We start from the raw sequence: 141,959 nt of genomic DNA, 5'->3' as shown, positions 1-141,959 counted from the left end.
TCCTTCACTCATTCCTTCATTCACTCCTTCCTTCCTTCCTTCTTTTGTTCCTTCCTTCTTTCCTTCCTTCCTTCCTTCCTTCCTTCCTTCCTTCCTTCCTTCCTTCCTTCCTTCCTTCACGGGCCTGCACCGTGTCCCTGACTAAGGGATGACTTGGTCGGCTTTTCCTAGTGCAGCCTAAGAGCTGGAGGGGCCCTGACTTTGGCTTCTTGGCCTCTGATTGCCTTTGATCTAGTTTCCTTCCCTTCCTCTGTAGGGCCAGCGATCAGTGGTGCTAGGGGCCCTGTTTGCGCTCATCACCCTCCTCATCCTCTACAGCTCCAACAGCGTCAATGACGTCTTTCCCTACGGCTCCCTGCGAGGCCGCTTCCACCGGCCGCCCAACCTGAAGAAGTGGGCCATTGCTGACAGCTATGTCCCAGTCCTTGGCAACAAGGTAGGAGGAGGGCTGGCCGGCCTGGAGCTTTGGGGAGGCCCACCCCTGTGGGAGTGACTCCTGCTGAGAGTTGTGCTGGGGGTGACTAGTGTGAGCCTCTTTAGGAGGAGCACTTATTCTGAGGTCCTAGAGCTAGAAATGGAAGAGGCTGCAAAGACCATCTAGTCCAACCCCTAATTTTACAGAGAAGGAAACTGAAGCCCAGACAGGGTAAGTGACTTCTACAAGTTGGTCACACAGGTGGTCAGCGTCCGAGGCAGGATTTGAACCCAGGTCCTCTTTCCCCAGTTAGTCTTCTTATTGTACTACATGCTTCTGCTTATGGGGAGGCCTTTCCCAGAGATTCAGAAAGGAGTGGGAATGGAAACACTGGGATTCTCCTTCAAGAAACAGAAATGTTCCCTTGGATTAAAAAAAATATATTGATGTTTATTTTATATTTCTATCACTTCCCAGTGAGTCCTGTCTCCAAGATTATTCTCCTTGTAACAGTGAAAGAAAACCAATCAGCACTCTGACTATTGTCTGAAAATGCACCTCTTTGTTTGCCTAAAGTCTGCCACCTCTTGTGGAGAGTTAGGTGACACCCTTGAATGTCAGCCTCTGAAGTCAGTCTGGTCCTCTTTTGATCATAGATCTGAAGTCTCTGAAAATCGTTTTCCTTTATGTCACTGTGGATGTGTGTGAATTGTTCTCGCTCTCCCTCGCTTTCCAAGATGCCCAGGGATGAGAATGTAACCCCCAGCGGGGTTAGGACACCAGGAAATGTGTCTTACCCAGTCATGGGTTCAGTATTTTGTTTCCACTTTCCCCACTTGATTTTAAGCTCTAGTAAAGACTACAGGGTTCTGACTTCATCCTAGTTTTGTGTAATATTTTTTATAAGTCATTTGAAATGAGAAGTTTAATGCCAAATTTATGGATGACAACTAATTATTTAATCAATAAGCATTTATTTAGCATCTGTAATGTGTTAGGCATCGTGCTAAACACTGAGGAGATGAAGTACAAACAGTCCTTGTCTTCCAAGAGCTGACTCCCCCTTCTCCCCCTTCCTCTCAATTAACAAGTATTTATTTTTTCTCTCTCTCTCTCATAACCTCCCAGCTTATTGTTGTTTAGTTGTTTCAGTCATGTCCAACACTATGCAACCCCTTTGGGATTTTCTTGGCAGAGATACTGGAGTGGTTCGCCATTTCCTGCTCCTTCTCATTTTACAGATGAGAAAACTGAGGCAAACTAAGTTAAGTGACTTGCCCAGGGTCATATAGCTATTAACTTTCTGGGGCCAGATTTGGACTCCAGGCCTGGTGCTCTACCCACATGCCACTAGCTTCCCTCATTTCTCCTACCCTATTAAAATAAAACAAAGCCAAGCTTGTAACAAATACACATAACCAAGCAAAACAAAATCCCACGCTGGCCATGTCCAAAAATGTGTGTCTCAACCTGCATTTTGAGTCTGTCATCTTTCTATTCATCAATATTCTGGAATCTTATTTTGTCATTGAGTTGATTTAGAGTTATTAAGTCTTTCAGAGTTGTTTATCTTTACACTGTTGTTGATGTTACATAAATCATTCTGGTTCTGATCATCTCATTCTGCATTAGTTCATATAAATCTTGACAGGTTTTTCCGAAATCCTCCCTTTCAGCATTTTTAACAGCACAGCAGTATTCTGTCATTATATGCCATTATTTGTTTAGCCATTCCCTAGTTGATGGGCACCTTAGTTTTTTACCACAATAAAAATAGCTGTTATGAATATTTTTGTACATACAGGTCCTTTTCCTCTTTCATCCTTTTGGAGTGTAAACCTTGTGTCACAAAGGCATATAGGCCGTTTAATGATTCAGGGGACATAATTTTAAATTGTTTTTCAAAATTTCCAGAACAATGTAGTGCCCCATTTGAATAACTAGGAAGTAAGTTATGATTCTATTTTTCTAGGATGTCTTCTCTAAAATACCAATTCAAGAGGAGCATGCATTCTAATAGAAGAGGCAATCTGCATAAATGGAGGCATACAGTACATTAGACACAGAATAAGGATTCAGAAAATATCTGTCTGTGATAAAAATCAATTGGAACAAATGCGAAATGGTATACTCAGATTTTAAAAAAAGCAATTTTGCAGATACAGGATGTGAGAGATCTGGATTAACAATTGTTTGGTTATTGCAGTTGTGTCCAACTCTCTGTGACCTCATTTCTGGTTTTCTTTGCAGAGATGCCAGAATGGTTTGCCATTTTCTTCTCTGACTCATTTTATAGATGGGGAAACTGAGGCAACCACCATTAAGTGACTTGCCCAGAGTCACACAACTAGTAAATGTCTGAGGCTGGATTTAAATGTGGGTCTTCTTGACTTCCTACCAGGCACTCTGTGCTCTATAGTACCACCTCTCTGCCCCAAATCAACAATAGCCCTGTTAAAAAAAATTAGTTCTTGTTAAAAAAGCTTAGGGATCTTACTGGACTGCAAGTCAGATGTAAGCCAACAGTTGAGATGACTGGCAAATGTGGGGTTGTCACTTCAGGCTACCTTAGCTGAAGGAGAGCATCTAAAATGTGGGAGCTGAGAGTTCCGTTCTGCTTGCCCCGGTCAGTAAGGGAAGTAAGGGAGTAAGGGAAGGCCTCCATGGCTCTAGGTGAGTCACTTCTCTGAGACTTGGGTCCTTCACCTAAAAAACAAAGATCATAGAAGTGTCTGCCCCTCGAGATTGTTGGAATGTATGAGAAGCACTTTCAACCTTAAAACACCATCTAGGATCTAAATTTTTTTTTTTTTTTCTTGTTTGACCAGCTGTATTACTTTTTTTTTTTTTTTTTTTTAATAGCCTTTTATTTACAGGATATATACATGGGTAACTTTACAGCATTAACAATTGCCAAACCTCTTGTTCCAATTTTTCACCTCTTACCCCCCCACTGCCTCCCCTAGATGGCAGGATGACCAGTAGATGTTAAATATATTAAAATATAAATTAGATACACAATAAGTATACATGACCAAAACGTTATTTTGCTGTACAAAAAGAATCAGACTCTGAAATATTGTACAATTAGCTTGTGAAGGAAATCAAAAATGCAGGTGTGCATAAATATATGGATTGGGAATTCAATGTAATGGTTTTTAGTCATCTCCCAGAGTTCTTTTTCTGGGCATAGCTAGTTCAGTTCATTACTGCTCCATTAGAAATGATTTGGTTGATCTCGTTGCTGAGGATGGCCTGGTCCATCAGAACTGGTCATCATATAGTACTGTTGTTGAAGTATATAATGATCTCCTGGTCCTGCTCATTTCACTCAGCATCAGTTCGTGTAAGTCTCTCCAGGCCTTTCTGAAATCATCCTGTTGGTCATTTCTTACAGAACAGTAATATTCCATAATATTCATATACCACAATTTATTCAGCCATTCTCCAACTGATGGACATCCATTCAGTTTCCAGTTTCTAGCCACTACAAAAAGGGCTGCCACAAACATTCGTGCACATACAGGTCCCTTTCCCTTCTTTATAATCTCTTTGGGATATAATCCCAGTAAGTAACACTGCTGGATCAAAGGGTATGCACAGTTTGATAACTTTTTGAGCATAGTTCCAAACTACTCTCCAAAATGGTTGGATTCGTTCACAACTCCACCAACAATGAATCAATGTCCCAGTTTTCCCACATCCCCTCCAACAATCATCATTATTTTTTCCTGTCATCTTAGCCAATCTGACAGGTGTGTAGTGGTATCTTAGAGTTGTCTTAATTTGCATTTCTCTGATTAATAATGACTTGGAGCATCTTTTCATATGACTAGAAATAGTTTCAATTTCTTCATCTGAGAATTGTCTGTTCATATAGGATCTAAATTTTCATAGAAACAGCCCTGGAAAGTCAGAAGTATCTGATGGGGAAACTGAGGCCCGGGAACATGAGCTGCTACTGGAAGTTATGCGGATGATGAGGGCAGGGCTGGATCTGATATAACTCGGAGAATCTTCCTCTCCCTCGGCAGACACTGACCTCCCACTGTCACCAGTGCGTGATCATCACCAGCTCGAGCCACCTTCTGGGGACAAAGCTGGGGCCGGAGATCGAGCGGGCAGAGTGCACCATACGCATGAACGATGCGCCCACCACAGGCTACGAGGGGGATGTGGGGAGCAAGACCACCTTTCGGGTCGTGGCCCACTCCAGTGTGTACCGGGTGCTGCGGCGGCCCCAGGAGTTCGTCAATAAGACCCCGGAGACCGTATTCATCTTTTGGGGACCTCCCAGCAAAATGCAGAAACCCAACGGCAGCCTGCTGCGCGTCATCCAGCGCGTGGGCCTCGCCTTCCCCAACATGGCCGCCTACGCCGTCTCACCCGCCCGCATGCGTCAGTTCGATGACCTCTTCCGCGGGGAGACGGGCAAGGACAGGTACCTGCTTCCCTGACCCTGACAGCCCTGTCTGAGCCCCAGCTCCCAGCACGCACTGCCCGGGTCCGTCCATAGCTCAGCCAGGGAGAATTTATTACGTGTCTGTGATACTGCGGTCATTGTGCCGGGGACGGGGGCCGCAAAGAAAACAGGGGCCCTTTGCCCTTTAGATGCATTTACCCACATAAGTGTGAAAAATAAAAACAAGAGAGTTTTGGCAGGTGGGGGTGGGGTGAGGGAAAAATTTAGGAAGGTGTCTTTGTAGAAAGTGCTGCAGAGGAAGCCAGCAACAGGAAAGGGGGGTATATCCCAGGAACAGACCAAGCAGCTTGTGCGAAGGCACACAAAGATGGAGTCGGCCGTGTGTGTGAGATGAAATGTGTGGAAAGTGTGAGAGGAGTATGCAGAGTGTATAAAAGGGGGCAGTATATAAGAAAGCCGGAAGGGGAGGCTGGAGCCAGATTTTGCAGGGGGTTAAAACCACACAGGGGAGGTTGTGTTTAATTCTGGTGCAGTCCACAGAGAGCCATTGCTTTTTGGAGCAGGAGGGTGATACGGACACATCTGAGCCTTAGAAAACTCGCTTCGGCAGCTTTGTGGAGGATGGGGTGTCCTTCAGCCAACCTGGGCTGTGACCCCATTTCTGTGTAAATTAGAAACAAGGACATGACCTTCCCCACGAGGCCTCTGTTCTGATTTCTTTGGCCCCCAGGTGTTTCTTCCTAACGAGATACCAGAAATCAAAACAAAATAGAAAGCTCCCAGTTTTTTCCAGTTGACTTTAGAGGGGGTCCTGGTCCCAGAGACAAGCAGGGCTTGGACCCCTTAGAGAGGTGCAAGGTTGGCCGGAGGGAGATCAGTGGGAGACAGTTAGTGTAGAGAAGGGATGATAAGATGGTGGAGAAGGGAATGGATGTGAGATGCTGTGGAGGCACTGGACATCCCACATGCCCAGGCCACCCACTGGGCCACGGTCCAACATGACTGATGGTGTAAGTACTTCTTACTGAGTAATCATGGGGGAAAGTGGACACCTGCAGTGCATGGTCTTCCTCCTCTCCCCGCCAGAACCCGTGTTTGACTCCCTTCCCCAAAGCGCCCCCCTTACTCTGCTCCCTGGCCCCGAACCGCAGGGAGAAGTCTCGATCCTGGCTGAGCACAGGCTGGTTCACCATGGTCATTGCCGTGGAGCTCTGTGACCGGGTCCATGTCTATGGGATGGTTCCACCCAACTACTGCAGGTGAGGACTCTGCTCCCTCCTGGCCTATTCCCGTGTGTGGGGAGGGGCTACACGTCTCCTGCCTCTGTTTGACCCCATAAGTGCACATATTAGGCTGCTTTTGTGGTTTCCAGAATGATCCTCAACCCATTAGTCAGCTTGTCCCCGTCCCCAAACCTTTTGGCCATTGTCCCCCTCCTAGACTGGAAGTTTCCCGAGGACGGGAACCACAGCTCATCTAGACCTTGTGTGTCCCCGAGACATTCAAGATGTTCCAGAAATATAATATAAACATTCAAAAATGTTTGTTGAATGGATGAACCCAACAGATGATAGCCAGAGAATGTTAGGAGTTGGAAAGGACTTTGTCCTTTAGTCCAAACCCCTCTCATCTTAGAGAACTAGCCCCATATTGTAGTCCTGTGTCCACCACGAACTAGCTGTTTGGCCTTGCCTTTAGAATCAATCTAATCCTGTTGTCTGAGCCAACCAAGGGATCCCTGGGTTAACTGCATGTGACATGGGTCAAGACCTCGGCAGATGCTTGGTCCTGTGAGGAGGGGGTCTCCAGGGGAGGGCCTTAAGGCCTGCTCTCCTCCAGCAGCACGCTTTTTTCTTTGTCTCCTCTGCAGCCAGCGGCCCCAGCCTCACCGGATGCCCTACCACTACTATGAGCCCAAGGGGCCAGACGAGTGTGTCACTTATATCCAAAATGAGCGCAGCCGCAAGGGGAATCACCACCGCTTCATCACTGAAAAGAGGGTTTTCTCCTCTTGGTCTAGGGCCTACAACATTACCTTCTCCCATCCCTCCTGGACATAAGGGTATCTCCTGGACAATTAGGGCTCAGAGAGTAGGTTCCCAGACAATCAGGGTATAGAGGGTAGGTCCTGGGCACTTGGGACTCAGGAGAATTCTGCTGGCCAATCTATATCTCACCTAGTTGGTCCTAGAGCTTCTTCAGTTATTCAAGGCCTGGAGGGCAGGATAGGGTCTCCAGGTTATTTGCAACTTTGAGGGTATCTTTTGGCCATTCAGGGTCTCGGAGGCATATCTTAGCTAAACAGGGTCTGGTGTACTTTTCCTAATGAATCAGGGTCTTGGGGTGCCCTTTGGCCAACCTGGGCTGTGATCCCATTTCTGGTTACATTAGAAACAAGGACATGATCTTCCCCGTGAGGCCTTAGTTCTGATTTCTTTGGCCCCAAGGTGTTTGTTTGTTTTTTTCCCTAAAGAGATACCAGAAATCAAAACAAAACAAAAAACTTCCAGTTTTTTTTCCAGTTGACTTTAGAGGAAGTCCTGGCCCTAGAGACAATGGGGGCTTGGACCAAGGGCTGGGAAAGGAGGCACACAACATGCCCTTTGCCACAGACACAAACCACTTTGGTTGGTCTCGGTGCCCCTGGCCCGGTTCTCTCAGCAAGTCCTCTAAGTGAAGCAGAATGTAGCTTCCCTTCTTTCTGGGAGCTGGGTCCATTCTGTGGTAGCCTGGGGAGGAGAGAGCCAAGGGCTGTCCTTAGCATTTCTCTGGCCCTGTGCATTCCGGGGGTCTTTTTCTTTACTCCAGAGAACTTTGAAGTGTTTGCTTCTCACCATCTCCTGGCACTCAAAATGGGAAGAAAAGAGAAGAGAGGAAGTGATTTGATACTGTGGGGGATCCCTGGACTGTGGCTCTGGGTTCTAGTGTCAACTCTGCTGCTAATTAACCCACCGGACTTTGGGCAAGTGACATTCCCTTTATAGACTCTGAAGGGTTTGGACTCAGTGATCACTGAGGTCTCTTCTAGCCCAGATATTTTAGGGTTCTGTTTCTGACTCCGTGTCCTTTATTTTCCCTCTCAGTTCCCTCTTCAGTTCCCATTCTCTTTCTGGTTCTGGGTAGGCATGGGTTGGGAACCAAGGACTAAAGAACTCTGCTCTATCAGGATAGGCAAAGACCTTTCCCAAACCCCTGCTCCCCTGTCTTGCCAATACCTCTTTCTTCCCAAGGCTGTGATTGGCAGGGAAGGGGGGGGAATACCCCACTCTTGAGTGGGTGAACATCCACCTAGATTCCTCCCTGCCCTCCTCCCTCCTCCCTGCCCCCTTCCAGCTGCTAATCTCCTTGGAAATTAAATCGACAGTGCCTCATTTCCTCTTCTCCATTTGTTCCTGTCCCTCCTCCCCAATCCCAAGATGTCTCAGTCTTGCCTCAGTGAGGTCCCCTCTCACCTGCTGAGTGATTTTCCACTAGTTTGGAAAGGAATGTATGGCTGCAGGCTCTACCTTTAGGCCCAGAAAAAGGAAATGGGCATTCTACCTGCAATTGGAATTTAGATGTGCATCCCTTCTGAGTGGAGGGGTTAACCCCTGGTAACCAAAAAGCAAACCAGCTGCTGGGGCCGCAGATGAGGACTTGGGTTCCAGGCTTCCTCCCACCTGGCCTTGTCACTAAATTGCTGACTCTGTTTTCCCCCAGGAGCAGCTGGTGGGGATAGAGTGGGTGTCCCTAGCTACTCAGTATGCCATCTTGTTCTCAGCATCCCAGGTGAGGGATGGAGCTGTGAGAAAGCATTCCTGGGTGGGTCTTTGTGGGTGTACCTGGGGTGCCAAGGAGAACCCGGCAGGTTGAGATCAGAGGCTAGGTAGTACTTGGGTCAGGGAGGATGCATTCTGTTCTCGTGTCAGCGTAAGCTCACCTCACCATCGCCCCCGCCCCCCCAGCCCTGAAAGGTGGTTTTGTAATGGTTTGTATAGGAATAAATATTATTCAGCTCTCACTGTCTTTCTGTGTCTGAAACCTCAGTCAAGGCTTATTCTTAGTGGGGTCTCTGTGCGGTCTCTCTGGAGCTAGGAGCTGTCCAACACCATGACCTCAAGTCAAACTTTTAAGGTCAAAGATCTAGAGTTGGAAAGAAAGGACTTCAGGAGCCATCTAGTCCAATCCCCTCTTTTTTTTTTTTTAACAGATGAGGAAACTGAGGCCCTGAGATGTTAAATAATTAGCCAAAAATCACATAAGTAGTGAGTGGTATGGGGCAACTAGGCGGCGCAGTGGATAAAGTGCTAGCTCTAGAGTCAGCAAAAGAAAGATAAATCTTTCATTGTCCTAAATTCAAATTTGGCCTAGCTGTGTAATCTTGGGTAAGTCACTTAACCCTGTTTACCTCAGTTTTCTCATCTGTAAAATGAGCTACAGAAAAAAAAAAAAGGTGAATTACTCCAGGATCTCTGCCAAGAAGACCCCCAAAAGGGTCACAAAAGAGTCAGAAATGACTGAACAACAGTCTACCAGTAAGAGGTAGATACAAGAATGGGATACAGATCCCCCATCTTCACATCTATTTCTCTCCACCCAAGAACCAAGGACTGCTGTTTAAGAATCTGATAACTGATCAGCTGAGTTCCAGTTTGACAATGGGATTGGATCTTAAACCCTGTGGCACTTGCCCTCTCTTACACTGTTTTTAATCTAGAAAACGAGGGAGTTGAAATAGATAGTCTCGAAGGCCCCTCCCAGCCCTGGCAGAGATTCCAAGTCCGTAGGGTCTCCTCCAGTTCTGACATTTTGTTTTTACCAAATCAAGAATACCTTGCTTTGAAGATCACTCAGAAGCTCAGACAAGGTATAAATACTCTACTCAGCAGGGCCCCATCCCAGAGACAGCAAGTTTGGGTGATAAAGTAGGAAACAAGCATTAATGTAGCACCTACTGTGTAACAGGCACTGGGCTAAGTGCTTTACAAATATTGTCACACTGATCCTTACAACAATCTTTGAGATAAATGTTGCTATTGCCATTTTACAGTTGAGGAAACTAAAACAGACAGGGGTCAAGTGACTTTTCCTGTACTTGACTGTACAGCAAGTGAGTGTCTAAGGCTGGATTTGAACTCAGTTCTTTCTGACTACAGGCCCAGTGCACCATCCACTGCACCACACCCTCCAAGCAGATTTACAGTGAGTGATCAGACAGTGAAAAGAGCACTGGATTTGGAAGTAGAGGACCTGGTTTCAAATCCTCACCTCTGATGATTATTACTCATTATGTGACCTTTTTGAACTGTCTGGGCCCTCAGTTTTCCTAATTTGTCATATTGAAGAAGGTGGCTGGGTATCTTCTTTTTGTCCCTTCCAGACCTAGATCTATGATCCATCAACAAATATTGCATCCCTGCCATCTGCCTAGCCCTTTGCTTGTTGCTATGGAGCAGGCTCTGCAGACAAGGTGTCTCTGTCCTCAGGCAGCTTCCTAGTCTAGACAGGATGAATGAACAAAATACAAGGGTAGGTGCCAAGGGGAAAAAGCTGGTGTGGACCTGGCTAGTCCATCTTTGCAGAGCACTTTGTATACTTTATTTTATTCAATCCTCACTGTAGCCCTCAATAGAGCTCCTCTTTCTTTCTATATACACATACACGTACATACACATACATTCACACATGTACATACACACACATACCTGGAATAATGGACTATCCCCATTTCACAACTGAGGAAACTTGAGAGATTAAGTGGCTTGCCCAGGGTCACATGGTTAGTGTGTTCTGAGGCAGAATTTGAACTCGGGGCTTGATTCTTCCATCCAGCATTCTGTGCTCTCCGTTACATGGCTTTTTAGGTCAGTGTGTTAGTGGGAGAAGAGGGTGGAGGGGAGAGTCAGGATAGCTTTGTAAAAGAGGAAGGATTTCAGCTAGACCTTGGAGGGCGGGTAGAGCAATTCAAGTATTGGGGAGATGGGAGAACAAAGGCACACAGCTGTACTTGGGGGACAGTGAAGTCAAGATGAGTTTTTATTAAAAATCTACTTAATGTGCAGGGGCCTGGATCACAAAGACAAAAAAGGGTGAGATCATTTGGAAATGCAATGTATGTATTTGTCTGGGGGATGAGTTGTGGGAGACCTGAGGATATTCTAGGCCTGGAGAAATAGATTGGGGGTCGAAGTCGGAATCTCTTGAACACCAGTCCTTAATTTCACCCTGTGGCCAATGGGGAACCATGGCTTGGAGCAGGGAGCTGAGCCGAGCTGTGCCTTAAGAAGACATCCCAATGGCCTGCAGAGGATGGATTGTAAAAGCGAATGGACGTGGGGAATCCAGTTAGGTTATTGTGACAGTCACTGTGTGATGTGATAAGAAAACTAACAGGTATCCCTAAGCGCTGTGCACAGAATAGAGCCCTGAATGTGGAGGGGTGGTTATCCCCCAGCTCTGGGGTCTCAGGGCCAGCCAGGCCGCTGTGACGAGGGCAAACAGAAGGGACGTATAGATGGAAAATTAAATTGAACAAGCCCAGGGCATTAGAGAAATCAGGCTCTGTATGACACTCCACATCTGTCATTGCTGAGGCAGTGAGTGCCCACTGCTGGTAGAAATGGGATGCACAAGAAATAGAGCTAGACAGGCTTCTAAGAGCCACTATTTGCAGGGAAGGAAGGGGCAGTAGGGTGTTAACAGAAGGGGGTTTGGTCTAAAAGTCAAAAAGACAAGATTTCAGTTTTTGCCAGACACTTACTTGTGAGACCTTGTGCACATAAGGCTTCTCTGGGCATTAATTTTCTTGCCTTTAAAATGAAGTTAGATTAGCTCCCTGACCTTCGGTGACACTGTGGTATGGATGAAAGTGAACTTTGCTGCCTGCACATATCCAACAACCCTTCCCAAGAAAAGCCTGCAAAAGATATCTGTGTATTTAAGTTCTAAGAAAGGATGATGGGTATTCCAATTTTTCCTAGAAGGCCCCTGTTCAATGCTTCTCATTCTCCTTCCCTCAAGAAGGTTGAGAAAGTAGGACTTATAGAAGTGGTCAGTTGCTGGGGGAAGAGAAAAGGTGGAATTTTTTATCTTTTAAATTTTTATTAATAGTTTTTTTATTTTCAAAATACATTCAAAGATATTTTTCAACATTCACCCTTGCAAAACCTTGTGTTGTAAATTTTTCTCCCTCCTTCCCCTCACCCTCCTCCCTTAGACAAGTAATCCTTGTAGCAAGTAATTCTTCTAGACAAAAAGATGGAATTCTTTAAAAACTCAAGAGGGAAACTTGCCCCTCAGCCTATTTTCAGCCTAGTGAGAGGACAATACTACTAAGACTGACAGTAAAGAAAACCTGGGTGCTAGTTCAGTTTTAGTTCCATACTTCTCTCCTTGGTCCTTCCATTTCAGGTTAGGGCTGATAATCAATTAGTGGCTTGATTAGTATCATATTAAGTCTGCCGTTAACAACATTATCTTTTTTTTTTTTTTTAATTTAATAGCCTTTTATTTACAGGTTATATGTATGGGTAACTTTACAGCATTAACAATTGCCAAACCTCTTGTTCCAATTTTTTACCTCTTACCCCCCACCCCCTCCCCCAGATGGCAGGATGACCAGTAGATCGTTAACAACATCATCATTCTTCTTGAAAGTAAGTTTGTTTTACCCTGGGGACCTGGCTTCTAGTCCCAACTTGTTTTGTGATGAGAAATATTACTTTCTCCTTTCTAATGCCATTTCTCTGTGCATAAAATGAGGAAGCTGAACCAGACAGATATTCTCTAAATACTCTTCCAACTGTAACATTTTATATTCTAAGTTGTTTACCAAGCCTGACTTCTCCAATCAAGCACCCCCAAATGTAATTTGGAGTGAATGTAATATTTCTAGCCCTTGGGAGAATTTGAATTGAAATGTTGACTTGGGAGCCCTGCTTGGCTTCCCATGTGACCTCAGGAGAAGATCTAGGTCTCAGTTTACCTAAAGAGAGTAGCTTCTGTTCTGACAAGGCCACTGCTGGGAAGGAGACGGGAAGGAATGAAGCTTGTGAATGTGTCACGGGAAGACTGGCTAATATTTGTGCCCCAAGAGAGTCTGCACCAGAATGGGGCGAGGAGAATCTATTCAGCCACCGGAGGTCCCAGCATTTACTGACTGGCTCACTGGCCTCCTAAGAGCACTAGAGTGCCTTATTAATTTATTTTTATATCCAAATCATTGGTTTGGACAATGTAGTCTCTCACATCATTCTCTCCTTTGACAGGGTTCAAAAGAATACTGTGAGAATCCTTAGCAGGAAGACTGGGGAACAGATTGTTAACCTCATTTTAGAAAGGACTCAGTAACATGAAAAGAAGTGGTATGGCTTGCCCAATGGCATACACTTATCATTCAATCAATAAGCATTTATTAGGCTCCTACTATGTTTCGGGAACTGCAAAGTGCTGGGTATACAATGACTTTTTCTCAAGGAGCTAACAGCACAGATGTGTGTATGTGGGGAAAATGTAAACACAAGTAAGTAAGGGCAAATACATTCAAAGCAAACAAAGTATTTGGAGGTGAATCATGGGGTTCGGGAGGGAAGGCCTCATGAAGGAAACCTCATTTTGTTGAGATGTAGACCAAATGTTGAGGTCTAGATTTGGGGTACCTAAATGAAATTAGGGCTTAGTTAAGGTCTAGTGGCAGGTTTGGGGTACAGGGAGTCAAGCAAAGTTCCCCTGCAACCCCCTTGGATTTGGCGCAAGGATAGCGGCTCGAATTCCCAATAAAAGCATTTATTGGCCCGGAGAGCTACATTGATAAAAGAGGTTTATTATTGAGTTTAGAAGTAGGAGATAGGTGAAGGTAGAGACAAGGAGGGCACTGGACAGAGGGTCCTCACATGGCTGGCATGTTTGGAATCTCTGCAAAGAGGGGTTCCCAGTGTGGTCCTTTTAAGTCGGAGACTTAGCTCGAGGGGCTTTGGGGTGTAGCCCCACAGTTGGCTCAGATCCGGGTGGGGCTGGGACAGGTCCAGATCTTCTATTGGAATTCAAAGGGACCAGGATTTGTGAGTCAAAGGGTAATTTACATTAACTAGGGGGGGTTGGGAATCAAAGATTAGAATCTTTCCCGCATCATTCCCCCCTCAAGCAGTTGGAACTTAAATTCATTTAAGGAAAAAGACATGGGGCAAAGTCAGTTATTGAGATAGAATTGAAGATTTTCTCCTTCCAGGATTTTCCAAGTTCAGGGGTCCCCTCTTCATCCCCCCCTCAAGCAGTCACCTCTAAAGGCATGTGGGAAAAGGGGCGCCAATCTCCTCTTAACTGCTTTGAGCTGGCAAGGGTCGTAGAGATTTGGGGGTTCATGCCAGGAGGTGAGGCATGAGGTGTGGGATTTGGGGATGGCAGCAGGGCATCTAAGGGGTGTTTGTCCCGGTCAGTTGTTCCCAGTCAGTTGTCCCATGTTCTCCAGGCTGAAGGGCAATTGAGAGTCCAAAGATTGAAGCCCAGATCTTGGGAGCAGGTTAAAACCGGGGTGTTATCCAGGGTGGAGATGCAGCAGGAAATGCATCAGGTCCCTTCTGTGGGCTGCCTGTAAGAACCCATCTAACAAGGAGAAGTAGGAGAAAATGCTGGGAGCAAAAGATTATTTGTCTATAGTAAAAAGTGTTAAGTAGCGATAGAGTTTAGCCCTCTCATTCTTAATTTCCAGGAAAGCTAATTTCTCCTGGGGTTGGTATAAAAGGGTGTGGACTAAGAAGTCAGAGTAGGCAAGAGGCCTTGAAGAATGCAACTTAAGCTCTTAGAAATCTTTTAACTGTGCTGCCTTTCTTTAAAAAGAGTTGGTTCTTTAATAAGCAAAGACCTTGAGCCTTCCCCCCACTTTCCCCATTCTTATGGGGGAGGGGTAGAAGGGGTCAGAGGGAGTGTAATCTCAGCACTGCCAACCCAGTTTACTGGCCCCTGAGGTGTTGGGACTGTCCTGGGATAAAAGGGGAAACAGGGCCAGACCCCAATTCCCTACCGGGGAGCAGGATGCCGGGGACCAATTCAGCCCCTGTGGTGTGATGCAGTTTCTCCAGTGTTCCTCCTGCTCGATCTCAGGACAGAGACTGGGGTCTCCTCAGACAGTTTCTGGGACACCTACAGGCCTAAGTCTGGGAGAGATTTGTATTAAAAGGCACTTCTGCTCCGAGTGTTTTTGAGGAGGCAGAAGTTGCCCTGTTGGAGGTAAAGAGAAACCGACAAACAGCTGTTAGCAGCAGTGGAAGAAACCTTGAGGTTTGGACCCCAGAAAAAGTTGAGGTGGTGGGTGGGTCCTAGGTTTCATTAGGTTCAGTTTTTCAGCTTTAAAAGAGACAAGTGTGCTGGGTGTGTTTTGGCTCGCCACTTTTGGCTGAGTGTTGGCACAAGTGTTAATCAGTCCTAGGATTCGAAACAAGAAAAGCACTTTAAAAGGATGGACTTGTCCGCTGAGATTGGAACTCAGCTAATCTATTCAGGATTCAGGTGTTGAGATTAAGGCATTTTTCTCAAACCCAGTGTTTGTCCTGCATTGAGACAGCTTAAAATCTCCAGGGATGGGGGAGGGAAGCCAATTCATTGCAAAACCCAAAGACTTTCCCATTCTATAACGTAACCTTCATAGACGTCTCTAGAAGGTGTCACAAAGGGCCTCCTAGAAGGCCGTTTACCAAAGAAAAACCAGGATTTTGTTCCCACGGCGTCCCGCAGGTGACTACTTTCTTTGAAAGACTCCCGGAGCCTGCCAGCAAGCTCAAATTAGCTCGAGACTTTGAGCCGCCCCCCGTTATAGAAGGGTGATGTGGTGGGCTTGCCTCAGTGGAAACCTCCTCAGAGGGCCACCATCATTAAGGGCAAGGTAGTGGAGAAGTGTGCTAGGAGTGGGTGTGATCTCCACTTCAATAGCTCCTCACTTAACTCTAGACAGTACGCATATTCTATAGCCCCCGGGCTCGTAGTGTCTCAAGGAATGGGGGAGGGAAAACAGAGAAGTCTAGAGAGCTTGAGAAAAGCACAGGAAAGACAGACTTCTTTCCTAAAGGTGTTCACCGAATTCTTAAATGGCTTCAGTTTCTCCCTTTAACTCATTTTTTGCTGCAGTCAAGAAATGAGGGGAGAAAAGAAAAAAAAAAAAAGCCATCTTCATAAGAATTTGCCTTGACCTGGAATTTTATTCCCCAGCCATCATTCCAAAGGTCTTTCTTGAAGCTGCAACCTGGCCAGGGTTGGAGCCCAGAAAAAAAACCCGTTTAATTGTTGGCCGGGACATAGAACGCCAATCCAGAAAATAGAACAGAGTGTGCTAAGAGCAAAAGGTCTTAGGACTGAGAAAATTAGGAGCAAGAGTTCCCACCTGTAGGGTTAGGTAGGAAAGTGAGAGAGAGACAGACCTAGCCTGGTTTACCTAGGTTATCTTTCCACAAGCAGCTGAGAAAAGGTTTTAAGTAGTGCCCTGAGGCTAAGAAAAAAAGCCAAGAGCAGTTTAAAATCCCCTGTCTTTGTAGATAGCCTCCATGCAAAAGTGAAATTCTGAGGCTTCTACAGTTAAAAGGCTGTGCCGAGAGGGGGCATTGCTCTAACACAGGATGACCAAATCAGGGAAATCGAGTCCAGTTTTAAAATGTATGGGACAAGCACGCTTCCCGAGGGCTGGAAGCTGCGGCTTTCAGAGCCAGGTAGTTCAGATTGCCAGCAAAGTTCTGTTTTAAAAGTTGGTGAAAACCTTTCCGGAGATTTGAGAAGATTAAGAGTGAGTCCCCAATCTCCCCACTGTATAGTTACCCCAAGAAGGGGACAGAATAGGAGTATTTAAATGGCAGGTTGCCAAGCCACATGGGAGAGGTCTGAAACAGGCCTCGAGTTCTACACTCCCTACTCCATGGAAGAGGGGGAGGAAAGGCCAGAGTGAGGGTGGGGGAGAAAGAGATGCCATCTTACCCAGCGCGTGCGTCCCAAATGGTGAGGGCTCCTCTGGCGATTCCACGCTGGAACTTAAGGGTGGGGCAGCTCATCTAAGCCCCCAAATCTTGCTGGGAGACCAAGACCTGAAGGAGAGACCGCTCACCCCTGTCCAGGGAGTAGCAGCCGTGGGCAGAGACATTCTCTAACTTCACCCCAAGTCAGGGACCTTTCTCCTCGTGGCTGGAGCCTGACCATTAGAAACTCCATTGCATTTAACAGTGGAGTGGGAGAAGGGCTCAAACACGGATCCTCTTGATGAGGTATGGAACGTGGCAGGAATATGGGTTGGTCTCCTAGTTCTCCAAAACACCGAGCTAGGGCGAGAAACGCTACACGAAAGGCTGTGATAAGAAGAGATACTTTATTAAAGAGAGAAAGACACTAAGATATTCTCTTATTGGGCAATATCAGAGAATTGCAAGGAGACATTTTCTCAGGGCTTACTTATATACAGAAACAAAACAATTTGGATTTTTGCATTCAAAAGGAACATACTTGGGATGGGTTTGCATCCAAAAGGTGCATAGGTTTTACATCTGAAAGGGACATACTTGGGATGGGTTTGCATTCAAAAAGGTGCGCATCTGAAAGGAACATTTTAATGCAGATGTATTGTCCTCATCATCTCCCCCCTCAAGCACTAAACGCAAATTCTTTTGGAAAAGGGCCGGTGGTCTCTAGTCTTCTTTATCTACTTCCTGCTGGGAATGGTCGTAGAGCTCAACCTAAAGGAGGGAAGAAGGGGAAGTGGTGCTTGGAGGAGAGAAGCGAGATCTGAAGGCGGCAGCCACAGTGTCCAGTGGATGCGAAGTTGGTGTATCAGTTATCTCAGGGTTCCCGGGCTGCAGGAGAAGTTGAAAGTTTGCAGCTTGTAGCCTATAAGAAACAAATAATAATAGGCGTGAGATCCTTCCCAGCCAGGAAGCAGGGGATAGTCGGGTCAGAGTAGTCCCCTTCCCTTGGGGTTTGGCAAGTACGAAGGGGGTGGCATCCAGGGAGGAGATAATGGCACGTGGGAATGGGACCTTTGCAACAAATGCATTAGGTCTCATCTGTGGGCCACCCTGAGGGTGGTGATGACATACCCAGCAGTCCTGGACACCCCCATTCCCCGCAGAGTTCCCTAGTCTGACCAGGAAGTTGTCACCCCACTTGCCAGGGCCCACGGAGTAAGACCAGGAGAGCTGGAGAAAGAACAGTAAAAGTAGGATCTTCATAATGGGGAGGGAAGATTAGAGTGAGAGCCTTCTTTCTCCAGAGTTTTTCCAGGAGTCTTGTGGAAGAGAAACTTCAGGTCCTCAATGGGTTCACAGGAGTACTCTGGGGTATCTGAAGGAGAGGTAGAAGCAGCATTTTTAATTCTAGAGATATGGGTCCAGCTGGGGGACCCTTCCAGTTTAACAGCTGTTGGAGTGGTTAAAATGACCTTGTAAGGGCCTTTCCACTTTACACCTAGAGGGTCTGATCCCTGGGGCTTCCAGGTTTTCAAATATACCAAATCACATGGATTGACCTGAGACGAGATTTGGTTTGAGACTTCTGAGGGAGTAGGGAGGTGCTCTTTTGCGTATTCAGAGAGCGCCTTTTGAAATGCACTGAGCTGAGTAGCAAACTGAGTGACTCCGTGCAAGTCCTCATCTACTAGGATGTCAGTGATTAGGAAAGGCCTCCCATACAGAAGTTCGAAAGGACTTAGTTTAATTTTTTCCCGGGGGGCAATTCTCCCTCTAAGTAGCCCCAATGGGAGATTCTTTATCCAGTCCTCCCTAGTCTCCAAACAGAGTTTGGTGAGGACCCTCTTAAGGGTGTGATTCATTTTTTCTACCTTCCCAGAGGCTTGAGGACGCCAGGCAGAGTGGAGATGATAAGAGATGTTTAGGGATAGCCTTGGCTATCCCTTGGGTTATCTGAGAAATGAAGGCTGGCTCATTATTGCTCTGCAAGGAGCTGGGCAACCCAAAATGGGGTATGATCTCCTTCAGCAGACACTTAGATACCTCGTGGGCCTTTTCAGTCCTGGAAGGAAAAGCTTCCACCCAGTTAGTGAATGTATCAACAAATACCAAAAGCAACTTTAAAACCTCTACAAGGAGGCATATGTGTGAAGTCTAGCTGCCAATCCTCACCCGGGTACGTGCCTCTCCTCTGGACTGGCTTCAGGAGAGGTGGGGGTTTAACGGCTCCCTCAGGATTTACCTGGGCACAGATTGGGCAGGCCTGGCACACCTGTTTGATTGTTTCCCCCAGCTTGTGGCCCGTGAAAACGCGTTTCACCAGGGAATAGAGAGCATTTCTCCCCAGGTGTGTGGCCTGGTGGAGACCAGAGATCAGTTTCCACTGACTTGCCTCCCGGATTAAGAGGTGGTCTGAGGGCGTTTGAAACCAGCCGGAGGGAGAAAGGCTGTATCCCTTTTCCTCTGCAAGAGCTTTTTCCTGTGAGCTATAGGAAGGAACAAAAGACTCAGGCAGTTGGGGAATTAAAGGTGCCACAGTCAGTGGTGAAAGGGCAGCAGACTTAGCGGCTAAGTCTGCCAGCCTGTTTCCCTTGGCCTGAAATGAATCTCCCCTCCGGTGCCCTTTGCAGAATATGACCGAGACCTTTCTCGGTTCATAGACAGCTTGCAATAGGTGCATAATTTCTCCCGCATGTTTAATGGGAGAGTTTTTTGCTGTCAACAAACCCCTTTCTTTCCAAATAGTTCCATGAGCATGTAAGATATGGAAAGCATATTTGGAGTCCGTGTATATGTTGACTCTCATCCCCTTCCCAAGTTCTAACGCTCTGGTTAATGCTATGAGCTCTGATTTCTGTGCAGAGGTGCCAGGAGGCAATGGTTTGGCCTCCACAGTGCCATGAAGAGATACCACAGCATAGCCCGCCTTTCTCTCCCCATTCTCGAGAAAGCTAGACCCATCTGTGAACCACTCCCCGTCTGGGTTCTCAAGGGGGGGTGTCCTTTAAGTCAGGTCTACTAGAGTAGACAGAATCTATAACTTCCTCACAATTATGGACAATCTCTTCCGATTGAGAGATGTCAGGGAGAAGAGTGGCAGGATTTAAAGCACGACAGACTTGGAGGGACAGGTCAGGGGTATCCAGCAGGAGAGCCTGGTACTTAGTAAGCCTCCCACTTGAGAGCCACTGATGCCCTTTGGCTTCTAAAATGCTTTGGACTCTGTGTGGGGTTAAAACCTCTAATGTCTGACCCAGGGTCAGTTTGGAGGCTTCCTCAATTAACAGGGCTGAAAAGATGGTTGGAACTGGATGGAAACCAGAGAGGTTGGTAGAGGTATACCAGAGGAAGAACTGAAATTACTTCTAAGTCAACTTTCTTTCCACCTCATTATATTGCTTCTTTCCCTCCGTTGCAATTGTTTTAACAAAAGAGTAAACTGAGGCAGATCTCTGCGCAAGATAATATTAGCAGGAGCATGCTATCAGTTAGTGAGCCAATGGATTTTTTAAAAAATTTATGCTAAAGACCCTAAAGAAGAAGATGGATCCCATTATGTAGTTTTGGGGAACATAGAACAGAGAATAGAACAGAGTAGCTGACATCTTGTAATTAAAGGCACTGTGGTTGGTTACAGAGCTTCGATGCAGAAAACAACATGACTGATTGGAAGTTTGGTAATGAGAGCTAGTAAACCCACCCCACCCCCCTTTCTTCTCTCTTGAGACTAAGAAGTTCTCATTATTTGAGTCTGGGGGTGAGATAGTGGCCTAGATTATCGGAGAGCAAACCAGACATCCTCAAAGGATAGTTTGGTGCAGTAAAGCCATCAGGCCTGACTCCTTTTTATTCACATGCATTCTCCAAGATCAGTTAAATTCCATGATCAGGGGAGTTGTATTATTAAACTTAACCTTTTATTGGTCAATTGAACTCTGAGCTAAGTTCAGAGACAAAGAACCACGACAAACAATTATAGAACAAAAGCATTTGTGGGAGAAAATCAGTTAATTGTAAATGAAATCATTAAGAAAATGATACAGGATCTATCTTAATCTTTTCACCATCTGGTACCTTAATGGGCTGAAAGGGACTTGGAGTCATAAAAATCTCCAGCAGGCATCTTTTCTTGATGAATTCCCAGCCAAACTTCCAAATGACCCCATCCCTATCTAGAACATATGCTGGTAAAACTGCATGGGGACATTGCATTGGGAATAGGCTGCACCTCTCTGCTCAGACTTTGTGTTCTGGACAATCCCTTCCTGGACAGCTGTTAATTCCCTCTGGCACATTCCTCCTCTCTGATCCCCTGCTTTGCTCCCTGTTCCTGCTCCCATTGTCTCCTGGATGCTTACTGAGGCTTTCTTTCCCCTTACTAAATATGGACAACATCTGTTTCCTTGGAACAGCTGTGAGATTTATGGGGCCGTAATAGCTATGCTCCACTTCTTCCTTTTTCAGGGGTGTTTGGTCCATTTCAGTGTATGGTTCTCCCTCCCAAACCACCTCTTTCCTGTGGAATATCATCAGTATTTCCAACCACCTCACTTCTCTTTAGCCATCTTGCTCTAATGTTTTTGTGCATTGCCAGAGAATAATAAAATCATAGAACATATGGCTACAAGGGACCTAAGAGATCATCTATGTTCTCATTTATAGAGTAGGGTGGGGTTCCTTGGGCTAGCCTTAGGAGCAGTGTTGGTTGGGCTTCTGGCCATGGTTTGGGGGCTCAGAAAAATTGAAATAACTATTCACCCACTCTCCCTAGCTGATTGCCAAACAAGTGGGAAGGATTTTGCTGTCTTTGATTTAATTCCCTATCAGCAATTCATCTGTGAATCCTTAGTTCATAGAGGGGAAACTGAGGCACTAAGTAGTGGAGGATGTAGATTGAACTCAGGCTTTTGGTTCCCAGGCTGGTCTCTTCCTTGGTGAGAAAGTGAAAAAGATCCTGGACTGGGAGTTAGGCTAATACCTTGTTCCAGGTGGCTCTTTACCACTGGCCTTCATAATGTTGGACAAGTCATTTCTCTCTGGGCCTCAGCTTCTTCATCTATAAAATTAGGTTGCTAAAATTTCCTAATGTGAAGCTGAAGAAAGAAGAAGTCTGTTTCCTTTGATATAATTGAATTTTGTTCCAATTTTAAATAAACCCCAAGACTGATAATTAACACCTATTTCAGCTATGCCTAACCTTACAGTCTGGATGCCAAAGAGAAGGTTAGGGCAAGATGAACTGAAGTTGAGAGCTTTTCTGATAGGAGTATGTGTGTTGGTTGGAGGATTTAGGAGTATCACCCACAGTAATAGAGTGATAGAAGTGTTTTCTAGCCTGACTCTGAATAACAAAGAAGCCAGATTTACTGAAGTAAAGAAGAGAAACTCAGGAAGGAGATCCAATTCCATTAGCCTTCCCAGGGTACAAAGATAAGTCCCATTTTGAAGTCTTTAATTCTTTTAAAACTTGAGTTTTTGTTATTCCCACCCATGTAAACCTGAGGAAACCTCTGAAGGACTTGGTACTTGACTGGATATCAGAGGTAAGGAGGGATGGAAATAGGATGTTTGTCCTATTCTCCAGTGGTTGGGAGAAAAAATATCTTTGAGACTCTGTGTGGCAGGGAGCTGGGTCAAGATTAAAGCTTCTTGTAGGGGAATGAAGTGACACACTTCATGTGTATCATGAATGAGAAGACACATCAGACTGAATTTCTGTACTCTTCCACAAGGGCATAATATTGACAATATGCAGTATTTACAGGACCTGTCACCCTCATGGAAGCAGACACAATCTTTTCCCTTGGATACTTACTCCCCCTTTCTTGTTATATCCCTCCCACTAATTCATTTTCCTTTCCCCCTCTTCTTTCTTCTCCTCTTCCCTTTCCCCCTTTTTTTCCTTTCCCCTTCCTTTCTTTTCTTACCTCCATCCTGACTGTTCTTCCTTTCCATTTGTGTTTCCTATTTTTCTCTTTCTTCCTTTTTTTTTGTATGTACATTTTCCTCCTATCTCTCTTCTCTCTTCCTATCTTTCCTTCCTCTCATCTCTTTCCTTCCTCAATTCCTGAGAAAACATGCTATGACACCTCTGCTTTATCCCCCACAATTCCCCCTTGTCTTGTAAGAATGGCAGGTGAATTCAGTTCTCTCTCATTGTAAGTTTGGGAGGCCTCTTAAGTGACCATGGATTCTGAAAACTTTGGCGTCAGATTGGTTTTTCTTCCTGTAACTGGTCTCTCCAATCTCTGGACATAAAAACTTTTGACCATTTTTGATGGCTTCCTTCTTCTCAAGTAGGTGCCTATTTTGTTTGGTCCAGCATGACCTGAGCTGAATTTGGAAGAAGAGTATATGAGAATGTTCAGCAACACCTTTTTGGCTTTCAGTAATACCAGAACTGAGTTTTTGTGAAATTCTTGGAGGGAAGCTAGAATTCCTGAGAGCCAAGGGGAAAACCAGGCTATTCCACATAAACTTTACAGAAAAGCATCATCCTTAAATTTGAGAAGAGATGAGAAGGGTTTTAAGTTCCTATATTTTGTATTTATTTCAGGGTATACATTGTTTCCCTCAAGCTTCTTGAGGCAGGAGGTTCTTTTTTGTCTTTGCATCTCTAGGGCCTAGCACAGTTCTTTGGTCCATAGTTGGCACTTAATGATTGTTGAATAAATGAATGACTATAGCATTTATAGGGCCCAGACTAGATATCCATTTTTGATGGATCCTTTCTTTTTCCATGGGGAGATATCTGGAATCTAAATCAAAAAATCCAAGTTGGAGTTTAGACTTTATATGGCCTTGTGCAAACCACCTGAAAGCTCTGGACCTTGGTTTTCCCAATCTGTTAAGAGACTGTTCTGCCTCCAAGATAAGAAATTTGTGTAGTACATAATAACCACAGGGATAAGAAATATTTCCTGCCTTCAAAAAGGAGGGATGGAGAGGGAGAGAGACTGAGACAGAGAGAAAGAAAGACAGAGGAGGGAGAGGAAGTGGGAGAGAAAGAGACACACAAAGAGAGAGGCACACAGATGAGAGACAGAGAGACAGAGAGAGACAGAGACAGAGAGAGAGAGACAGAGAGAGATAGAGAGACAGACAGAGAGAGAGACAGAGAGAGAGAAAGAGACAGAGGAGGGAGAGGAAGTGGGAGAGAAAGAGACACACAAAGAGAGAGGCACACAGATGAGAGAGAGAGAGACAGAGAGACAGAGAGAGACAGAGACAGAGAGAGAGACAGAGAGAGACGAGAGAGAGAGACAGAGAGAGAGAAAGAGACAGAGGAGGGAGAGGAAGTGGGAGAGAAAGAGACACACAAAGAGAGAGGCACACAGATGAGAGACAGAGAGACAGAGAGAGACAGAGACAGAGAGGCAGAGAGAGAGAACGAGAGAGGGAGGAGGGAAGGAGCCAAAATTAGGAGCTCCCTAGCCTACACCGGCTCTGCGTTCTCACCCAAGTCCTGAGCTCATCTCTTCCCTCAATCTCATCCCCGGGTGGTGCTGGCCACCTTTATTTTTCGATCTACCTCTTGCCTTTTCGGCGGCCCTTTCCCCCTCCCGCGTCTCTTCCCTTGCCTCTCCTGATGCCGCTTCCCTCTCCTCCCTCCCTCCCGAGGTGTCCTCGGCGGCGGCTGTCAGAGATTCCCCCTCCCAGCATGCCGCGCGCTGTCAGCCTTATATATCTGGCTCGGAGCGGCTCGGCGGAGGACAGGCAGGGCAGCGGGCTGCGGGCATCGGGACCGGCCTGCCCCCTCCGCGGCCACAGCCAGCGCCCAGGTCAGTGCGCTCGCAGCCCCCTTTCCGCCGGGGCCGGAGAGCTCTCGCTAGCGGGCCCTGGCACGTTTGCTGGCATGGCCGGCTCCGGGCTGATGTGCACCTTTCTGCACGATCCTGGAGCTCGGCGTCTGCCTTGTGAGCCTTTGTGCGCGCCCGGGTGCGCAAAGCTCGGGGTTGGGGGGGGGAGGAAGGAGGGGGCACGCGCGCCTGCCTCGATGAGGCGCTCTCCGCGTGTCCGTGGGTCCGGTCTCTGTGTCTGCGGATCCTTCTGGTCCGTGTCCGTGTCTGCGTGTGCGCGGGTCCTTTCTCCGGGCTTGGCAGCCCCGTCTCTCCGGGCGGCTGCGGGTCCTCCTTGTGCGTCCTCCGGGAGGGCATATTTGTGTTTGTGTCTCTGCTCGTGTTTATGCTCCTGCTGCCCCCCCCTCTCCCATACAGTAGCTCCTTTGTGTCACCCTCCGCTCCCCCCTCCCAGTAACTGCCTGGCAGAGCGTGTGGGACTCCCCCTGCACCCAGCAGGTCCTCCGTGTGTCAGGGGCCTCTCCTAGTGCGCGCCTCCTGGGCCAGGCGTGCCCACACAGGCCCCTGACCCCCGGGCGTGGGAGCTCATGTCATGCGGGCTGTAGGGCCCGGTCCCTGCTGCTGGAAGGGCATGCACTAGGCCCAGAGCGGTGGATGGGGTGGGCGGGTTTGGAGCCCCGCGGCCCTCTTGATGCTGTGTTGATGCAGGTCCTTATATGTCTGGCAGAGGAGTTAGATTGAGGGATGTGTGAGTCCTAAGCAGGAAAATAGAAACCTGGAGACCAACAGTTGCAGGACTGGAAGAGTTGTTAGTCATTCCTCCCTGGAGCCAGGCTGCGCAAGGATCAGTACATTTTCCTAGGCCCTTACAAACATGTAAATGTGGGCCACCCACATCTTACAGAGGGCTGTGAGTGAATATTCTCAAGGCCAAACAGCTCTGGGCGTTCAAAAAACTTACCTGTGCCCTCGTGGAGGGAGTTGGAGGGGAGAGAGGGGACAGAGTGGGTCCTTAGCCTCCTACAGGAGCTGTCAGTCCTAACAACCACCTGGGAATGGGAGATGGGAAGTGGGAAGCTTCCTTATAGAAATGGGTTTCTTGATTTCCTTTCATCCTTGCTGACTCTAGTGAACCAATGGAATGCTCACCTAACTCCGGCTCTGGGGAGAGAGCAGAGAAAATGGTGGGTGAAGCTGAGGTGCACTGTCATGGGGAATCAGATCTTGGACAAGTCACAAACACTTTTTCTGAATTTACTCATTTGTGAAATGAAGGCACTGGGCAAGATCATCTTTAAAGTTCCCTTCATTTCTAACTTTTCATTATTCAGGTAACTTAGGACACTGAGGTTCTATAGTTCACTCTTTCCCTAGCTCTCAGGGCTTAGCTTTGGAGGCTGAGGGGCCCCTCTATTTGGAAGCCCTGAGTTTAGAGAAAGGTAGATTAGAGCCCTTCCTAGTGATTTAGCTCATAGCAAGGCCACATCTCTCTTTGCTATGGCAAAAAATGTGTTGAAGTAGGAATCACATGATTCCTGGCTCTGCCATTTCTATAAGCTCAGACTAACTTTCTAGTCTTTAGCTTCTTTATCAATAAAATGAGTAGACTGGACCCGATGACCTTAAAAGGTCTAAATCTATGTTCTCTTTTCTTTGCCTCTTCTGGGAGCCTTCTCAAGAGGAGCCTTCCCCAAGCCAAGTCTATACTTGTCACCCTCTGCAGTGCTTAGGAAAGCCCCAAGTCCTTAGTCCATTCTTAGATCAGGCTGCTGCCCTTATTAGGGCTGAGCTCTGCAACTGTAACCTAAACCCCTCCAGAACATTTAACTCACTTGCCCATCCCACCACACAGGTGCCCTATACTCTGAGTTATTTTGAGCTGAAGAAGCTTCAGGCTGCCAGAGGATTCAGCTGCCTTGGGGTAGGAGGGCTAAGGTATGATACTCCCCCAAGGGATTATGTTGCCAAGAACTGCCTGGACATTTTAGTTCTCATGCTTAATTTTAGAGCTAGATGGTATCTTAGATATTAGATAGTTTAATTCCTTCATTTTATGGATGGGGAAACTGAAGCTTAGAGAGTTGATGTTCCTGGCATAAGAGTAGGGAGATGAATATTCTTCAATTGGAGAGGAGGGGGAATCTCATGGGTGAAAAACATTAGTTTCCCCAGGTAAAGATATTGCTTATTTTATGGGGAATGATAAAGGTAATGATTGGTATGGGGGTGCATCCGTAGTATAAGAGAGGGTGTTCTGGTAGGCCTTAGAGAAGAGATAGCATGGCAAGAGGACCCTGGGGCTGTGAGGATGGCCTGAGGTAATTGTATTAGATGGCAGGGGACCACAATTGCCCAGGAGAGGAAGCTCCTTAGATGATGGTGTCCGGGGGCAGTGTCTCATTCATCTCATTTCATTTATGAATCTATACAATACCAGGAATTTGGAGTTCAGGCTGCTGCCCCTCCCTTTGTGTCCACTTCAAATAAAGATAGTTAGCCCTCATTTTCTGACTCTCATGCCCTGGCCTTGGGGAGTTAAGCATTGGGCCACCCACATTGCAAACATGTAGAGCCAGGGGACTGATAGGATTGTTTGCTTTGAGAGGTGGTGTGTTAGTGATGGTGATGAAACCCTTTAGGTATACTTCTGACGCTCCTCAGTTCCTCAGAAGGTCCCTGAGGCAGAGCAGATAGGCTCTCTCAATACCAAGCCTAATCTGTCTGTCCCAATTAGGGGATGAGGGTGGGAATCTGTCTTTCCTTGCCCTCTGCCTAGTGGGAAGTTAGCCACTGGCTTGGGGTTTGGGAGTAGACATTAAGAATTAGTTTTAAATTGTATTAAAGCCCTGGTCTTCTGGGAGGAGTTTGGCTTACTGGGGAGAAAGGAAGGGCTAGTTAAGAGGTATCAAGAAGAATAGGAACCTGGAGGTCAGCACCAATCATTCATGGGCCATCCGTTAATCAAAATTGGAGTTAGGGAAAGTTCAGGAAGGGGGATACTATATGCCATCAAGAAAGCCTGATTCTTCATTTGTTTTTGGTTAGAGGATGAGGAGGGATGGGTTGGGGAAAAGCGAAGAGTCTCTCTCCAGGGGAATCTTTCTCACCTTTTTCTTTTCTCTTACAGCCTGAAAAGTTCAGCAGGCCAAACTCAGCAGGATGGAAAGTAGGTGGCATTCCTCTGCTTGCCGTGTGGCTTTCCAGACTCAGTTTTTAAAGGGATTGGGCCAGATTGCTTCTAAAGTCTTTTGTAGAGCTAAACTTCGGTGCTAAATTTTTTTTCCTCTCTGTGGGCTTCTCAACCACTCTATTTAATCCTTCTCTTGAAAGTGATAGTCAGATCCATAGATTCAGGAAAAGGGGAAATGGTTTGATACAGTGGGAAGAATGAATAGGACTTGGGAAATGTAGATTTGGTTTCTGGCTACCAACTACCAACTGTGTGACCTTAGGGAAATCATCTTTCCTCTCTGAGCCTATAAAGTGTAGCTGTAAAGTGAAGGGGGTCATCTCTTTAAGAGTCTTTTAGCTCTTACTCTAATTGTCTGTGTGGTTACAAGAGGCACATTGAGGGAGGAATGGAATATCATGGGCTCCTGGAGCATAGAGAGGCCCATCGAACATCCCTTCTCTTGACCTTTCCTTCTCCCTTTGAGGTCCTTAGCTCTGGAGCAATGAATTCCTGTTGGTGGGGAAAGGAGAGAAGAGATAGGGTGCTTTCTTTGCTATGTGTCCCACAGGAGCAAAGCTAATTTTAGAATCTGTGATTAGGAGACCTCTCAGTATCTCCTGGGAACACAACTCCCCAGGGCCCACCCTCTCCAGGTGGTATTTATAGACTCTGTTCCTTCTGTGGCAATAGGCTGGGGAAGAGACACAGGGGTGAGAGACACAACACGATTCACTGAGAGAAAGACACTCAGAGATTTAGACAGAGAGGCCTGAAGTGCCTCCTCCCATCTCACTGGAGCGCATCCCTACCCACATGCCCTAGCAGGGCCACGTGCTTTACTGAGGAGGAGTTGGACTGCCCTAAACTCCTTCACTCTAGGATCTGGGCCTAGAACCTGCTGAGACTCTTAAAGGAGCCACAACTTTTTCCATTGCTGTTGTGTCTAGTTCCTCTTGAATGCAATCTTCATTTACAGAGCGTGTTCTGTAAATTAGCTCATGGATTTCCAGGAAGAATCCATCTTACTCTGTATCCCCAGGAACATCATCTCCATTATTCAGGGGAGTTCAGGAATAATGGGACAATCGTACTTTGAGCAAGTCTAAGGTCTTGTCTAAGGTCACACAGTAAGAAGAGGAGCTGGGATCTGAAGTTGGTTATTTTGAGTATGAATCTAATACTCTTTTACACTACACTTTACTGCCTCAGCTTCCCCAAATGTAGAATAGGAATTTTAGGGAGTTGGGGATATTTGTCAGGATAATGGATATGAAAAGACCCTAATCCTCAGTCTGTGTTATACAGATGAATATAAGGGATGTGAATTAATGGGTTCTTACATGGTATCTGCAGATGCAGAAATAATGCAACAATTATACTTTAAGCAAATCACTGAATTTCTCTGGGCCCCAAGAATCATGAATTACAGGGACTAGAAGGCACCTCAAAAAGGAGTTTTCCAATCCTCATATTCTATAGATGACGAAATTGAGGTTAAATGACTTGCCTTTCCTCCATCCACAGAAGTCACACAGTAAGAAGCAAAGTCAAGATCTGAAGTTGTCTATTTTGAGTATAAATTGAGTGTAAATCTCTGCCTCAGTTTCCCCAAATGCAGAATAGGAATTTTTAGGGAGTTGGGGAGATCTGTCAATATAATGGATTTGAAAACATCCTAATCCTCAGTCAGTGCTGTACAGATAAATATAAGGGATGTGAGCTGACGGGTTCTTACATTCCATCTTCGGTTAAGTGTCCAGAAAAAAATGAGGAAATCACTCTGTTGTGCTGGTACAGAAAATCTTGAGTCCTAGAGATTAGTCTGCCTACAAAGAAAATCAATTGCTTCTCTCCTTGATTACATTCAGCAGCCTCACTCTGTTGTCTTCATGACCCACCCTTCTGGCATCCCTAGGTGGGATTTGGAGTCCCAGAAAGGCGATGGGATTCCTCCTGTCACCTAGGGAAGAATAGGACACCAAAAGTCAGGAAAGCATTTTTCCCCCCACTGCAGGCCCGGCCCCTCCCCCAGGAGAAGAATTCTAGAATTTTAAAACCGGGAACTGCCTTTAGTGATCAGCTCTTCCCCCCATCACCCGGGCTGTGGGATACTCCGCCGCTGACCTGAGGGCTGGAAGTCCTCGGCGGCGCTGTGGCCTGAGAAGGGCCTTCAGTTCCCACTAAATCCTCTATTCCTTGAAGACTGTAGCTTTAATTCCTGTGTCCCTGCCCACCTCAGCACAGAGACCACATAGTTAGACTGGGCCTAGGGCCGAGGTCCTCACCACACCCCTCCATTCCCCAGCAACTGTTTCTATGGGAACATGTGTTGTGGCCTGCTAACATCTCCTTCCACCTCACCCTTGCCACAAACTGGGCAATACTGGGGGGGCTGAGACAGCTACAGGGAGGGGCTACAGGCCCAAACCCTGGCATAAGAACCTAGTGGGGGTTGGGGAGAAGAGGGATGGGCAGAGAAAAGGGCTGTAAGATTAAGGGAAGTACTGAGGAGACTGGAACAAAGATCGGGACATGGGGTCTTGTCTCTCTAATGAAAACACCAAAGTAGCTAACGTGGCTAAAGGTATCCCTGGGCCCTTCTCTGGGTGGCTGGTCGCCCTCACTCCCCAACCCCTCCGCTCTTCCCACTGGGCTTCTGCCTAACTGGTTTTCCTTTCCTCCATCCACAGAAAAATTGAAGAATAGCAAGATCATCTTTGTGGTGGGTGAGTTGGAGAGCTGTTGGGTTGGGAGGTTAGAGCTGTTTGGACATAGGCGGGGGTGGGGCTGCTTATGCTCCTACCTCACAATCCATCAAGGTTATGTGTCCACAAGGAGCCTGGGGGGGAAAGGGGGGCTGGTTAGTGTGGTCTTATGGACTCCTACTGGACTGTGAGTCCAGAGAACTAACCTTTCTTTTCTTTTTTTTTTTTTCTTTCTTTTTTTCTCTTTCTTTCTTTCTTTCTCTCTTTTTCTTTATTTCTTTTTTCTTTTTCTTTCTCTCTTTTCTTTTTTATTTTCTTTCTTTCTTTCCTTTTTGCTTTCTTTCTTTCTTTCTTTCTTTCTTTCTTTCTTTCTTTCTTTCTTTCTTTCTTTCTTCTTCCTCCTTTCTCTCTCTCCTTCACTTTATTTCTTTTTTCTTCTTACCTTCCTTCCTTTTCTTTCTTTCTCCCTTGCTTTTTATTTCTTCCATTCTTTCTTTTTTCTTTCTCCTTTTCTCCTCCCCTTCCTCTCCCTTCTTCTTTCTCCATTTTCTTTCTTTCTTTTCCTTCCTACCTTCCTTCTTGTCTTTCTTCCTTCTTTTTCTTTCTCTCTTCCTTTCTCTTTATTTCTTCCATTCTTTTTTCATGCTTCCTTTTCTTTCCTTCTTTTTTCTTCCTTCCTTCCTTTCCCTCTCTTCTTTTCTTCCTTCCTTCCTTCCTTCCTTTCTCTCTCTTCCTTCCTCCCTCTCTCTTCCTTCCTCCCTCCCTCTCTCCCTTCCTTCCTCCTTCCCTCGCTCCTTCCCTCCCTCCCTTCCTCCCTCCCTTCCTCCCTTCCTTCCTTCCTTCCTTCCTTCCTTCCTTCCTCCTTCCTCCTTCCTCCCTTCCTCCCTCCCTCCCTCCCTCCCTTCTTTCTTCCTTCCTTCCTTCCTTCCTTCCTTCCTTCCTTCCTTCCTTCCTTCCTTCCTTCCTTCCTTCCTTCCTTTTTTTTTTTTAAAGAGGCAGTCACGGTTAATTGACTTTCTCAGGGTCACAAAGCTAGTAAGTGTCTGAGGCAGAGAGAACTGAATTTCAGTCCTGGCTGTGCTATATGATATGTGACTTTGAGCAAGTCATTTGACCTCTGTAAACACGTGGATTAAAACATTTGCATTATCTTTCTCAGGATTATTGTGAGGAGAGCCCTTTGCAATTTGTCAAATGATACATAAATGTGAGTCAATAAACAGGTCAACAAGCATTAAAAGATCACTATGTGCCAGGCATTAATAAAAATTAATAAAAAATAAAATAAAAATTCTAGCCCAGGAGCTGCCATTTTCTATATGACTGCACAAGTCATTCATTTCTCCTCCGAGCTCCATTTTCTATACCTGTAAAATTAAGGGTTTTAACTATAACATTTCTAAAATCTCTCTCAGTTATGACATTCGGGGAGGGGTATTTCTGGTTCTTTTAGGGGGACCAGGCTCAGGGAAGGGGACCCAATGTGAGAAGATTGTTGAGAAGTATGGCTACACACATCTATCCACTGGAGATCTCTTGAGGGAAGAAGTCAGCTCTGGCTCTGAAAGGGGCAAGAAATTGTCAGAAATCATGGAGAAAGGAGAACTGGTACCCTTGGTAAGCAATGATTGTGGAGGATGAGGGGAGGAAGGGCACTGGTGCTATAAAACTACAACTGCAATATTTGGATAGCACTTACAACAAACTAGAATCTGGGCAAACTTTCTTAATTGAGTGTTTAGCATGTGCCTATATTCTAGGCACTTTGTGGAATTTGGGGTGGTGAGAAGAGTAATCATTGATTGCATATGAACATCCCCACTGGGAAGGAAAATGGGAAGTTCTGATTTTTCTCTTTATTTCTCTGTCCTGTAAGGTATAGGACAATCACTTAATTTCTATGAATATTGATTTTGTTCTCTATAAAATGGGGATAATACACCCTTTGCCCTTAGCACACTTATTATCAGAGTCAAATGAAATATAAAATGAAATATATTTCAGTGACTATGGTTTATTCCTGCAGCTATTACTCTCATCATTTCAGATCACAACTTAGCCACCCCTTTTCACCTTCTCACTTTCTCAGGTTCTTGTCCATGTTCACCTAGAAATGCTAGAGACCTTTCTTTTTTTGTGAGTGCCAATGAAGTACTCAGGCTGTTCATGTCATATTTGACTTTTGACACATGACTGGCCCATCTCCTTTTATGATTCTGCATTTCCTCACCAATACCCCTTATTACTCCTCTTCTGCAAAATCAGTCTGGTAAATATATGTCAGAAAGGCAGAATCTGTCACAAGATGTAAACTAAAAATATTTCCAGATTAATAGGATCCTCCAGTGCTTATAACTCAATTACTATAAGTTTTGAAAGTCTGAGTAACCTCTCACTTTTGCCTGATCTGGTGTGGAGGTAAAATAATAATACGATTTTAATGAATTTCCATGTAGAATTTTTGGTCAAAAAACAATAGAATATTTCTAGTTTCTGAGAGAAAGAGGTCATGTCTTCTTAATCCTTAGTTCATCTATACTTGGTACCTATGTCCTTATATAATAGAGAATAAACTCCTTGAGGGCAGGGATGGTTATTTTTTTTTTGTATATCTAATACCTAGAATATGGATTTATATGTAATATTGCTTTATAAGATGGCTGGCAAACTGAATTGAATAAATTTTAAACCATGAAGATGGTTAAAAAAAAAAAGAAAAAAAAGAAAATATATCTTATTTGTGCCTATTATCATTCCACTGATTTTCAGGTTACACTGGGCTTTGATTCTTCAGTGATTGTGGTGCTTTAAAGATTTCAATGATAGATCATACTTGGGAAAATACTTATGTTTTTTAATAAAGTTAGATTTTGGGATTGGGGAGCAGCTTGGGATCATTAAAAGTACTGCAGCAACCTCCCAAATGGCATCATGTCTGCTCTCTTGTTCCTTTTGATCTGGGCCCAACTTATTCTCCATCTATACAGCATCCCTGCCAAATCTGTGTTCTGATATACTAGCTAAATGAATGCTTGGTCTTCTAATTGCATATCATAGCTGTGATTTTTCAACCCTTTACTTTTTCAAATAAAATAATCAGGCATATTTCTTTTGAATCATCACTGATTGCATCAAGGGGACCCTGCATTGTTAAATTTAATATATTTCAGTATAGCAAACATTTCTTAAATAGCTACTTTTAAATAACACTGAGTTAGGTGCTAGGTATATAAAGACAAAGGTGAGACAATGCCTATCCTCAAACTATAATCTACTGAATGTTCTGGGAATGAAAAACTATTATATAAAGATAAACATTCCATAGACATGTCAGGGTGATATCTTTTTGGGATGTAGGTTGTCAAAATTTGTGATCTCATCTAGGTAGGGCACTCCCAATGTGATACAGGTCAGCAACTTTTCTGTAACATTGTCCTAGAGAGTAGCCAGGTGCACTGAGGAAGGTAAGTGATATAGTTGTGGTTACACAGCTAGTATTTGTGGTGGGCTTTGAATTGAGGGCTTTCATATTCCAAGGCTGGTCCTCCATCTACTACACCACAATGCCCCTCATGTTAGAGATTAATAATCAATGATAGACAACAAATGATATTACTGTTAATTATTATTATTATTACTGTCCCAATACCCTTAAGTAGGGGGGAATAAAGGGGTTAGGGTAAAACTGGGGAAAGCAAGAGGAAAGAGGAAAGAAGAGGTAGGACAATCAATGATTCTTACAATTCCTGCTTTACTGTTTGCTTCTGAAGATTAATCTATCAATAGCTCTTGTGTGAGCCTACACTTAGAGTATGTCTGGTGCTGTGCTGGAAGAAGAAGAAGAAGTAGTAGTTTGTGACTTAGTTGGGGAGTAGGCAGAAGCCCAAACTAGATAGCAGTAAATATCTTTGCATTTCAGAGGATATAGGGCTAGGTGTGACCCATAGTAACTTTCCTGAGCTGGGTATAGTAGAGCCTGAATTGGGGCTTCAGGAGGACTTCAGAGAAGTAGAAAAAAGAGACTAGGAAATGGGGCCAGCATATCTGAGAAGAGGCTAAAGGAATCTTTAATAAGACTCATCTTCCTGAGTTCAAGTCCAGCCTCAAGACACTCACTAGCTATGTGACCCTGGGCAAGTCACTTAATCCTGCTTGCCTCAATTTCCTCATCTATACAATGAGCTGGAGAAGGAAATGGCAAACCCTTCTAATATCTTTGCCAAGAAAACCTCAAGTGGGGTCACAAGGAGCTGGACATGACTGAACAACTATTATCATGTTATCTTTTCTCCCTGTCAATTCCCTCCTCTTCTCCCCTCTCTACCATTCTCTCCCAGGATACGGTACTGGATATGCTCCGAGATGCCATGGTTGCCAAGGTTGAGACATCCAAGGGCTTCTTGATAGATGGTTACCCTCGGGAAGTGAAACAGGGAGAAGAATTTGAAAAGAAGGTAAGCTGGGTTTGGTTGCTGTCTAGCCTGCTGCTGATGCTTGACATGTGGGGTTCGGTGTGCGAGAGGGAAGCGTGCTGAGGTGACTGAGGGGCTCATGACACCCTTGCCTCCCGGTTGGTAAGACTCAGAAGATTCTCCTCTTATTTAGCATGATTAGACAGGGGAGGAGCCTGGCTGCTCCAACCAGGAGGACATTCCTGATGCTAATTGTATTTCCTTTTCCATAGTATCATTGTCATAACCTGAAAGTGGCCACAAGTCAGTGGACCAATCTGCATGATAAAAAACGAGGGATCCCCCCAAAAAAGTCTCTCTCTTTCTGTTAGGTGGCACAGTGGATGATGGAACACTTGACCTATATAGTCCACAAAGATCTGAGTTTGAGTCTGGCTTCAAATTAACACTATCTGTGTGGTCTTGAGCAAAAAAAAAAAAAATGATTTGACAGATGCCTGCTTGACTCAGTTTCCTTGTTTGTAAATTGGGGGTGGGGCAGCTAGTTGACACAGTGGATAGAGCAACAGTCCTGGAGTCAAGAGTTCAAATTTATTCTCAGACACTTACTAGCTGTGTGACCCAGGCAAATCATTACCCAAATCAAATTCCATTGCCTTTTAAAAAAAAGTAACATGGAGATAATAATAATGCCTATTTCTCAGGGTTATCATGAGGGTAAAACAAGAAAATATTTCTAAAGTGTTTTGTAAACCTTAAATCTTTATATAAATGCTACCCATAATACTACCCCATAGTCACCAGCTAAGTACTTGGGCTGGGTTTAGCTTAAAACATTACTCATTTGAAGCCCTCTCATCAGAGATTTTGTCTGTATTTTGTGAAATACATAGACTATTTAAATGTTGTTTTAAATGTGCCCTTGTAGTAGCATGTAATGTATTGAGAGCTGATTTCAGAGGCAAGAAAACAGGATTTGAAATCCCACCTTCAGCCCTGGACTCTTAATCTCCCAGAAACCCTAAACAAATTTTCTAAAGAATAAAACACTACTAATCTGCCTTGGAGTTTCTTCAGTAGGAATTCCTTGTAGTATTGAAATCACAAGTTTTAGGGACCAAAATTAAATCTCCCAATAGATTTATGATAAACTTTCTGAGGGCAGGAACTGTTTCCATTTCTGCTTCTATACCCAAACTGTGCCTAACATGATGCTTTTGAACATAGTTGGTTTTTTAAAATAAGTATTGAATTGAATGGAAACTGGACATTCTCCATTTCTGTCTCAAGTGGTTTTTCCTCCTCTAGACACAAGAGGGTACTGTGGTCACTTAGATTTTCTCCTTGGAGAAAACCCGGAGAGAGTTTTGGTGACTTCATCTCAAGAAGGGGAGGGCCTTGCACATCCCACACAAACAGTCCCATCTAAACAGTCTAAAGCTGCTGGGCTTTGCTTCCAGTACCCCACGTTTTTATTGGACTCTCCTTATTTATTAGACTTTATTGGATTCCCAGAGCAATGATTCCTCTCTACATAGCCTCGTAGACAATTCTTGCCTTGATTATTCTGTGAAAGCTTTCCAATCTTTAATTGTATTGTTTCTTTACCAGCTGAGAACCTGAGAACTTTGTATCACATACATGCAGTTCAACATAATATATCATTTGAGTGTCTGGATGCTGGAACCTATGGCCTTGAATACACTATTGAAGAGAATGACAAGCAATACAATCTTGTAGCCAATTCAATTCAATATAATAATTCACTTATTAAAGATTCATTTATATGCCACATACTGTACCGGTTGTTAGAAATACACATTTAAAAAATGAAGAAGAACTGCCTTCAAGGAGTTCATACTCTAATGTGTCAAGATTACACTCCATAAAAGGCAGGCAAATTATCGAAGTGTTGATAGGGTTGTGAATTGGTACATCCTTCCTGGAAAGCAATTCAGAACTATGTCCTAAAAGTTATGAAACAGTGCCATTTGATCTAGCAATACAATTATTAGATCTATATCTCTAGGAGATAAACACAGAGTGAAAGAACCCATGTACAAAAATTTTTTTAAAATTTATTTTTATAGACACTTCATTCTCCCACTACCCACTTACCCACTAAACAATTTCTTTTTTATTGTTTTCTTCTTTTTCTGGTTATACATGTACATTAATTTTTAAAATACATATTTCTTTGTGAATCATATTGGGAAAGAAAAATCATACCAAAAGGGAAAAGCCATGAGAGAAAAAAAAAAAAAAGAAGAAAAAAGGGAAAGAAAGGTGAATATGGCATGTGTTGATATACATTCATTCCAAAAATATTTATGACAGCTCACTATGTGGCAGCAAAAAACTGGAAACTGAGCAATGGCTAAAAGAATTATGATACATGAATGTAATAGAATACTACTGTGCTGTAAATAATGAGGAAAGACGACCTTCCAGGGAAGACTTGTAAGGACTGAAGCAGAGTAAAGTAAGCAGGGCAGTTAGATGATGCAATGGATAGGGCACCAGCCTTTGGAGTTAAGATGACTTGAGTTCAAATCTAGCCTCAGACACTTAACAGTTGGTACCTGTGGGACCTTGGAGAAGTCCCTTAACACCCCTAATTGACTCACCAAGGAAAAAAATGTAAGCAGAATTGGGAGGACAATTTAGACTATGACATCAGTATTGTAAAAGTGAAGCAAAATTGCATTTAGTTTTCTTTCTCATTTTTTTCTTTTTTGATCTGATTTTTCTTGTGGAAATATGTGTAGAAGAATTGTACATGTTTGACATATATTGAATTACTTGCCATCTAGGCAAGTAGGGGATCTCTCTAGGGGAGAGAGTGGGGGAGTGGGGGAAAAGGGATGGAAAAAAAAATTTGGAACACAAGGTTTTGCAAGGGTGAATGTTGAAAACTATACAAGTGTTTTGAAAATAAAAGGCTTTATTAAAAAGAACAAATAGCTCAAATATATATATATATATATATATATATATATATATATATATTTTTTTTTTTTTACCAATATTCTCTTTTTTTTATTATTTAATAGCCTTTTATTTACAGGATATATGCATGGGTAACTTTACAGCATTAACAATTGCCAAACCTCTTGTTCCAATTTTTCACCTCTTACCCCCCCACCCCCTCCCCTAGATGGCAGGATGACCAGTAGATGTTAAATATATTAAAATATAAATTAGATACACAATAAGTATACATGACCAAAACGTTATTTTGCTGTACAAAAAGAATCAGACTCTGAAATATTGTACAATTCAGCTCAATGATATTAATGCCATACGAAAAAGGAGAGGGGCATCTAGGTGGCACAGCGGATAGAGCACCAGCTTGAAGTCAGGAGGACTTGAGTTCAAATTTGACCTCAGACACTTAATACTTCCTGTGTGACCCTGGGCAAGTAAGTCACTTAACCTCAATTGCCTTAGCAAAAAAAAGAAAAGGAAAGGAAAAAAAGGGAAAAAGGAGAAATCTATGATATACTATTTATAACAAGTTGGATGATTTTTCTACCTCACCATTGGATGGTCTCATTGCAACTTCTTTATCTAATTCTTGACTTTATATAACTTGCATCTAGTACAATATCTGGTAGTAGTAGACACCATTATAGGTATCGATAAATGCATGTAGACTGACAAAAAAATGAAAAAAAAAAGTCATCAACCATGATTTTAGAGCAGCAAGGATAAAGAATGCTACCCACTTTCTGACAGAGGTGATGAATTTATATGTAGAATTTTTTTTTTTTTTGGTGAGACAGTTGGGATTAAGTGACTTGTCCAAAGTCACACAGTAAGTAAGCATTAAGTATCTTAAGACTGAACTTGATGAACTCAGGGCCTCTGGACTCCAGGGCTGGTACTACTCTATGAACTCAGGTTTTGTTTACTTTTGGACTTTAGACCCAAGGTTCTTTTCACCTTGTCTCTCACCTACCTCATAAAAAAATTAAATCCTGTCCCATCATGAGCCTAATCACGGGTTTATGGAATGAAACTGGAGATTTTGGAATCAGAATACTTGGCAATGAACCTCAGCTCTGCTGTTAGCCTTGGTGAAGGCTTCTGATCCCTGAACTTCAGTTTCTCAGTTTGTAAAATGAGGAGAGTTGGAACCAGGTGATCTCAAAAATCCCTAGCTCTAGGTGATCCGATTCTGTTATAGACACAAATACCAAACATTACAAGGCCAATGCTCTGGGACTAAAGATGTGGAAGTTCAGAGTGGTTTGAGTGATTGATTACGTCACCAGCAAGTCGGTATAATTAGGATTGGAACTCAGAGCTTCTCTGTCCTGATTCCCTATCCTTTTTCTTGTCTCCCTAGATTGGCACCCCTACACTGCTGCTCCACATAGATGCTGCCGCTGAAACCATGACGGAAAGGTTGCTGAAACGAGGGGAGAGCAGTGGCCGTGTAGATGATAACGAAGAGACCATCAAGAAACGTCTGGAAACGTACTACAGTGCCACAGAGCCAGTCATCAAATTTTATGAGGGTCGGGGTATTGTCCGCAAGGTAAAGGGGCTGGGAATGTCAGAGAGGGCAAGTGGGAAGGCTGGCAGAATCCTCCCTGATTTATATGTTCGGGGGCCTCAGAAGCATCCTTGGTGGATTTGGAGACACTGAGCCCAGATTCAGAGAAGATAAGAGGAGGAAGGCAAAGCCAGGGCCCTAGAAAAGGAAGGAGTGGGGAGGAGAAGAGCTGGTTCTTGGACCCTGTAGATACAGGAGATGAATTCCTTCAGGAAGGCCTACAGGACTACAGCTAGATGGTCACCTTAGAGGTCACCTAATCTAACCCTCCTTCATTTTACAATTGGGAAAACTGAGACATATAATTGACTCAGGGTCAGTTAGTTAAGTAAGGAGCAGAGCCAGGGTTCAGGGCTGGGTCTCTTGACTGCAGGCCCTGAAAGCTACTTTCCATTTTATCCTGTTGCCTCTCTAGGTTTCATTTTGTGAGCTCTTCCACACAAGTCTTCAAAACCTCAAGTTTAAAAGATTGTTTAGTCCCTTCCCCTGACTCTGTCCCTTCCCCATCTTCCTTCCATAGACTTCTCTCACACAAACAAAAGTTTTTCTAATATCAAACCTAAATCCCTCTTGTCTCCCATCCCAGGTATGGGGGAGGGATATGGACAGATGAATTAACCTTGTCTCAGAGAAGTCCTTCAAGTCCACAAGTTCTACCCATCTTGGTTTTCCAGGTCAGTCTAATGACCTTTGTGTCTTCCCACAGATCAATGCAGAAGGCTCAGTGGACAGTGTCTTTGAAGAAGTCTGTACCCATCTGGATGCCCTGAACTAATGGGGTTTGAAAAATCCTGTCATCTCCCCTATTTCAGAGAAACTCATCTCTCCCACTCCTCCAACCCCAAGGCAGGAGCCGATGCCCCTCCTGCTTGCCCTTCCTAGCTCCTCCCCCACCTAGCTCTGAGCTCCGTGCTCAGACAGAGGAAGTGGCTTTATCCTGTTTTCATGGACGCAACTTCACTAAAGGAATCTCCAAGGACATTCGGGTTTTGGTTCTTTGATTCAAAGTAAAGTTCACTGACAATATACCAACATTCCCCAGCTACAGCATGAGCTTTTCGCCTTTCCCTTTGGCCAGGGACAAGAATTTGGTCTTCCTGATCCTCCCTTCTTCCCCCTCCCCCCCCCCAGCCTTATAGGTAGGACTATGGAGTGGTGAATGGATGGGTAGATATTGGGCTGCTTTACTCCCCAGCCCATTTGGGAAGACCCAAGGCCGCCACCTCTCATTTGTCAGCATCATTTCCCCTGAATGCCTACTGTTAACATTTTTTCACCACCTTACGGAGTTAAGGAGTGGGGAATGGGTTCTGTCTCTACCAACATCTAGGTTGTATGACCTTGAGTAAATAATTTGCCATAGGTTTCCCGGTCTGTGAAATGAGGGGATGGGATTTGGATGATTGTTGAAGGTCCCCAACAGCTCTGAAATTCTGTGACTTGGGGCACAAAGCCCAGGGATACCACTCTTTTTCCTTATCAGAGAGGCAGTGGCAGTGGGTATGATGCTGGATAGAGTCTCAACTCATGCTCTAGCCGCCTAGAGACAGGTGGATGGGTGCTTTGACAAGTGGATAAGCACTCAGTGTATGTTTAGCCTTGTCTTACATAGCACTTTGGGTCAGAATAGAATAAGGATCTGTTTAAATCTCTGTTGCATTGACAAAAACTTTCCTGGGACTGGTACTTCCACTTCCTTACCACCCCTTTACTCTTAGCCCCTTCCAGTATGGTTTCTATCACAGTTACTGTCCTGAAATAGACTGTGTCATGTGCTGGTGGAAAGAGCATTGATGCTGGAATCCAAGGGCCAGAATCTGAGATCTGGCACAGCCACTCTGTGACCACAGGCAAATTGCTTCCCATCTTAGTTTCCTCAGTTTCCACTTTTACAAAAACATGTAGCTGGACTTAATTATTTCTCCCAGCTTTAAATCTTGTGATTTTCTCCAATGATTTCTTTTTAAACACAGTTTTATTGATAGCTTTTGATTTTATATCACCTATATTTCCTCATATGTCCTTCCAATTCTCCCCATCTTCTTCCAAGAGCCATCCCTTATAATGAGAGAAAAGGAGAGAAAGTGAGAAATACAGAGCAGGGAGGGAGGGAGAAGCAATGCCAATAATACAATCAAAAAAGTCTGATTGTATGCTGTGCTCCTACCTCTTCAAACAGGGTGGAGATGCCTTGTTGCTTCCTCAAATCTCCTCTTTGGAAACAAGTTTGATCATAACTTTGCTACATTCATTTTCAATTGTTTGCTGCCTTTGAGCTCTCTGTTTACATTGTAGCCATTTTTGCATCAGTTCATATAAATCTTGGGAACTATTCTGTATTCATCAGCAAGGGCCCCATCCAATGGCCTTTTTTCTCAATGTGCATCCTCCTTGACGTCTGCAATATTTGAAGACAAGGTTTTTGATGGTTTCTCCTTTGCTGTTGTGTTGTTTTATTTTGCCTCTTCCTCCATTTACATTTAAGGGTGGCTTTCTTCCCTCAGCCTAATTCTCTATTTTTCTTTCTTCTCTTTTGGCTTTAATTATCATCTCTTCCCAGATGTACTTTTAAACATAGATTAGGTTTTTCAGTGAGCCCCATTTCTCGCAGACTTCTAGATATCTTTACCTTGATGATTTCGAAAGCCTTTATCCTCACTAAAATTCTGGGTTCTATATTCTTATTTGGGGATAAGATAGAGCAACTGAATGACTCTCCAAAGAACAACACCCTACTTATCTCAAACTCAACATATCTTGAATTAAATTAATCCTCATTGCTCCCAAATCTGCATCTCTCCTCTTCCAACTTCTTGTTTTTGTCAATTATGTCACCACCCCAGAGGTAGCATGTTAAAAGAGTATAATGCTGGACTCTGAGGCGGGAAATCTAGGTTCACATCTTACCTCATGTATGTTAACTGTGTGACCCTAAGCAATAATAACAAATATGTTTATAGTGATTACTACATGGAAGATATTGTGCTAAGTAATAATTATCTCATTTGATCCTCAGTCCAACCTTAGGAGGTAGTTGATGTTATGATCCCCATTTTACAGTTGAGAAAATTGAGGCAACCAGATTAAGTGACTTGCTCAAAGTCACACAGCTAGCAAATATCTAAGGTTGACTTGGAATTCAGGTCTTCATGACTCCAGGCTCAGAGCTCTAACTGCCCATAGTGCCTGATTGCATAGCATGTGCTTAATAAATGCTTGTTGACTTGACTGTTGTCCGAGTTCTCCATACGTCAAAGGAAAAGGCTGGGTTAGATGACCTCACTCTAAATGTATCATCCTATGACCCAGTCACTCATTCTGGAAACGCCAGATTCCTCAATGGCTACTCTCCGTCTCAGAGACAGTTGGTTCCTGGGTTCTGTTGATTCTACTTCTGTGAGCAGAGCTGCTCTCATATCTTGTCTATGGTGTTTGTACTTGTTGCCATCAGACTAATTTAGATCTTTATCGACTATTGCTTCCTAATTATCTTCCTATCTCCTGTTTTTCCCTTCTCTGAACCATCCTTCATATTGTGGCTCAATTAAATTTCCTAATGGCAGGTAGGTGACTTCCCAGTGGCTGAGAGCACTGAGCTGAGATCAAAAAGACTTGAATGTGATTTTCCCAGCATTGAATGTAAGGATCGAATGAGAAAATAGTGTTTAGCACAGTAGTTACTTAAAATTCATGCTTATTTCTTTCCTAATTTTACAAGTCTACTATGTCATAATTCTGCTCAAAAACGTTCACTTAGCCCATCTTAAATGCCACCTATTCCATACAATGTTTCTTGATTTTCCTCCCCTCTGAAAGTGATTTCTCCCCTTCTGTAGAACACTATTATTCTTGAATCTCTTTTTTATCCCTCTCACTTGTATCCTTAGCATTTTCATGTCTATCATAGCCTATATATTATTAGATTGTAAACTGACAGCAAAAGCAATCTTGTTTCTTTTCCTAGTTATCTATAGAACTGAATAGACTCCTCACTCCTGAAATTTAAGACTCTTCCACAGTCCGGTTCCAAATCCTCTTTCTCACTTTATTTCCCAATATTCCCTTTTACACAATGTTTTCTAAGCTTTTACTAAATTGATCCTAAATCTTCTATCATAACATTTGCACATAATTGAAATGTATTCCCTATTTTTTCAAGACCCATAGTAGGTGCTATCTCTTCCACAAAGTCTACCTTGATTTGCCTCCTGAGAAAGGGATCCTGTTCTCCCTCCCCATAGAACACTACTGTGCTTGAATCTCTGCTTTAGCACAAGTTACCTTGTATCCTGCATTTGTGTCATATCCTATGTATTAGATTGTAAGCTCCCGAGGGCAAGCACAGTCTTGCTTCTCATCCTTGTAAACCCAGAGTCAAGCACAGGGCCTGATTCAATAAATGATGAATTTATTTGTGGGGAAGATCTAGTCCTCCACCCTAGAAGACCTTAGGATTTAAAGTTAGAACTTTACAAGTTCTTAGATTATCTAGTTTACCCCAGCTTTGTTTTGTAGAAAAGGGAACTGAGGAGACTTGCTCAAGCTCACACACAGCACTGGCGACAGAATCAGTAATAGAATTCAGACTTCCAGACTCCCAGCCCAAAGTTCTTTCTGTTCAAACACAAGAGCAATATAGCAGCATTCATATTAACAGCTCCCTCCCAAGTCACCAAGGGGCTTGCTTAGTTGGCTTAGTGTCTTGAGGATTGTCTCTGGGGACAGTCCATCAGAAAAGGAATGTGATTGGTCCACACTGGTCCAACATGTGGATCCTGGCCCCGGGTGCCCTCATCACCCCCTTGACCGGCGACACTGGCACGTGTGCCTCAACCCCAGGGCGTAAAAGGCCCCAGAGGAAAGGATTGTCTTCCAGATGAAGCAGGAGTAGGAGAGGAAGGAAGCCTGGATCAGTGAAGGGTCTGTGTCGCCTCCCCTCTCCCCACCCCCCTCCCCTTGTAGCAAGAGGCCAGGGAGTAAACAGGAAAGACTGGCTGTTCCATGATGGGGATTGGGGGTGTTAAAAAGAAGCAGAGGGAAGGTGGGGGGGGGACAATACTGGAGAAAAGGATTTTGCCTTTGTTAATGGGGGGAGGCTAGAGAGCTTGGACTCCACTGGAGGCTACTGCTGGAAGGGCCTTGTCTAACCCCACTCATTTTGCAACTAAGGAAACTGAGGTCTAGATAGGAAAATGTACTTGCTCAGTCATGCAATGAATCAGTGACAAAAGACAGATTTCTCCATTCCTCAATCCAATGCCTTTTACACTCCACAGCTTTTTCTAGGCACCAGGATGGATACCTGGATCTTATTCCAATTTTCTACCACATGTGCCCCTCACACAGTCCAGCAGCCCTTGTACCTGAGCTCTTGAACCACTAAGACTGAGGGGAAAGAGATCTTGGTAGGGGGGGAGTGCTGTACAGTTCGAGAGAGTGAGAGAATGAGAAAGGCCGCCAGATGGCCAGCCCAGGATGGTGGAAGACCCAGACATGTCAGTGCCTAACTCCAGACTCTGGTTGCTCCCAAGGGGCTGCTTGCCTGGCACCCCTGCCCCTTCCTTCTGGGCAGAGGAGGAGGCTGTGAAGGGCGGCCAGTCCGGAGCCAGGATAGACCTGCCCCCCAGGACTTGGCCCCTTCAGATCAGATAAGGCCCCGGGAGGACAATAGGGAACACAAACAGTGCTGGGGTGTTTAGTCCGACAGGGTGCAGGGGGCGGCAGAGCCAGGCTGAAGGCGCCGGCCCCAGACAGAGTCCCTGACTTGCCCCTTCATGGGCCGATGGAGATGATAGAGCTTAATTCCCCTGCACCTCCAGGAGTTCACCCAAGTTTATCCCGGGAACAAGGACCCACGTGATACATTAGAGCCAAAATACATCTTAGAGGCCGCCTATGTCTGACCCCTTTATTTTAGGAATAAGGAAACTGAGCTAGAGAGAGAGCCAAGGTCACACTGAGGATAAGTGGCAGGAGCCCTAAGAAGGGAGCATTTGGGGTAAAACCAGCTGTGAAGGACTCGGGGGCATTTGGGGCTCTCTCTGAGGCCAGTCCCGGGAGTGACAGTGGAAAGTTACCCAGTGGAAGAGGGGCGGGTGGAAACTGTCCTGGGCATGGCCCCAGGGGTGCCAGAATCTGTGCAAGAGTCCAAGGGCCTAGGGACCAGAAGCAGAGCACCCCTTCGGACGGGACAATGGAACGTCATGGTGAGGGCCTCGCCCTCCGCCCTGCCTTGGTCATTCACAGGCAAGAGTGGGGGGGTGGGATCAGACACCTTTCCTGTCTCCTGGCTCAGGGCCGAGACTGGAGACAGGAGGCTGGCCTCAGTGGTCCCCGGGGGCAGCGCCTACATTCCTGAGGTGGCCAGAGGCCAAGGGGACAGTCACTCTCGAAGTCCCTCCCCCGGGGTCTTGGACTGAGAGGATGTTCTCTCCTTGATCCTTCGCCCTCCTCCCCCAAGATTCCTGGTCAGCAAGGAAGCCGGAAAGAGCCAGATTCACTGACCAGTCTGTGGAGGAACTTCTGGGGCTCTCCTGAGGAAACAGAGCTGTCTGCTCCCGGAGAAGCTTAATTAATGTGTTCTTTCAGAGGTTCTGGGTTATCTGATAAACTTGGGCATTCCAAGACCCAGGGAGTCCTGGATACTGCCCTATTTGGACTGGAGATGTGATCTTGAGGGCTAATACGGATAACTTCACATTGATGTGGTGCTTAAAATGTTTGCAAAATGTTTTCCTCATAATATAGGGTATCCCAGCATTCCAAATGCCATTTTAGGCTCTTAAAGCTAATGCTTAGAACTTCACTAAATGCAAGGTAGGTGGTTCCAGAACAAGGTATTCCAAAATTCTTAATACCATTAAAAGCTTACAATTGCATTGAGACTCTTGTGACCATATTATTTTACAGATGAAACTGTAACTGTGAAAAAGGGGAGAGCAAATAATACATAATCACATGGCTTGTAAGTGCCTGAGATAGTGCTACCCATTATACCACACTGCCTCCTTTGGAATTGGGTGGTTGAGGGCCAAATCCTGGCTCTACCCATTAACTTCGACAAATCATCTAATCTCCCTGGTCTACTCTGATCCTCATTCTCCCCATCTTCCAGGATATAGTGGTGAGAAAATGAAGTGCTTGGCACTTACTAGCCTTACAAGCCCTATGCCAGTTATTTTATGAGCAGGTTAGACTAGATAGTCTCTGAGATCCCTCTCAGTTTTTTGGGCACAGATGGGGAGTCATGAGAAATAATTCCCAAATTCACTCAAGAGAATGCAGGTTCCCCTCTGATCCCTTATCTAGGTCTTAGTTTCTGTACAATGAGAAGGTTGAGCTGGAGGGTCCCTAAAATCCCTTGCAGCTATGACATTTTAGAAATAGCAGCTGGCCCTTTACCCCCCAGGTTCATATTCATGAGTTCATTTATCCTCACCAGTGCCTTACAAGGCAGGCAGTACAAATATGATTACGCCCATTTTGCAGATGAGGGCCCCAAAGCCCACAGCAGTGATTCACTATCATGCCAGTTTGAACTCGGGGCCCCTTCCTCCCCACCTGCCTTTGTGCACGATCAGGTAAGTGAAGGTCGTTGTTCTGGGAATCGGGGTTGCACCTTTAGTGAGTTGTTTCCTCCCAGACCCACACTCCCAGCAGCCCGAGCCCTTTGCCTGCTGTCTGTGATGGGAAGTTTCACTTCCCTGTTGGAGTTGGTCAGGGTGGCGCCCTGGGCCAATACTGTCTCCGTCATTCTCCCCCACCCCATGTCTGGCTTCCCATTTTACCCACTTGAGAAACTGAGTTATTTTCACGAAGCTACTGAGTTCAGATTTAACCCCAGGTCCGCTGGCTTCAAAACAGGTGCTCATTTCCTGACTCTTTCTTAGCCTGGTCCCTCCATCTGATCTTTGAAATGGAGTAGCCTAGGTCCTGGGCTCATAGATTTGATGCTGGAAAGGGCCTTTGGGCTTGTATAGATTCCAGCCTCTTTATTCTACAGATGAGGAAGCAAAAAGTTAGAAAGATTAAGTAATAACCAAGGTCACATGGGCTATTGGGAAATGACAAGAACTGAGATTTGAACCCAAATCCCCTGATTCCAAATTCATTGTTTTTTTCCCTGCACAACACTGCCTCCACCTTCTAGGGATCTCTAAATTCTCTCACCGTTACTATCCAGCTGGGGGGGGGGGGTGGGGGGGGGGGGGGGGGGGGGGGGCCGGGGGGGGGGGGGACAAAGAGCAGCCCTGCGAGGAGGTGGGCTGGGAAATCCCTTCCCCTGTCCTGGTGCCCTGTTTTGGGGAGAGGGCCTTGTGGAAAGTGGGCACCATGGAGAAATGGATGAAGGGGATTTAGAAAACACCCATCAGTTGTCCACCATCGCTTGCCCCATAAAAGGGGCAAGAATCAATTCGATGAAATGGGCAAAGGAGCCTTCTGCCTCTTTAGTTTTCTCTCCCTATCTCCGACACCCCCAACACCCACCCTGAGCTCCACCATGCCCTCTCCCCTGTAATTGCAGGAAAAGGATCAGGACAGCAGGGTGTCCGCTCCCCTCCTCCACCCTACCTGGGGGCTTCTCTTAGAGGCTAAGGGGGAAGCAGCTGGAATCTCAACCCCATTGTCTTGGATGGATCCCCACCAGCCCTCCCTTCAGCTCTTTCCTCCCCTAGGGATCCTCTTCCTGGCAGATCTTGCTCAGTGCCCAGATTCCCGGTATTTCCGAGGGTGGGATGTGGGGTCCATGGGGGCATCAGCAAGGGCCTTCCTCGGCTCCTTGCCTGGGGGCGGACCAAGGCCCTGGAATGTGTGTTTGGGTTCCTGAGGGGAGCTGCCCTCTGTCCCTGAGGAGACTCAGCAGTCCTCAGACTCTGGCCCCTCCCTTCCTCCCTTCTCCTCCCCCACCTCCAGCTTCGGGTAGGCGTCTTTTTACCGGCCAGACCTTGGGGATAAACAATGGCCTTGGCCTTTGATCTCATCTGCCACTATCCCAGACAAGACACTGGGAGGCAGCTGCTGGAGAGGCTAGGTATCTAGTGGAGGGAGCTGTCCGGGGTGGGGAGGGGGAAGGTGGCCTTGTCAGGCCTGGGTGAAGGGAGCTGTCCAGGGGTAAAGCCTCGGTCCCTTGGGACTGGGGAAACAAAGAGGCCATCAGACACGAATAGTATCAAACCCATTATCGGTGCTAATGAAGGAGAAACAGTTTGGAAATCCACAAGCAATTGGATATTTTTTAAAATAGCAAATATTATTCACTGAATACATATTATGAACTACATTAAGTGATTTTTCCACTTAGTCAGGCTAAGACTGTTCATTAAAACAAGTTTGCATTCACTGAGTGGAGAGTCCTGGAGGCCAGGGATAGCCTGGGAATGAAATGTGCCACAGATGGGCCTCTTGTTGATAAATGAAAAGTACAATACCAGCTGGTCTCACTCCCATTTCTCTACTCCCAAATAGCTCTGGGTGGAGAGGACCAGAGTTTCAGGGTGAGCTGTTACCATCTCTGACAGTCTCCTTCCTCCTCTGGGGTTTGGTCCGGACCACCTTCCAACCCTTCATGAAGCCTTCCCTACCCTCAACTTGAATCAATGTCTCATTCTTTTAATCTTTAATATCTGTGGGCTTTGGACTCCTCATTCTGGTCCTTATCCTCAGATAATCTCTAGGGCCCTTTCTTAACCATGCTAAGCACTTGTTTGAGTCTTGTGTCTCTAACTGAATGTTAAACTCCAAGAGGGTAGAAGCTACTTTGCATTGATCACAGGGTACCAGATTAGGTATGCAATAAGTTTAATAATTATTGTTGAATAAATGAAGGGACAACCAAGGATCCCTTTCTATAGGGTGTTTTGAGATTCTGAAGAGAAAGACATCAGATCACTTCTCAAAGGGTACTGACTGTCCCTCTGATCCACCGATCACCAGCCCTTCCCTCCAGTACCTCCAGTACTGATACGAGTCCAACTGGCCAGAAAGTGGGGCACCCAGGGATTTCCCTTCTTGGGGACTGACGCCTCCCAGGGGCTGATTGACAGAACCAGATGTTTCCTGCCAGATGTGCTGGTCCTGTCACTAGAGGAGAGAAAACCGAAGAGGAGAGGTGGGATTGGAGAGGGGGAGGAGAGTAAAGGAGTTTTGTCAGGCTCTGACAGCCCCCCAGTCCCAAGCCCAGACTCTAAACAGCACTTCCTCTCTCCCTTTGGCTGGTAGCCACCCCACAGCCCCTCCTCTAAGGAAACTCATTTCCTGCCTCCCTGGGTCACTCCCCGGGCTGGGCTGTTCAGGAGCAGCTCGCTCCACTGAGTGCCCAGCCTCTGGTCAGCTACCCTTGAGGCCAGAGCACTCTCTCTCTCTCTCTCTCTCTCTCTCTCTTTCTCTCTCTCTCTTTCAGCCTCCCCTCATAATCCCACCGAGATCACCCTTTTCTGCCCCCGCTGACATCATCCCATTCTCCCTGCTTCTTCTTCGATCTTCTCCCCCCCACACTTTCCCCACCCTTGAGAAGGCTGGAGCAGGGAAGCTGCCGGACCCTTTGCCTCTGCCCCTTTGGTCACGAGGACAAGCCACGCCATCCAGCGAGGCCCCCGGCCACTGTGCCCCTGGACACTGGATAAGATCCCAAAGACAGGCAGAAAGAGGGACGGCATGGAGGGAGTCTTCTACATCGCGATGTTCCTGGCTGCGTGTGCCTTCAGCTTGGCAAGTAGGTGTCTCCCGGTCCCCAGGACTTGTCCAGGACCCCCTCTCACTCACCTTCTCCAATGAAAGACTTCTCTCTGCCATTAGGGACTCCTTCTGCCTTTGTTAGCTGATGGTATCGGGGCCCCTCTTCCCCAAGTTCTTGGGTTAGAGTCAGTTTGGCAGGTCTCCTTGTCTTGGGTCCAAGTCAGCCTCCATCTTCACTTCTCTTTATGGTCCCCAGCCTCTTAGAACACAGTCAGAGGACGAATAGAGCCCATCATGTGAACCCCGTTCTACCTCTTTCCACTCCATCCACCCCATCTGGGAACCTACCGGCCAAACTTACTTTGCTTCTGAGATAAGCAGGAGCTCCAGTAACAATCTAGTAGAAAGCACTCCCTGACATGGTTTTCATCTCAGCTCTACCAACAAACTTGGGCAAGTAACTTCACCTACCTGGGATTCAGTTTGTTTTGTAAAATGAGAATTTTGGATTTCATAATTTCTATGGATCCTTCCATATCTAAAGAGTCATAAGTCTATAAACAGTTTCCAGTTGATTCTTCTGACCAGCTGATGATCTGGCTCTGCCTCTCTTTAGGAGCTTGGTAGGAAAAAACTAAGACTAATTTTTGATTTCATCAGAACTTTTCCCTCATCTCATTCTTTCCCCGCTCCTCAGGTAAAGAGGCAAAGATGTATTCGGGCTGCTAGCAGTTCCTAGGACCTGGATGCTGGAGCTCCACTCCTGAGGGAGGGAGAGGAGACCAGAGTCTGGGGACAATAAGCCTTTGACTCTAAGAGGAGGGATGCCCTTTAATCCACATCCTCCACAGTTAGTGTCTCTAGCTACAGAGCTAGGGATGGCTGAGCCTCTCTCTCTTCATATGGAAAACTCCAGCTCAATATCTCACTTCATGCACAAGCTGGGGAAGCTTGGTGAGATGAGGTGAGGGTGAGGAATAGAAGGAAGAGCCTAGAGCTCCTTCAGAATGGGGTTAACAGTTGAGATTTCACAGCGTAACAAACACAGGACTGAGAGTCAAAAGACCTGAATTTTGGTTCTGATCCTGTCACTCACAATGGTGTGATATGGGCCAAGTAATTCTACTTCCCTGAGCCTCAGTTTCCATATCTACAAAATGAAAAAGTTGGACTAGCAGGGTTCTTACCCTGCCATACCCCAAAGCCCCTCACAGTGTAATGCTGTATCCTGAGGCCCTTTCCAGCTCGGACATCCCGTGTTCTAAGGCCATGTCCAACCTTGACATTCTATAATTCAGTGAAGTCACTCTTTGGACCACTTGAGACGGTATCTACTATTTCCTATAGTAGGGGACTGGGAAGACTCTCCAGACTCTCCTTGAGTCTCTCTCCAGACTCTCCAGAAACTGCTGAAAGGATAAGAGAACTAGGAGAACCCTGGAAAAACATTATTGAAGCCTGCCAAGCTCCCCAGCCTCCCGCTCAGTAGAGAAAACCAGTACCCTTCCACAAATTGTCCTGTATCACTCCATATGCTATCTCATTCTCCCCTCTCCCTCCCCTTAAGGAACTTCTTTTATAGACTCAGATCCTGGACATCCCTGGGCCCTGGGCTCAGGGGACTGTGGACTGAGTTCTAGCCTCCCACTCCAGTGGAGGTAGGTGTTAGCGGTAAGGAGAGTTTGTTCCAAGAGGCCCAAGGAGAGGATTGCAGGAACACTGTGAATTCTGTCATTAGAGGAAAAAAGAAAAATCATCAGAGTTCATCCAGGAGTAAGGAGATAGCATGGATTGTGTGGTTCTCTTTCTTGGGTCTGGCCCCTAATCTCCTGGGAGATGCTGTAGAATCACAGACTATTTGAGTTCACAGGGATATTATGGATCATCTGGCCTTAGAGTCCAATAGCCACCAACTGTGTAAAATTGGACAAGTCCTTTAAAGCTCTCCTTTCCTCATGTATACAATGGGAAAAATTTTAGAGGACTTTTCAAAGTGCTTTGTAAACTTTAAGGCATTTTATAAAAGTGAGTTTTCCTCCTCTTCTTCCCAACATTTTTATCTATAATCTCCTTTTAGAGATGACAGACCAGAGGCCTATGCAGGGGCAGGAGCTTGCCAAAAGTCCCATAGCAAGTCAGTGGCAGAGCTGATCACAGCCACCCAACTCCTCTTTTCCTGCTCCCTTCAGCTACTTCATTTTGCTGCAAATCTTTGGCCCACTTTTTTTTTTTCCAGTTGTATAAATTGTACAAATTGTTCAAATTGTGCTCTTGGGGACGGTTTCTGGTTTGTGTCCTATCAGAAGGGAAGTGGATTTTTGTACATGGCTGCCCTGCTGCTGGCCTGTGCTGGGAGCATGGGGAATGAGCCCTACAGAGGACTGGCAGAGTTCAATAGAAATCTTGTCAGTCCTGTATTTAGGAGCCCAGAGCAGCTGACTCTTACTTCAGAGAGTCCATGATTCAGCGTCCAAGGGCTTGAGTTTGAATCTTCCTTCTGCTGCTTTCTGTCTCCATGATCATGTCTTGGAGCCTCAGTTTCCTCCATCTGTAAAATGAAGGGGTTGGACAGAGCCCGGTCTCTGTCAGCTCTATGATATCTTCACACACAGTGCCGGCCTCTGGAAAGACTTAGGGAAGGAAGATTCCATAGGTGTCTTGGGAGAATGTGGAGATGATAATTTTTCACATTTATATGATGTTTAGAGATTTACATACATGTCCTATACATGACATTTCCAGTATGGCATAGTGCAGCAAGAGCTGGCTCCTGGGTCAGAAAAATTAGGGTTCCAGCTTTCCCTCCGATACTGACTATGTGACCCTGGATCATTCTTTCAGTGCCCAGGCAATTTCTCAAGAATGTAAGTGGTCTCAGGGTGACTGATCTGCATGATGACGGGAACTTCCTCATTGGGAGTTCCCTACATTGATAAAATTACTCACCTGGACCATAAAAAACCCTTAGAGATTTAAAGAACACTTCCCTTCCCAAACCAGATAATACAAGTATTCTAGATAGGAACTAGATTTGTGATTTCATTTTTAGGGGGAATTATATTTATATGTAGTATTTCATGTTTATGTATACACTATAGATGTATAATTATCAATAAAAGTCAGCACCTCCCGGGTCTAGAGCAGACATGTTACTGCCCCTTAACCCCACCCTGCCTACTAATGCAGCAAACCAGTGTAGAATGTCATTGGGAAATATTTAACCAAATACAACGTAACAAAGATGGATATATTTTAAAACTAAGTCAGTATCCAGCCAGCAAGGGATCTTTGTGTTTAGATTAATGGCCTATTGCTTTTGGAGTTTGACACCACTAGCCTTAGGTAGTGGTTTAAAAGATTAAATGACAGAGTCACACAGTCAGTATGTTCAAAGTGTTCAAAATCTGGAGCATCTGAACAGAGATCTCCCTGGCTTGGAGGCCTGCTCTCTATTATCTAAGGCAGGGGTGGAGAACTTCCTGCTCATAGGCCTTATAAGGCCCATGAAATCCTTTGCCTAACCAACCCTAGGCAAGGATGAGCTGAAAGTTTGGTACAACCAAGTCCCACAAGTGATAAGTTTTTTGTTGTTGTTTTTTATTTTTTTAATACACATTTCTTTATGAATTATGTTGGGAGAGAAAAATCAGAACAAAAGGGAAAAACTATGGGAGAGAAAAAAACAACAACAGAAAAAACAATTGAACATAGTATGTGTTGATTTAACATTCAATCTCCATAGTTCTTTTTCTGGATTTAACATTCAATCTCCATAGTTTCTTTTTCATAGTTCACCTGGATGCAGGTGATGTTTTCTATCCAAAATTTAAGCTGATAGTTTTGTCTGGCCCTCGAATGGAATTATAAATATCCAAATGGTCCTTCACAGAAAAAAGACGCCCCACCTTGATCTATGCCATACTGTCTTGCAAGTACTTTTATCGCCATATATATAAGGAAACTGAGACTGAGAGGTTAGTTACTTGCTAATGAAAATAAACATGTTTACAGATCCAGCACTGTGACCTGGGATTTCAGGTGGGGAGGTTGGTGACATCCGGGGATAACTCAAAAAGAAATCAGAGGGAGTCAGGATCTTTGGCCTTTGGCTCAATTCCTTGCCCCTATCCTATCCTTCATCTAGAATGAGAATTGACAGCAGGAAAGGACATCAAAGTCAAATTTCTCCAGAAGAGGAGTTCTTAACTTTTTTTGGTGACATAGACTCTGCTTGAGACAATTCAGTGTCTCATCTTCAGAGAGGTAGATCTCTGGGCCTAGGAGAGCTCTGAGTTCAATCCAGCCACAGTATGCGACTTTGGGCAAAGCAATCAATCTCTATTTGCCTCGGTTTCTTCATCTATAAAAGAAGTATAATACTGCACCTTTCTCCCAGGGTTGTTGTGAGTATCAAATGAGATAAAATTGTAAAGCATTCAGTATAATGCCTGACCAAAGTAAGCCCTCCATAAATGTCAATGATTAATTTTTTTTGTGAGTCCTTTCTCAGATTGATGTTTTAAAAAGAATCGTAATTGAAAAACTCCTTAACTTCAAGTAGAAGAAGTAAAAATAAAGATATATTTTTTCCTATGCAAGTTTATAGATCCCTTTGAAATCTAACAATTGTTGGTTGAGAGGATAACAAGGCATCCTTGAAAAAAATATAAAATACTTTTTTATTTCCAACACTATTTTATTTTTTCAAATACATGTAAAGATAGTTTTCAGTATTAATTTTTATAGACTTTGTATTCCAAATTTTTCTCCCTCCTTCCCTTACCTCCTTTCCAAGACAGCAAACAATTTAATTTGGCTAAATATGTGCAATTCTTTTAAACATATTTCTGTTTTGGTCATGTTGTACAAGAAAAAAATCAAGAATCTGAAATATTTTTTGGTTGGGAGTAGGAAATGGGGAGAAATCAGTCCTGAGCCTCTGTCCCTAGAAATTCTTCCAAGTGGCTCCAAGGATCCAGGGAAATAGTTTCATTCTAGTCTCGTTCCAAAGGGAAGATCAGAAAAGTTCTAGGATATTCTCTACACTTTGCCTGCCTTTTTCTTATAATTTTTGTCTCCTTCCCACTGAAGAAGGGACAGCCCAGGCCATCTAATTCAATCTCCATATTTTATGGGTGAGGAAGCTGAGGTGCAGGGAAATCAGACAGGTAGTTAAGAGGCAGAGAGAGCATTTGAATTCATCTTTCTAGGTCAAATCCTTGTGTTCTTTCACCATAACCACCTTTCCCCATCCCTCTGCTCTCTCCAGTCCAAGATCCCTATCTTAGGAGCATAGATTTTGAAAATACAAGGGATATTGGGGATCATTCTGTCCCATGTTCTCATTTCATGAGTGCAAGATGGGGATAGCAAGGGTAGACAGTATTTTGTTCACAAAAGATAAGATAGTCTTAGCTGACTACAAGCTTAGTAACAGTTATAAGTTCATCATGTCACATGTTGATTAAAAATACCCAACCTCCCCCCAAAAATGACAGTATATTGTGTTCCCTCGGGTCAGAACCTATCAGAACAGGTGTGGGTACCACACTCTAGAAGGACATTGACAGTCTGAAGGAGGACATGAATTGGCTTCCCATTCATTATATTTAAGGTTCAGTTGAAAGAAGTTGGCATGTTTTGCCTAGAGAAGACTTAGGGGGCACATGAGAGGCAAACTGAAATATCTCAAGGGTCATAATGTAGAAGATTGGTCCTATTTCCTTGACCCCAGAAGTCAGAGCCAGAAGCAGTAAGTGGAAGTTATGGGAAAGTAGATTTTTCTCTATGTATGGCAAAAATTTCTGTCTGTTAGAGTTATCCACAAATAAAATGGGATTCCTTGGAAGGGATGGGATCCCCCCACTTGAAATAGTTAATGACCAGATGATACTTGTTTGGGACACCATAGTGATGACTTCTGGTCAGATATGGTTTGGACTAGATGACCTCTGGGTTCCCTCCAGCCCTGAGATACAACTTAGGAAAGTAAGGCCCCGTCAGGTGAATCAATCTGTCCAAAGTGACATGGAGTGGCAAGTGGCAGAGCCAGGGATTCAAGCCCCGTTCCTCTGATTCCAAATCTAGTGTGCTTCCCCTTCTACCACATTGTCCCTTCTAGTCTGACCTCTCCATCAGTATTTCAGTCAGTACCACAGAATGCGTATTTTCTGTGGATTGAGAATGGTAGAGCTGGAGCAGAAATTGGAAATCATTGAGTCCAGCTTGATCTTGAAAGCCCGAGTCCAGAGAGGAGATGACTTAGGTCACACGATTAGCAATAGAACCAGACTGGAACCTGTGTCTTTTCCCTTAGACCTGAGCCTCTGATGCTTTTTGGTTTATTTCTCCATATTTTTCTCCCCGGGAAACATTACTTTAAGCAGAGTTCAGGCTGCTTCAAATATTGGTGGATCTGAAAGCATCATTAACACCTCTGTCTCCAGTCACCCAGCTCACTGGCTGGCTCCTTTCCATGGAAGACTCCTCCTCCCTCAGACCTTTCGTGCTTCCCTGGTGCCTGCCTAATTGTGATTAAGCTTTGTTTTGATACCGTCCCCCCTGGCTGGCCCCACTGGCCATGGGGAGACAGGATGGGGCGTCATACTCCCTTCTGTCTCCCCATTCTCGTCTGTGGCGGGGAGGAGAAGGGGGAAGGGGAGAGAGCAGGCATTCGAAAAAGCCCCAAAGGACCAAAATAAACGCGCGCTTATCTGATCTTCCAGCTGGCTCCGCTATCTGATCATTACATAATGCAATCCAGCCGGGGCTCTACTTGTTGATAGAATAAGGAGGGATGAGAAGAAAGAGAAAAATGTTAAGTTCTTTGTTTTTTTTTTTCATACCCTACTAGCAATCAAATCATCACCTTCATTCTTGGAAAGAATGTCAGCCAATTGTCCTGTGGTTTTTCATACCAAGAGAGCCCTCCTTGGGCCTGGCTCCTCTGCTTGTATGGTCTTCCCCTATCAGAATGTGAGCCTCCTGAGGACAGGAACTGCCTCATCTTTTTGTACCTGGATACCCAGCACAGTGCCTGGCACAAATGCTTTGTTGCTCATTCATTCACAACACGTTTCAATTTGCAGAACCTCAAGAATTGTAGAGTTGGAAGGCTCCTGCAGGATGACTATAGAAGTCAGAAATCTTTGAGTGTCCTGTGTCAGGTTAAGGTGTGTGACCCTTGGGCAATAACTTCTCAGCATTGGGACGGTGTCTGATGACCCTTTTGGCCAGTGACACTCAAGATGGTGGCTGTGCTGTTGGTACTGAGCTGGCGAAGAGATGAAACTCTCTCTCTCGAGGGCCATCATTTAGACTCTCCTATATCTAAGGGGTTTATATTCCCTGGAACGGAGAAAAAAGTGAAAGAAAGTCCAGGGGTTAGTAAAAGGTTCTTCTCCCCCTCAGCCTCCCTCTCCCCCATCCCCCTTCAGTCAGGCCTGCTTCTGCTCCCCACCAGAGCCCATCTTTGATCTCGAAGAAAACAGGAAGTGAGCAGGACAAGATGGAGACACAAACTTCCAAACAGTCTCCCCTTCTCCATCCTCCTCCTCCAGTGCTGCGCATTCCTCAGGACGAGGTGTAGGGGGCCTGCTTCCTCTCCCCTTCCAGGCCTGGCAGAGTAAATTTCCACTCTCTTCCCTCCCAGCTCCCAGCTTCCTGTCGGCCTCCGTGAGGGGAGGCTCAGAATACAGTCCGGTCATCCTCCTGTTTCCCTTGTTCCCTGCCGTCATAAGGTCATAGACATCCCCCAATTCACTCCCCCCTCATTTTTCAGAGCCCCCAAGAAGAAAAGCAAATCTGTCCAAGGTCACAGAAGGAATTAGCAGGACTGGGACTAGAGTTCTCTCCCCCCCACCCCGAATCTATTACTCCTATCCTGGACCTTTTAAGTAGAAAAGGCCTTCAGTGGTCATCTGTTTCAACTCTCTCATTCTACAGATGGGGTAACAAGAGGTGAAGAAGGATTGTTCCAAAGTCTCCAGCTAGGAAGTGGTAGGACCAAGACTGCTGGCTCTTGGCCCAGGGATCTTTTTCATTTAGTGTACAACAGTACCTTTAAATGACCAAGTCAAATGCTGTCCCCATCATTCCCTCAGACTGATATTTTCTCTGATTTAAATAGTCAAAAAAGAAGTGTGGGATTAGCCCATCCCTGTGCCCAGTTCTCCAAGGGAAACAGGAGAAGAGGGCACAGTGTCTCCCAGCTCATGTTGGCCACATGAAACACACACACAATCCTCTCTCTGTGTTTTCCCTATTCACTGTTACTCAATTAATCAAATAGCAAACATTAATCAAGCAATCACTATGTGCCAGGAATGCAGACAATACCCATCTGCCCTTGAGGAGTTTATGTTCTTTTCTTTTAGCTCTGCCGACTTGTGGGGAGAAGAGACAGCCCTAAACACCCAGCCTGTGTGACTGTGCCTCAGTTTCCCTCATTTGTAAAATGCAGACTTTACAGTTATACAATCTAAAGCACGTTAGGCTAGCACCCCACCACAGGTCTCCTTTTCCTAGAGGAGGCAGTGGTGTTTGGGGGCTGGGGGTGGATACCTATCTGTCATTCTGAGGAGTCCAGCCAGGCATCTGGCTTACGCATGGGCAGGGCCGCTGGGGCAGGGCCTGGAATTGTAACCCCCCAGCCAGAGCAGAGCTTTAACGGGAGTGGCCCACCCTGCTCGGGCTCAAGTGGTGAAGTCTGGGGCACTTGACCAGCACCCATCTGGGGAGGCTCTCCTCAGCACTCTGCCAGCACCCAGAAGAAAAAGCCAGGGCCCTTGTGAACTATCCCCACTCCTTAGTGATGGCAGAGTACTGCCTCTGCAGTGGCTCATCCTGGTCACCAAGGGTCTGTTCTGTGCAGCAGGCACGAAGCGTGTGCTTGGAGGCCCCAGAGCGTCAAAGGGAGCTTTTGGAAGCCCAGGGAATGCGGGAGACTGTGCAGACTTAGCCCTTTGTTTTCAACATGAGTCTCTGGAGGCTCCTGGAGTTGGGTCTTACTGGAAGCTAGCTAGAAGTTGTAGAGGTAGAATGACACTATCAGTCTCTGTCACCAAACCCAGGCCAGCACGACCATCGGATTGGGCCTATAAGAGCATGGATTTCTTTTCTCCCTCACATTTAGCTTCCTTCCTTCCTTCCTTCCTTCCTTCCTTCCTTCCTTCATTTCTTTCTTTGTTTCTTTCTTTTTCTTTTTAACTTTTTAACACTTAGTTTGGAATCTAGTTACTTTCTTTCTTTTTAACTTTTTAACACTTAGTTTGGAATCTAGTTGCTTTCTTTCTTTCTTTCTTTTTAACTTTTTAACAATTTGGAATCTAGTTAAAGGACATATGACATAAGCAATGTTTCTGAGAAAGGATCAAACTTGGAACTTAGTGCTTGCCTAAGAAGTCTTAGGCGAGACTGGCAGAGCCTCCAAAATGGAGCCCTAGTATAACTTCAAAGGTTATGTGATCAACCAATCTAGCAATAGGAAAATAGATCAAATTCCAGTCTTCCTTTGATAGCCAGTCATGGGTTTTGTCCCCTCCATATTCCCTGACTGCCACTTCCCTCTTCTATACAAACTCCCAACTTTCTCCTTCTGAACCAGGCACTGGTTTCTAAGGGTAGTCATGTCCTAACTGCTACTTTTGCATCTACAGCAGCTACTGCTCAAGTGCTTTTGTGAAACCTCCTCCAGCATACCCATCCCTTTACCCTCCCTCCCCAGGCCACCCTTCATTTTTATGGCAAAAGGCTTGAGACAGTCATACAAGATAAGCAAATGTTGTTGTTGAGTCATGTCCAACTCTGTGACTCCATTTGGCATTTTCTTGGTAGAGATATTGGACTGGTTTGTCATTTCCTTTTCCACTTAATTTTACAGATGAGGAAATGGAGGCAAACAGGATTAAGTTATCTTCCCAGTATTTGAGGGTAGATTTGAACTCAGGTCTTTGTGGCTCCAGGCCTGGGATATAGCTACCCAAGCAAACATGAATGGTTTGCAAATATGCATCAGAGATCTCTTTACATCATCTTCCTCTTCCCCTTCTTCCAAAGCCACCCCTCTTTAAAACTTCCCTATTACTATCACCAATCACCAAGACAGTAATCTGGTGCTCTGACTCTATACTCTCTCATGTCCAATCCTGTTATTTCTCCCTTTCCAATATCCTCAGCATCTGAAATTTGAGATCTTTTCCATATTCAACATTTTAAATTTGAGTTCGCTTTTATTTTCAACATCTGAAATTTATGCTCCTTTATCTCTGTTCCCAGAGTTCCCTTCTCCATTAGCCATTAGCCCAATTAGGCACTTATCACCTTTTTCCTATACCACTGAAAAAGTCTTCTGTCTGGTTTCCTTGCTTTAAATCTCTCCCTCTTCCAATCCCTTCTCCACAAAACTGCCAAAATATTTCCTATCAACCACAGCTTCATGCTCAATCAACACTGTGGCTACCTATTGATTCTAGAGCCAAATATTTTATCTTTATCTCTCATTCTTTGATTTACATTTTCATAAGTTTTATAGTTTATATCATTATGAGAACAGATATATACTTCATAATTTATAAACATGTAAATGTAGAAATATTGGGACTGTGTGTTCAAAATTTGAGGGTTTTTTCTTTTTTATTGATGGGATGCGTGACCATAAACATTCAGAGATCCTTTTGGAGAAAGCTCTAGACCCAAAGTGAGAGATTCAACCACTTCCCTCACTTTTGGCCTTTCTGGATTTTGATGGCATTGTTTATCAGATATTGAATAAGTGCCTATTAGGTAAAAAGAGAAGCCAGGGTGGTGTATGGGATAAAGAGGTGGCTTAAACATCTGGGAAGTCTGGGTTCTAAGTCTCACTTCTTACATATATTGACCATATAACTTTAGACAAGTTATTTCATCTCTCTGTGGTCCAGACAACTCCCCAAAGGCTTGTTGCAGAGTAGACAGTGATCTGCATTGGTGAAGGGGGGTTCTTTATTGAGAGTTCCCTAGTGAGTTCCCAGTGAAATTCCAAGTCCAGTCCATGTTTAAGGCTCTGTATCATGGATGGTTCTATGAACTGGTCTGTTCTATTCTATACTTAGCTCTTCTACTGATTGAGCTGATGGTGATTCCTCTTAAGTTACAGAACATTTTTATCCTTCTTGGGTGCCCTCAAGGCCTCTTGGGTGAGAGAATGGGTGAAAAGAGGGAAAAACTACCTAGTCCTAGAGATAGGAACTCCCACTGCCTATTAAGGGTTATCACACTTAAGAATAAGAAATTAAGTCATGATTCTTTTTATTTATTTATTTATTTATTTATTTATTTATTTATTTATTTTATTTAATAGCCTTTTATTTACAGGATATATACATGGGTAACTTTACAGCATTAACAATTGCCAAACCTCTTGTTCCAATTTTTTCACCTCTTACCCCCCCCCCCCACCCCCTCCCCTAAATGGCAGGATGACCAGTAGATGTTAAATATATTAAAATATAACTTAGATACATAATAAGTATACATGTAAGTCATGATTCTTTCAAGCTTAGGGGCTCTGGGCCCTGAGACAACCCTCAGGCTGGGCCAGTCACCCATGTGTGAGTAACTCACATCCTCACCCACATACCCACAGAGTTGCAATTCCCTGACACCAATATCTTCTCTTTCTCTGTTTTTTCCCCTGAGGCAATTGGGGTTAAATGACTTGCACAGGGTCACACAGCCAGGAAGTGTTAAGTGTCCAGGACCAGATTTGAATGCAAGTCCTCTTGACTTCAGGGGCTGGTGCTCTATCCACTTCACCACCTAGTTGCCCCACCAATATCTTCTCTCAATCATAGTATTCACTTTTAGTGACTATCACCTTACTTAACCATCTTCTCAATGTAATGCATGAAAAAATGACAAACAGATTCAGAATTCTAGGATCTAACCCTTAATATGGAGTAGGGGGCAGAGAGAAAGAAAAAAGGAAGGGAAGAGAACAGGAATTTTTTAAAATAATATTTTTCCAATTACACAAGACAATTTTTAACATTGATTTAAAAAGTTTTTTGAGTTCCAAATTTTGTTTCTTTTTCCTTCCCTCCCAAGACTGTAAATTTTTTGATATAGATTATATATGTGCAATCATGTAGAACATATTTCCATATTAGTCATCTTGTGAAAGAAGAAATAGACTAAAAGGGATAAAAAACACCAAAAAGTGAATATAGTATGCTTCAGTTTATATTCAGACTCCACTACTTCTTTCTTTGGATGTGGAAAACATTTTCCATCATGAACCTTGGAATTGTCTTAAATCATTGTATTTCTGAGAAGATAAATGCCTTCATAAATGATTTAGCTCTTTTCAGCAATACAGTAATCTAAAACAATGATCATCACATTGATCAAAACACAACATTGCTGATGCTATGTACAGAGTTGTCCTGGTTCTGCTCATTTGACTTTGCATCAGTTCATGTAAGTCTTTCCAGGGTTTTCTGAATTCTACTTGCTCATAATTTCTTAGAGCACAATAATATTCCATCACAATCATATACCACAATTTTGTTTAGACATTCTCCAATTGATGGGCGTCCCCTCAATCTCCAATTCTTTGCCACCACAAAAAAGAGTTGCTGTAGATATTTTTGTATATGTGAATCTTTTCCCCCTTTTTAAGATCTCTTTGGGATACAGTAATGATACTGTTGAATCAGAGTATGTTTGTTTGATTGCTTTTTAATATTGATTTTAAAAAATTGATTCCTTATTTAATTTTTGTCATTTCACCTCTAGAGCCTAGCACAGTGCTGGACACATAGTAGATAGCACCATCAGAATGACATCTTTATCTGCCTTAGTTTTCTTATCTGTAAAATAAATGGAGATAGTAATAGCACCTACTTATCAATGTTGCTGTGAGAATCAAATAAGGTCATATTTGGAAAGTGATATGCAGACAAATGCTAGCAATTTAATAAATATTTATTGAATTGGATTAAAAAATTTTAGTTCCAAATTTTCTCCCTCCCCCTCTTTCTCCCTAAGATGGTAAGCAATTTGATGTAGGTTATATATGTGTAACTATATTTCTATATTAGTTAGAGAACAGGCATTTATTAAGCATCTATGTCATGTCTAGTGCATTACAAATATTATCTCATTTGATTTCCTCTTAGCCTCACAACTACCCTGTGTAGGATATGGTATTATGATCCTCAGTTAAGGAAGCTGAGGCAGATAGTGGTTAAGTGACTTTTCTTGGATCACACAACTAGCAATCCTGGGAGGCTAGTTGAATTCAGGTAGATTTTCCTGACTTCAGGCCCAGTACAATATCAATTGCCTCATCCAGCAGGTACAAATTGTGCACTGAAGTCATGTAATAAAGTTATTCCTAATTCCTTGTATTTACTATAGAAATGTTATGATGAGGGATTGGAAGCTTAGAAAATACCATCATATACAACTTCTTATGTACTGACCCTTATAACTTTCTTAGGTAGGAAGGGAAGAGATTTTAATTTCATTTTACAGGGGTGAAAAACTGACCTCAGTATGATACAGTGATTTGCCCATGAGACAAAAAGTAGGACTGTTAGCAATTTGTTTCAAATGTTAGTATTGGAGAAGGGGTGTCTCATTTCTTCCCTGAGGTGGTCTGGATACCAATGTTCCCCTCCCTGACTCCACAGGGAGCAGGAGGAAAAACAGATTGGGGGGAGAAGGGCAAAGGAGTAGTGTTGAAGCTAGAGGAAGGGAAGAAGAGAGAGATTATAGGTCAAGAGCTGGAAGGGATCAGATCAATCGAGGTCATTTAGTTTAACTCTATTCATGATATAGAGGAGTTGAGACTCAAAAAAGTTAATTGACTTGTCCAACAGTGGTAGTAAAGGATAAGAAGCAGAATTTGAATCCAGGCCTTCTGATTCAAGAGTCAGCACTTATTCTGCTATATCTCCAAAACATGGGCTATCCATTCCACTAGTGAATGGACTGTCCCCTGGGCCCAATAGTCCTTTTCCCCTGTGCCTCCTTAACTCCTTAGTTATATTTCTGACCTAGAATTGGGACTGGAACCTGGGACTAGAACTGGGATTAGCTCCTTCATCAACTGTTTTGGCTATAGATTTAAAAAATCCCAAATTATGCTTCTGAGTCAGAACTGGGGGAACTGGAACTAGAACCTGGGCTTCCTGATTCCTTACACCAGGACCTTTTCCACTTTGAAAGCAGAGACCATAATCCCCAATCATCCCAATTTCCTTCCTCCCCCCATCTCTCCCTCTCTGCCCAGATTAGGACACTGGCCCTAAAGGTGACTATGTATGTTTCCTAACAGATCCTTTGGAGAAAGCTGACTGTGACCTGGAACTCCTGGACTCTGAAACAGGAAAGGTGACATATACCACAAATCAAGTCTCTTGGGGTTGTCTGGGCCAGAAACCCCTTAACTCTACTCAGGAGGTCCATGTCCTCAACCTGAGGTTTTCAAAGGTGAGTGATCCCTTGTTCAGCTGGCTGCAGGGCCAAGTGGTATAGGATATTATAGGAAAGTTTCCTCCAACACCCTGACACTCTTTCTCAACAGCAAACAGTACCTCAAACAATCAGACCTGGAGTCTGGAGTGCGGGCAGGGTCATAATCATCTTACAGAGAACATAGAGTCTCTTTCTGACCAAGATATTCACCATCATTTGCAAATGATGTAAATTTTCCTCAATTTTCTAAGTGCTATCATTAATTAAATGGATTTCTTTCTTGGCTGATTGGGGCTGAAATGGTCAAATAACAGTCAACCAATCAACAAGCATTTATTAAGTGCCTATCATGTACTGTGGGATACAAATACAAGGGAAATAGTTCCAGTTTCTGCTCTTGATAGATAGACAAACAAAAGACAGATGGATAGACAAGAAAAAAAGAAAGAAAAAGAAAGAAAGAAAAAAGAAAGAGAAAGAAAGAAAGAAAGAGAAAAGAGGAAGGGAAGGAGGGAGGAAGAGAAGGAAGGAAAGGGAGGGAGAGATATACACAGACAAGTAGATAAATAGATAGACTGATGGATGGATGGATAGACAGATAAACAGATAGGTAGGTAGGTAGGTAGTTTGAACAAACATTTATTAAGCATTTACTTTGCACCAGGCACTGTGCTGAGTGCTAGGGATACAAATACAAACGGAAGAGTCCCTACCCTCAAGAAACTTACTTTTTAATGGGAAGACACAGAAATATTGATGGGCAATTTCCCCTCAGCTTTCTTTCTTGGCCTTGGAGTTATAATGGGCATGTGATGACAAAAATGAAATTGTCCTGTCCTCAAGGAGCTTACATTTTGTTCCTCCATTTCACATCACTTCTACAATTCTCTCAGGGAGTCAGGGCAGGGGCTCAGCTGCTTCCTTCCAGGCAAGATGGAACATTGATTGTCACCAGGTTCCACAATCTGTGGGAATCCTTGTCTCTGCGACCTTTCCTGACCTGAGGTCTCCTCTACAGTTCATACTCCAAAGGAGAGAGAACGTCTCTCATGGGTCTGAAGATCTGCTAAAATCATGAGTTTTCCAGATGTGGCCTAGCTGGACGAGCCAATAAAAAGTCCCTGGGTAGGGGGTCTGAGGAGAGGTGATTTCCGCTCTGGGGGAGGCAGCTTCAAGACGATGAGCCCCTGGGAGATGAGTCCTTGCTGGCTTAAATCTCCTAGCTCTGATGGTTCTGGGAAGCTTGTTGTGGGAGCTGGGATAGGAATAAGCAAAGGGGCAGGACTCTATTAAAAGTGCCCACCGAGCTGATCATGACCCACAGGAGTCAGGAAACCACTGTCTAGTGTCTCACGGTTCCGGGCAGGCTCCCTGTTCTAAGCTGTGATAAGACAACCTCAATATAAATACTCCTCACAAACCCAGTCCAGTAGGGCTGATTCACTCTTAGGCAGATTCCAGTAGCTCCTGCCCCTTAAACAACACTGTCTGGAAATGCTGAAATTGGAGGATTTTCTGATTAATAAGACAGTGACTCATTCTTGATGACAATGGTCAAATCTGTTTAAAAAAAAAAAAAAAAAAAACAGAGACCAGGAAAGGCTCCTTCCATCCTTGGGCAAGGGTGGGGGAGTTCCTGCCACCTCCCCTGGGGCCATGGGGGGATATGAACAGGGAGGCACAGTAAGCCTGTGATTTCACTGGTGTAGGGAACTCCCAGGTGATGATACTCTCTACCAATACAGGTTAGCATATTCTATATTACTCTTAAGAGTTATATAGTGAGCCAAGGGGTTGAGTGATTTACTCAGTCACGCAGTCACATTTTTAAAATTATAATTTATTTATTTCTAACATTAATTTAAAATTTTTGAGTCCAAATTCTCTCCCTTCCTCCAGTCCCTCCCCCACCCATTGAGAAAGCAAGCAATGTGATATCAATTATACATATGAAATCATGCAAAACATATTTCCATGTTAGTCATGTTACAAAAAGAAAAATAAAGTGAAAAAATTATGCTTGAATCTGCTCTCAAATTTCATCAATTTTCTCTCTGGAAGTGGATAGTATTTTTTAGAATTGTTCTTCAGAATTATCTTGGATCATTGGATGGATCAGAATAGCTAAGTCTTCCATAATTAATCATTGCAATCTTACTGTTACTGTGTATAATGTTCTCCTGGTTCTGTTCATTTTACTTTGCTTCAGTTTATACAAGTTTTCCCAGGTTTTTTCTGAAGCCATACCTCTCTTTATATTTCACAGCATTGTATTCCATTACAATTGTTCAACCATGCCTTAGTTGATGGACATGCCCTCAGTTTTCAATTCCTTGCCACCAAAAAAGAACTTCTATAATTATATTTGTATAAGTGGGTTCTTTTGCCCTTTTAATGATCTCTTTGGGAAACAAACCTAGTAATGGTACTGCTGGGCCAAAGGGTATGGATAGTTTTATAACCTTTTGATCATAGTAACAAATTATTCTCCAGAATGGTTGCATCAATTCACAATTCCACCAACAGCAGAGCCATTAATTTTTAAGAGGCAAGATCTGAACCTAGATCTTTCAGGCTTAGAGGTCATTTCTTTAACTATAACACTATGCTGCTAGCTGATATGATAACAATAATAATGATAAAAATAATAGCTAAAATAAGTCAGCATTTACATAACACTTTAAGGTTTACAAAGTGTTTTCTTACAAATATTATCACATTTAATTTATTACCAGTGATATCAATCTCAAATAGAAATGGGAGCCACAACTTATACATAAGGATCCCTTTGAATTATATTTTGACTTAGTTTTCAAATGTAACATTATCAATGTTTTATTGTATTTTAAACATTTCCCAATTTCATTTTATTCTTATTTCTTTATATATTTCTCAATAGATTCTTATTCATTTTATTCTTAAAGAGGCCCATGATTTTATATTTAATACCTCTGCTTGTAACAACTCTATATGTTATTATTTTTTCCCATTTTATAGATGAGGAACTGAGGCAAACAGGGTTAGGTGACTTACCCATGGTCAGTTAGCTAGATTTGCACTCAGGTCTTCCTAACTCCAAGTGTGGTGCTCTACTTCAACATTCCCTTTCAGTATGGGAAGTATCAGGAAAGGGATAATTAGAGACGCTGCATATTTATTCTACTGGGCAGCCAGGTGGCACAGAGAATAGAACACTGGACCTAGAGTTAGAAGGCCCTGAGTTGAAATCCAGCCTCAGATAGTTAGATATTTGCCTCAGTTTCCTCCTCTATAATTGAACTAGAGAAGGAAACCACAAACCACTTCATCATCTTTGCCAAGAAAACCTCAAATAAGGTCACAAAGAGTTGGTTCGACACAACTGAATGTAACTGAACAACAAAATATTCTATTAGAGCAGGCTGCAAGAAATCTTGTATATAGTGTATAAAGGATTGGACTTGTAGTCAGGGAGAACTGAGTTCAAATTTAGCTTCAGAAACTTACTAACTAGTCAGGTCTCTTAACCTATCTTGGTCTCAGTTTTCTCACTGATGAAGATAATAAGAGCACTTACCTCCCAGAGTTCTTGTGAGAACAAAATGAGGCAAGATTTGTAGAAATTTTTCAAACCTTTAAGCATTATTAAGTGCTAGCTATTGTGCTTATTATTACTTTTAATGTGTGAGGGAAAACTTGTAAGACTACTTATGTAGTCTCTGGAAAGCCTTAAAACATTCCATACATGTAAGCTTTTATGGTTATTCCCATTTTTCTGATGAGAAGCCCAATGAAGTTGCCCAATGAGTCTGTGACAGAGCTGGGGCAGAATGCAATGCCTTTCTTCCCTGCATTCTGCCGCTTCCCCGGCTGATCAGACACAGCAGGGATCAGAGCCCAGGCTTGGTGAGCAGCAGCTTGTCGGTGTCTGGGCCGGGACTGACAGACAGTCGACTCCTGCCCAGGCTTGGATGGGAGGGGGCCTGGAAGGGGAGAGGGAGGAGGACCAGCCACATGGCTCCACTCCTAGAAGAATTACTGGAAGCTGCTTTCTATAAGTGACTCCCAATGTTCAGGGGACAGAGAGACAAAATTCCCTTTCCCGCAGTTGCTGAGTCCATCAACAATGGTCTCTGGAAAACACAGGCAATAAAAATAGAAACGGAGGCCCCACATGGCCGGGGGTGGGGGTGGAGGAGGAGGGGGGAACCCTGGGGTCAGGCAGGGGCCTGGAGTCTTGGTCTGGAGCTCTTGTTCTCTCTTCTGGAAGTCACATGAACCTCACTGGGATCACAGCAGGCGGGGGAGAGGGGCTTTTTGCTGCCAAGCATCTATTAGGGCTCATTCTTGAGCCTATCCCCTCCCTTCTCTGAGCTGGAGTCAGTGAGGGTAGGACAAATGGAGTGGGCTGGACCCTCAGAGGATGGAGATACGTTTTTCCAGCACTCATCCTGTCCATGAAGGCAAATGTAGGAAAAATTTGCAATTTTGTCAGTTGGGAAGCCTTGGCTCAGGGACTCCATCCACCCAAAGACATCACACCCAACTATCCCTTAGGAGAACAGAGGATTGTGGAAGCATAGATTTAAGAGCAGGAGGGACCGTGTTGTTGTTCTGTTGTTTATGACTAGTTCAGGGCTGAAGAAGCCTGAGAACAGGAAAAGTAGCCAACTGCCTTCTCTCTCCCAGCTAGTGACCTACATGAGGGGGGAGAGAGCTCCAAACCAAGGGCCAGCCCACAGAACCAGCTTCAGTGGCGCTGGTTGTGGTGGTTGTTGCGTTTTTTTAATCGTGCCCCATTTAGGATTTTCTTGGCATTTCCTTCTCTGGCTCATTTGACAAAGAAGGAAACTGAGGCAAACAGGGTTAAGTGACTTGCCTAGAGTCACACAGGGTAGTAAGTATCAAGGGCAAGATTTGTATCCACTCTTCCTGACTCCAAGTCTAGCTCTCTATTCCCATCGCCAAGCTGCCTCCATAGGAGTATGCTTATGCATGTGTAGATATCAGTCCAGTACCGGCAAAAATTTATCTCATTTACCTAGAATTGCTCTATGCATTTCCATGACATGATTTACCTACAGGAAGTCCTGCTTTACCACTATTTTCAAGCCTATTTCTCTTGTTATGAGACTTCAGTTTCACTGATCCTCAGTTGCCTTCTCTGTAAAATGGGAGATTGGTTCTTCACATTCTAGGATCTATGAACAGTAAGATAAACATTCTGGTATTAATTTTCTTAGGGATTTTCCCAGGTGTCTTTTTCTAAAAATATCTCTAGATCTGTCCATGACAGAAGAACAACAGGGTGCATGATAGTCCTGTCACTGCTGTCCCCCTCTTGGGCAGAAGGCTTACATTTCCCCAAATGCCACTGCTGTCAAATGATGGACTTTCTACAGCTGAGTCAACTTAGCCACAAGCACCCAGACTTCCCAAGGGAATGAATGGGGTCTCCATTCTTATCATCCAGGACTTGCACCAGTGCTTTGGGGGGCATGTGCTCCTGTCCTGGTAGGTTTAGGATCCCCCGACTGGGGGATCACCTGATGCAGTCAGGTTTGTGTTGGCCTTTTACCTCAGCTATGTTTGTCCCACTGACAGTGCCTTCCCTGCCTCTTCTCTGCTTGCTAAAAATCTCCTCGATCTTTCTCTCCATTCGACTCTGTCTTCCCTTCCTGCAAGAAGCCTTTCCTCCTTGTTCTAGGTCACCATAGTTATGGACTCATAGAATCTACATGTCATGTATAACCTATATCAGACTGCATGCTCTTTTGGGGAGGGCAGAGATAAGGGAGGGAGGGAGAAAAAAATTAGGAATCAAAATCTTACAAAAATAAATGTTGAAAACCATCTTTATACATAATTGAAAAAAATAAAATATTTTAAAAAGAGAAAACTACACGTCAGAAAGGACCTCAGAGTTCAACGCAACAAACCCACCCTTATATACATATCTTTTTTTCCATTCCCTAACTAGGTACCTCTGTAGCACAGGCCCTCATCACCTTTTACCTGTACTAATATAATACCCTTCTAACCTGTCTCCCTTCCCCAAGTCTCTCTCTATGCCAATCCATCATCTATTCAGCTGACAAAGTGATTTTCCTAAAGTATTGTTTTGAATATATAGCATGCCAGCCTCTCTTTCCTCATGCAATAAATTTCAATGGCTCCCTGTTACCTCCAAGATCAAATATAAAATCTGTTTTTATATCTAAAACCCTCCACAATCTGATCTCTTCCAGCCTTTCCAGCCTTCTATCACTCCACTCCATACACTCTATCATGTAGATACAATGGCCTACTTTCTATTCTTCACCCACACAACACCTCATCTCCCACCTCCATGCCTTTGTACTGGTTACTCCCCACCCCCATTCCTATAACATTCTGCCCCTTTTTCTGTGCCTCTTAGCTTCTCTGGCTTCCTTGAAAACTCAGATCAAATCCTACTTCTACCCTTTGATCTCCCTTACCTTCACCTCAATAATTTTTCTATAAGCTCATCCTCCTTGAGAGCAAGGACTATGTATTCTCAATGTTTAGCACAATACCTCGCACAAAAGAAGAGCTTAGTAAATGCTTAATGACTAACTAAAAGTATATATTGTATATATGCATAGTTATCTACATCTTCTCTCCTCCATTAGACTGTGAACTCCCTGAAAGTACAGATTTTCTCTCTTTGTATCCTTTGTGCTTAACACAGAATGTGATGGCCAGGTAGGTAGTTCAGTGGATAGTGTGCCGGGTCTGGAAGCAGCAAAACCCGAGTTTAAATCTGGTCTTAGACCCTCACTAGCTGTCTGACACTAGGCAAGTCACTTCTCTTTACCTTCATCCACTGGAAAAGGAAACAGCCAACAGTGTCAGTCTCTTTGCCAAGAAAACCTCCCATGGGGCCACTATGATAAGCCAGACACTGCTAAGCCACAAAAAAGCACATAATAAATGCTTGTCATTCGAATATCTCACAAACCACCCATTGCAGAGCAGAAATCCCCTCTGTTACTCACCCAGTGGTCATCCAGCCCCTGCTTCCAAGACCACCAGCAGGCTGCTCTTGGAGGCAACCTTTCCATTGTCATGTGGTTGGAGATGCTTTGCATTGAGTTGAAATCTGCCTTTCTGACATGCTCATCCATTACTCCTCATTCAGTACTCTGGGATCAATCAGAACAAGATTCTTAGACTTTCCAGTACAGAAGACAGCCATCTTTCCTTCCTAAGTGTTCCCCAGGCTTAATTGCCACAGTTCCTTCATTTCCAATCCCTCTTCGACACAGTTGTGAGTTCACTCATCGTTCTGCTTTACCCCTCGTGCCCTCCAGCCTGACAGTGTCTTTCCCAAAATATGGTACCCAGCTCCGCACTCAGTGTTCCAATCCTGAGTCTTTCCTGCTCTTAAGTCTAATTAATTCTTAATTCTAATTCTTCTCATGGTGCCAGAAAGGTCCTTATTGGACCTTTTTGGAAACTGAAAGCTCTGTGTGTGTAGGACCATGTTATAGACTTAGTATAAATCCCAAACTACCTGGCACAGAGCTGGGCACACAGAAAGCCTTAAATATAGATCTGAGGCTGGGGTTTAATAATAGCACACTATACAAAATGGTGTTTTAAGCTTTGCAACCCAGTGAAAGTGTAAGATTGAACCAGACTAAGGGTCAATGCTGGCTCTGAAAAGCCAGGTATTAAATTTTCAGCCAAAGTATTTATGCCTCAAAAGTCTTCTAGTGCTACAAGTAGGGGTATGATTCATTGATTCATTATTGTTTTATTGATTTGTTTATTCATAGAAAGTGTTGAAAAGCGTTAATGTGCTAAAGCAGATTAAATTTAAACATGTATCCTTTGTGCACTCCCCCCCACATTGGGGAGTCAGTTATTAAACATTTGCTGACATATCACTGAACTGGAGCTATGATTCCATTAGTGTAGGGAATTTGAGGATATGGAAGTGCAGGTTGGCAACCTCCTCTGTTGTTGTTCATTTGATTAGTCATGTCCAATTCTTTCTAATCCCATTTGAGATTTTCTTGGCAAAGATACTGGAGTGATTTGCCATTCCTTTTCCAGTACATTTTACAGATGAGAAAACTGAGGCAAACAGTTAAGTGACTTGTCCACAATCACATAGTTAGAATGTATCTGAGGTCGTATTTGAACTTGGGTCCTCCTGACTCTAGAACTGGTGCTCTATGTACTGCACTACTTACCTGCCCAACTACTACTACTACTACTAACATTTATATTCCATTTATTATATGTCAGTTACTATACTAAATGCTTTATAATTATTATCTCATTTGATCCTTACATCAACCCTAAAAGGTAAGTATTCTCATTTTATAGATGTTAAATAATTTGCTCAATGTTACACAGCTAGTAAATGTCTGAGGTTAGATTTGACTCCAGGTCCAGTGCTTTATCCACTGCATCTACTGCATCCATTTAACAGCACCTAAAAGAGTTGTCTCTAGGGTTACTTTCAGAAAGACTTATATGAACTGATATAAAGTGAAGTGAGCAAAACCAGAAGAACATAGTATAAAGTAACAGCAACATTATATGATGATCTACTGTGAATGATTTAGTTACTCTGGTCAATACAATGATTCATGACAGTTCCAAAGGACTCATTATGAAAAATGCCATCCACCTATAGCGAGAGAACTGGTGAATTCTGAGTGCCGTTGGAACATAATTTTTTAAACTTTCTTTATTTTTCTTGGCTTTGCAAGGTGGGTAACATAGAAATATGTTTTTCATGATTTCACATGTATAATTAACATAATATTGCTTGCCTTCTCAATGGGTGAGGGAGGAGTTAGAAAGAGGGAGAAAATTTGGAACTTAAAATTCAAAAAAAGGAATGCTAAAATTTTTTTGTTGTTGTTTAAAAAAAAGTTGTCTAGAGCACCAAAAGCTTCAATGGCTTGCCCAGCATGTGCGTGGCCAATATGTGGCAGGGAGTGGAGGGGAATCAAATCTGAGTCTTCCCACTCTATGCAGTATTCTATGCTCAGTGTACTCTGCCTATCTACCCAGAGCTCCCTGCCTCACCCCTGCCATTGACATGTGGTCACATAAGAAATAGTGACAAAGCCAGTTTTTCGGACTCCAAAACCAATGATCTCCATTTCTCTGCCTCCTTTAGACTGCTAAACTGCAGTGCCAGGGGCATTGTGGGGAAAAGGATTGGAAATTCATCTCCATTAATAAGAGGAATAATCTCTCACTGTACCCTCAGAACAGCAAATTTGGTTGCCTTATAAACTCTGACTGCTATCTTTGTCTCTGTCTCTTTTCCCCAGATGGTCGCAGAATTGGAGCTGACTATTCAAGTCAAAAAGGGGAATGTCCCACAGCCCAGAGATGTCCATGTCATCCTCAAAGTCCAGGGTCACATTAATCTCTTGCTGCAGACAGGAATCCCAGTCAAATTTTCCTTGGTAAGAGCTCTGTACAAGAGTCATGGAGGTTTGGCAAGAGGAAAAGGCATGTCTCATCTGGACAGATGCAAGAAAATGAAATAATGAAATACAGTTATCAAAGTCTTGTTAAAAAAACAAATTTGCATATCCCAAATAAGAACCCCTGGACCAGATTATTCAGTATCTCACTGAGAGGATTTTATGAAATTCTAAATAAGACATCAGGGTTTTTGAAAAAATTTAAAAGCAAATGGGAAAGATTATTTATTTGACTCTGCCAAAAGTGATTGCTAGCATCCCTTTTCATGTAAACTGAATTTAGATTTTTTCCAACCCCCTCACTCTAACTTCTTCCTTGATTAGATCTTCTAAAACATCTTCGGATTCATCCCTTGGACATTGCTTAGAGCAGAAGGGAGAAAGAATGAAAAGATAGAGCAGAGAAAATCATAAGATCGTAGATTCAAAGAATCTTAGAATACCAATGTTAGAAAGGGACCTTAAAAGTTATTTAGTTAAACATTCCATTCAGACAATAATGCACGCTGCAGCATTTATGACTGGTCATCCACTGTCTGCTTACACACTTCCCACAGGGCTCATTCCATAAGGCAACATGTTCTAGTTCTAGTTAGGCTAATCAATCAATCAGCCAATATTATTTAAATCACTTACTATGTGCCCAACATTATACCAAATGCTGGGAATACAAAGACAAGAAAAAAAATTCCTGCCCTCAAGAGGCTTATATTCTAATAAAAACTAATGTTTTTATAATGTAAGGTTTATACAGCACTTGATAAACATAATCTCATTTAACCTTATAATAATTCTTCAATGAGGGGAACCATAAGTGTTTCTTACCCCATTCTACAATTTAGGAAACTGAAACCCAAAAAATTTACTAATTTGTCCTAGTCATATTAAGCTGATAAGCATTAGAGACAGGATTGAAAACTGAGGTCTTTCCTGACTCCAAATCCAATGCTGTTTCCATTAAGCTAAAGCAGTCCTCAGGGATCAATTAATCTAATAAGGGAGAATATGGAAAACACACTCAAAAGATGCAAGACACAGGCCCAAATGGCATATAAACAGGAGGACTGAGGAACAGCTGGCTCAGACTCTGAAGCCAAGAGCTGAGGGAGAGTCTGGAAGAACTGGACAGAACCCCAATCTTTGTCCTCCAGGTTCAGTGAAACTCCTTGTCTCCCACAACTAGGATTGCTCTCCCCAGGCAACAGATATCACTAGATGTTGTTCTCAGATGAAACAATATAAGAAAGAAGAAAGACAGGGAAAGGGAGAGGGAGAGAATGAGAGAAATGAGAGAAAGAAGAAAGATACAAAGAAAGAAACAGAGAAAAAAGAATACCAGGGAAAGATGGTGGGGGCCAGGAAGAGAAGTGGGGTAGAGGGCAAAAAAAAAAAAAAAAAATGAAAAATGGGAGCAAAGGCTGAAAGAGAGTCAACATATGTTCAGGAGTGGGAGGGGGAATTCAGTAATTAGCAAATCAGAGTCTGTTATCTTTCTCCAGAAAGGTAAAAAGTTCTTGGACACCATCTAGTTTGACTCCATCATATTAGATGGGGAAACTGAAGCCCAGACTTGGGCATGGGCATGTTCAAGGTCATTCTAGGGCAGAGCCAGGATTAGACCCTAGGGCTCTAAATTGAGTGCTTTTGCCAGATTATCTTGGGACATGGATCTACCCACTCCCTCCCCTTAGCCCTCCCTGGGCAATTTCCTTGCTTGCTGGCAGCCTGCCCCTGCCTTGGTGAGTGATCTGCGTCCTGAGCCAACAGGGACCCGAGCATGACGCAAAGGACATAAGAAGGATCCTGAAGCCCAGAGCAGGAAAGTGATAGCTGACTCTGGCTCCAGCTGAAGTTATGGGGCCTGGTGCCCAGGGGAGGGGGAACAGCCAAATGCCTTCCTCTCTGTGGCTAATAATACCCTGGACCGATAGACAATGGCAGGGGAGCAGTGACTATTCTTTGATGTAACATGTGGCACTTGCACAGGGCCCTGAGCATCACCCCTGAGCACCACTTCTTCAGCTGTCCAGGACTGAGAAAGGACAGGACCACACAGCCCGGGTCTCCCCATGAGAGGTCTCCCCCTCAGCTTCCTCTCCATCTTTGGCCTTGATCCAATCTAACAGCCATGGAGGCCGTAAGGGTGAGGGTTAAGGAGAAACCCTAAGGCTAACTTTAAAAGGGATAGATACATTGTAAGGGGGCAAGTCTACCTCTTCATGGACCAGAGGACTTGAATAAGGGAACTCCCTCTTCTACTTCTATAAATCAGAAAATGCTAAGACCCCTAGGGTTGGGGGAGAGAGAAGCTAGGGGAAGTAAGTGGTCAGGGCTGAGGGACAGTGGAAATTAATAATAATTGCAGGGGAGCAAGTCCAGTTGGGAAATGGGGAAATCTAGAGATAGCCTTGTGACTAGAAGGAGCCTCCAGAAATTTTCCAGTCCATCTCTCTGGAGACTTCTGAACCACCTCAGACTATTGTTGCTCTATCCCCCTTTTTAAAGAATAGCTCGTCATTGTTTAACTCTTTTCTCTTGCTTTTGCTTGTCTCTTAGTGGAGGATCCTAAAGGCCCTTCAGACACTAGTTGCCCCTCAGCATTTCCTTTTCAGGTGACATTGTTCCTTTTCTAAATCTCATTCATCCTGCTTAAGAAGCCATTCCTTCCATGAAAGGCCACTGCTACCTCTGCTTCCTCTGAACTCTTGCTTCTGTCCATACACTTAGAAAGCATTTGGGTCACTTCTGTCTAGTATTGTTCTTTTCTTAGCTCTCCAAGTGGACAGGAAGCTCCTCACAGGCAAGGACATTCCTTTCTCTGACTCTCCCCATGCTAGATAGCACAAGGCTCTCCCACTGCACAGACAGTAGGTGCTCTGGAAATGATGTCAAAGGATGAAATAGCCTCTTACTAGTCTCTCTCTCCCATCTTTCCTTGGCCCCAGACCCTATGGAATTGGGGAATAAAGATGGAGGAAGGGGATGGAGAGTTTCATCAAAGACATTTCTTAGAGAGCAACAGGGCTCTTCAGAAAGACTTCAAGGCTCAGGACCATCCCTAAGGGTGACTACATGACTACAATGCAATACATTCTATAAGATATACATGACATAAGGTTAAAATGAACACTCAGAGACTTTTAAAGAGATCTCGGAAGAAAATCCTCAAGGAGCAATTTGGGAAATGGGAAACTGAGACTAGAAGGACAGGGGCAGACTCTTCACTTTAGGGATGGCATGAGCCATTATAGATTGGTTGCATATACATACACACAAAGATGTATATAATATATATTCATATATATGTGTATATATATGTTTATTTCTCCCCCAGGAATATGCTGATAAATGTTTAACAACAGGCTCTCTCTATGAAGACACACTTTCAAATTAAATTTGCAATAGTAACATTTTCTCCATTATTTTCTTGAGTCTGGACAATAGATAAAAACAATAAATCAAGCCTTGATTTGTAGCTTTTCCTGATTTCCCGGGTATAAACACATATTGGAAATTTAATAATTGATCCTCTGTTTCAAGCTGACTCTAGAAGACTCCTGATTGTTCTCCCCACTTGCTGCCTTTTTGAGGATGCCTCTGCTCAGAACCACTTTCTGAGAATTTCCCTTATCTCCTTAGGATCCTACAAAGGTCTTCTTCAAAGAAACAGGGCTTGACCATAGTCCCTTACCAGACTTCTCCACAAGGGAGCAGCTTCTTAACTGGGCCCAGACAACACATGGGGACCTTACTTCCTATGCAGAGATTGAAGACCCCCAGAGTATCATCCTCCATGTGGGCCAAGGTCAGTTTCCTCAAGAGAAGGTCTCCTTGAGGCACAATCCTCTGCCCCCCCCCAATTCCCATTCCCTTTCCTTTTAGTAGTACTACTAATATCAACTGCTAAAGCCAGAAAAGATCTTAGAAATGTTTTCTCCAACCCTATCCATTCTCCAGCCCCAATTTTTTTTCAAGGATAAAGGAAAATGGAGCCTGGAAAAAAAGTTAAGTGATTTGCTGAAAGTTAGTTAGTACATAACATGGTGTCAGTGAAGGGGAAGCACTCTATTTTTTCCTTTTTTTTTTCTTTTTTTTTGGCATGAATAATACCATTTTAGAGTAACTTCCTTTTCTTTAAAATATGTTAAACAGTAGGTCACATCTAATCCTCATGTTACACCTTCCTTATCCCACTTCTCATGCAATATAGTTCAGAAGACAGTCTACCCTATCTCAGACTCTTGAAGACAATATCAGTATGGCAGATTAGAAAATATTTATAACTATTGCCCTGGAAACCCAACAAACTTTGCAAGACCATTGATTGTCCCATTGTGAACTGACACGACCAATTATGTTTTGCACAAGTACTTGTGGGAAATGGTTCATTTTCAGAAACCTACTTGACCCACAGAGAAACACTTCTGTATCTGCCAACTGTTGCTGCTCCTGGCCCAGGCTTGTAACTTAGTATATGGAATAAACTTTTTCTTGATGGATGTATTCTAAATTGCACTGACGTGGATCTCGTCGCCCTGTGAGCAGAAAGAACAGAGAGAGCAAAGCTTGAACCCAGTTCTCTTGCCTCTAATCTAGTATCCATGGCAGCAGAAGTTCATGATGTTAGCACTCTCAAGGTTCCCAGTAGCCTCAGACCTCATACCAGTAGCCCCTCCAGGGCAATGCACAGAAATTACTATGTCTTTGTAAACATTTTAGAATAAATCCTTATCTAATAGATTGAAGACACTAAAATCCATAGAGGTCAAAACGATTTAGTTAAAATTATGCAGCAAATCAGTAGTAGGGTCATGATCAGAACTTCAGGTCTTTGGACTCCTTCTCAAGGACACTTGACATTACTGTCTGGAAAGCAAGCCTTTGAATAACTAGCCATTTCACCATTCTAGAGGTTCCCCAAGTTTCCTTAATGCTAGTAGCCAAGCCAGAAGATCTCTCTTCCTTTGGGAGATCGGGAACCCACTGTGAGTATGACAAAGGTTGGTTGGTTGATCTCTTAACCTTATTTTCTCTATCAACGTCTCAGCCCCAGAATCTGAATTCCCATGTATCCCAAAGCTTAACTTCAACATGGGCAACCACCTAACATGGAATGCCGTTGCACCAGAAGTCAAAGGCTGCCGCTTCAGCAAGGGACTGAGCAAGAAAGTGGCTCACATTCTGAAGGTCACACAAGGTCCTGCAAGCAGGTAATGTAGTTGACCCAGGGCTCAAAACCTTTGCCCCATCCGGTCAGGGTTGCAAGTATCCCTCTTCTTTCCCTGGAGTTCTTCTCATGTGCTCATGGTCACCTAGGTTTCGTTACCTCTGCCAGTAACCTTTATCAGCTTGTCACAGTCTGCATCCATTCCCTGGAGTTGCTGCTGTTTCAACTTGCTCACATATGAATACTGTCATCAGTCTCCATAAAATGGTCCCATTACCCAACTCTCAATGGCAGGACAAATTCTCCTAGAAGGTCTCTCTTCCTTATGCCTAATTATGTGGGCATTGGGGTGGGGTTCTTGTAGCCCTCAGACAGTGGAAGTGAAGATGGATTTGAGCTGTCCTTTGGGGAATCCGGCTCCCACACTGGAGGCTGTGCTGATCCTGCAGGGACCCCCCAATGTCAATTGGCTTATTGACTCCAACCACACTATGCAGATCGGGGTGAGTCCAGGTTCCTACCCCCTCCTTCCTCTTTGCCTTCCTCTCACCTAGGGATGGGGGAGGGAGCTAAGTCCTAGATACTTCATGTGGTTAAGGTCAACTATTTTACCCAACTTAGTTTTTTCCACATAGCTCGTTCACTTTTGGGAAGGTCATTGAGCTACAGACTGTTAGAATCAGAAAGGTTGTGGGAAAATGGGCTTGTATGAGTTAGGATAAGATGTTTTGAGAAGGATTGGAGGGAGGGTCCTCAGCTCTTTGTGGCTAAGGGGAAGAAGGAAAAAAGTGTTTTTCACTATACAGTATTCCTTTCTCTTCTCTCTCATTTCAATCTTTGCTCCTCTCTTCTATATCTGCCTTTCTATCTTCCCTTAATCTTTCTCTTCCATCTTTTCTCCCTTCATCTTTGCTTCTTCCTTTCTCTGACTTCTTCCTTTCCCCTCTTCTCTTTTAATTCCGGCTTTCCCTCTTCCCCATCACCCCCTTTCTGTCTTTCTCTTATTTTTTCTCTCCCTACCTCAGACTACAGGTGAATACTCCTTCAAGATGTTTCCTGACAAGAGTATCCCTGGTTCCATCCTCTCTGACACACTCCAAGGACTACTTCAGGAGGCCCAGCAGAAGTTCAATGCTAGCATCATCGGCTCCTATGTGGAGATTCCTCCTGCCAGTCACATTACTCTATGGGCTCCTAGTTGTGGTGAGACTCCCCATTCTAAGACATCCCTTCTGGGCACCTCCTGGTTCTTCCCCCAAACTTAGCCATAATCCAGAACTTTGAGTTGGGTATTCACAGTCTTGTATCCTGGACTGGTCAGAAGGCCTTGGCTTTAGTCCTGATTCTGCTATTAACTTACTACATGACTTTGAACGAATTTCTTGGAGTCTTTGATTCCATGGCTATAAAATTATAAAGTCTCTAAGGGCCCTTTTGGCTCCATGTGGCATGAATCCATCCTTGGTGGAGCAACTGGGTGGAAGTTGGAGTGAAAAGGAATTGGAAATGTTGAACTCTTGACACTATTCTCTTTATTTTTCTTATAGCTTCCAAGATAGAAACCTCACCTTCTCCAGTGCTGACAACCCCATCCATATTGATTTGTCATTTGTTTCTGCTACGTTCCCTGCTTTTGCCCCAATGCTCCTCAGACAGCATGACATTGATGCTAAAGAAGGATCTTATCGAAGTGAGTGCAAGGGATAATGTGTAAAAAATTACCCAGGCATGGATTCTGTCAATAAAAAGTTATAATTATGAAAAAAAAAGAAAAAAAAGAAGATCTTATCATGGTATGGGCAAGTAGAAAGATGGTGATGGTGGTGGTGAGGGGAGGCCCTGCAAAGAGTTTGGAAGGCATAATTATGGTCTGAGGTTGGGTCTGGAGATATGGAAGAAATAAGTAGGATCCAAGAATGCCTGGATCTGATTGTAAAAAATAGCAAACACATCTGCCTCAAATGTCTTCCTTCCTTCCTCCATCAAATCTTCCTTGATTTACCTTGCAAATATTGACTTTTTTCTTCAGGTCTCAGAAAATAACAATTTGTTTTGCATCTCTGTAATGCACCCATCATAGAATATCACATATCATAGTTAGGTGTTTCTTTTTAATCTTGCAACTGTACTTTAAATCCTCTAAGGACAGGAATCATACTTATCATGTATGTATTGTCTTCCCTAATAGAATGAAAGCTCTTAGAAAGCAAAAAGTCTTTCCTTTTCTATTTCTTTCTGTCTTTCTTTTTGGTCTTTGGATCCTTTGTAGTTCACATACAGTAGGCACTTAATAAATGTAATTTATTATGTATGTGTGTGTGTGTGTGTGTATGGTTTATCAAAACGTAAATTCTCTCCATCGTAGTGCTTTCCAAAAAATGGTTGATGAAGGAATGAATGAAGAATATTCACAAAACAACACCCTGGGCTTCAACTTCCCTCTTTATAAAATGAAGGAAGGAATTAGATCTGATTGCTGAGATTGCTTCTAGCTTCAACATTCTCTAATTTTATGCTTTAGCAAATTAGGTGGGTCTCCTGGTTCTGACAGTGCCTTGCTCTTTCCCAGGCCCTGAAATGTAACATCAAACATCTCTCCTTCCGGGACCCTACTTGCCAGTCACAAGAAAAAGAAAATATGCTCGTCTTAAGCAGCACCTTCTATGAATGTGGTATGGACATAAAGAAAGGTGTCATTTTAAACAATGAGGTAAGTTGAAGCTCTGAGCCTTAGGAAATCAATTACCCGAGCATCACTTTTTGAGTAGTCCCAGCTCCATTTTTTCCCACAGGTACCCTCCTCTATCAACTCCAGCATCTGGGGTCAGCCAAATGCTGCTCCCATGAATCTGCCATCTTTTTGAGACTGACAATTCCAAGCTGTTTCAATTATTTTTTAAAATTAATTAACTAATTTTTAATATACATTGCTTTATGAATCATGTTGGGAGAGAAAAATCAGAACAAAGGGGAAAAACCATAAAAGAAACAGAAAAAAAGAAGTGAACATAGCATGTGTTGATTTACATTCAATCTCCATAGTTCTTTTTCTGGATGCAGGTGGCATTTTCTATCCAAAGTCTATTAGGATTGCCTTGGATCATTAAACCACTGAGAAGAACCAGGTCTTTCATAGTTGATCATTGCACATTCTTGCAATTACTGGATACAATGTATTCCTGGTTCTGCTTGTTTTACTCAGTATCAGTTTGTGTAAATCTTTGCAGGTCTTTTAAAAATCAGCTTGTTCATCATTTTTTATAGAACAATAATGTTCCATTACCTTCATAAACCACAATTTGTTCAGCCATTCCCCAATTGATGGGCATCTACTCGCTTTCCAATTCTTTGTTAGCACAAAAAGAGCTGCTACAAACATTTTTTGTACTTGTGAGTCTTTTCCCTCCTTTTTTATTTCCTTGGGATACAAACCCAGTAGTGGGTACTGCTTATCTTTTCCTGTTGTCTTAGCCAGTCTGAGCGGTGTTGAGGGGGTACTTCAGACTTGTTTTAATTTGCATTTCTATAATCAGTAGTGATTTAGAGCATTTTTTCAGATGACTATAGATAGCTTTAATTTTATTATCTGAAAATTGTCTGTTCCCTTCCTTTGACCATTTATCAATTGGGGAATGACTTGTATTCTTATAATTTGACACAGTTCTTTATATATAATTTTAGAAATGAGACTTTTATCAGAAACACTGGCTGTAAAAGTTTTTTTCCAGTCTTGTGCTTCCCTTTTAGTTTTGTTTCTGTTGGTTTTTGTTTGTGTAAAAACTTTCTTGATTTAATGTAATCAAAATTGTCCATTTTGCCTTTCATAATGTTCTCTAGTTTTTCTTTGGTCATAAATTTCTCTCCTTCAAAAGTCTGATAGGTGAATTATTCCTTACTTTCCTAATTTGTTTATGGTATCACTTTTTATGCCCAAATCATGTACCAATTTTGAGCAGTTTCAATTCTTGAGGCTTATAATACTGGTCTTCAAGTTAGCTCTTCAAGTCTCAAGGATTCCCTTATATTTTCAAATTTCTAGACTGGATGACTGACTGTTCCTGGTTTGCCCCAAGCTCACTTTATGATCATGGTTGGACAGTTAATCTGCCCTAGCTAGCCAGCCCTCAGTTTTTCTCTCTGTAAATTGAGGGGATTGAGTTAGACTCCCTTCAAGGTCTTGATCAGCTTTGACATTCTGTGTTCTAGTTCTTGATTTGTTCCCCCAGGTGGCTTTAACCTTGACCTCCAGCTCTGTTCCAGTTCTGGTAAGCAGGAATTCTCTTCCCTGTCTCTCTTCCTTTCCCAGCCTCTCTCCCCCACTAGATTCTTGTGTTTAATCCATATCTTCTAGACTAGAACTTGCCATTTCTCAGTTCCCTCACTTACTGGTTGGGAGGGGCTGGTGATGGTGGTGCAACGAGAGGGGGCCATGACTGCTCTCTCCTGCCCACCCTACAAGCTGAGTCTGCAGTCTGCTACAATTGTATTCTGGGGTAAGGGGGTTCCTTGTCTGTAACTTGCTGCATAACCCTGGCCAAATTCCATTTCTCAAGATGTTTCCGTATCTGTAGAATAAGAAAATTCATCCATACAAAAATCCATCACATTCCTTGGCCTGGCATGGGACGACCCCAACTAAGACATCCCACACCCTCTCAGCCAATGTGCCGATCCACCTGAATGACTTTGTCACACGTGGATCTCTCTGATCTCCTTACGGGAGTGACTGAAGCTCATGTACCTGCCCCTGTTCCTTACAGACAGAGTCTGTTGAATGTCTCAACATCAGTGCCTTCTCTGTCCATATGGATGCCTACAAAAGCCAGAAATTCCTTCGGACCTCCAGCACCATTGAGCTGGGTCAACGGGTCTACGTACAGGTACATTTCCCAGCTCCGCCACTACTGCCCAAGGCCTGAGAAGTACTATCCATTCAATAAAGAGAATGAAAGGGGGAGATCCCAGGGTTCCCCATCTCCAACCATCACCCTGCCCCCCCAAGACTGCTCTTGGATTAAGGGCTCCCTCCTTCTCACTGTTCTGAGCCACTCTTCCCTCAGGTGACAGTAAGCCCAGTTATTCCAGAGGTCACTACAAACCTGGACAGCTGCTCCCTGGACCTGGGGCCAGAGGCTGACCCTGTGGAACTAATCCATGACCAGTTGGCCAAGAGCCCCAGGGTGAGCCTCTTGACAACAGACTCCAAGTGGATCCAATTTAGCTTCCTTCTCCGGGGTCACATGGTACCCACACCAACGACTGCCATCCTGAGCTGTAATGTAGAGCTGATGCTCAGGACCATGCAAGAGGTAAGATGGAGATTGGGACAGGAATTCAATTCAGCAAATACATAATCAGAAGTGGAAAGGAAAGAGACCTTGCGGTAGCTATTAATTGGCTAACTATAATTAGCATATAGCAAGGAACTTACTATCAAACATCAACAGAGATAACTTTATTTCACAATATCATATGACAAGTGCTTTAAGTTTCAAAATTGTGGAAACTTATTCCATGCTAGATGCCACAGGGGTACAAAAGTTTACAAGACATTGTCCCTTTCCTCAAGGAATCTGCAATCTAGTTGTAGAGATATAACCCACACAGGGGTTACTAACCACACAAAATTAGACGTGGAAGCTGAGGCGAGTGGTACTGTCCAGTAACCGCTACAGAGGTGGGGAGTTAGGGGCCATTGCTGTGAACCAGGGTGACAGGAGGGGTGACATGAATTAGAACTTAAAGAATGGAGCTGCGTGGAGGGAAGTGAGGAGGCTAGCTAGGAGACAGCTACAAAATGCTACCCTTTCTTCCCACAACCTAGACCAAGACTGTCATGAAGACCTCTATGAAGTTAAACATCAGCAATCCCCTAGCAACAAGTGAGTAGAATTTTGGCTTCTTCTCCATCCCAACCCCTCCAGGACTATGATGTGGGTAGTGGGTTTCTGAGGTTGATGTCTGCTAGACTATCCCTTGCTCTCCTGATTTGCTTATGGTATCACCTTTTATGTCTAAATCATGAGCCCATTTTGATCTTATCTTGGTGTCCCGGGGCATTGACCAATGCCTAGCCTCTACTATACTATTTTCCAATTTTCCTAGCAGTTTTTCTCAGATAGTGAGTTCTTATCCCAGCAGCCAGAATCTCTGGGTTTATCAGACACTGGTGAGGCTGAGATCTGGGCTCTCTCAACTGGAAATCCAGACGGGCAGTTTGTGGGGAAGATGCCATTGGCCCAGGACTTGTCTGGGAACTGAGGGACTCCTGAAAGGAGGGAAGGGAGGAAAAGCTCAGAGATAAAGCCCAAGAGGAGAAACTGGAGCCGAGTCTGGCTCCCCTCACATTGAAGTGGGCCAGAGGAGCGAGTGTCACATGTCAGAGCTGGGGAAAGGCTTGGAGATCATCTATCCCACATGTGTTTGTAACTTGTTAGTGTTGCTAAGCAGGGAAAACACCTCTCCCTTGAGAAGGCCCCAGCCTCGACTTTTGGCTTCACCTCTGAGCTGTTCTGTCCAGGAGACTCTCCTGGGAGTGGGGCAGAAAGGGATGGAACGTTGCTCTGGGGAACCGGTAGGAATGGAAAGCAGCTCTCCTTGGCCTGGCTGGCTTCCTACAGAACAGGGCTCCAGAGAGGGCTGCTACTCTGGGGAGTGTGGCTCGGTTTCCTTCCTCTCTGGAACGTGCCTGGGACACATCTTTCTCCTTCTTAGTAGCCCCCAGAATGGATGACTCTCCCCCCTTCCTTCCCCCGTGGCTTCCGGCCTCTGTTTGCTTGCCTCCCTAAAGACCCCTGTCCCTGGTGAGCAGGAAGAGTCGCTGACCCCGGGATCAGTGCTGATCCGCCCCCTCCCTCCTCCCCTCCCCTTTAAGGCCAGAGCCAGCATTCCCTAGAAAGGACCCAGGTGTCCAGGAAAGAGGAGGGGCCTTTGCTAACTTAGACCTTGGCTTCTTTGGCAAAGTTACACTTGGTCACTCTTCTTAAGGGATGATGGTGTGGAGCACTGCCCTGGGGAGAAGGCTGGCATTTTTAAGAAATATAAAGGGAAACCAGAAGGGCGCAAAACTGTGAAAATCACATCAGATCTATGGCTAAACTTTGGGTGGATATTCTGCAAAATGAGTCAGGATGGGGTGGAGCACAGCCCTAGGACAAGGCCTTAGGTGGAAGACTTGGCCACAAAACCTCCTGGGGAGGGGAAGGCTGCCACCCCACCCACCCACCCCTTATGGTTAGGCTGGGATATATCTCTCACACACATTCCCCCCAACTTCCCACTGCCCACTATCTCCGGACAGAGGAAACAGATTCTCCTTCTGGAATAGGACGGGGAGTCTAGAGCTAAAATATCATTTATTTATCACTGACCCAAAAAACCCTCAGGGATCAGGTCTGGGCAATATCCCAAGATGTTCCTTGAATGAGAAAGGCCCGGGGATATCTGGCTATGAAGTAGGCACAGGAAAGGGCTGGGCTGTTTAGAGACCAGAGAGTGAGACCAGAGGGTCTCTGGGGCCCTGTTATTGATCTTTGCCAGTGGACTCAGAATCCAATGGATTGAGAACATGATATATGAGAAAGTAAGTTAGGCCAGGGAATGGACAGGGCGGCCCTGCTTAGACCCCAGGGAACGGGGGGACGCTGGTGATCATGCTCCGGGCCGGGGAGCAGGGTCTGCCCTGCCCAAGACTTTGGTTGGAGTCCAGTCTGAGAGAGACTGGAGGGGCAATGATCGGCAGGAGCCCCTGCAGAGCAGTGTGGAGCCTCCTCTGACCGCCGCTTCTCTCCTGCTAACCCAAGGCCTGGGCATGCCGGCTGTCCTGGGAATCACCTTTGGAGCCTTCCTCATTGGAGCCTTGCTCACTGCTGCCCTCTGGTACATCTACTCCCATACCCGTGAGTACCCGCTTCCCTCCCTTTCCAAAACAGACGGGTGAGCCCCACTCCTTGGCCGGGCGTGCGGGCCCAAGCTGGGCTGGGAATCCGGCTCCAGCTTCCTCCTCCAGTTCCTGGGGCTGATCAGGGAGCAGCCCAAGGGAGGGCGGGGGCCACTTATCTCACTGTCCCATGGAAACCCTCCGGCGGGCATCGTTAGGCTGGGAGGGGGAAGGTGGTTGGTTTGGAACCCGCTGCAGGAGGTGGGGCGGCTTATCACCACTCCAACCACGGCCCCCACCCAGGTCCTCCAGGCAAGAGGCAGCCAGTGATGGCCGCAGTGCCAGCCTCTGAGAGCAGCAGCACCAACCACAGCATTGGCAGCACTCAGAGCACGCCCTGCTCCACCAGCAGCATGGCGTGAGGCACCCCACCCCACCAGCCCAGCCCGTGCCGTCCCCAGCCTGAGAAGGGCCGCTGGGCTCCCTCTGCCCGGACTCCAGATCTCAGGAGCCACACCTGCCTTTTTCCACACTGGACTTTGGAGGAGCCGGCTTGGGCCCAGCCTCCTTGGACCAAAGATGGCCGAGGGGCGTGGGGATGGAGGGCGGGCCCGGGCGTCATCCCCCCAAGCCCAACACCTTCAGAGACAAACTACACCCTCTCCACACACCCAAGGGCAGGAATGGGTGTTGGCAGCATCTGCAAGGGAGACTGGCACAACTGATAACTGGGAGCCCGGGCTCCAGCCAATGGTTGTGCCCACCCAAAGCCCAACCCTAAGGACAATCCGTGGGCCGGAGCCCGCGGAGTCACAGCTTCAGGTTGTGAACAGAAGCCCTTCCTCTGCCTCGGACTCTCCAGAGAGGATTCCCCTCAAAGCACCTTGCCGTCATCATGGCAAATCTGGTTCCCAGACAACCTCTCAACTGGTCATGGCCTTTTGGCGGTGAGAGGCATAAGTCCCGAGCTGTACATATGCCTCACAATATCTGTTATTTTCTAAATGTATTTGTAATTTTAATATTGGTCCAGAGTTTGCTGAGCTCTTAGACTGCAGATAGAAGGGAATGAGTGAATTTTGTATCCAGAAATCAGCCTGCCCTCTTCATTGGCTCCTGGGGAATTTAAAGGTTTTGGGGGTGGAGGGGAGAGGTCAGAGCTGAATTCTCACTTTTCAGTGGGTCATTTCTGCCAAACTGATCCCACAGTCACATGGCACAGGCAGGGGGCCAGCCCTTTTCTTCCATATTTGGATTTGCCCCAAGGCGCTTCCTAGCCCACAGCCCCACAGGGTATGTTCCCTCTGCTACCCGACAAGCTCCCCTCCCCTCATCCTTTGCAGACACTTCACCCACGAGGCCCAATGCCCATCTGCCCCAGGCCCTCCACAAAGAACACAGCTGGTTGGGGAAAGGGGACTGCATCTCCCGCCAGCCAAAGGGCCTCCGGACCAGCAGGGGTTCCTATTGCATATGTGCCAGAAAGGAAAATGACCATGAATGAGTCCTTGTTGTCCTCTTGGCCACAAGGCCAGAGGGAATTGGGATGCAAGATAATGAGCATCCCTACGTGGCCTTGGCCCAGGGGATGATGGGACCTCGAAGTCCCAGGGCCCCATCCCCTGCTCTGGCCACTGCCATGCTGGAAGACAGCAGCTTCTATCTGCATGCATACACATGTGATGTGTAATCACACTGTAAAGGTAATTAGGGAAAGTGGTCAGCACCCAAGACTAACAAAACTAAGGGCTCGCAATTTAGAGCCAGGATTTGAACCCCCATCTCATTCCACTTAAACTGAAATTAGCATTTATCCTGCACTTTAAGGTTTGCAGAAAAATTGACAGTCTTTCATTTGATCCTCATAAGAAATCTTGGGGAGAAGGGCTATCATGACCTCCATTTTATAGTTGAGAAAACTGAGGTCACTAAACTAAGCTATTATTAGGTGCCTGAGGGAGGAGTTGAACCCAGCTCTTCTCAATACCATCTCCAACATCGAGTTCTTTCTCAGCCAAAGAGATTTAAGGGTAGAGAAAGTAAATTTAATCACTCCAAGACTTCTAAGAGCAGCACTTTTTTACAAGGATGTCAAGACCTATTTAGATCCTTTGCCCAGAACCCTTAACCTTCTGGAGCATATTTGATAAAAACTGGACTGGGCTCTTGAATCAGAAAGGAAGATTGGCTTTGGGGATAAAGGGATGTGGGAGAGGGGATGGGTCACAGAACTCAGAAGCTGGAAGAGACTGAATTATGTAATCCAGCTTCAGCATTTTCCACGGGGGAAACTGAGGTTCCGAGTGGTCAAGTCCAAAGGGAACATAGGGCTCCCTAAACTACATTTCTGATCTCATCCTTCTTGTTTGTCTGGGCTGTCAAGGGAGTTTGAGGCATAAGTCTCTTGGAAAAAGATTTTTAATTAAAAAAAAAACACTTTCAACTCATTATCATCTTGAACTCCATGAGTCTGCTCCGCCCCCTTCTTAGGGCCAAACCCCACCCAGGGTTAGGGCTCACCACCTTCCCAGAACCCTCAGGGAGGAGGAAATCTATCAAGCAGCAGGGCCCTGGGCCTCCAGCCAGCCTGCTCACACAATGCACTGGGCCCAGGCCAGGAAGGCCTCCGGCTCCACAGCTTCCGGGCTCCCGAGGACACCCAGGCGGGGGGCTGGGGTGTCAGAGTCTGGGTGCCCTCTAGGGCAGTGCTGGGGACTGGGGGGAGGGAAGGGTGGTAACAGCAGTGGTTGGAAGGGTTCACCCTCCCACTTTCCAGTAACAAGATAACTGAGGCACAGAGTGGGTTGCCTCAAGGGACTTGCAAAGGTCAGCATAGCTTGTTAGTCAGGAGGATGTATAGGGCCTAAGACCCAGGAATCCTGCTCAGTCTTAATCCAGTGAGATGAGCTGTGGTCATCTGAGCCTGGCCTGGCTCAAACAGCCTGGCCACTCCTGACCTGGCCTCCCAGGAGAGGGATCCAGGGCACACAGCTCCCTTCTAAGGGGAGGGTCCCTACTCTCACCTCCCCACTCCACACCTCCCGTTCCTTAAAGCAGGATGCCATGGAAAGTTCAAAAGCAGAAGGAAAAAGGCACCTGTCGGATGTGGAGAAGTTTGGGAAAGATGGGGAAGAGAAGGAATGGGAATGAAAAGGCCACAGGCAGAGGGAACTGTTCCCCTCCAGGAATGAGCTCCAGCCCCATTACTGGGACAGGGTGGGATCGAGGAGCTTTAAGACCCCACCCACCAGGTGAAGACTGCCAGTGACCAGCACCTGGATAGAGGAGGCTTCCTTGAGGAGGACAGCCCCACTACTGGCCACAGGGTGGGAGTGAAGTCCCCGTGGAGAACTAGAGGGCCGAAAGTGGGGGTCCCGGCCCTGGCTGATCCATTGCAGGGCATGGGAAATGCAGCTGAAGACAAGGGAGTTGGTGTTGAGAGGCCGAGGAGCTGGGGGGACCAGGAGAAGAGGCCCGTGCAAGGGTCCAGTGCTGGGTTCTGGGGCCTGCGCCAACCAGGGATCCTGTCCTGCCTTCTCCTCTGCCAGCTGGTTCCACTGTTTCTGGTTTTCTAGACACCGTGTCAGCATGTGGTCCAGGGTGACTGTAAAGTTCTGCTGGTCTAGGGGGTAGAGGAATCAGAAGAGAGGGAAACAGAACAGTAGGATAAGACCTTATCAATGCCACAGCTAGGAGGAACAGAAGGGGAGAAGGCCAAGGATCACAGGGGAAAAATCATCCAAGTTCAACTGAGGCAGCACAGTACAGCAGAAAGAGCCCCGGACTAGGGATCAAGAGCTGGGTTCTAGTCCCAACTCTGGCACTAAACTGGTTGTGACCTTGGATAAACCATTGGGTTTCAGTTTTCCCACATGTAACATGAGATAAATAGAATTGGATGATCTCTCAAGGCCCTTCCTGTTTTTCTCACACCCTTGACTGTTAATGAAAAAGGGAAAAGCCCCTAACTTTTGACTGGAGTTAGGGATGAGGTCTAATGAAAGGGGAGAGCATAAAGGGGATGAGAAAAACTCTTCTCTCCCATCATTGCTGTTGGGCGAGGCATTGATTGCAAATCCAACACAGAACACGGCACCATCCAGGAGGTAGATGGGATTTGTATGGGGAGGGCAATGTTGAGGGTGAATGATTGTTTCCCTTATAGGACTCTTGTGGGACAGGGACCCTCACCCCCTTAGTCCTCTCACCTGCATTCCCTACAGGAGACATTTCAGTCAGATTAGGGCAGAAGACAGCATAATCAAACTGGCATGACTGAAAGATTCAAGGGAGGAAGAGCTGTATCAGGCAGAGAAATAATGACTCCCACCCCTGGAGCCCCCCACCATGCTAAGACTAAAGTTTAGGAATCGGAGATTAGCTGTGTGACTTTGAGCAAGTTCAGTAGGGAAAGAAGAAGGGGGAGAAGGAGGAGGAGGAAGAGGAGGGGGAGGAAGAAGAAGAAAATGAGGAGGGGCAAGAGAAGGAAGAAGAGGGGAGTGAAAGGAAAGGAGGAGGAAGGGAGAAGAGGGGAGGAGGAAAGAAGGGGAAGGGAAAGGGGGGAGGAGGAAGAAGAGGAGAGAGATGAAAAGGTGGAGGGAGGAGGAGGAACCCTAGTTTCTTCAGTTAGGACATGTGAGAAATGAATGAAAGGGAAAACCCTCCTGGTCATTTTACAGTGCTGATGTTCTCCAGTTCTGAAGGAAGACCAGGCTCCCCTCTGAGGAAAGTGCTCCATCTAGTGTGCACTGAGAGAACCACACAGTCGTAATCAACAGGAGCTCCCAACAATATCCCTGGGAGGCCCTTCAGAGTCTAGCTTACCTGCAGCAGTTTGAGTAGTGCCGCTGTATCCCGTTCTCCAGTGGCATTGAAGAGCAAAACCCGAACCTCGGGGCCACTGTGGAGGAGAAATCCAATTTGGCGTCACAAACATTCATTAAAGCCCCTACCACGTGTCCTGTGGGAGTCAGATGAAAAAAGATTCTCCCTGCTCTAACAGGCTAGTCGCTGGTAAAGTCAGAAAAAGTACTTTCTGGGAACACCTGAGGAGAGGGAAAAGGAAGACAGAAAGGGGAAAAAGACAGACTGATGGAGAAGTGGAGTGGGAGAGTATGAAAGGAGGAGAGAGAATTTCAATTGCTGGGTTCACAGAGGGTTCCATGTAGGATGTAGCACTTAAGCTCTACCTTGAAAGAAGAGGATTTAAACAGAAATAAAATATACTGAACTTCCAGGTATGGAAGGAAAAAAGGAAACTGCTCTCCAATTCCTAGGATGATCACCTAGTGACTCACATCTTACCACTGGCCAGAATCCCAACACCATGGAGCAGCTAGGTGGTACAATGGAGAAAGAGCTAATCCTAGAGTTAGAAAGCTCTGAGTTCAAATTTGACCTCACATTTACTATTCCTGTGACTCTGGTCAATTTCTTTAACATGTATGCCTCAGTTTCCTCAGCTGTAAAATGAAAATAATAACAGCCCTTACCTTTCAAGGGTTGCTGAAGCTAAAAATTGCAAAGTGCTTACCATAGTGCCTGGCACATAGTAAGTGCTCTATAAATGTTAACTACAGATATGTATAAGAACAGGATAGCTGATCTAAGAGGAAAGTGAACAAACCTAAAAAGAAGCCAAGAGTCTCACCAACATAATTTTCCCATCTTCCCTAACAAACATGCCCCTTATTCTCACACCCTGATAAAGAAACTCACTTGATAGACTTCTCCTGGTTAAGTACTGCCCGGCGGAACCACTTTATCCCAGCCTGGATACTGCTAGTGGTGTGTGCCCCATCCAAGTACCAGGTGAGGGCTCCTCGTCTCAGTACCTGTGTCCGGCCTAGCCATTCTGTGTGCCAAAGCCCTGGAACAAAGCAGTGGGTCAGGGAGTTCAATTATTGCATGTGATTTGTTCCATGAAGGCAGTCATGATTCCATTGCCTCCTACCCCCACCCATCTCAGGATAGAAATACTCTCTCCATCCTAGGAACCCCAAACATTCATAGCTCTTCATAAGTGCCATAAGAGCAAAGATTTAGCACTGGAAAGGACCTTGGAGATCCTTATTTTATATGCAAGGTTAGGTTAAATGATTTGTCCATATAGTAAGTAGTTGAATAAGAATTAGAATCGAATTCCTCTGACAAATAACACTAAATTAGTATAGTATAGAATAGAAATAGTATAGAAAAAGTGAGTACATTAGGCCTCTCTAGGAGACAGTTTGATGGAAATCTCTCATAAAATATAAATCCTTTTACTTAAAACTCTATATTCACCAAGTAACTTTCAGAACTGCAATTTAGTCTTCTGGATAAGCCTCAAACCATCTAAAAGTTGGCTGAAAAATACAGGTAACTGGCACTGATTCTTGGGTCAGATACAGATGAAAAAAATTAATCAACTGCTACTCTAATCCCACTATCAGTAAGTGGGACAGGCTGGTATGAATCAACTGCCCAGAGCTTAATCACTGTGGGGTGAACTTATGAACATGTCATACTGAACATTGGCTTTCCAGGGCCTGAGATGACTCCCATCAAAGGGCAGATGGATGTCCATCTGACAGCTGCTGTTTCTCACTAGGATCATCATTTTAATAGCAACAAGGAGAATGCAAAATACACTGAGCCATAAGAAGTATGTCCAAAAATAAAAGAGCAAGTTGTGGCATATAAATGCAATAGACTATTATGGCAATGTAAGAAACAATGAGTACAGGGAATTCTGAGAATCATGAAAAGATTTAAAAACTGATAAAGAGTATAGAAAGCAAAATAATCTCCATATAGAAGGCTTTAATGTAATTAAAAATTACCCTGAAAAAGTAGCTGATGTCAAATTAAATGCAGACTAAATTTAATCTTAGAAGACAAATAATGAATTATACTTTCTGCTTTTTAAGAGGTGGGTATAGACATGAGTGCTGAATGTCATTGTTTCTGTGTTTCTTTATCATAAAGAAAGAGTTCTGGGGGGGAGGGGATTGGGAAAGAACTATGGAAAGAACAAATCAAATACATCTTTTAAGTACTGAGAAAAATAATGTAGTAAATTTATCTATAAGGACTTGGCAAAACTTTTGAGAAATATATACATTCCCAAGCAAAGGATATGCAAAGGTAGACATTCTCAAAGAACACAAATTTTTGTATCACTCAAAGTGTTCAAACTCTCTAATAATCTAAGAAAGGCAGATTTTTGTAAATATTTTGGCTGAACAATGCTAGGATTTATTTAAATCTTTGACATTTAAAAGTCTTTCACAGTCTGCCTCTGGCCTACATTATTTCCCATTAGTCTTTGCTTTCTGAAACTTTTCTTTCAAAATCAAGCTGGCTTATCTACTGTTTCCTGACCTCAACATTCCATCTCCCACCTGGGTGCCTTTCCACAGGCTGTCTCCTTCCCCTGAAAGGCACTCCTTGCCTTTCTACATCTTTACTCCTTAGAATTTTTAATTGCCTTAAGTTTCAATTCACATGTGCTAACTTTTGTGAATCCCGACTTGTCCCTTCTGAAACTACATATATGCTACACCTGCAGACTCCTTCCCTCTTCCTCCCCCCCCCCCCCCCCCCCCCCCCCCCCCCCCCCCCCCCCCGCCCCCATCAGAAAGTAGGGTCCTTGAGTACAGGATCTGGACTTCACTATCTTGGCATCCCTTGTGTCTTAAGGTAAAGTATACCCCTTTGTGCCCATTAAATTGACAAAAATGGTCAAAGTGATATAATTCCACATAGTACTGTGGGGAAGTAGCTAGTCTTACACAGTTGGCAAATCTGCGAATTGGCTGGCTCTTTGGGGAAAATAATCTAGCAATGCAAGGCCAATCACCAAACTGATGGAGATACCCTTAACACAGGCACCCTACTATCAGGACTGTGCCCTAAGGATGCTGTTGTTAAGGGAAGAAAAAGATGTCGGTACAAAAATTATTTCTAATGGCTTTTTTTGGCCATTGCAAATAATTGGAAAACAGCTTCCAACAAATGGAGAATGGCTGAACCATTTGGTCCTACATCAATGCAATATTACAGTTCCATTAGAAATAAATATAAAGAAAGCAAGAAAAATGTGCTAAGATTTATGTGAAAGGACGTGAAGGATGAAAGCAGAAACAGAAAACATTCACTGAATGTGATTATTAAAGGGAAAATAGAAACAAAATCACGATGGGCAAAACACAAAAGCAGAAAGGAAAAAAGACAAAAAGATTATCATTTTAATTGTCATTTTAGCAAACTAGTTTATGGTTTTAGTAGAATTTGATTGTTTTGTGGATAACTTAATTTTTTTTTTTTTTTTGATAGAAAACATGCAATAACAGCTTTACGGCCTTCTCTAGCTTAAAATCTTACGATCTTATGACATTGCTCTTGCTCCTCAAGGCCCTTTCTGTTTAGCTGTGAAACTAAACCTCACAAGCAAGACAAGTCTACAGAACCATGAAGGGCCAAAGAATATGGTACTAAGAATATAGCTAAGTAAAAAATCAGAGGGTACATGGGGATCACAAAGTGAAGAAAAGTCAGGGAAGATTTCAGGGCTTTGAGCTAAGTTTTAAAAGGCTGAACAGAAATTAGAAAAATAGAGGGAATGGAGAAGGACTTTCAGGTGAAACAACCTATCTTAGCATAGGGGTGGAAAGTGGAAAGGAGATTAAAAGCAGCCAAATCACAAGTGGGAATAGATGGAATGCCAGGGAGAAAACTGGATGGTTACCAACAGTTTAGAGTCCAAAACTGTCCATCTGAGCACAGGACTGTTATGGAGAGGGTTTAATTGACAAATATTTATTATGCATCTTCTATGAGGCAAACATTGTACTAGGCACCAGGGACAAAGATAGCAAAAACAGTCTTTGCCCTAAGGAATTTACATTCCAATGGGGGAAAACAACATTTACACAGAGGAATTTACAAAACACATACATAGCAGACCCAAGGTAACCTAGGCTGAGAAAGCATTAGCAACAGGAAAGGGCCCCCAGAAAAGGTGGCACCTGAGCAGAGTCAGAGAAGCCAGGGAGAGTCCAGAGAGGGAGATGGGGAGGGAGGATGAAGCCTTAAAAGAGGCCAATTCGCTGGCGCTGCACCTGGCATCTGGAAGACCCACAGTCCAATCACTTGCTAATTGTGGGATCCCAGGGAAGTCACTTAAACTCTGCTTGCCTCAGTTTCCTCATCTGTTCAAAAGGGGAAGAATAATGGCAATTGCTTTGTAAAAAGTGCTTAGCATAGCAGAGGCTTATTAAATAATTCCTTCTTTTAGGGTAGCTAATGGCTACCCTAATAGCTAATTAATAGCTAATCTTTTAGGAAGCACAATGGATAGAGAGTGGACTTGGCAGTCCAAACTGAGTTCAAAACTAGCCTCAGATACTGGGACTCTAAGCAACCTTATCTTCTCCTTATCTGCAAAATGGAGATAATAATATTTAACAGGCTTTAAAAAGGGCACTCCTGCAGTGTGAGCTGTTCACATGACTGACAAATGTGCCTGGAACAGTCTCTGGAGAAGGGATGTGTAAGGAGGCTACAGAGGCAGGAGGAGGACCAGATGTGGAAGGTCTCCCAGATATTCAGTGGGATTCCTCCAGGACAGCAGGGCCCCTCCCCAGTTACAGGAGGTGTTCTGGGACTTACCCTGCTTCATAATCCAGGTGGGATGGAACACAGGAGCCAAGGGCAGAGATTGCTGGGAGGTCAGCCTGGTTGCCCTCAGTTCCCCAATACCTGCAGAGAAAAACCACCATCATGAAGACTCTATGCCTATTGCCTATCTCCTTCTCCAGCATTAGGGAGAAACCTATTAAAAACTACCTAAAGAGGGATGAGATATGTAAAACATATAGATGACTCCCTGACAGCTTTCCTCATTCTCTCCTAGACTTCTATCCCCAGAGACTCACAGGGATAAAGGCCCTTTCCATAAGGCCCACCAACCGCCCCCAGGCCCTGAGGTATCCAGATTCCCCAGCATTTCTGGCCTGCTGAAGACAGGAAACACTTCTCTTTAAATCAAGTGAGTTAAGAGTTTACACTCTACTTAGTAATTGAAGAAAGCAACAGTTACAAAGCTAGACAGAGACAATGTCGCCTTCCTTCAACAACCCTAGACAAATTATCTGCCCACACTCCTCCTCCCATTTCCATCCTGTCTTCTCATTTTCTCCAAGGGTGACTGGGGCAGGAAGTTTTTAGGCTGGGTCTGGGTAACCACTAATGCTGTAGAGAACATTTTTGCTCAGGGCTGGACCCTGAGGATTCCTCTGAGCTCTGGATAAGTTAACAGCTATTCTTTCTCCAGCTGATTGATACCCCAGCACCTCGATGAGGTATTGACACAAATCTAAACAAATCAGGTGCTAAATGTGGTGAACATGTATTGAATTGAATCCGGAAGGTGACCAGATCCAGCAAAGAAAGGAGCAACACTCCAGGAAGCCATTTCGGGACAGCACCTTACCCTTGTGGCCCTGTCGTTGGAGCCAGCACCGGGCCAGCTGCAGGGCCAGGGCAGCGTTGCTCCGCTGGTGATCACCTGCCAGCCCCAGTTGAAGTGGCTGCGCTTCTTCCTCGAAGGCCTCCAGTGAGGGGCACAAGTACAGTGGACACTGCAGGGCAGAGGCAAGCAAAGGCTTTAACAAGGCTCTGTTCTCCAAGTTATCAGTGAGATGGGAATTCAAAGTGCCCTCCTGCCTCCTCTCCCCTTGGCAAACCCTAGCCAGCTCCTCCAGTTCCACCTTCCAATCCCGCTTGCTCTCTGGAAAGACACCAATGTGGGTTCCAGTTGTCCTGGGAGGCCTTTGGAATCCTGGCCCAGCCACTGACTGGGCCTCCAGGTCTTCCTTTGTAAAAGGAAGGACTAAGACTAGATGATTGCAGTTCTCTTGCAGCACTAAGGTTCCCCATGACTTTATCAGCCTGCTCCAAGAGACTCTGGAGGTCAGTAAAAGCTGACATTTCCCACATGCTGCCTTATGAGAGTCTTGTACTTAATTCTGGCTCTCAGAGCTGAAGGAATCCTCCAGAAGCCACCTGGTCCAGGACCCTGACTTTAGGCAGGTTAAGTAGCATCATCCTCATTCTACCAATAAAAGACCTGGGCTAACAGAGATAAAACAAAGTCCTCAAAATCATACTGTTGGACAGTAGCAGAAGCAGGCCGACAACACCAGTGTCCTGGGTCAGCCCATGGCGCTTCCAGGGACATGGCTTAGAGCCATTTACTGACTGCAGATCAAGATGGAAGGTTAGGGCCAATTAGGGCTTGGAAGAGGATGGATAAGTGGATGGCTTATATCTCCCCCAATGGATCATCAAACCCAACCTTAGACAATGCAGAGCAAGGAAGACATGCTCTGGATGGTACATATCGCCCAGGAAGGTGCCAAAATCCAAAAATCCAGTTACTCACCAGCAACTGTCGGGCTTGGTCCTTCAGGACCTCCAGGGGGGAGTCTGGCTGGGACACAGTGAAGGCCGGAACTCCAGGCTACAGAGAAAGGGGATTGTGGGGGAAGGAAGATGGGACTAATCCCAAAGTCCTCTCTTTAGCCCTGTCTAGCCTCCCATAGCCCAAGCCTCTCAGGACTTGTTGTAACACCCAGTTAAGCATTTTCCCTTTGTAGATACTCAATGTTAAATGTCTATTTTCCCAGCCTACTTTCTACCCTACATTTTCTACTTTTATCTTCTATTTCTACTACCTGTGAATTCTAAGCCCTAGGACAAACCTGTCTGTTCTATTTCCCAATAGGCAACATAGGCTCTCTTGAATCTTTTTCCTAGTTTTCCTAGCTCCAGACCCAAGGCCCCATTCACTGGCCCACCAAGCGTATATTTTCTTGCTACCTAAATGTGCAATGCTCTTGTACATGCCAGTATATCTGTCTTTTATCATAAGGTTCCTGAGGGGACCGGAGGGACTTAGTAGTTCCCTCCTCAAAGCCAGGAAAAGCCCAATTTTCCTTGTCCCAGACTGTCAACTCAGTGGAAAAACATAAAGTGAAAGTTGACATTAACTCTCAATTCCTGAGATGGAATCCCACAACAGACATTTATTAGCTCTGTGACCATGGGAAAGTCCATTCCTTTCTCTGTGCCTCAGTTTCCTCATCTGGAAACAGGAACCTTAGGAGTATAGAGAGTAAAGTGCCATAGAAATGTAAAGTCAGAGGTTGTTTTTTAGTCTTTTCGTTTCCCACAAGACTTATCACCTTAAAGATGCCTGCTTTCTGCCATGCAATCTTCTCAATAGTGTCACCCAGGATGCTGGTGTGGTCTATGCCCAGAGAGGATATCCCACAGACCACTGGCTTCCTGGGAAAAGAGTCAGGAATAAGTGAGAAAGGTCAATGTTGGCCCCACATCCCTCTCTGGAACTCCCATGGAGTCTGGGGAAGGTGTTTCTGCCTATCCACCTCCTTCATTAATCCCTCCCTCTCTCCCTGCTGTGGGCAATTGGAGAATGGGGATCTCTATCCCTCCACCCTCACTCCATTACCTCGAGTTAGAGCCAGGGGCTTCTTACCTGACAATATTGGTACAGTCATAAGCACCACCAATGCCAACCTCCACCACTGCTAGGTCCACCTGAAAAGGAGCAGCCAAAACACCAAGTCCTACGGTGGGTCTGCCTAACACATGTACTCCTGCTCAAATGGCCAAGAACACGTCCCCTCTCTTCTGACCCTCCCACCCTGGCTGATACTCAGGAGCAGACACAGCCCATGGCACACTATGTTCCTGAAGCTGCCAGCCTTGAAGAGGGTGCTGTGCAATATTGCCCAGGACATTACAGAACGAGGTGATTAGGTTCTGGGCCTAAGGAGATGGAGTTTGGGATGACAGGTAGAGACAGACATTCTGGAGAACCATACCTTCTCTTGGAGAAACACGTGGAAGGCCATGATGGTAAGGAAGCGGAAATAAGGGGGCATGCTGACACAAGTGTCATCCTGAGAGCAGAGAAACAGGATCAGAAGAGGAAAAAAAAAAGCCAGGTGAAGAGAGATCTGGGTTCTAATGCTATTTCTGCCACTGACTTGCAACCATAATCTCTTGATTTTCCTATCTACAAAATGAGGGATTTGGACGATATGGTTTCAGAATCCCTCAAGAATAAAATTCCATATTATTGCTCTATAAAAAATGACCAGCAGGATGATTTCAGAAAGACCTGGAGAGACTTATATGAACTGATGCTGAGTGAAATAAGCAGGACCAGAAGATCATTATATATTTCAACAACAATACTATATGATGATCAATTCTGTGGCCCTCTTCAACAATGAAGATGAACTAAATCAGTTCCAATAGAGCAGTAATGAACTGAACCAGATACACCCAGGGAAAGAACTCTGGGAGATGACTGTGAACCACTACATAGAATTCCCAATCCTCTATTTTTGTCCGCCTGCATTTTTTATTTCCTTCACAGGCTAATTGTACACTATTTCAAAGTCCAACTCTTTATACAGCAAAATAACTGTTTGGACATGTATACATATATTGTATTTAACTTATACCTTAATATATTTAACATATATTGGTCAACCTGTCATCTGGGGGAGAGAGTGGGGGGAAGGAGGGAAAAAGTTAGAACAAAAGGATTTGCAACTGTCAATGCTGAAAAATCACCTATGCATATATCTTGTAAATATAAAACTATAATAATTTAAAAAAAAAAAAAAGAAAAGAATAAAATTCCAAGGCCCAACCTTACTCCTACTTGACCTTTGATCTGGAGGCTTTGGATGCACAATGAGACTGAGACCCAGCGAAGGTCGGGGACCAAGCTCCCCCTCCAATCCAGCTCTAAGTCTCCCCTACCTTAGTTTCCTCCAACCGGTGGTAGAGCCGCCAGAAGTATTTGGTAAAGAGCTCCGGGCTGATGGGTTCCCCATTAATACGGATTCGCTCCCGGACCTGCACCAGATGAGGAGAGCTAAAGGGACAGAGGGACCTTTGTGAGGCACTCTCCACCACCAAGAACCTTTGGGTCTCCTCCTCTTTGAATCCCCATACCTGTAGAATCCAGTTTTCAGACCGTAGCCACGGAGAATACGTTCTGTGAAGGCACAAGTGGAGCCCTGAAGAGACAGAGAGAAGGATGAGGGCTCAGACACCCCCAAGCCTGGGTCCTAACCATAACATATAAACCCCACAGCTCCCTAGCCTTACCTTCCCTTTAGTCCCAGTCACATGGATAATCTTCAGTCGATCTAAATCCTCTATCTGAAACAGACAGAAAGGTACCTGGCTCAGCAGGAGAGACCCCTGCCAGCGCTCTGGTTCCAGGTTATATTTATGATGAAATGCCGATGGAGCAGGAGAAGTCTCCTATCTCTACTGACCTGCAGCCCACTTCGGACCAAATAATCCTTCATGGCTTCTAGCTGGACCTGTGGGTTTCCCCGTTCTTGCTTGATTTGCTCTAGGAAGCTAGCATTGGTCTGAAGGGTGTTGAGGGTCCGCACAGCATCCTAAGGACCACAGATAGTTAGAATCAGTCAGACATAGGATATCAGACGAAGAAACGTCAACAACTTAGAAATCATCCTCACTCTGCAACTATCTCCTTTTACAGATGAGCAGACTGAGCTCTTGGGAATCACAGAATCATCGATTTGGAGCTAAAGGATTTTAGAGGTCAGCCATTTCTACTCCTTCACTGTACAGATGGGGAAACTAAGGTTCAGAGATTAAAAAAGACTTGACCAATGTCACCGATAGTAAGCATCCGAGGAGGATTTGAGCCACAAATCCAAGCCACCTTCATGACTTACTAAAGGTGATCAGAAGCAGAGCTAGACCTCAGACCTCAGGTTTTCCGAGTCCCTGTACCAATCTCATCCCACTAGGTTAGTGGATTCAGGCTAACCTGCACTAGCCATTATTCCCAACAGTTTAATACTTTCTTCAACCCAACCAGGTCACAGATAGGCGAGAGAATAAAGCCAGCGATTCTCCAACCTTGCTCCACGTGCAAGGGAGGACTCGGTAAGAAAAGGAACAAATCAGCCCCGTTACATGTGATCCCTCTAGCCCCAGCAGAAGCTTCTGAGTCACCACATACCTTCTCTTCCACTCTGCATTGGCCCCATGTCCAATCAGGGAAAGGGAAAGAAGGAGCCTGGGCACTAAGGTCTACACTTACACTACAACTGGTTCTGCCATTCTCGTTTCCCCGGGCCAAAGCAATGGAGTGTCCCATTGTACTGGATTTATGGGCAGGGCGCCCAGGACTCTCAGAGAAGTGAGAGATGCTATCTCTATTTTACAAATAAGGAAAGCGGGGCACGGAAGTCAGGCTAATTCTTTGAAGTCACCCAGTCGGTTGGAAGCGGCGCTGGAAAGAGAAGGGAGCCTCCAGGCTATGATTCTTGACACTAGCTGTCAAAAAAGTAGCTGCCACAGGAGCGCATTAAGAGCTAGACTTCCTGAGCAGAAGGAAACACTATTGAATGTTTCACCTGAAAGTTCTGTTGTTTCTCCGGAGAAAGTCTCAACTCGGGACACGTACTGAAAAGGTGCCGACTCTCGGACGGCTCTTTATGCCCCCCTTCCCCCCCCCCCCCCCCCCCCCCCCCCCCCCCCCCCAGGTCCTGTGCCTCTCTAAGGCACTCACAGGACCTTCCTGCTGCCAGTTACGCGGCCCGGCAAGTGGTCAAGCCGTTTCCCCTCCGGCGGGTACCAGGTGTTCTGCCCTGGGAAGTCACATGATCCCCGGCCATGCCGATGGATGCCAAGCTGGGGCCTGGGCACCGTTACCCCTGGCAACCAAGCCAGACGGAGCACAAAGGCGACAGCCCCCAGAGAAGTTGGCAAAGTGCCTCCTCTACAACCTATGGTGCCCACTGGTCTGCGGGGCGCCTCCCTCCCTCCAAAGCCGGGCTCCCGAGTTTCCCTGAACTCCTGCATCCTCCCAGGCGTGGGCCCCACCAGAAAGCCGGGAGTCCCCCCCTCCCCGCTGAGTCCCCAGCCTCCGGATCCCGTCGGACTCCCACCCCGCCCCCATCCCCCTCCCTGCTCCCGTCAGACTCCCACCCCGCCCCCACTCCCAGGCTCTCCGCAGCAGCGCCGGGTATCCGGGAGCTGCGCGCCGCTGCCCACGTGTCCGCCGCCTGACCCGGCGCACGTCTGCGGCCCGGTACCTGGTACTCCATCCCGGGCTCCTGCGGCACCGGCCGTGCACTGAAGCCCCGCCTCGCCGGCCCGATCCCCAGCGGCCCAGCCGCGAGCCGCAGCGCCGCGTGCAGGGCTCGGCAGCGGGCCCAAGACATCCCGCCAAGGAAGCCGGGAGCGAGGTTTGCAGTAGCCATCGCTCGTCACCGCCCTCCCTCCCCGGTCCCGCCCCCGATCCACGTGGGGCCGACACCGCCCCCACGACATTTGCCTGCACTGCCCACCAATCCGCGGCCTGGAGGTCTCCTTTCCACCAATGATGGGAAGGCCCCTCCGAGCGCCATCTTTGTTCGGGGCGGAAGCTAACGGGACTCTGGAGGCCCGGGAGGCGGTGCGAAAAGCCAGTGACGCCATATTTCTGAGGCTCACAACTTTTTCCCGGTCCTGCTCCGAAAGAGACCGAAGCGCCCTCATCTCTGCCGGGAATGACAGCCTCGTAGCGCCTTTAGGACATCCCGGCCCCGACGGAAACCCTTGACCTCCCGCTTCCGAGGGGGGACAACCAAGCTAGTCCAAACCCACGTCACAAATCTGGAGATCGGAGCCGAGAGAATGGTGGTCAAGGGGGGAAGAGCGCTAGCTCTGATCTTGCTCAAAACGCATCTCTGACAGAGCGTGCTAAGTAAGCTCTTTGGCGGCAAGGAAGTATTTATCATCATCATCATCATTGCTGTTATAGGTATCCCAGTTCTTAGCGTGGTGTCCGGCCCGACAAAATTCGGAGCAAGTTACTTAAATCCCTAAGCCCCTCACCCACCCGCCAGTAAAAGGAGGGGGCCGGATCGAGTGCCTCAGGGCCCCCTGGCGGTACAGCCGCGGCCCTCAATTACTTCTTGTACATTACAAAGGAGTTTGATGGAAGAGCGCGCATCTACGGAGGCAGCGCGAAGATCAAAGGAAGGGTGTCTTACTTCCATTCCGTCCCTGCTGGACCTCCTGCAGCCGCTCCCTCTCCCACCCTCGTAGAACATACAAGGGGAACCAAATTGAACAGCCGTTCGCTTCTAGTCTCATCTTCCAGGGCTCCCATTAAATGATGCCCAGCCCCTCCCCGCCCATTGAGATGAAATCAATCTCTGTCATTTTTGGGAAAAGTGCCCAGGTCCTGCCTTTAACGTCACCCCAGCCTTTTCTAAGGCAGAAAACACCAGTCTGAGAACAATTGATGCTCCACTTCTGGACTTCGAAGTGACGTGTGACCCTGAAGGAATGATCCGTCCTCCCAGTTCTAAACAATGAGGCTAATTCTAATTGCACCTAGGTGTTAACCAGGGAGCGCTTACGGTTAAAGGGGGAAAACCCCGAGGAAAACATGGTCTGATTTTACTATGCCTTTGCTCTACCCCGATAATGTTTTACCAAACGTTAACCTCATTTAAAGGAAGAAGGTTTAAATATCAAGGCCTGATTTTCAGTATTTTCAGGAAAGGGAGTAGGGGAGAAAGGTTGTCAATCTTGTTGATCAATCTCTAGTTAAGATTAGACGGACGTTAGAAACGTGTTATAGTAAAACTTCAAGGAGTTCAACTTTTTCCGCTCTCTTATTGGTAACCTTAGACTTCATTATTGCAGGCTTTAGTTTCTCCCCCTTGTAAAATGAGGTACTTGAACTAGATCTCTAGGGTGTTTTCCTGCTCAGAATCCTGCAAAAAGGGGCCATTTACAATGTCCATCTCTTTAAAATTCCTTTTAAACTCAGCTCTAGAGATCTATCTGCCTTAGTCATCCCCTCTGTTACTAATGCTTCCTAAATTAGTATGTATTTATTTTGAATTTCTGCCTTTGTAACCCCAAGGCTTACCTAGCACAGTGCCCATCCAACATTAGATTTTTTTAAATGTTGGTTTAAGAAGCAAATAGTGATAGGCGTGAGAAGAAAATAGTTAAAGTTTCAGAATATATCAACAGACATCAAAGGAATGTAAAACTTCCATTTCTACAGGAAGAATGTGAATTAGATTTGAGGAGCAGCTCCCTAATAGAAGTAACAGCCTAGGAAGGCAGCAGTGAGAAGATTGCCCTTAATGCCTCTCAGATCAGGAGATGAAGCTCCTGGGTGGGTAGTTTTAAGTAGAATTGGCCCAGGGGCAGAAGACCCAGATTTCACTTCATGCTCTCTCAAAACTAATTCTCTCATCTGTAAAAACAGGAATAATGGTATTTGCCTACCTATTTGACCAGGTTGTGGTGAAGAAAGTGCCTTGTAAACCTTGCAAATGTGTCCTATTGTAATTATTACAGAATGAAGAGAAAAGTAGCCAGAGGATAGTATTTTAACTCCCCCTCCCACCTCAGCCTTTCTCATTGCAGAGATGTTACAAATTTCTGGGTTTTAAAGTTAAAAGGGGTAAAGTTAAGGATTTTTTCAGGCAAAAGGGGAGTGGGAAGGGATCTTGGAGATCATCTAGTTCAATTTATTTGTTTTATGGATAGGAAAACAGGTTCACAGGTTAAATGTCCTTTTGAAGGTCAAACAACTGACTAGTGGCAGAGTCAGGGACTAAAACCCTGAAGACCTGATTTTTAGTCCACTATACAGAGAGATCAGATATGTCAACTTTTCCCAGTGTACCTTGACCAACATTAAACATTAAAGTATATTTGGAAAGCATTTAACAAATAAAAATACAATAAAATATAGGTAATGTTGATTCTTAAGTGCTTACTCCCCTTTCCTATTTAGGTTTGATAACATTGCTCCTTCCTAAGAACGAAACCCCTCTCCTTTAGGCCTCTGTTGTCATCTCCTGGTGACATTCCCAGGGAAATGTGAAGCCAGCTTTCAGAGGCTCCCTGAATGGGCAGCATACCAATTCCCAAGCTGTTGGTCTCATTCATCCTGTTGCTGATTCATTGGAGTTGTAAACACATTGCAATCCACAGGACACTGATATTGTGAGGAGGTTTGCTTGCTCCTAACCGAAAGCCCTAGTCTAGGAAGGACTATTTTAGTTAAAATGAATTCCACAAATATTGAGTTCCTACTGTGTGTTATGCAGGGATTCTTAACTTAGGATACATAGATGGATTTGGATGGGAAAAAATTACATTTATTATTTTCATAAACCTCTAACTGAAATTCAGCATTTTATTCAATTATGAATTTTTTTAAAAATCACATTATTCTCAAAAGAGGCCCATATTGTTCACCAGATTGTGGAAAGGGATCCATGACACACACAGAAAAGTGTAATACCCAGTTTTAAGGGCTGAGGATTCAAAAATGAAGTGTCTACATTCTGTAGAGGGAAGGGTCACAAAAGGGCAATACATATAAATAAATGTAAGGTAAGATGATCATGTCAAAATATTAAGAGACACTCTGCTTTCCAGAGCTAAGGCCCAACAAGCAAGCTGCGTCCTAAGCCTGGCATAACAACAATCCTTCGCACTCACCCTGTGGCAAAATGACCTAACTATTGTGTTGCTTTGACCAGCAGCAGGAAAACTCTGAACGCAAACAAGCACCTGCTGTATCCATGTTCTGGTCATGAAGCCCTATTATGAATCAAACTTGTTCCATGATTGCTGGCCCCCTCACTATCAGGGCTACAACTCACTGCCCAGCCATTGGCTTAAATATTGAGATTTGACTATACTAACCACATGTCCCCTCACTAAGAGAGGAGCTCTGGTATATGTGTCCTTGCTTGCTTTGAAATTAAGCTTCTCCTACCTCTAGCAGCTCAATTAAGCTCCAGCCACTCACAGGTTAGAGGCCTGTTCAGGTAGGTAGACTAGGTGTTCTCTACTACACCAAAACAGTTGGAGGGATTAAGAAAGGCTTTATTGAGGAGGAGGAGCCAGAGCTGAGCCTAGGAGGAATTTAAAAGCTCCTGAGGATAGTTGAAGCTTTATATCTCAAGAACTGGGAATGGCTAATGAAAATGTAGGAGATGAAATGCTTCAGGGTACAAAGAGAAATCCAGTTTGGGTGGAGCTAAAAGTCCTTAAGGAAACAAAATGAATTAAGGCCTGGAAGGCTGTTGTGGAAGACTGTAAATGTGGGCCAAATGGCTCTCTTTCTCTCATCCTGGAGGCAATAGGGAACTACTGAAGATTTCTGAGTAGGAAAATGGCATGGTCAAATAATATATCTCAGCAGTGTGTAAAGTTGGAGAGGAAAAAAACTGATGTAGTGCTGGGGTGGGGAAGATAGACTGGACTGATAAGACAGTGTGTCTGGTCTGGACATTTGGGAGGATTTGACATTTCTGTTCTCCAGAAAATCTTTCTCAGCATCTCTTTAATCCTAGTACCTTCCCTTTGTTAATTTTCCCCCCATTTATTCTATATGAAGCTTATTAGTACATATTTGTTTGCTTGTTATCTCCTCCATTAAGTTGTGAATTCCTCGAGCACAGGGACTGTTTTTTGCCTCTTTGTATCTCTGGTGTTGCGAACAGTGTCTGGCAAATAGTTGTTTAATAAATGCTTATTGACCAACAGTCCAAATTGGCTCCTGTGCCTCAGATCTCTACCTTCTTGTTCATCCTCCACATTACTACCAAAGTGATTTTCCCTAACACAGACTTGACCAATGCCATTTGCCTATTCAATAAACTTCACTGACTTATTACCTCTAGAAAAAAATGTAAACTCGGTTTAAGCTTCTAAAGCTGTCTTTCCATCAGCAGCTCTGCTAGGTTTGAACTCCACAGAACTTCACACCTCCCCCAGGATAAACCCACCACCAGAAATCTCATTATTTTGCTTATTAAACTCAAGTTGAATATTCAACAACTCAGTCTTTCCCCCTCCCCCACTTCTCTGATTGGAGTATGGGAGTGTTGGAGGATAGAGAACTCAACTCCTAAAGTCTTCCAGCACTTAGTAATTTAGCACTATCCATCATCAACTTTGCCAGGTTGTGTCCCCAAGATCTCCTGCCCACCCCATTCCAGCTTCCTTTTCTGTTGTCTTCTCCCATTAGATTGGAAGCTCCTTGAGGATACAGGTATTCTTGTATCCTTTTGTATCTTGTAGGTGCCTGACACATATTGTAGCATAGCATGCCAGGCTCTTCTGTCCTCGACTACCTTCTGAGGTCTGTCCAAGTGCATATCCGTTGCTTCTAAAACACTATCTCTCCTATCCTCTGCCTTCCCATTCTCCTTTTGCTTTCAATCTTTCCCAGAATCAGGGTCTTTTCCAATAAGTCCCATCTTCTCATTATGTGGCCAAAGTATTTAAGCTTAAACGTCAGTATTTGACCTTCCAGTGAATAGCCTGAATTAATTTAAGTATTGACTGATTTGGTTTTTTTGCTATCCAAGAACTCTCAAAAGTTCTCTTCACCATCATGATTCAAAAGTGTTAATTCTGCAAAACCCAGCTTTCCTTATAGTACAACTCTCACAGCCATATATTGCAACTAGAGAAACCATAACTGGGATTATAAGGATCTTTGCCAGCAAGGCGATGTCTCTGCTTTTTATTAAGTATGCTATCCTGGTTTGCCACAGCTTTCCTTCCGAGAAGAGAATGTTTTGTTTTGTTTTTTTAATTTCATGGTTGTAATCAGTGTCCCTCGTGATTTTTGAGTGATGTTTGTGCAATATACAGAATCCAATAAACATGCCTCTCAGTTTTTTGGACTTTTTTCCCCCCTCTCCTCGTAGAGAGCTGAAACTATTGAGTCAGTGCACTAAGGTCAGGATTGCCAAGCACTTGAGGCTAACTACCGATTGGATTTTCTATGGGAAAATGCTTGGAAAATGGTCCTTCCCACTATCCTGTGCTGGCTCGATGATTGGTGTATACAGAGGATTGTAGGAGGGACTAGGGGGTGGACTTTAGCGGTGGACAAGGAAGAAGGCGCTTATGGAGATTCTCTTCCATCCCTTTCACTTCTACCCCTGAAGACCAAGAATAAAAAACAAGGACTTTTGCTTATCCTGACGCTGGCTGATTCTGGAGTGTCTGGGTGCTAGCGCGGTCATCACATCTCCTGATGCTATCTATCTCCCTCTGAATGGTACTTGTGTCAGCATGCCCTCTTATTTCCACTTCCTTACCATCATGACCTTCCACATATTCCTCCAAGAGAAGGTATGGTTCTCCAGTATATCTGTCTCTACCCATCATGCTGAACTCCACTTCATTAGGCCCAGAGTCAATTCATTTTCTTCTGGAAGATATTGCTCAACAGCTTCTCCAAGGGTGACAACTTTAAGACCACGTTTAGCCAAATTGATTCCTATCTTCTACCCAGAAAACTACTGCATATTTCGGGTTTTTGCAGTGGCCATCCTCAGTGTCTGGAATGCATTGCCTCCTCATTACTTGCCTAATAGAACTTCTTTTCCTTCAAGATACAGCTTGTATCTTGATAACAAGATACATTTCTAAGTGAAGCCCTTTTCTGACATTCTCAACTGCTAGTGCCCTCCTTTCTCAAATCATTTTATATTTATTCTCCAGAGAAAAATCTCTGGAGAACAGAAATGTCAAATCCTCCCAAATGCCCAGACCTAAAATATAATTAGGAAATATTTGACAAAAACAAATAAAATTATTATAATTATTACGAATCTACTTAAATATGAATTAATGTTTTCCTTCATTAGAATTCAAGCTCCTTCATGGCTCTCTTCAACAATGAGATAATTCAAACCCATTCCAACTGTGTAGTGGTGAAGAGAGCCATCTACACCCACAGAGAAGAATATGGGAACAGAGTGTGGAACACAACATAGCATTTTCACTCTCTCTGTTGTTCTTTGTTTGCATTTTGTTTTCTTTCCCAGTTTTTTTCTTCCTTCTTAATTCGATTTTTCTTGTGCAGCAAGATAACTGTACAAATATGTATACATATATTGGATTTAAGATATTTAACATGTACTGGACTACCTGCCATCTAGGGGAGAGGGTGGAGGGAAGGAGGGGATGATTTGGAACAGAAGGCTTTGCAAGAGTCAATGTTGAAAATTTACCTATGCATATGTTTCTAAATAAAAAACTCTAAAAAAAAAAAAGGAGATTGGAAAAAAAGAATGCAAGCTCCTTGAACACTGTACACAGTAACAATGAGATCATGTGATGATTAATGAGAGACTTAGCTCTTCTCAGCAATACAGTGATCCAAGACAATTCCAATAGGCTTGGGATAGAAAATATCATCCATATCCAGAGAACTATAGAGACTGAATACAGATTGAAGCATACTATTTTCACCTTTTTTTTTTATCTTTTTATCTCATGTTTTCCCTTTTGTTCTGTTTTTCTTTCACAACATGACTAATATGGAAATATATTTTGATAAATAAATTTTGACTCTGAAAAAAGTATTATGTCTTATTCCTTCAGTGCCATTTTTGACTCATTGCATCTGTTTTCTATCCAAATAGATGTCTATAATTCACTGAATTAAAAATGGCATGTTACCCCAACTTACCCAACATCATGATTGGGGGAAAATGTCTACATATCTTTTTAATCTAACCAATATGGGGAGGGAGAATGTATGTAGAGAGATTTCACTCATTGTATCTGTATCCCAGTGCCAAGCAACAATGGCACAAAAATAGTAGGTGCTTAAGACGGCTTGTGGATTGATTGATATTTGCTTCAGCCCCTTTTAGCACCAGCTAAGACAATTGCTAGCTTATTTCTCCCCTAATCATCTAGATAGTCTTCCCCAACTAAAAGACCCTAGGTCACCATTGCCTTCAGTCCCACCCCTCTGGAATTCCATTTAATAAAATGAAAAGAAGAGGGTCCCTAACGGGGCTCACTACTTAAAACTTACTTTTGAAAATTGAAGACTTTTTCTCAATGGGCAGTTCTAGTCTCCACAACCTTTTCTGATTGTTCTCTCAGTCCCAGTCCTCTACATACTCCAATCATCAATCAATCAACATTTATTAAGAGCTTACTAAGTGCTAGGCACTGTGCTAAGTGCTAGGGATACAAAAAGGGGCAAAAGACAATTCCTGCCCACACAAGGAATTTACAAATTAAAGGAAGAGAATTATCTATTTCAATTTATACTACAACCAAAAAGTTCTTCCTAAAGGCAACCCTAACCATATTAACTCCCTCCCCCATCTCAATAAACTTTGGTTGATCCCTTTTCACAAACATAAATCCTTTTGGTTTTTAAAGATCTTTGTAGCAGCCCTTTCTTTTGATTTTCATATTTATATATAAAACTCTTTGGTGTTGGAAAGGACCTTAGAGGTCAACGAGTTAAATCTCCTTTATACAGGATAAAACTAAAGCCCAGAGAGGGCACCAAAGACTTCACCTCTCCATCAGGCTGAAATGCAAATGACAGCCTGGGGAAATGACCTTAAACACTTAAGATTAAATCATAACAGCTCCCATCTAAGATGGATTCACAGAGTTTTAGGGTCAACCTAAACCGTAGAAAATCTGATGATTTGATTTTTCACCATCCAAAGATTTGGGGAGAAGAATCTCTCTATTAAGATCCAGGTTGTGGTCACGTCGCCATTATTTTCATGTGGATTATTTTGAGTAACCTTTGGAGGAGTGCCCTTTACCCACAGCTGGCAAGACAGTAGGATCAAGAAAGGACTTGAAGACAGAGGCTGGCGTGCCTGTATTGCTTTAGGATACCTTTGCATTCTAAAGCCAAATGTACTTTTAAAATTATTTTTAGTTTTAAGTTATCTGTGATTTGGATTTTGTATGTCTAGGAAATCAAGGTGCTTTTCACTACGTATATAAGCAGGTAGGATTATCAATATGTCTGGTTAAACCACTCAGCCTAACGAATACCAAACAATCCTGAGAGAAGATCCCTCGGGCCATTTTGTCACTGAAGTTCTCCCCCTTCATTATCCATTTATAATTTCTGGATGTTATCTTCAGTATCAGTGTTGAGGAGGCACCCACTCTAGATGAAGAACTTTGGAAAAAGGAACTGGAATCCCTCTACCTAACACCAGGGAGTGCTACTCTCAGACAATCCTGGTTGAAAGGGTCTCTTGTTAGGACTTTTAACCACTTATTATGATCTAGAAAGCTGGGTCCCTCTGGCTCACATCAAAATGTTGAGGGCTCAATTTACATACCTCAAAGGAAGCATTTTCATCCCACCTAAGAGAGGCAGATATGCTCCGACAAATCATAGAAAATGTAAACCATGTCTTGAGTTCTTTAAGGCCCAGTCCAGATGCTGGCCAAAGCCTCCGGAGTTTTCCCATCATGTGGCTGTGCCCAAATGGATCCACAGGGAAATTCACTCCTCCCACCAGCTCCTTGGTTAAAAACTGACTCCTCCCCTGGACAGGCTGACCCCCTTCCCAAAGTTACATATCCAAAATTACTAAAGCTAAGGGAAGCTGGAAGCGGAGTGACTTTCCCAGGCAGGTTAGACTAGGGAGAACTCCAAACTCTAGGCTCTAACAGACATTTCAGATGTTGCCTGATACTTTTGAGTAGCGGGCTCTCATCCACCCCCCAAAATAACTTTTCACCACTTGCTTTTTAAAACCCCACCATCAACAGCCCAGAGTTATTACAATCCAGTCTCACCTGTTGTGTTTCTTCTTTCATGCTTCTTCAGTCCTCAGAGACTAGAATAATTCAACTTGTTTCCTTCTCCAATTGTCTGCTTTCTGGAATAGCCAGGGGTTAAAGGACAAAAGGAACCGAAGGTGATTATCTACCTAGGGTGAAGAAATCGGGCAAGTGTCCAAAGTATGGGGGTTGGGCACTATTACCCAGAGAGCGCCCCACTGGAAGAGTTCTGAAAGTAAATTTATGGTCACAAAGGTGACTTGTACAACAACAGAGAAAGCATTCAATAAATTACTTAGTTTAAAATCAGTTTCCATTCTTAGACAGTTAATTCTTACTTAAGAAACATATTAACAATCTCACAACTGTTTTAAAGTAACTTTAAGAGACTACATCTAAATCTTTTTTTCCCTTTTGAGTCTAGTTAATAGAGTGAATAGAATGCTGGACCTGGAATCAAGAAGATGGAATTCAAATCCGGATTTGAGACACTTACTTGCTGTGTGACCCTGAACAAGTCACTTAACAGTTTGTTCATCTCAGCTTCCTTCATCTGTAAAATGGACATAACAATAGCACCTATTTTCCAGGATGGTTCTGAGGATCAAATGAAATAATAACTGTAGCGTGCTTAGCACACAGCGTGGAACATGGTAAGCACTATACAATTGGCTATTATTAGTAATATAAAATAACCAAAGGAAAAAGATTCCCATCCTTGATAATTGTCACAAAAATTCATTGCTCAGGTGTGGCTAGGAAGTCTTCTGGTCTCTAATCTAGATTTATTCTTAACCCTAGTTTTAGATTCCAGGGTTTAAAAACCTGACAGTTCTTAAGTGGGGTCCACGAACTTAAAAAATATATATTTTGGTAACTATTTCCATATAATTGGTTTCCATTGTAATCCTATGTATTTTATTTTATACATTTTAAATCATTCTAAGGAAGGATCTTTACATTTCACCAGACTATCACCATGGAACAAAACAAGTTAAAACTCTGTAGTTTCAATTCTTCCCCCCACCTTTTTTTTCCATTAAAGCTTTTTATTTTCAAGACATATGCACGGATAATTTTTCAACATTGATCCTTATATAGCCTTGTGTTTCAAATTTTTCCCTCCTTCCTCCCACCCCCTCCCCCAGATGGCAAACAATCCAATATGTTATACATGTTAAAATATGTCAAATATTGGATTTTTATTATTGGATATGTTAATATTGGATTGTTAAATCCAACATATGTAAACATTTATACAATTATCTTGCTGCACAAGAAAAAAATCAAATCAAAAAGGAAAGAAAATGAGTAAGAAAACAAAATGCAAGTGAACAACAAAAAGAGTGAGAATGTTGTGATCCACATTCAGTTCCCATAGTCCTCTCTCTGGGTATAGATGACTCTCTTCATCACAAGATCATTGGAACCGGCATCAATCATATCTCTTTGTTGAAAAGACCGATTGTCCATGAGAACTGATCATCATATAATCTTATTGTTGCTGTGTTCTCTGGGTTTTATTCATTTCACTTAGCATCAGTTCATGTAAATCTCTCTAGGCCTCTCTGACATCATACTGCTAATTATTTCTTATAGAACAATAATATTCTATATTAGTTTCAATTCTTATCAGAGACAGATATTGATGAGATTAGGCACAGGGCAGAGAGTTGTGGGAACCCCTTCTGATCAACTCAGGTCCTTGGTAAAAGAATTTGAGAATCCAAAAAGTTAGACTGTCAAAAAGAAGTTTATGGCACTGAGAAGTCGAAGTTGGAGTTCTCTTTCTATTTCAGTTGATACTCCTGACCTAAAGTATTGAGAGAGTAAAATTGTGCAGGGTCACAAAATGAGTATGTGTCAAGGGGAGAGTGAATTTGAATCCAAGTCTTCCTTGCTTTGAGACATAGATTTCATAATAATTTCAATTCACAAGAGAGTCAGGTCATTGCTCTCAGAGTCATTCTTCAGTCTTTCTTCTCTCACTCTGAAACCACAGATCCCAAGACCTCATAGGTTCCAATGTCCTAAAACCCCAGCCATCCAAGTCTACCCACAATCTATAGTAGATTACTTTTACCCCATGACTATGGTACCTTGGTTTTTGCTTGCTTGTTTTTTTTTTTTTTATGGCAATCCCAACACTTCTTGGGCTTAGAGGTTTGGTCTCTGAAGTTTCTCTGACCTGCAGATGAGCTGATTGGGATGGTTGGCCTGCAACAGCATCATTTTATCTATCATCCTGCCAGGACTTTTGTCTTTTCAACTTAGCATGAGACCTGCCAGCTGGTACAGACATCATTTCCTTCGGGATAATACATGTACCTATCCATCATTACTGAACACCTATTATGTGTCCAAGAAACAAAAATAAGGCATCCTTGCCCCTGGGGAATCCAGTTGGGGCCATAGAACATACAAGTGGGGGGGGGGGGAAGGGCTTTCTGTTGTGAGTTTTAAGGGTCAGATGAGGAGTACAGACAGTAAGTGCTCTAGAACTGACCAGTCTACATTGGGTTAGTAGTGAAAAGAGTTGGAATTTAAATAGTTGGGCTTTGAAAAAGATGTATGAGTTCCGGATTGGGAGAGAAGCAGCAGAAAATATCACAGGAGGGAAAGAACACAGGTAAGAATGTGTAAATTGTGATTAGGAACTATCATGCCAGTTTGGACAATATTTCTTGAACTGAAAATTGAATTAACTTGATCAATGGATAGCTGGGGTGGAGGAAAGGGGGAATAGGATGATAAAAGAAGTAGACTGAGGCTAGATTGCCAAGGTCAGACAAGATCCAAATTAAAATGTCTGGAATAGAACTGAAAGGGGAAGAGACAAATGGCAGGGAGAGGGCTTTAATTAGGTTTTGTTCTGGAGATAGAATGGAGATTTCACCTCCTCATCCCAGATGGCAAAACCAAGAGAAAAAGCAGCCAAGGAGATGGCCAGGGCAAATTATGTCTAATGAGGGCACACTTGGTGAGAAGGAACCTTCTAGGCAGGAAGTTAGCCAATCGAACTTCCTGGGGACTGCAGCCTCGGGAATTAGTGCTGGACAGCAGAAATTTCCGAACTTGTATGTTTCAGTGTCTTCAGTAACTGTCCTGGCACCCGCGGATCAGATGAGTTCTAACAGTTCTGTTCATTAAGAAGTTGGGTAAAATGTCCTGGGGCGCCCTCGTGAGCGTGTTGCATGCAGTGCCCCAGGAGCCTCAGACTTTTAGCATGTTTCTAAGAGCCTCCTTCTCACGGTACCCAGACCAGACCCAGAGCCTCCTCACAGGTACTCTTTGTCAGCTGAATCCTCACTCAGCTCTAGAAATGGCTGTAGCTGTTCGCTTCCCACAAATCCCCAATGTGACCCACCCCTCAGAGGGATTATCTCGTTACTGAAAATCTGCCACTGGTAATAGAAGAGGCCCACCCTTCCTTGTCCTTCACAGGGCGGCCGTGAAACAACAGTGAGCTGGGTAAGTCATGAAACGATAGCTCAGAAGGCCGCATCTAGGTCTGTCCTGCCATGAACACTTGGTGACCTTGCCCAACCTGACACTCCATGTTTGATGCCTTATTCCTATCCAATGGGTTATTGAAAGGGTTAATGAGGGGCAGACAGGTGGTTGTAGTAGATGCAGTGCCAGGCCTGGAGTCAGGAGAAACTCATCTTCCTGAGCTCAAATCCGGCCTCAGATATTTACTAGTTGTGACCCTGGGCTAGTCACTTCCTTTATTTGTCTCTGTTTCAATAAAAAAAAAAAATGAGCTGAAGAAGGAAATGTTGTCAAAACCCCCGCTGCTAACTTTGCTAAATAATCACAAAGAATCAGACGCCACTCAGTTTGCCAAAACAATGGCAAAAGGATGGATAGGGAGGAAATTTGAGAAGCACAAATTAATCACCAAAGGTGATGAGCCTTGGGTAGTCCCTTCAGAAAATACCACTTTCAGCCTCGTCCTTGAAACACAAGTGGGATATGATTTTGATAACATTATGTAGACAGGCTTCCAGTTCTGATTCTTCTGGGATTTTTAAACAAAAGTCTTTAGACAAAAACAAAACAAAATACCATTCACAGTAGTTATCATGTTGCCACACAAAACTCAGCAAAACCCGATGCACAGTTTGGAGCAGGTTTCATGCTGTAGTAGAGATCTGCTAAGATTCAACATTTTTCACACATGCCTGACTCACAACATGCTTGTATTCACAGATGACAGACTAGGAAGGCCAAATTAAAACTGAGCATGATGGCTGAGGCCTGATTGGCAACAAGCAAAAATTGTCCCTTCACAATTAAAAAACTCTTTTTTATTAAAGTTTTTATTTTCAAAACTTATGCATGGATAATTTTCAACATTCACCCTTGCAAAAACTTCTGTTCCAAATTTTTCCCCTCTTCCCCCCACTTCTCTAGACAGCAAGTAATCCAATATATGTTAAACATGTGCAATTCTTCCATACATATTTCTACAATTATCGCAATGCACAAGAAAAATCAGATCAAAAAGGGGAAAAATAAGAAAATAAAATGCAAGCAAATAACAACAGAGAAAATATTATGTTGTAATTCATACTAAGTTTCCACAATACTCTTTCTGGGTGTAGATGGCTCTCTCAAGACCATTGGAACTGGTCTGAATCATTTCATTTTTGAAAAGAGCCACGTCCATCAGAACTGATCATCACATAATATTGTTGCCATGGACAATGATCTGTTTCTGCTCATTTCACTCAGCATCAATTCCTGTAAGTCTCTCCAGGCCTCTCTAAAATCATCCTGTTGGTCGTTTCTTATCAAACAATAATATTCCATAATATCCATATACCATAACTTATTCAGCCATTCTCCAATTGATGGGCATCCACTCAGTTTCCAGTTTCTTGCCACTACAAAAAGGGCTGCCACAAACATTAAAAAACTTTTTAAAAATAAAGGAATATTTCTCTGTATATCCATTAGGGAAAAAATGCAATCACTTCTAAAACAGGACACAGTATTTCCTCTGTCCAAGAGTATACCCAGCACACTGGAGTCTTCAAACTACAAACAAGCCCCCTCACTTCTACACAAATGTGAGGAGGTACTAATGGAGAGAGGAAGCATTACAGCCATTAGCTTTGAAGTGCAAAACTTATGAATGGTGCAGTGGCTGAAGGACTAAAGCTGTTGTCAAGAAAACTCAAGTTAAAATCTGGCACAAGACATACAATTTTGAACTAATTATTTAATCTGTATCTGCCTCAGTTTCTTCATCTGTAAAATGAGAATAATAGCACCTAACTGGGGTTGTTGTGAGAATGAAATTTGTTTATAAAGTGCTTTGCAAATATTAAAACAATATACAGACAATTCTTGCTTTATGTAAATTCACACTAAGCAAAATCGACTTTATGTAAAGAATTTTGAAACTGGCCTTAAAAAATGTCAACTTCACAGTACATTACTATGCTCTCTTCAGTCCTGTTCCTCAACCTTCCAGCCCTCACAAAAATCCCCTTCCCTCCTAGTGAAGGCAGATAAACTGTCATCTTTGATCAAAGGCTTGGCTTGCGACCTGACTACCTTTTCCCTAATTTGCCCACCCACTACTTCTCCACTCAGTTTACCCTCTACCCCAAGTGGCTGGTCTGATGCCAGATATGTGTCCTTCCATCATCATCCCCTCCTTCTCCCCTCTCTGGGCCTCAAGGGAGCAAACTCATCATACATAAACAATTACTTTACATAGGGATCTGCAGACCTCTTCACTTATGTAAAAAGAACTTTCTGAGCATACTAGTAAAAAATCAGGATCTAGGGTAGAAACTATACCTTGAGAATTTTAAGAACATTTTGCCTCCTATTATCTCATTTGAACTTTAAAGTTTATTGAGAAACAGCAAGGGTAATTTTCTCTGATGACAGAACTTCATAATTAAAAGGGCCCTCAGGTGCCATGCAGGCCCAAGTGATACATGAAATCCCTCCACATTGAGGCAGTCACTACCCTCTTCTCAAATTAGCTTTTTTTGGACTTTTGGATAGTTCTATTTTTCTCTACACAAAGCCTAAACTTGCTACCAATTAGCTTCTATTACTAATGCTATCCTATGAGCCTAATGGGATATAATCCCTCTTCTGTGTAAGGTCACCCTAATTACCTGAAGACCATTCTGTTTCCTCTTCAAGGTAAAAACTCCTGGTTCCTTTAAGTGTTGCTTGGATGGCATGAACTTAATGTTCTTCATTATTCTAGATGCCATCTTTTGGACGCTAATATCCTTCCCAAGCTGACCATTATATTTCAAATCTGGGATGACCAGGGCAGCAGGACTACCACTCTCCCAGCCCCCAACACTGCCATTATCTTATCATGGTCTAAAAGTTGTACAAGCTTTCTTAGATGCTCTATCATACTACTCAGCCTACAATTCATTGTCAATACCCTCTTTCCTTCCAACTCCCAATATTTCTCAGGCAAACCCTTTATCTAATGTTTTTCCTATCTCATACTTATCACTTTGAATTTTTTCAGATCTAAGACTTTATATGTAGTCCTTTCAAGTTTTATTAGGTTACACTCTGTATCCTATTGTCAAGATGGTCTAAAATTCTAATTTAAATCATCCTGCATGTGAGCTGTCCCATCGAGCTTTGTGTAGCCTTGTGTTTAAAAAGTATGCGTTTATACCCTAAGTCAATAAAAACATACAGCATTGGAATGAAGCACAGGTTGCTGGGACACTCCATTGTTTTCTTCAAGATGACATCAACAATAAATGACTGCTCTTTGTCCAGCCAATCACCTCTGGACCATTTTCTAGTCCATATCTCCAATTTTTACAAAAGACTGGCAAAAATTTTGTTGGGATTTTGGTATTACTCATACACCACTATTCTGATCTACCTCTTCATAAGTAAACATTTTGCCACACTTAGCACTTACTACCTTGTGTGACTCTGGGCAAATCACTTAACCCCAATTGCCTCAGGAAAAAAAACATTTAAGACAGGTTCACTGACCTATCTACATGCTGCAGATCTTGGTCTCTTCCTAGTTTTTGAAAATTAGCCCTTTTTGGAGTACAACATAGCACTTTTTTCACCTTTTTTTTGCTGTTTACTTATTTTTCTTTTCCCCTTTTGATCTGACTTTTCTTGTGCAGCATGATAAACATGGAAATGTTTAGGGAAAAAAAGGGCAGCTAGGTGTTGCAGTGGATAGAGCACCAGAGTTCAAATCTGGTCTGACACTTCCCAGCTATGTGACCCTGGGCAAGTCACTTAACCCCAATTAACTCAGCAAAAAAAAAAAGGGGGGGGGTGCTTAGAAATGTTTAGAAAAATTGCACGTTTAATTTAACTCTATTGAATTGCTTGCTGTGTGGGAGGGGGAAAAGGAGAAAAATTTGGAACACAAGGTTTTGCAAGGGTGAATGTTACAAAATCACTTTGCACACATTTTGAAAAATAAAAAGCTATTCAAAAAAGAAAATTAGCACTCTTACTCCTTAGCATCTCTTCTGTTTTTTAAAGACCAATGATAGTCCTTCAGTAGTTCCATTTTCCAGATTTTTAAGTAACTTATAGTCACTTTAGTCAATTGAAATGAAAAAGGCAGTCAAATCCTTTCTTACTATTTTGGTTACTTTAGTTATTGATTCTTGATTACTAATTATTCTACTTTACAAAGATCATTCTCCTTGGCAAATCACACAGAAGCAAAATGAGATGCGGAAGAGCACCCTGCCTTCTTATGATTAATTTCATCTTGTCCCATCAAACAGGGCTGTCATCTCCACTTGGATCTTTCCTTCAATGTAGTTAAGTCCATTTTTGTTAACCTTCGGTACACTAAATATTAAACATTTTACAGATGAGGAGACAGATGCAGAGAGGTAGGAGTTGTCTAAGTTATAGAGATAGGGAGTTAATGCAGAGCTAGTTCTAACCCACTTTGTGACCTTGGTATCACAAACAGGGCCTATAAACCTTACTGCAATGTAAGAGTGTGTGAAAGCTACAATTATATCACAAAAATACAGAAGTCAGCCAGCTAAGAAAAGTCAACTTTTAATTATAACCAGTGTTGTGTCGAGCAAAAATCAAAGAGGTTAACATGATACAATTTTTCTAAAAAGAAAACCAAAATTGTTCTTCTGCCCTCCAAGGTGCTGCAATGGGATCAAGGAGGGCCAGACCCAACTGATCCTCTTGGATTCCCAGGGGCTCACTCCATGGAAAAGTATGTCTCAGAATATACAATGAGAGGTGTTGAGAGAACCATGGGATTCAAAGAGGGTTGGTGATCTTCCCATCAGAAACACTCTCCAAAGGCAAGACCCAAAGAAGCTTCCAGGGATTTTTCTAATACCAGAGGCTCCAGGGCTATCCAAAATAATCTAATCCTCTGGTTAATAGAGGAAGGAAGAGAAACCTGTAGAATTTGTAGGATGACCCAGAAATAAAATGGTCTGAAGATGCTTTGCGCTTGCTCCCCTCAAAATAGGAAATCTCTTCTAGAAGGGAAGACAGTGCCAGGTGTCATCAATAAATGTGGGTCCTGCAGATGGAGTAGACAGATGTTGCAATGTCCTTCCATCAGTCTGAGCTCCATCCTTACCAGCTAGCTTGCCAGTCTAGGCTAAATGCTAGCTGGAATCCTTGATACCAGAGCAAAAGTTTAAAAAAATATATATATATATGTGCAATGGGAAACAATTAAAAATGCCCCATGATCTCAGCAACATAAGTCACATGTATATATACATATATATGTACACATATATATATGTACATACATATATATATAAAAACAAAAACAACAAAAACACAAAGACCAATCTTGTGTTTGACCTTAGAATACTCGGTCAAACTCTGTCTGATTAGTGGCTGCTGGGTTGCGGCTCTGATTGGCTGGCTGTTGGGGCATGTGCCCACCACCTCTCCGTCGAGGTGGAGCCAAGTATTCAAACATGGAAGTACTGTGAGTGGAGAGCATGTTCTTGAGGTCCGAGGGCATAGGGTCTGACCAGAAAAAGTCATGGTTGAGAGCATCATCACTGTCAATACGCTGGGTGGGGTCCAGCACCAGCAGTTTGTCAATCAGGTCCAGTGCATAAGGGTCCTTGACATAGGCTTTGAGCCGCTCTTTGACCTTTCGTTTCTGTCCTTTAGGCAGGTCCAGTTTCTCATACAGCTCATATTTATCCACATTAGGCCACACCTATAAGGGAGAGGAAAGCCCTTATATGGTTAGTTTGGAGCAAAGGAGCTTTTAGGTGTCAACCCAGTTGACTGAATTAGCCCTAGCAAACAGGACAAATGGGTCAAAACTAAGGATTTTAACCTAATTGTCTCTCACTGAACTATGAAGTCCCCCTGTCATTCTTGTTCCTCCTTGAAGAATAAGGAGAAAGCTCGTCTAACAAAAACTACAGACCTGAGGTTACCCCACACAGCAGAGTGCAAACAAACTGTGAGCTCTAGGAGAGCTTTTCTGTTACTTGCCAGATCCCTTTCTTCTTACACCCATTTTAATCTACAAAATGAGATATAGAAGATATTGCAAGAGCTCCAGATGGACTATAGCTGTAACTGCATTTTTAGGTGACTAATGCTTTGGTACTTGGTAAGAATGTAGCAGTCAGAAGAATAAAGAAGGCAAGACCTATAGGGTTAATGAGGGAAAAACTTACCTCTGGAGTAATGGAGCCACAGAGCTGACTGATAAGGGTCAGCTGGTGTTGTTCTGTGTTACCCTGCATAATAGGGCTACGGGTCCACATCTCTGCCATGATGCAGCCTCCACCCCAAAGGTCTATTGGGGGGCCATAGTCACGCTCTCCTGTGGACAAAAGCAAAAGAAACAATTGAAGCTATGAGGCTATTCCATCTGGAACCCCTTAGCTCTCATCCAAACTTCCCAGGAAAATGTCAGTTTCCCAGTCTCTTCAAGACAACTCATCTCTTCTTGATTCACTCCTCCAAAGCAATAAAGTGGCATAGTAGATTTTGCTGAAGCTGGAGTCAGGAAAAACTGAGTTTACCTCCTGCCTTAAATATTTACTAGCAATATGACCCTAAAAAAATCACTAACCCCAGTTTCAGTTTCTTCATCTGTAAAATAGGAATAACATTAACCTTACAGGGGCAGTGAAGTTCAAATGAGATAATATATATAAAATACCACATAGTTAGCTATGATTGACCTCAATTTACAGAGGAGGAAACCTAGACCTAAAAAAGTGACATAGAGCTATATTAGTGGAACAGCCCAGACTAGAACCAAGCTTTTTGATTCCCAGAGCTCTTCCCATTATACCGAGATTCTAGGGCAATGGGAAAGCATCCTCTCTAATAACCAAGGCCATGTCATCTGTTCCACATAATCACCAGATCATCTGGGCACCTCCTAAAGTACCCAATGTCCCCATATATCTAAGCCAAATAAAGCCATACCAAGCAGCAGTTCTGGCGGTCGGTACCAGAGGGTCACCACTCTGTTAGTATAGCGGTTTGGCTGGCTATTCTTGGCCAGACTGAAAGCCCGGGCCAAACCAAAGTCAGCCAACTTCAGGACCCCATCCCGAGTGATGAGCACATTAGCAGCTTTCATATCTCGATGTAAAATCTGTTTAAAAACAGACACAAAGATACACACACATACACACAAACACAAAAAGTTAGAGGCTGAATGTGCCCTTTGGTTTGTGTCCACTGGACACGAACTTACACAGGAACTCAAAGTTTAAGACTGAAGACTTAGGAAACCTCTGTCCATATTCTGCCTCGTCTAGGCACACATATTTGTTTTTCTCCAAGCTCCTAGTTATTTGTTTGAATTCCATTCTCCTCCTCACCTCCTAATCCCAGAAGAACTTCTGACTTGGGAGATAAAAATAGACATTTTAATGGAAGGAGGTAGAAGTAAGAGACTTCCAGGTCAAATCAATGGATTTTTTGAAATTAGAAATAGCAGAACTCATGAGGTATTTGCCTATATAGCTGTCACTCAGTTCTCCTATACAAATTCTAACTGCCTTTCAAGACCAAGGTTAAATCCAACCCCTTCCAGCTCTTCCCCAACATCACAACTACCACAGCCCTTCCTTTGAAGGACTTTACTTTAAGCACTTACTAGCTATCACTTGCTTGGACTTTCACTATAACACAAGGCAGTTTCTACCATCCTATTTGCCTTTATCACCATTGTCTGGACTGTTATAACAGCCTCCTGATTGGTCTCCTTGCTTCAAGTCTCTTCCCTTCTCTAATACATCCTCCATGTAGCTGCTCAAGTAATTTTCCTAAATAACAAGCCTGACCTGGTAGTTCCTCTACTTTATAAACTCTCCTGTGTCTTTCTACCTCCTCCAGGATCATATATAAATGCTTCAGAGTGGCATTTAAAGCTCTCCCAAACCTGGGCTCTTTCTACCTGTCTAGCATGATTATATACTATTTCCTTTCACATACTCTTAAGTGCTCTTCACACATGACACTAGCTTCTATGATAGCTCCTTTGCATGATTACCTCTGGACACCTGAAAGCCATTCCTCCTCACCTCTACTTCTTTAAGAGGGTCTCCTACATAAAATCTTTCCTCATCCCCTTAGTTGCTATTAGTACCTAGTACCTGCCTTCATTTAGCATATACTTTGAAAAAAAGAAATAACCTTTTTTGTGTTGTAGACTACTGACAGTCTGATGAAACCTACAGACCCCTTATCAGAATGTATTTAAGTATATAAAATAAAATATACAAGATTACTAAGAAAACCAATAAAGACCTCAGGTTAAAGGACTCCTGCTAGAGATGTATATGCTGCTGTCTCCTTGGATAAACTGGAAGTTCTCTGAAGGCGAGACTGTTTCACTTTTGGTTTTATATTCATTCCCAAGGTTTGGAACATAGTAATAAACATGTGTGCCTATCTTGTTTTGCAGGGACAAATCCTGTATCCCACACATCTTAGTTCATCCTTGCCTTCTACTTTCTGGCATTTAAGAAGCCCTCACAAATTGGCTCCCTCCACCACCCATCCTAGTGAGCCCTTCAACATTTTGTGGGTAGACAACTATATCAGCCTCTCAACTGGTCTCTGCTGCTCCAAATCATCTGCATACACTGAAAGAAAACTCTTTCTAAACCCTACATGTGACACCCTCCTTGACATTAAACATGTTACCTTACAGAATAAATGTCAACTCACTCAACCTAACATTTAGAGATCTCCCCAACAATCTGATTCTATCCAATCACCACAACTTTATCTTCTTCTGACCTACAAGTTTCCTTTAAAGAAAAGGTCAAAGCAAAAAAGCATTTATTCCTTGTCTTTCCATCATACCTTAGTTATTCCCACCCCTACCCTTTGTTCAGGCATTTCTTGCTATAACATGTCCCACCCCCTTCCCAATTCCTCCTGTCATTTTTAAGGGTTATTTAGCTTACCTTGTTCCGATGAATGTAGTAGAGACCATTGAGCAGCATTTGCATCACCTTCTTGATCTCCGACAGAGTGAACTTGACATGGGCATTGCTCAGCAGCCCAGCAAGGTCATGTTCACAGAAATCAAACACCAGGTAGATGCTGCCTTTGCAGCGGTTGTAGGGAGAGGCTAAGATGGGATGAGAGAGAGAACGGTCAAAATCCAGAACCCTTTTCACCACAACCAGTCCTAAAGCGAACCATCAGGTAAATCCCTACCAACCCCAGCAACAATAGCCAGAGGGTTATGCTGTGGGGCAGCAGGTGCAGAAGTCCAATTAGAATTCGCCATCATAGATATTTTTGATGCAAAAGGAACAAAATAAACAAATGAATAAAAATCAAGAAAAATAGTAATAGAGAAAGGAAAAAAAAATCAGTACCCAAAGGAAGAAAAGTTCAGACCAGTATTCAGGAACAAGGTATCACAGGGATTTATGATTTAGTTTCCAGAAATGAAGACAGACACAGAAATTGAAAAAAATCTTAAAACTGTATCAAGATAGAAACACAAATTACCTTTGGTCCTACAGATCTCAATTAGGTTGACTACATTCTCGTGTTTGAGAAGCTGGAGAATCTTGATTTCCCTTAAGGCAGTGATGGGAAACTGGTCAAGAGAGAAGAAGCAAGAATGAAGGAAAAAGGTTAACATGACTTTTGGCAGCTGGAATTCAATGCACCCTCCATACAGCTGCCAAAGTGATTTATTTCTAAAAATATAGATCTAATAATATCTCTTTTTTCAAAAAGTTTCAATGGCTCTACTGTCTCAAAAATAAAATACATTTAAAGTTTTTCATAACCTGACTCCAACTGTCATTATTTCTCTTCCAGAAAACTTGCTCCTCTCTCCCCCATCTATATAACATTTCATTTATCACCTCCACATCTTAAGTTGGTAGAAGGCTATCCTTCCTTATATATACCCCTTGCAATTGCAAGACTTTCAAGGTTCAGCTCAAGTACCACATCCTACGTTAAGTGGGAGGATGACTTTCCAAATGAATGAATGGAGAGTGGGGAGAAAAAAACCAAGATTTTCTATTCTACCATCCAAATAGAAGCCTAGTTTCTGGAAAGCTCCTCCATCCACATAAAACTATTAGAAATCTAGGATTAATCTGAAAAGGCCTTTAGAAATCATCTGATACTTGAGTTCTAGAACCAACTCTGTGATCTTGAGCAAGTCACTACTTTTGATCTCAGTTTTCTCATTTCTAAAATGAGGGAGTTGAAAAAGATTATTCCCAGCAAATGTTAAGATTTTTAGATCAGTGTTTCCAGAAGTTCCAAATCTGTGATACATCTGGACTAAGATTGGAAAATGAAATATGGGAAATTAAGAGAATTTATAAGTATTCTAATGTGGCCCAAAGTGCCAACCAAATAAAAATCTTTGCTCTTTGATTCTGAACATCCCAACCCAATCATTCCAATGTTGATGACTTCAGACTTTTTCCTGGTGTCCAACTTTAACATATACTCACTAACGGTCCACCTTGTTAAGAACCCTATACTAGGTATTGGCCAAGATAAAAAGTTTAGTTAAGACACTCTAGTAGTTCACTGGTTCATCTTTCTACCTTGCCTAGTAAGATGATTACAATCATTCTTCTGGAATTAAACATATGATGGATAAAGGATTCTTGACAATAATTTCCTTCTGCATGGTGACAACAAAAACACAAGTGCCCATCCTTCTATTTGTGAACTTATAAGTAAACCCATATCATATTTCAATTCTTGCTGATAAAAGTTTGGAATTACTCCTTGGGAAATTTTTCTAGAAGGGCCAGTATTCATTTGTCAATATAATTAAGGCATTAGAATTGTTCTACCATTCTCCCCCCAAACCTTTCTAAGGAGAGATGAAGCCTATCAAAAGGAAAGGGAATGATAAGAGGAGTTTTAAGTTTACACTGCACTGATAGGTAAACTTGTTATAGCAAGTTTACAGATTGTTAGAACTAGAAAAGGCTGGGAAATGTTAACAAGATGTTTAATGGAATCTGAGGTACTATAATCAGAACCAGAGGAACAAGGGTGAACAATCAAAGAAAGATCTATGATCTGAGTTCTATAGTCTCAAAAGAAGTCAACATCAGCATATTCCGGGCTGAAAAAATTGAGAGGTCAATAGGGCCAAAGTTTCATAATCCCCTCCAGTTTAGGACCCAGATTCCATTCACTTACCCCCTCCTTTTCATTTTCCATCAACACTTTCTTCAGGGCCACCTTCTTGCCAGTCTGTCGATGTTTGGCCTTAAAGACTTCACTAAAAACCAAGGAATGGAACATTTTTTTTATTCAGACCCCCTTTCTGCTCAGCATCTCCCAAAATTTATCAAGAAATGGCAATTACCCTTTAACCCAACTTCTAACACCAATTATCAGAGCTGAAAGAAGCTCAGAAACCATCTAGTCTAAAAATCTTTCATTATATAGATAAGTTAACTGGGTAATGCCCATGGTCATATTAGTAATTAGTGGCAGAGTTTTAACTAAACCCAGGCAGGTTTTCTGAATCCCAGGCCTTTTTCTTGCCACCAAATCATAATATCAGTTTAATTGAAATACAAAACCAAAAACTGTCGATAAAAGGACTCGCCTTCAGACCTAACTCCTATCTTAAAGCTCTCCCTTCCTTAAGACTATCCCTTTCTGAGCCTCCTTTGTTTCGGCTCTTCCCCTACCAGAATCTCTTCCCTCCCCATCCCTGCCACCGCCCCCTCCCCCCATGTAAGCCCTTTCACCTGGCCTGAGGGCTTCCCCTACTTTGCCTCTCTTTTCTCACCACGACCCGAGCCTCCTATCCCGCTCTCCAAGCGGCCCTAACCTCCAGGGTCCCCGGCAGACTCACCCAGGGAGCTGAACCGTAATCGGACAGCCTCGGGGCCCAAGACCAGCCCAAAGAGCCTCCCTCAGCCTCCAAGTCCGGTTAAGAGGGGCTCACCAGCCCCCAGGCTCTATGTCCGCCAGTTAACTTTCCAGAGCCGGGCCCCTTCCCACCGGGCGATCCCCGCTGAACCTTCGGGCCTCAGCCCCAAAACTCCGCTTAGGCCTCGCCCCTGCCCCTCCCCTGCGTCCCGCGCGCTGCCCCGCTCCGGCCCCCGGTCCCCGACCCCAGCTGGCCCCGGGAAGCCCCTCACAGTCTGGGGCCTCGGGAGGCCCCGGGCCCCCCCTCGTCCCCCACCCGGGCCCGGCCCGGCGCTCACCCGAAGGTGCCCTGGCCGATCTTGGCCAGCTTCTCGTACTTAGACACTTCATCGCAGAAGGGGCATTCCACCGTGTCGTACTGCTTGGCCATGGCGGCCTCGCCCGTGCCTCCCGCCGCCCCACTGGCCGCCCCTGCTGCCCCTGGCCCGGGCCCCGCTGCAGCCGCCGCCGCTGCTGCCGCCGCCGCCGCTACCGCTGCCGCCGCCGCCGCGCCCCCCACGCTCCAGCCCCCACCTCGACCCCGCCACTTCCGCCTCCCGGGCCACTTCCGGCCCCGAGGTGCCGGCCCCGCCTCTTCCGCCCTGCGGCCGCCGCCGGGACCCCTGGGACTTGTAGTTCCCGGGAGGACGGGGGCTGCTGGGGCTGTAGAGCCGCCACCGCCGCCGACACCGACACCGCCGCCGCCGACACTACCAACACCTCCCGGGCCGGGAAGGCGGGGTCCCGGGATGGGGGCGGGGGCTCGGGGCGGCCCGTCCCGTTGCATTGGCCTGGCAGCTAGCCCGTGGAGCTGCTCCGGAGCGGATCCCGGGCGAGCCGCAGTCTCCTCCTCCTCCTCCTCCTCCTTCTCGGCTCCGGCTGCTCCGACGCCGCCGCCGCCGCCGCGGGGCTGGGGGCGGGGAGGGGAGGACGGGGGGAGCCGCCCCCGGGAACCGGAGCCAGAGCCGGGCCCGGGGACGCTGGCTCCTCTCCTCCTCCTCTCCCAGGCCCAGGCTGGGGCAGGAAGAGAAGGAGAGGCTGAGACAGGAGGAGGAGAGGACACCGAGAGGGGGTGGGGGCGATGGGGGGAGCCTGGAGGGGAGGGGCTGGGGGCGCGTTATAAAGGGGGGGTGGGGAGGTGCCACCCGGCCTCGCCCGCCTACTCCGCGGGTGCACCTGCCGCGGCCCCGCCCCGGACCCGGACCCGCCCGCTGGGGGAGGGGGCGTCTCGGTGCGTCACCAGACCCGGCTGCGGCCCCTCCCCCGAGGAGAGGGTCCCGGTCCCCACCTTCCCTCGCCCCCGTTCGTGCCGGGGAGAGGAAAGCGAAGAGCGACGTCTGGGCCCAGGAACCCGGACGCCTGGGAACCTGGAATCTAGCCCTCGGTTCGCCGACGGGGAGCCGCCCAGCGTGTCCCGGCTGCCGCCCAGCCGTGCCTCAGTTTCCCTCTCTGCACCTTAGGCCGGGGCACCGAGGGCGCCCCCGGGTCTTGGCCGTCGTGGGGACGGCGAGCAAGCCGAGCCCTCTCCTGCCTGCTCCCCCAACCCCTCGGGCTCCGAGTCGGGAGAACGGCCGAGAGGCGCACGGAGGAGGCGCGGAGTGAGCGGGGGCCGAGCCGGGGGGCGGGGGCCGCCCTCCCCCCGCCGGCCCCCCGGGTTCCCTTGGTTGACATGGCAACCGGTCGCCGCCAGGGGGAGCAGCGAGACCAGAGGAGCGGAAGGAGGGACCGGCCCGGGGTGGGAGGAATCGGCCTGGCGGGCCTCTTGGGTGCAGGTGGGCAGAGTCCTGGGGGGCTCTTTCTCATTTCTCCTTGGGACTTAAAGACCCGGGAGACCCGAGCTCCTCGCCGGCCCTCTCCTTTCTCCAGGGTGGATGTGGGGGGCGGGGGAGAAATACTCTACTTTCTGTCACTTCAGTTTCCCCTGGGGCAGTTTAGGGGGGTAACTTTGCAAACTCACCATGTCCAAAACTGACCTCACTTTCCTTCAAAGTGGGCTATCCTTTCAGACCTCCCCGTCTCTGTCTCATCCTCCAAGGTGAACTCCTTTTCTGCTCGGACCTAGGCAGGATTTATTAATAAAAACAATAAATGTAGCCAAGACCTGTGCTGTTTCCAGGTGTGTACTTGTAGGGTATGTGAAAGCTCCCTCCAGTACAGATCAGCAACTAATCTGTAATTTCCAGTTTTAGAGAGTTACCAAATGGTTAAACATCTTTGCCACGGGGAAAAAGTCAGTGTCAGAAGGAAGAGCTTGAACTGAAGTCTTCCCGACTGGGAAACCTGCCATCCACCATCATTATGTCACAATACCTCAACCTCCACAGCAAAACCAGTCACATTTGGATGAGTTCTCCTGTTTCATTGGACAGTGTATATGCCCTCCATGAGTGAAGACCTTAGTCCCTCATCCTATGTGATTCTCCTTGGAGCCCTTTCAAAAATCCTAGTTATTATTCTTACTGCTATTGATAAATCATTTCAATAAGCAATAGCTCCCACTTATGTGGTATTTGGTGGATTACAAAACATATTCCCACAACTCCATGAAGTCAGTAGTGCATGCGTTAGTGTCCCCAATTTACAAAGGAGGAAAGGTGTCAGGTAAGCAAAGGGACTTGTCTATGTTCATGTCATTAGTGAGACAGCCTAGAACCTAGGCTTTTTCCCTCCCTTAATCCTCCACTTCCACAGGAGTTCAGTGAATTCTCTCTCTGCACCCTCACCAGGAGCTCTAAATTGACTGCCCTAGTCTTGCAAAAAGAATCTGAGAGTTAACAAGGAACTTTTGCTTTTCACCTAGATTACTGAAACAATCTCCTTCATGGCTTCCCCCTCTATCCTGTTCTATAAAGACTTAGATTAATCTCTTTGAAACTATGTCATTTCCCTGTTGGAGAATACAAAATGGCTTCCAACTGCTTCCAGCATTAAATCCAAACTCTCTAGCCTAGCATTTGGTGCTTTCTGTACTACCTCTATGACTTTGCCTTCAATATTTTTTCACCCTATCTCTCCAGCCCTCCACTGCCCTCCATGAATTCTCTGTGAAGACTGGTTTCCCACTGAACCTGGGGAACATCCTTAGGATTTTTCTGTTTCTTTGTGCCTCTTTCTTTCTTTCTTTCTTTCTTTCTTTCTTTCTTTCTTTCTTTCTTTCTTTCTTTCTTTCTTTCTTTCTTTCTTTTTTTTTTTTTTTTTTTTGCCAGCAGTGTTTCCCCTACCTGGAGAGCAGAGCCTGGCGCATCCTACATAGGCAATTCAATTCAATTAAATGAATATTTATTAAGTACTTACTATGTTCCAATCACTGGGATAGGATAGGAGTGGGGACATAGATAAAAATGAAAGAACCATTCCCAAAGAACTTATATTTTTTGGGGAGAAAAGAACAACATAAATAGAAAATTAAATACAAAATAGATAATGAAATTATTCCTAAGTAGAGGGCACTAGCACCTGGGGGAGGTCGGAATGGGCTTCCTGTAGGAGGTGGCAGTTGAGCTGAGCTTTGAAAGGAGCTAGGGATTCTATGAGGAAAGAGTGAGGAGAGAGGGCATTCCAGGGATGAGGATGATCTGGGCAAAGACACAGAAGGATATCCACATTTTTCTGGATGGTTCAGTGTGTAAAGTCTAATAAACCTAGAAAGAGAATCTGGAGCCAAACTGCAAAAGGCATTTGTATTTTATCCCAGGAGCAATGAGGAATCACTGGGATGTTTTGTTGAGGGAATGGCCTTATAAGACTGTGTTTTAATGATATCTATTTGATAGCTTATGGGGGAAGGAATAGGTTGGATTTGGAGATTTAGAGATTATTGCAATAGTCCAGGTAAAAAGTGATGGAGGTTTGAAGGGAGGGGAAGGCAAGTGTATGGAAAGGAGGACATGGATTTGAGAGAGGTCATAGAGGTGTAATAGATAAGACAGCAATTTGCTTGCATGTGTGTGTGGGGGTACAGAATAAAGGAGAGGGAAGAGTAGAAGATGAATGAAACTGAGAACCAGGTAATGGAGAGAACAAAAACAATGTTAGGAACAGGGGAGAATTTTGGAGAAAAGATAGTTTTGTTTTAGAGTTGTTGAGTTTTTGATGCCTTACAGGATATCCAATTGGAGATATATAATAGTTGATGCTATAGGAACTGGAATAGATAAGGAATATCAGTTGTACTCCATATCCTATGGTCCATCAAAGACTTTCTAATCTTTACTCTAAGACATGGAACTTAACTAGTCACAAAATAAATTGCTATCTTGAGATTAAAAAACTAAAATTTTCTGCCATTAAAAATGTATCCGGAACTCAAGCCAAAGTAGAAGTGGTGCAGGGGGACTAACTTAACATGCTTTGTGCTTGGTGTCTGTAAGAATATTCTGAAGTATACTAAAACCTTACCTTGGAGAGACTCATAACAAGGTGTCCGTGGGTCCAGAACCATATATCAAGAGATCTCTTAAGTGATGGAAGAGAGGTATCAGAGAAGGATCCTTCTCTGTGATCCTTCTCTGATACACAGATTTATTGCTGGAGGGGTCGAGATCACCCCTTCCTTTGTTTTACAGAGACTCAAGTGAAATGATTGGCTCTACCATCACCATTTCTCCTGTGGAGTTTGAAAGGGCCTAAATAGGAAAGACAAATAAGGTGACAGAGAGGTAAGAAATTACAGGAAAATATAAGATGGGGTTCAGGAGGATGGACTTTTGCGGGGAGAACCAGTTTACTATCTTTTGACTTTTTGCCTTCACCAGTCCAAAAGAAAAGGCAAGACAGGTCTGGTCCTTGAGAAGAGAGAAATTTTGTGTTTGTGTGGCAATAAGAAAAGGCACCTTGGAACAGGGTATATGGGAGTTGTGTATGAGAGTCTCAAGTGGCCTGAGGAAATATCCTGAGACTAGACTTTGTCCACTCAAAAAGGAGCTGCAAGTGGGGCACTAGTAGATTTCCTGCAGAAGGACATGGCCAACAGTCATGTGCTTGTCCATTTGACCAAGGGTAGTCCATGGGCAATGTTTATGATCCCCAGTATATTGTGTGGCTAAATTTGAATTCCATGTGTTATGTGCACCCTAAGCAATGTAATTCTGGAATCTCACCTTCTGGCCTGAGAAGAGAGGTTTTCTGGGCAAGACCTTCCCTAGAGCTTACCTTGTGGGTAGCTCTAGGTTCAAAAGTTCCCAATGTTGAGAATTTAGAGATCAGACCACCTCTACCTTGGAGGAAGAAGAGGACCAGTCACAAATGGTTCCGAGCAATGTCCTTAAAGGAAAAGAGGTTTCTCATTCATTGGCTACGAACTGTGTTTGCCTTCAAATCACAGAGTGATGCTAGAATTCTGGTAAGGACCCCTGTGGGAAAGCTATGGGCCCCTCAGAAGGTTAAAGAGTGGCCCCCATGGCAACCCCAAGGTAGCTCCCTACTGATAGCAGCTAATTAGCTATGTAAATGTTTTATATATTTCTCTTATGTGTTTATGGGTTCCTATGAAGTCTTTGTAGTTTCTAGTATTTTCTGAGGTGAAACAAAGGCTGTATCAGCCATATATCAATCAAATGAGATATGTGCCTGGTATATAGTAGGTACTATATATGCTATTATTATTATCTACATGTATGTGTATATGTGTGTGTGTATCTGTGTATATATACATATATGTATCAATATGTATAAATTCCATATATATCTTAAGTACCTTTATTGGAACTAGGGCCCTATTGCACACATTTAGGAAAACTTGAACAGTAGCCAAAAATAAGCATTTTTAGAGATTTTCTTGGAGTAAATTCAGGTGAGACTAACAAGTCAAAGAAAGTAACTACCTTCTTGAATCAACCCCAAGAATTAAGACTTTCCTTTGGAATCTAGTTTTGGGGATTAGGATAGTGAGGAGGTAGGGATGGGTCAGGAATATACCAAAGTTTATATTATAAGGATTCATATTTCTACACTGGTTTATGGAAATTGTAATGAATGTTCTCTAAATTTCCTTTCAGTTCCAAATGTTGTAGCTCAGTGTCTGCACCCCCAGTCTACAGCTCCTTGAAGCCTTGTCCAAGGTACTCATTCCTGAAGGAGAGCACTTTGGAGGGTGAGAACAGAAAGAACAGAGAGATTTTCTGTTCCTAAGTTCCCTAAAACACAGACAAAGGTATGGAGCTGGTTTTTTAGCAGGTAGATGGTGTAGTGGATAAGGCCCAAAGTCAGGAAGACTGAGTTCAGATTTAGCCTCAGACATTTACTAGTTGTGTGACCCTGGTCAAATCACTTAAAACCCTGTTTGCCTCAGTTTCCTCATCTGTAAAATGAGCTGAAAAAGGAAATGGCAAGCCAACGGGTTTCTTTGCCAACAAAACCCCAAATGGGGGTTTTACAAATTATTGTACACCACTGAAAACGACTAAACAACCACAGCGATGATCTTTGGCCAGATCATGGCAGTTGTGAGATACACTGGAGTCTTTAAAGGTATTTGTTTAATTGAAATGGACACCAAGGGCCAAAATTGGAGCTGTTTGTGGGAAGTCTTGTTGCGTTCAGGAGACTTAAAGGAATCACTTGTATCCCAAGATAGGTTCTTGGTAGAATCAGATTGAGCATTGAGATGGATTGAGCATTGAGAGGGGACTTCCAGAGGCTTTCCTGATAAAGCTGTCATCAATTTTTGGTGGCACACAAGATGCATAATTTTGAAATGTTTCAGAGGTACTGGTAATGGCTTTATGACACTTCCTTATACATCTTCCTGTCTCCACTCTCTCCTTTACTACCTTTAAACTATGTTTTATCAGACTGCCAGAATAATATTTTTATATAGCTAAGATTAGATAAAAAAGCATTAACTACTTAAAGAGTGTATTCCAGAAATATCTGCATATACTGTGTACAGATCATTTCTACTCAAAAAATTTCCATTTGATCTCTACTACCTATCAGGTAAGATCTAAATATCTTTTTCTGGTATTCAACACATTCTATAGGGCACCTAGGTGCTACAATGGATAGAGCACTGGGCCTAAGATCAGGAGGACTCCTCTCCCTCAGTTCAAATCTGGCCTCAGACATTTACTAGCTGTGTGACTCTGGGCAGTCACTTAATCCTATTTGCCTCAGTTTCTCATCTGTAAAATGATCTGCAGAAGGAAATGGCAAACCACTCTATTATCTTTGTCAAGAAAACACCATATGGGATCATGAAGATCTGAACATGAATTGGACATGACTGAACAACAACTTATCACTTTGCTGGCCTTATGTCATGTTACATCTGCCATGGGTTATAGGCTTCGATCAAACCAGGGATTCTCCCTCATACGCTGCAAATACCTGTCTGCCCTTCCACACTCTTGCTCAGGCTGAGCCTTAGCATGTCTTCCCTCCCCTTCTTCACTTTCTGAATTCCTACCTAAAATTCTTATAATAATATTAATAATATAATAATTATAATATAATGCCCATACCTACCCCCTTCCTACCCCAGTCTCTAAAACTTACCCACAAATTCCTCCAGGAACTTCTTCCCATAATGTTTTTGTCTTATAACTCACTAATAAGTTATTGTATCATTGAGTATTATAGTCTCTGGATACAGTCTCCTGTTGTTTTGGAGCACTGACTGTGGTATTTAGATAGTGTCTTCTCCCAGAATTCATCATCAAGGAAAGGTATTAGAAATGTGTACCTCTGTCCCACTATTCTACCTGTGCCCTTTTCAGTGATATTTGTGCAATAAAGTTGTCTATGATTGATGATGGCTAGCTAGTGTTCTTCCAAAAACAAAATTATAGTGTCCAATTCAGGGGTGTTCTTGGGATTATGGGTGGGGATTCAGAGTCTTAGAGCTGAGAAATACACACACACACACACACACACACACACACACACACACAGATGGTCCAGGTCCTTTGTTCCAGGGAGACCCAAGGTTATATATGGTAGACTTGGAAGACCAAAAACCTAAGGTTTCAATCTTTCCTCTGACATTTATTAGCTATGTGACCAAGAGGAAGTCATTTAATCTTTCTAAGCTAGCCTGAGTAGGAAGAAACCTTAAAATTTGTGGAGCCTAAGCCTCTCATTTTACAGATGAGGAAACTGAGATGCCAAGACATTTAGCTGGCTTGTCCATCTGTAAAGTGGAGATAATAATACCTAAGCACCTACTTCACAGGGATTTTGTGAGCCTCAAATGAGATACTGAGTATTAAGATGCAAACTTGAAAGCCCTATAAAAACACCAACTATTATTAAATGCTCCCTCACCAGTCTGCCATTTTATAACCCTCAAGCATCTGGCTCTAACCTATGTTTCTGGTATTATTCTATACCACTCCTCTCTATGTCTCAGTCGAACTAGACTGTCATCTACTCCCCCAAACTTGTCCTTCTCTGTATTCACTCAAGCAAGTCACCTTGCCTGGAACATGCTCCTCTACTCTGGTCAGTCTTCTAGGCTTTGCTCAGATGCCACTTCTTCTAGGAAGTCTTCCCCGAGTACCTCATTTGTGAGTGTTTTCTCCTTCTTCAAATTATCTTGAATTTACTTATTTGTGTACATGCTGTATTCCAGTCTTCTCTTTGCCCCCACCCTTCAGCAGATAATAAACTCTATGATGGATCATAGGAAATCTTTCAGTACCTCTTATTTAGTAGATGTTAATAAATATCTGTTGAATTGGCTTGAAAATTATATTGTTACTTAGTTGTTTAGTCCCATCTGACTTTTCATTTGGGATTTTCTTGGCAAAGATACTGAAGTGATTTACCATTTCCTTCTTCAGCCCATTGTACAGATGAGGAAACTGAGGCAGACAGGGGTAAGTGACTTGCCTCAGGATCATATAGCTAGTAAGTATCTGAAATTGTATTAGAACTCAGGAAGATGAGTCCGCTTGATTCTAGGCCCAGTACTTTATCCATTGTGCCACCTAACTGCCTCCAAAATTATATAAATATATAATTATATATTACATGTGTTTACATTTACAATTATATGCATGCATATAATTTTCAAGTCAATTTTATGTACTGTGTGTATAAATGTATATTTATTGTTATTGTTCAGTGGTTTCAATTATGTCCAACTTTTCATGACCCCACTTGGGGTTTTCTTTGCAAAGATACCGGAATGGTTTGCCATTTCCTTCTCCAGCTCATTTTACAAATGAGAAAAGTGAGGCAAACAGGATTAAGTGACTTGTCCAGGGTATCTGAGTCTGGATTTGAGCTCAGGTCTTTCTATTCCAGACCCTACACTCTATCTTCTGGGCCACCTAGCTGTCCTAATGTATATAATATAAATAAATATATATATTCTATATATGTATCTATCTTCTATATATACATATATATGCTATATATATTATATATACATACTCTATGTATGTATATCTGTATGTATGTACCCTCCCAGCCTAGAGAATGTTCTTTCTATTAATCTACCATTTATTATAAGATATTGCTTTGAATTGTAGTTATCTGTATTTATGTCTTGTTTTTATTCTGAGGCTATGAGCAGGAGGACAAGAATCGGAAGGTTTATTTGTTTCTGAACTGCTTCTAGCACTTCACAGAAATCCTTGTATAGACCTCTAGCTGGCACTCAGTTAATATCTGTTGATTTGTTGATTGTTACAAGGGTCAGACCTGAATCCTGCGTACTCCCCTGGGGCATCTCTGGCCAAGTCATCAGCTACCATCAGTGGATAAATGGTGCTTTGTGATCTGTGGGGCTCAGACCTCTGGTCCTGCCTCAGAGTGGGATGGAGGCCAACAAGACAGGAACAGCTAACTGACCTCAAGAAGTAGCCAAGTGTTCATTAAAGAGTCATTAAGTGCTAAGAGCTGGGAGGGAGCTTAGAATTGGGAATGCAAGAGCTAGGAGGAGCCTTAAAATATGGAATGTTTTAAGGGCCTAAGAACAGAGGGTTGGCAATAGGGTGGCCTTAGAATAAAGAATATTCAACCTGGGAGGAACTTGAGAACATGTTAGAATGTTTAGAACTGGAGCAGACCTTAGCTGTCATCTAGTTGGATTGTTTGACCTCACAGAGGAGTCTTGGATTCTAGTTCCACTTTGGACACTAACTTTACGACCTTGGGCAAGGTCACAAGGATTTCATCTCTTTGCATTGCTTCCTCACCATCTCAGAAGTGACTGGGTATTGAGTGGCTTAGGACCAGATTTATTACTGGTACGGTTAAAGGGGTATGGGGAATGTCCCTTGCCCAAATTATCTTCCCTTCCAGGTGCCACAGATCTGAGATCCTACCATTGTAGAGAACCGTTTTAGTTAAAAGTTTACCTACTTGTAGATTTTCACAGCTAATTCCCTGGGAGGAATAACTGGGAGTCACTAATATTTCAGGCCCCCGGGTGAAGGAGTCCCCAACTTCCAATTTCTCTCAGGGTTCTAACATGTGGGTTTCCATTCATTCTATGCTTGTTTCAAAGCCAGTTCCCCCCATCTCATGCTCCCTGCAGAGGAAAAGGATGAGGAAACCAAGACCTACTAAGGGGAAGTGACTTATGACACCTCCTGGAGGGTGTGAGGGAGACTACTGTCTCTGGTGGGGAATGACAAAACACGATGACTATGGCCCAACAGGATATGACTCAAGACTCCAGTGGGGGAAAAGGAAGGAAGGAGAAGGCTGGAGATGGGCCTAGAGAACACTGAGCTGAGAATTTGGCCTTCAGCCTCTATCCCAAAAGCCTGGGGATTTCCACTCATTGAAAGTTGGAAGCAAAAGCTTAAATATTTTAAGTTTGTCTTTGGTGTTGTTTTGTGCTCCATTCTTCCCTTCTTTTAGAAAATATGTGACCTCTTACCCACAACAGTAAGCATTAACTGAGTATCAGAGCTGAAAGCGTTCTTGGAGGTCCCCTTGTTTTACCAGTGAGGAAACCGAGGTCCCCCCAGGAAAGGGGCTTAGCTAAGATCACACAGCAAGTTAACGACTTCCCTTTTCTGCTTGTGTTTACTCTTTTGCTTGTGTCTGATCCAAACAAAAGTCGAGGGGCGGTGGAAAGACCCCAAGTGCAATGGATCCTGACTCAGAGGATTGGGCTTTGAATCTCACACTGTGGGCTTTGCACTGTCACTTAAACCTTGTACCTTAGTTTCCTCATCTGTAGAAATGAGGGGATTGGATTAGGTGATCCCCTCTAAATATATAATCTTATGATACCTATACACATATGTATAAGCACATATACACATACTGTTTAACAGCAGACTCTCCAAAAAGCACAATACATCCTTTTAATTTAAGTAGTTAATTGATATTAATATTTACTGCATTACATTCTTAATTTTAGATACTCAACAAAGCAATAAATCAAATACTTTTGTGGTTGTTCAATCAAGTCCAGCTTTTCATGACTTATTTAGGGTTTTCTTGGCAAAGACACTAGAGTGACTTTCTATTTCCTTCTCCAGCTCATTTTATAGATGAGGAAACGGAAGCAAACAAGATGAAGTGACTTGTCCAGGGTCATATAGGTAGTAAAAATCTGAGGCTGAACTTGAACTCAGGTCTTTCTTACTCTGGGCCTGGCACTATGTCCATTGTGCCACCTAGCTGCCCTGATTGATATTTATATGCCAATTTCAGAGGTAAAAATGCTCACACTGAAAATTTAACAATTAACACTTGAAAGCCAGTGCAAGTTGGTTCTAGCCTCTCTGTGAGTGTGTGCATAAATATAAATGTGTGTGTTATGTGTGTATATATACATATATGTATATTGTATATATGTGTGTGTGTACACATAAATACATACATATAATACACACACACACAAATTTCTTTATGAAAAGCCCTATGTTATCTGAAGAAGGGGGAGATAGGATACTGAGCCTACATGAAAACACATTCAAACAAATAAAAAGGAGTTCAAGTATAATCAATATAATCAGTACATTGACAAGAATTTACTGGGGCCAAGGCCCTTTACTAGGTACAAGTGAATAATAACCAATAGTAGCTGACACATCTAGTGATTTAAGATTTGGGGTGTTGATACATACAACAACCTGTGAAGTACTTAGGATATTGGTATCCCCATTTTACACATGACCCAGATTACTCTGGCCTTCACTACTGGAAGACCAAGTATATTAGATTTCACAACCTTTCCTTTCAAGGTTCTTTAAGGAGATTGGGGGAGTCCAATGTTTCTAGGTTCTCTATTAATGATTCCAGCCCCCATCTATAGTATGACTCAAGTGAAGGAAGGTGATCCCCATTCCCAGTTCTATTAACCACTGACAGATTAGTTTTACACAGAAATATTTACTTCCAAGCACAACTATACAAACTTATTTGTCCAACACATGAGAGAGATAATCTTGCTCTCCATTTCCACCCTTCACCAAGGGGATTAAGTTCATAGTTAAATTTCTATAAAGCATAATTCCAAATCCAAGCCCCAAATTGTTCTTGGGCCTGAGTTCTAGACAGTCTGTCTTCTCAGGACTCCCATGTTGGGCTGGCTAGATACATCTGCCTGTGGTCTTGGCTCCAAGGTTACTATGGGTCAAACCCCCCATCTTGTAAGGATAGCCTCTGACACCTGAAACTGAGGACAAACAACAGAGAGCTGAAACAAATACCCTAGGACCTAGTTCTTGGAACAATATATCATAAAAGAGAGGTATCAGGGAAAGGAAAGTCCTTCCCCTACTGCAGAAAGTGCAGCTCCTTTGGGGTTAGCCACATTGTTCCAATGATAAATATACACTTGTCAAAAAGACTTTTATGGAGAATTCACACAGGGCAAGCTCTCACTTAATGGTCAGAAAAAGTGATACAAGGACACTCTCAAGGTCTCTCTTGAGAACTTTAGAATTGATTGCATGATATGGGAGACACTGGCACAAGACTGCCTAGCATAGTGTGCCTTTATCAGAGAAGGTCCTGTGCTCTAAGGGCAAAGCAGAATTGAATTAGCTCGGAAGAAACATGAGAGGCTCAAAGTTAGAGAATCCACCCAAAATGTTCATGAGGACTATTTGTGTCCCACCTGTGGCAGAGCATTCTGAGCTTGTATTGGTCTGATCAGCCAAAGACATTGTAACTTGACTCTTAACACAGTGATGTCATTTTAATCCTCTTCCAAAGAAAGTCGGCAACAATCTGGTCACCCATGCTATGAGGGATTAGGAATCTCCATTTTCTGAATGTAGCAGAAAAGAGTAATCAGCCCAATCTTGCCAATTTCAAAGCTCCAAGCAGTCAATCAAAGAGGTCATCCTTCCCCTTGCGGTAGGGCACTAAAGGCCTGCACATTAGGCAATCTGGACATGCTCTAAAAAAGTCCTTTCAAACACCTCCATTTTAATCTAACTAGACGTGCTCAGACGAGTCTGGATTACATCCACATGAAGAAACTAAAACGCTAGAGAAATTGTCTTGCCAGGGTCACAAAGAAAGTAATAAGCTTACACTTTACTAGAGAGAAATATATACACATATTCATACATATATGTGTATATACACACGTGTATATTAATAAATAGAATATGAGGTAGAATGTGGTGTCACTAAAGATACAAAGGACTATGGGAGTTTCAGAAGGAGGTATGGATTTCAGAGAAAGAGGTAAAGCAGAGGTGAACTTTGAAAAAGAGGATTGCTATGGATATATTAAACTCAATTTACAAACTCATTAAACAAAACAAAACTCATTAACTTTCTCCTCCTCTTTTCTAGACTTCTCTCTTCCTGTGGAAGGTCCCACCATCCTCCCAACTCCTACTCCTCTCTCTCATCCCCCATATCTAATCAGTTGCCAAATCCTATTATTTCTGCCTTACAATACCTCTCCCATATT

General features: G+C 44.0%; 5 protein-coding genes and 2 long non-coding RNA genes across 14 annotated transcripts in view; 3 read left to right on the top strand and 4 right to left on the bottom strand.

Moving 5' to 3' along the window:
• The window catches only part of ST6GALNAC6 (ST6 N-acetylgalactosaminide alpha-2,6-sialyltransferase 6), a 19,939-nt gene extending 11,096 nt beyond the window's left edge, over positions 1 to 8,843 (top strand). For all 3 annotated transcript variants that reach the window (XM_031954696.1, XM_031954695.1, XM_031954698.1), the window contains 4 exons: positions 257 to 436; positions 4,450 to 4,856; positions 5,990 to 6,097; positions 6,709 to 8,843. In XM_031954696.1, the coding sequence (XP_031810556.1) occupies positions 257 to 436; positions 4,450 to 4,856; positions 5,990 to 6,097; positions 6,709 to 6,898 (885 nt within the window). In that variant the 3' untranslated portion in view covers positions 6,899 to 8,843. The remainder of the gene's footprint in view (positions 1 to 256; positions 437 to 4,449; positions 4,857 to 5,989; positions 6,098 to 6,708) is intronic.
• A 15,525-nt stretch (positions 8,844 to 24,368) lies between these two features.
• On the top strand, positions 24,369 to 40,446 carry AK1 (adenylate kinase 1). 3 transcript variants are annotated; one of them, XM_031954694.1, is made up of 8 exons: positions 24,465 to 24,531; positions 26,402 to 26,484; positions 27,677 to 27,715; positions 30,412 to 30,447; positions 31,880 to 32,043; positions 34,764 to 34,880; positions 39,190 to 39,381; positions 40,106 to 40,433. In XM_031954694.1, the coding sequence occupies exons 3-8, from the start codon at positions 27,709 to 27,711 to the stop codon at positions 40,172 to 40,174; spliced, it is 585 nt and encodes a 194-aa protein (XP_031810554.1). In that variant the 5' UTR covers positions 24,465 to 24,531; positions 26,402 to 26,484; positions 27,677 to 27,708; the 3' UTR covers positions 40,175 to 40,433. The 3 variants fall into 3 exon arrangements, with proteins under 3 accessions (XP_023350038.1, XP_031810554.1, XP_003757362.1); XM_023494270.2 differs by lacking the exon at positions 26,402 to 26,484 and having other exon boundaries at positions 24,369 to 24,531; positions 40,106 to 40,446; XM_003757314.4 differs by lacking the exons at positions 24,465 to 24,531; positions 26,402 to 26,484; positions 27,677 to 27,715 and adding an exon at positions 30,009 to 30,305.
• On the bottom strand, positions 29,108 to 30,035 carry LOC100920944. The gene is made up of 2 exons (XR_001121436.3): positions 29,846 to 30,035; positions 29,108 to 29,681 (listed from the first exon to the last, which is right to left on the bottom strand). It is a non-coding gene; the product is annotated as an uncharacterized LOC100920944 (long non-coding RNA).
• Positions 40,447 to 49,180: 8,734 nt separating the features above from the next.
• LOC105751165 lies at positions 49,181 to 50,434 on the bottom strand. Its single transcript, XR_001121435.3, has 2 exons — positions 50,161 to 50,434; positions 49,181 to 49,479 (listed from the first exon to the last, which is right to left on the bottom strand). It is a non-coding gene; the product is annotated as an uncharacterized LOC105751165 (long non-coding RNA).
• On the top strand, positions 49,661 to 89,484 carry ENG (endoglin). The gene is made up of 15 exons (XM_031954688.1): positions 49,661 to 50,110; positions 64,394 to 64,548; positions 73,833 to 73,970; positions 77,631 to 77,796; positions 79,039 to 79,201; positions 79,523 to 79,661; positions 80,184 to 80,361; positions 80,706 to 80,848; positions 81,728 to 81,868; positions 83,385 to 83,423; positions 83,919 to 84,038; positions 84,219 to 84,467; positions 84,983 to 85,040; positions 86,961 to 87,056; positions 87,341 to 89,484. The coding sequence occupies exons 1-15, from the start codon at positions 50,053 to 50,055 to the stop codon at positions 87,457 to 87,459; spliced, it is 1,962 nt and encodes a 653-aa protein (XP_031810548.1). The 5' UTR covers positions 49,661 to 50,052; the 3' UTR covers positions 87,460 to 89,484.
• On the bottom strand, positions 89,300 to 112,813 carry FPGS (folylpolyglutamate synthase). 4 transcript variants are annotated; one of them, XM_031954693.1, is made up of 15 exons: positions 112,742 to 112,813; positions 101,407 to 101,535; positions 101,234 to 101,287; positions 101,078 to 101,142; positions 100,883 to 100,997; positions 99,931 to 100,008; positions 99,582 to 99,643; positions 99,268 to 99,370; positions 98,466 to 98,543; positions 97,515 to 97,662; positions 96,692 to 96,781; positions 92,756 to 92,906; positions 91,862 to 91,937; positions 91,246 to 91,312; positions 89,300 to 90,659 (listed from the first exon to the last, which is right to left on the bottom strand). In XM_031954693.1, the coding sequence occupies exons 1-15, from the start codon at positions 112,760 to 112,762 to the stop codon at positions 90,241 to 90,243; spliced, it is 1,656 nt and encodes a 551-aa protein (XP_031810553.1). In that variant the 5' UTR covers positions 112,763 to 112,813; the 3' UTR covers positions 89,300 to 90,240. The 4 variants fall into 4 exon arrangements, with proteins under 4 accessions (XP_031810553.1, XP_031810552.1, XP_031810549.1 ...); XM_031954692.1 differs by lacking the exon at positions 112,742 to 112,813 and adding an exon at positions 104,149 to 104,261; XM_031954689.1 differs by lacking the exon at positions 112,742 to 112,813 and adding an exon at positions 103,207 to 103,404.
• A 7,950-nt stretch (positions 112,814 to 120,763) lies between these two features.
• On the bottom strand, positions 120,764 to 129,203 carry CDK9 (cyclin dependent kinase 9). Its single transcript, XM_031954687.1, has 7 exons — positions 128,422 to 129,203; positions 127,400 to 127,481; positions 125,723 to 125,813; positions 125,167 to 125,333; positions 123,170 to 123,341; positions 122,407 to 122,555; positions 120,764 to 121,934 (listed from the first exon to the last, which is right to left on the bottom strand). The coding sequence occupies exons 1-7, from the start codon at positions 128,907 to 128,909 to the stop codon at positions 121,566 to 121,568; spliced, it is 1,518 nt and encodes a 505-aa protein (XP_031810547.1). The 5' UTR covers positions 128,910 to 129,203; the 3' UTR covers positions 120,764 to 121,565.
• Between the last annotated feature and the right edge of the window lie 12,756 nt (positions 129,204 to 141,959).

Source organism: Sarcophilus harrisii, chromosome 2 (assembly GCF_902635505.1).
Source record: "Sarcophilus harrisii chromosome 2, mSarHar1.11, whole genome shotgun sequence".
In the NCBI taxonomy this organism is placed as follows: domain Eukaryota; kingdom Metazoa; phylum Chordata; class Mammalia; order Dasyuromorphia; family Dasyuridae; genus Sarcophilus; species Sarcophilus harrisii.
The sequence above is the reverse complement of the archived record's forward strand: the minus strand, read 5'-3'. Positions and strand labels throughout refer to the sequence as shown.

Coding starts and splice junctions, on each gene's coding strand:
- AK1 (XM_003757314.4), top strand. CDS start 30,254: ATGGGGTCTTGTCTCTCTAATGAAAACACCAAAGTAGCTAACGTGGCT. Junction 30,448..31,879: donor CAAGATCATCTTTGTGGTGG/GTGAGTTGGAGA, acceptor TGGTTCTTTTAG/GGGGACCAGGCTCAGGGAAG. Junction 32,044..34,763: donor AAGGAGAACTGGTACCCTTG/GTAAGCAATGAT, acceptor ATTCTCTCCCAG/GATACGGTACTGGATATGCT.
- CDK9 (XM_031954687.1), bottom strand. CDS start 128,909: ATGCAACGGGACGGGCCGCCCCGAGCCCCCGCCCCCATCCCGGGACCC. Junction 125,334..125,722: donor TGAGATCTGTAGGACCAAAG/GTAATTTGTGTT, acceptor ATCCCATCTTAG/CCTCTCCCTACAACCGCTGC. Junction 123,342..125,166: donor ACTACATTCATCGGAACAAG/GTAAGCTAAATA, acceptor GTTTTTAAACAG/ATTTTACATCGAGATATGAA.
- FPGS (XM_031954689.1), bottom strand. CDS start 103,374: ATGGCTACTGCAAACCTCGCTCCCGGCTTCCTTGGCGGGATGTCTTGG. Junction 98,544..99,267: donor AGAAAGCAGGCATCTTTAAG/GTGATAAGTCTT, acceptor CTTTCTCTGTAG/CCTGGAGTTCCGGCCTTCAC. Junction 96,782..97,514: donor CCAACGACAGGGCCACAAGG/GTAAGGTGCTGT, acceptor TTTTCTCTGCAG/GTATTGGGGAACTGAGGGCA.
- ENG (XM_031954688.1), top strand. CDS start 50,053: ATGGAGGGAGTCTTCTACATCGCGATGTTCCTGGCTGCGTGTGCCTTC. Junction 50,111..64,393: donor GTGTGCCTTCAGCTTGGCAA/GTAGGTGTCTCC, acceptor GTTTCCTAACAG/ATCCTTTGGAGAAAGCTGAC. Junction 83,424..83,918: donor CCAGCTCTGTTCCAGTTCTG/GTAAGCAGGAAT, acceptor TGTTCCTTACAG/ACAGAGTCTGTTGAATGTCT.